Source organism: Odontesthes bonariensis, chromosome 16, assembly GCF_027942865.1.
Source record: "Odontesthes bonariensis isolate fOdoBon6 chromosome 16, fOdoBon6.hap1, whole genome shotgun sequence".
NCBI lineage: Eukaryota > Metazoa > Chordata > Actinopteri > Atheriniformes > Atherinopsidae > Odontesthes > Odontesthes bonariensis.
In genome coordinates this window covers 1,901,396-2,008,144 of record NC_134521.1, presented here as the reverse complement: position 1 = coordinate 2,008,144, position 106,749 = coordinate 1,901,396, and the positions used below count along the sequence as shown (strand labels likewise).

The window sequence follows — 106,749 nt, the reverse complement described above, 5'->3', positions numbered from 1 at the left end:
AGGAAAAACTGAGATAGAAAATGGTAATGCCACTGTTGATAACCCTCAGAAAAGAACCAACATGGCACAAAGTGCAAAGGAAGAAATATTTAAAATAAAAAATCTTTCCCTGATGGTCAGCTGACTCAGGCTGAATTCAAAGAAAGCCCTGCTGAATTAAGACATGATATATTCCAGCTTAGCGAAGTGAAACTTGTTAGATACTGTGGCAGTTTACTTCTTAACCATCTTCCAACACTGCGGACGTATCTGCCAGTTTTTTCGATATTGGCTGAACATCAGCCGAGTTACTGAGTTATCCCGAATAGCTTCGTACAAGCGCTAACGGACCCTGGCAGTATCTCCAAAATTACCACACTAAAATCACATGCCATGACACCAAACTTCTACAGTAGTACAAATATGGTCTGTACTCACAAAACGATGCATTTGGAAGTTTGTACATAGTCCAGGAGTTTATTATTATCAACACAAGCCTGATAGCTTCTCTGCAGCTAAAGCTGCGTCGACGTCACTTCCTTGATCTGGGAGCTTCAAAGTAAGATGAGGGTTGATCTACTACTGTAGACAACAAAGTATATGCTATATTCTACATGAATTTTTATGTTGTAGAGTTGTGGATTTATTTTATCAATGGAGAAATTGAGCAGCCTTGCTTTGTTGTCTACAGTAGTAGATCAACCCTCATCTTACTTTGAAGCTCCCAGATCAAGGAAGTGACGTCGACGCAGCTTTAGCTGCAGAGAAGCTATCAGGCTTGTGTTGATATTAATAAACTCCTGGACTATGTACAAACTTCCAAATGCATCGTTTGGTGAGTACAGACCATATTTGTACTACTGTAGAAGTTTGGTGTCATGGCATGTGATTTTAGTGTGGTCATTTTGGAGATACTGCCAGGGTCCGTTAGCGCTTGTACGAAGCTATTCGGGATAACTCAGTAACTCAGCTGATGTTCAGCCAATATCGAAAAAACTGCGGTGGGCTACTTGGCTGGATGTCACGGTTCAAATGACCCCAGGTTGAATCTACTCCGGAGTATCACTTTAAGACAGCACAAAGGGTTAAAAGAGAAACTGTCCTTAATGGTGTACGAACAATAATAAAAGAACATTTCCATAAAACACCTGATGTAATACGTTGTTAAACTTGTGTCTCCTGCACTGAACACCGTCTCAGCTGGATTTGTGTTACCCAAAAGAAAAGTTATCACATTGTCTCCATCTGGTGGTCAGACAGAGAACAGCACAAAGCCGTAAACTAAAGGCAATGTGTCGCAAAGACGTTGTTTTCCGGTAAATATGTCCGCGTCCGTTTGATGGCGGTGGTTAAATCGGAAGAAACTGCGGCTTTCTGAGGATTTGTGTCCACACTCAACGTTTTGTGTTCAGACTGTGATCCAGTCGAGTGACTGACTTCTTCCTGTGGGGTCCCGCTTCTTTCTGTAGCCATGGAAACAGGTTTGTGAGCCGATGTTGTGCTAATGTTAGCTTGTTAGCTTAGCTTCTGGATGAAGCTGAATAAACTCGTCCGTAACTTATTGGTTCAACATTTCCGTTGATTATTTGTAGAAAAGATACATTCCCCAGCTGCCAGGCAGCTAACTCTGTGTCCTTTTGAAAGTTAACTGTTTAACACTTGAGTCGTGAATTTCAAGGAAAGAATAAACAATGCAGCTTTAAATTCGCACATTTTCTAATGGAGTCTGGTGCAGTGTTGCCAGATTAGGTTGAGTGATTTCCGCCCAATCACGTTCCAAAACCCGCCCAACAACGTTTTTCACATGAAAACATTTAATATTTGAGTAACACTTCAATTCTGAAACATATTACTCATTAACCACATGACAAGTATCTTTTATTTTATCTTTTTTTTTTCGTTTTTTTTCCATATCAGTATAATGCAGGAGGACGTCCTAAAAGTATGGATTACACCTGTCCCGCAAGATCCGTCCAAGGCACGGTGCAAATATTGCAAAAGCGAGATCCGGACTGTATTTGGCCTTCAATCAGTTTTTGGCAGGTGAAAACTGATTGATAACTGCAAAACGCATCCAAACATGGGAAGCAAAAGTTATCATATCTTTATTGAAAATCCACCAATAGCCTAAATCATATTCATTACAGTCTAATTTCCAAAGACAGGGCTCTACAAAGTCATCAGATATACCGAGCAGAGATACATGTTTATCAGGTAATTGTCTTTACGTGATAAACGTCTAACTTTTGAACCTATTGACACCTGTACTCAACCACTATATGGCTCTGTTCAACCAGCTACGGCATATCTGCCGCCGGCTGTGTACGTAGGCCTACACTGTATGGATTGACAGGAACACAAATTTGATTAGTTTATTCACTTTTAACATTAACCTTTTAATTCACTGAATAAAATGCATAACTGTTGTGAGAACAAAAATCCCCGCCCAAACGTGTTGAAAGCAGCCCAAATTGTTTTCGCCCGCCGGAGGCAGTCAAAAGACGCCCAATGGGGCGGCCACCCGCCCAATCTGGTAACACTGGTATGGTGCTGTATTTTCTCATGGAAGCCGAGGCGTGTCATATTTCTCCAGATTGGAAACATTTGGGGTTATACAGTCAGTGTAGATGCCTTTTAAATGAGTGAAAATGCCTTTCGAATTAGTAAAAATGCTTTTTAAATGAGTAAAGCAGTTTATGGAGCTTTGTGTTTACGCTGCTGTGTCCAGAGGAGCAGGCCAGGAACCGTTTCCAGTCCGAATTAGAGTTCGTCCAGTGTTTGGCGAACCCGTACTACTTGAACTGTAAGTGACCCGAGTAATTCGGCCTAATTGGATCCACTTTTTAACCTTAACTTTGACCCGGCCGGTGACGCTGTGGTGTGTTTCTGTGCAGTTTTGGCTCAGAGAGGCTTCCTGAGAGAGAAACCCTTCATCAACTACCTGAAGTACCTGCTGTACTGGAAGGAGCCGGAGTTCGCCAAGTTCCTGAAGTAAGTGAACCCCTGATCCAGCAGCTGGCAGCAGCAGTGAGGGAGAAACTAAGTGAACCCCTGATCCAGCAGCTGGTAGCAGCAGTGAGTGAGAAACTAAGTGAACCCCTGATCCAGCAGCTGGTAGCAGCAGTGAGTGAGAAACTAAGTGAACCCCTGATCCAGCAGCTGGCAGCAGCAGTGAGTGAGAAACTAAGTGAACCCCTGATCCAGCAGCTGGCAGCAGCAGTGAGTGAGAAACTAAGTGAACCCCTGATCCAGCATCTGGTAGCAGCAGTGAGAAACTAAGTGAACCCCTGATCCAGCAGCTGGTAGCAGCAGTGAGTGATAAACTAAGTGAACCCCTGATCCAGCAGCTGGCAGCAGCAGTGAGTGAGAAACTAAGTGAACCCCTGATCCAGCAGCTGGTAGCAGCAGTGAGTGAGAAACTAAGTGAACCCCTGATCCAGCAGCTGGTAGCAGCAGTGAGGGAGAAACTAAGTGAACCCCTGATCCAGCAGCTGGTAGCAGCAGTGAGTGAGAAACTAAGTGAACCCCTGATCCAGCAGCTGGTAGCAGCAGTGAGTGAGAAACTAAGTGAACCCCTGATCCAGCAGCTGGTAGCAGCAGTGAGTGAGAAACTAAGTGAACCCCTGATCCAGCAGCTGGTAGCAGCAGTGAGTGAGAAACTAAGTGAACCCCTGATCCAGCAGCTGGTAGCAGCAGTGAGTGAGAAACTAAGTGAACCCCTGATCCAGCAGCTGGTAGCAGCAGTGAGTGAGAAACTAAGTGAACCCCTGATCCAGCAGCTGGTAGCAGCAGTGAGTGAGAAACTAAGTGAACCCCTGATCCAGCATCTGGAAGCAGCAGTGAGTGAGAAACTAAGTGAACCCCTGATCCAGCAGCTGGTAGCAGCAGTGAGTGAGAAACTAAGTGAACCCCTGATCCAGCAGCTGGTAGCAGCAGTGAGTGAGAAACTAAGTGAACCCCTGATCCAGCAGCTGGTAGCAGCAGTGAGTGAGAAACTAAGTGAACCCCTGATCCAGCAGCTGGTAGCAGCAGTGAGTGAGAAACTAAGTGAACCCCTGATCCAGCAGCTGGTAGCAGCAGTGAGAGAGAAACTAAGTGAACCCCTGATCCAGCAGCCGATAGCAGCAGTAAGTGAGAAACTAAGTGAACCCCTGATCCAGCAGCTGGCAGCAGCAGTGAGTGAGAAACTAAGTGAACCCCTGATCCAGCAGCAGCTGTCCTGAATGTTTTCCACTTGTGAATAATCTTTCTCTCTGTAGAACGATGGACTCCAGATAGTTTGGAAGCGGCCCTTTAACCCTTCCCAGGTTGATGGGCAGCAGCTGCTTCTCTGAGATCGTTGCTGATGTCTTTCCTCCTTGGCATCGTGCTAACACACACCTGAATGCTGCAGAACTTCTGCTTTCATAGAGCTGCTCACACTGACTGATGATCAGTGAATCAGAGCATTGATCAGTTAATCAGAGCATTGATCAGTGAATCAGAGCATTGATCAGTGAATCAGAGCATTGATCAGTTAGTCAGAGCATTGATCAGTGAGTCAGAGCATTGATCAGTTAATCAGAGCATTGATCAGTTAATCAGAGCATTGATCAGTGAATCAGAGCATTGATCAGTTAGTCAGAGCATTGATCAGTGAATCAGAGCATTGATCAGTTAGTCAGAGCATTGATCAGTTAATCAGAGCATTGATCAGTTAATCAGAGCATTGATCAGTTAATCAGAGCATTGATCAGTTAATCAGAGCATTGATCAGCAGCTCCTGGCTGCTGCTGACCCTCTGAGTTCCTGTGGAAGCAGGGAAGGTTCACTTAGTTCCACTTAGGTCCACTTTTCTCTGTTTCGCTTCCATAAATAATGACTCAGGGATTTTTCAGGCTCTCGTATCAGAATAACTTCCTGTGGATGTTTAGTTTCTGACATTTTGACGACTCTCCCTGCTGTCTGTGGGTCTGCAGCGTGTCACAGTCTGACTCCGCCCCTTCTGACTCCGCCCCCCCCCCCCCAGGTATCCTCACTGCCTGCACATGCTGGAGCTGCTGCAGTACGAACACTTCCGGAAGGAGCTGGTCAACGCTCAGTGCGCCAAGTTCATCGACGAGCAGCAGCTGCTGCACTGGCAGCATTACTCCCGCAAACGCACGCGTCTGCAGCAGGCGCTGGCCGAGCAGCAGCTGCCTCAGCAGCAGCAGCCGCCGCCGCACGGGAACGCCGCCGCCAAGTGACCACGCCGCGGGCCTGGGAGGACGGGATTAAAGCTGATTGGGCCCTTTTCTTCTTCTTCTTCATCTTCTTCTTTGGACGTAAACTCCCTTAAAGAGTTGTCTCTGATCGGCCTAAAGAGGCAGCACCCGCGAACTTCCTGTGAAGCATTTCAACTTAAACTGTCTTCTCGTGTCGACCTGAAACAGCAGGAAACCCTGCAGCCGTTTCGTGGAACGTCTCAAATCTGCTCTGAAATTAGATTCAGGAATAACGACTCATTGACTCTGAAGAAAGACTTAGAGAAGCAGTTTTTATTTACATTTTTTCATCACTTTCTTCTGCTTTTTCTCCTTTCATGGTAATAAAATATTCTAAAGGATTTTGTTTCATGTTATTTCTGTTGATTTAATTTAATGTTAACATTTCTAACAAGTTAAATGCAGTCGTTCAACTAGCTTTAACATATTTTTTTTTTTTTTTTTTTTTAGTATTACACAAATATAAACCCTAAAAATCACATTTATACCAGCAGTTTTATTATTTGTACATTTAGTCTTTTTATCAGTTAGAATACAACAATTATTTATGGGGGGGGGGGGGGGTTTCTTTCTTTAATTTCTTTATTTTGAATAATAAAAAAAGTTGTCTAATAGTAACGTTGATAATCTACCTGTTTTGTTAAATAACTTCAAACCAAATATTTGATCAGATGAAGCTCAATTTATTACAGGATTCTGCTTTTATTCTGAAGGGTCCGGCTCGGAAGCAGTTTCTGTCTCTTAGGGAACAACCCTGAACTGTTCTCTTCACAACACCTCTGAAGTTCTGTTGGAACGTAGCGGTGTTGTGACGTGAAAAGTCACCCGTAAGGAACGTTCTCCCGCAGCGACGTTCATATGATTCCCGCAGCTGAACGGTTGAGGCAGCGGGACCGTTAACGGCTGTCTGAGAAACACGGTAACGGCTTTTATTCATGACTGCTGTTATTATTATTACATTACGTATTAGTGACGTTTGGTTTAATTGTCTGTTTAATATGTTTTACGTCACGAAATGGGTGGTCTCAAAAGTTTGTATCTTTTGCTGTGGGCATGCGCAGTCGTGAGCTCTTTTGACGAAGTTTTTTAAACTGTAGCTTGTTAGCTTGTTAGCCGGTTTTATAGTAAAAAAAATGGTGGGTTTTCTCTCACTTTGCTCCACTTGAGCTCAGTTTGGTTCCTTGTGAACAATGCGGAAAGGTTCAGCTCAGGTTTAGACAACATTTAAATGGACGTGTCTGTGTTCTCGGTGTCAAAGTCCATTAAAATAACGTTTATCAGCTCCGGACTCGTTAAAACTCGGGTAATGTGACGTAAAAACACGACACAGTTCACTGGTTCTGGTCATTAGCCCCAAACTAGGTCCTGTATGGAAACTACAATTGTTACACTGCTCAAATCTGGATGGAATTATTCTAAAAAGGCTATAGATTCATTAAAACCTTGTTTGGGATTTTTGAAACCTTTCTCTGATTTGTAAAAATGCAGAACAGGGCCATTTCACTGCATTTTTTGCATTTTGATCGCCCTAAACTAGGTCCTGTATGGAAACTACAATTGTTATACTGCTCAAACCTTAATGGAATTATTCTAAAGAGGGTAAAGAGACTTTAAAACCCATTTTATGATTTGTTAAAACTTTATTTGGTCATTGAAAATTCAAACAGGTGAAATCATCAACTGGGGCTCCAGCACCACTGGTAAAAGTCCCCCACGGGTGCGACGCCCATGGGTCCAGGTGTCGCTGTTCTGAAGTTTTCTGAGATAACAAACTGAAGGTGTTCACATTAAAGTCTTTCTCACGCCTGAACATGTCTGAATAACTTGTTACTCCGTAACAAAGAAGATGTTCAGCTCTGGTTCTGACATCTGTCCTGGGGGATCCAATCAGCTCTGAAACAGGTGTGATCACACTCAGTGGGGTTTATAGCCTGTAGCATTTAGCTTTATTTTAAATGTGCTGCCATATGAATGAAAGTGCCATAACATTTGTTGTGCAAACACACTTTTAACATCAGCATCTTTCTGTAGTTTTTATGTAGAAGCCTCGCTCCACTGTCTGTTTCCTTGAATGACTTGCAGCTATCAGTTGTGTGTTTTGCCTTTAAGTGATATTTTAGACTGGAACTACTACGCTGAGAAGACAATTCAACTTGGCAGTGTTTACAGATGACTTTGGTTCTGTCGACTCCGCCGTCTGGAAGAACTTTAAAATGAAAATGGCCGAGTAAAAGTTCCGTACCCTTCTCCATGTTTGGTGGATCCGCCGATTACTTTCTTTTCCTGTTCCACAGCAGACAGCAGCAGACTTTTACAAAATAAAAGCCTGTGAGCAACAGACTTTTACAAAATAAAAGCCTGTGAGCAACAGACTTTTAGAATAATAAAACCTGTGTTAATGCGTGATAAAATATTTAAATAATTAACAAGTTAACGCTGTAATAACGAGTTAACTTGCCCAGCCCTAGTTATATTCCTTGATTACTTGATAGCATTGTTGTTTGCGATAGCAGCTGACCTGTCCAGGTTGGACCCCGCCTCTCACCCAATAACAGCCAACAGCGCCCCCCCGTGACCCTGAATTGGATGAAGCGGGTTCAGAAAATAAGCAGATGGACGATAGTGTATGTGTTCATGTGTCCTCATAGACAGCAACAGACTTTTACAAAATAAAATAAATAATAAAACCTGCCTTAATGTGCGATAAAATATTTATCGGAGTTAAATAATTAACGAGTTAACTCGCCCAGCCTTATTAAAAATACATAAAATAATATAAAGAGAAACTAATAAAATAATTCAAATGAATTTAAAAACAAGCAACAGTCCAGATAAGTTCAAAGATATCGTGCAGATTTCATGCATAGACACATGAGAACAGAAATGTTTTTAACCTGGATTTAAAAATGTCTCCATTTGGTGAAAGTTTAATCTCCACTGGCAGTTTGTTCCACTTGTTAGCAGCATAACAGCTAAATGCTGCTTCTCCATGTTTAGTCTGGACTCTGGACTGGACCAGCTGACCTGAGTCCTTGGATCTAAGAGCTCTGCTGGCTTTATCTAACAGCTGGTAAACTTCCTGCAGCATCAGACGCTGAACGCCGCCTCCTCTCACCCGGCAGGAGGATGCTGCAGCGCGTGGCGGTGGTCGGCGCTGGCGCCGCCGGGCTCTGTGCGGCCCGACACGTCCTCTCCCGTCCCGGCAGCTTCGCTCCTCCGGTGGTGTTCGAGCTCACGGACAACGTCGGCGGCACCTGGTGTTACGACGAGCGCGTGGGGACGCACGCCAACGGGCAGCCGGTCCACAGCAGCATGTACAGAGACCTCAGGTGGGTTTATCTGTCCCTCAGGTGGGTTTATCTGTCCCTCAGGTGGGTTTATCTGTCACTCAGGTGGGTTTACCTGTCCCTCAGGTGGGTTTATCTGTCCCTCAGGTGGGTTTATCTGTCCCTCAGGTGGGTTTACCTGTCCTCAGGTGGGTTTACCTGTCCTCAGGTGGGCTTACCTGTCCCTCAGGTGGGTTTACCTGTCCCTCCGGTGGGCTTATCTGTCCTCAGGTGGGTTTATCTGTCCCTCAGGTGGGTTTATCTGTCCCTCAGGTGGGTTTACCTGTCCTCAGGTGGGCTTACCTGTCCCTCAGGTGGGTTTATCTGTCACTCAGGTGGGTTTACCTGACCTCAGGTAGGCTTACCTGTCCCTCAGGTGGGTTTACCTGTCCTCAGGTGGGTTTACCTGTCCCTCAGGTGGGTTTACCTGTCCCTCAGGTGGGTTTACCTGTCCTCAGGTGGGTTTACCTGTCCTCAGGTGGGCTTACCTGTCACTCAGGTGGGTTTACCTGTCCTCAGGTGGGCTTACCTGTCCCTCCGGTGGGTTTACCTGTCCTCAGGTGGGTTTATCTGTCCCTCAGGTGGGTTTACCTGTCCCTCAGGTGGGTTTGCCTGTCACTCAGGTGGGTTTACCTGTCCTCAGGTGGGTTTACCTGTCCCTCAGGTGGGTTTACCTGTCCCTCAGGTGGGTTTACCTGTCCTCAGGTGGGTTTACCTGTCCCTCAGGTGGGTTTACCTGTCCTCAGGTGGGTTTACCTGTCCTCAGGTGACCGTTTGGTCACTCTTCTGGTTGGGTTGTGTGTCTTTGGTCACTTTTTCTCCTTAACTACTTGTTTTCCTCCCGCTTTTTAGTCTTGCATTCTTCTCTATCTCTATATGGTGGTTTTCTATATCATCTATTTTTTTAAATAAAAACCCTGTTTTATCCTTTCTTGTTTGGGACTTTGTCCTCTTCTTTTAACTTTGAATCTCTTCTTTGTTTTTGCAGCTGCTTTTACGTGTCTTTGTGGATGTTTTTTCTTATTTCTTGGTGTCAGTTTTCTTCGTTCCGACCATCAAACAGCGAATCAGACGACTTCTTGTCCACCGTCTGATTCTCTCATTTAAACTGACCTACGGCTGACCTTCTTTTCCCTCCAGGACCAACCTGCCCAAAGAAGTGATGATGTTCCCTGACTTCCCCTTTGACCCCGAGCTGAGCAGCTTCCTGCCCCATCAGGAGGTCCAGAGGTACCTGGAGAAGTTCTGCCGGAGCCACAACATCCGGCCCCACATCCGGGTGAGTTGTCCTCCTGTCGCTGAAACGAATGTTTACTCTCGGCTGAAATACTCACAGCGTCTCCTCTTCGATTCCTCGTTGGTCAGTTCGGCGTCGTGGTGGAAACCGTGAAGCCCGTTGGCATGACAACAGACGGCGGGGAGGAGAAGACGACGTGGGAAGTGACCTCTTCGGATTCGTCCGGTTGTCAGAAAACGGAGGCGTTTGACTCGGTGTTCGTGTGCTCGGGGTGAGACGCCACAGTTCATGGAGACATTCCAGGGCCACTGTGACATCATCATCTGGTCAATGGTGCATTAAGGTGCTGAACTGAAAGTCGGACAGCTAGGGGTGCGACGATATGCTTTGGTCACGATTCGATTGTATTACGATTCTTGATAATTGCTTGATAGTTCCTGAACAGCATAGTACACGGATGGAAAACCATAAAATGCGCCGACATTTGTTTTTTTAATACCACGAACCACCCGGTGAGTTGACCTTTTCTTTAAAATTAACATTAGTATTGTTTTAAGGACATTGAACAGAGTGCCCAATGGAACCCTGTCTGTAGCAGCAGGATGGACCAGCGAAAACAGCCAAAATGGATAGAAATGAGCTATTGTTGTGAAAATGGTCTCCTCATTTCTTATTCTTGATAAACAAGCTGGAACTGGGACTCAAGGTCTTAAATAGTAAACTTCTCCTTTAATCGTTTTTTTTCGCCCACCCCTACTGACAGCAGGCTTTCTGCCTTCAGAAGCTGTGATGCGCGGAAATTCAGTTTCACCTGAACGTGACGCCTCCTGTTACCACTTGAGGGCGCCAAACGCACCAAATGAATGTTTGCAGACGACCTGACAGTTTGACTTTTTGTGTTTTTCAGGCACTACTCTGACCCTCACATCCCTCAAATCCCAGGGATGGAGAACTTCAGAGGTAGGTCGGTTCACTCTGTAAACGGGGAAAGATGGCTGCTCTTTAACTCCACGTGACTTTTCATCATCGCACTCAGACCGGAGGTTTAGTTTGAAAAGTTTGATAAAGAAACTGAGAACATCAAATCAGACTCAGAGTGCTTCAGAACATCAAAAGGTTAACCAAAAGGAAAATCAGAGGACTTAGCTAGAAGCCTCGCAGAAGCGTTCTGAACAACCTACAGACGTTCAGAGTTTCACAAAGAATCCCAATAATCCAGAGCTATTGAGTAAATGCAGGAAGAACAGTTTCCAGCTCAGAGCGGGACACGATGGGACTGAACTGTAAAATATTTCTGAAGAGATAAAAACAAGAGAAGCAGAGATTTGACACGAGCATCCAAAGTGAAAGCTGAGAGGAAAGTTAACCCAAAGGTTCCTGATAGAAGATTCATCAGAAGAAGCAGGAGGACCCAGAGTCTCCATGAGCTGAGACACAGATCTGTGGGGCTCAGACTCTGTTTCCTCTGCATTAAGGTGGAGAAAGCTGTCAGACATCCAACTTTTAACAGAGTCTGAGCAGCTGAGAAATATACAGCTGAGTGTCATCTGCATAGTGGGAGGATATGTCCTTAAAGAGGGAGCAGATATAACAAGAACGGTAAAGGCCCCAGAACTGAACCCTGTGGGACACCGTAGGAAAGAGAAGAAGCCCACAGTGGGATGGTCAGCAGTGTCAGAGGTCCGGTCCAACGTCAGCAGAACAGAACATCAGCCCTGCTGTTTTTATCAGTTCTACCCCACGTACACTGTTTCACGGTGCATTTCTGGACTCGTCTCTGAACCCGAACCCTCTGTTTGCAGGACAGGTGCTCCACAGCCACTCGTACAGGTACGCAGAACCCTTCTCAGGGCGGTCTGTGGTGGTTCTGGGAGCCAAAGCTTCAGGACTGGACATCTCCATAGAACTGGCCAAAGCTGGCGCTCAGGTAATAAGTCGTAATAAACACCAGACAGATGAGTGTATGGTGTTTGTTACCAGACAGGCTCTGACTCTGCCGTCCTCCCTGCAGGTGACTCTGAGTCACGGCTACCCTCGCTTCACGTTTCCTCTTCCTCCTGGGATCCAGCAGTCCAGCTCACTGGTGGCGGTCGAGGACGACGGCAGCGTTCGCTTCCAGGTGAGTTATAAGGCTGTGCGTCCTCTCTCCTGTGCCAGAGAGTGTTGAGTGTTGAGTCATGAGAATGGCATCAAGGTGCAAAAAAAACTTTAGGGGCTCTGAGACTGACGTTCTGCTTTCAGAGATCCAGAAAGGAAAATCTTTTTTAGCAGTCAGCAGTGTAATTACGGGACCTGCTGAAGCCAAGAAATGGGAAGTTATTACGAATGTTGTTAATTCTGTGTCACCTGTAATTCGTAATGCCACCGAAATAAAGAAGAAATGGTTTGATATGAAAATGGATTTTAAAAAAAAGCCATTTCTGAGATGCAGAAATTATGTTCGTTAACAAACATCGTTTAACTTTGTTAAACTTTGATGGTTTAGGACGGCTCGGTGTGCCAGGCCGACGTCCTGATGTTCTGCACCGGCTACAACTTCAGGTACCCCTTCCTGGGCGCGGCAGAGCTGGGTTTGGACATCCAGGACCACGTGGTGTCCCCTCTGTACCGCTTCCTGTTCCCCCCCGCCTTCCCCTCGCTCTTCTTCATTGGCATCTGTAAGATCATCTGCCCCTTCCCCAACTTCGACTGCCAGGTGAGTGTGAGCGGGGCGAGGAGAACTACAACCACTGGCAAAAATGATGGAATCACCGGCCTCGGAGGATGTTCATTCAGTTGTTTCATTTAGTAGGAAAAAAAACAGATCACAGACATGACACAAAACTAAAGTTGTTTCAAATGGCAACTCTCTGGCTTTAAGAATAGATTGTAAGATTCTCTTATTGGTTTTTAAATCTCTGAATAGATTAGCTCTAAGATCACCGGGTGCTACTTTATTAAATGTTCCTTGGATGAAATATAAAAAGACGAGTGAAGCTCCTTTCTGTTTTTATGCACCAAAAATCTGGAACTCTCTACCAGTGAATATTCGCCAGTCAACAGATTAGAAAAGCAGCTAAAAACACATCTACACACCCTCGCCTTCTACTAGTTTTATAAATTCTATTATTATTATTATTATTACTATTTATATATTACATTTATTGTGTCTTTATTTTATTGGTAAATTAATTTTTCTATTTTTAGTACTTTAGGCTCCTCATTTTCTCCATTGATAAAATAAATTCACAACTCTACAACATAAAAATTCATAAAAAAACATGTAGAATATAGCATATACTTTGTTGTCTACAGTAGTAGATCAACCCTCATCTTACTTTGAAGCTCCCAGATCAAGGAAGTGACGTCGACGCAGCTTTAGCAGCAGAAAAGCTATCAGGCTTGTGTTGATAATAATAAACTCCTGGACTATGTACAAACTTCCAAATGCATCGTTTGGTGAGTACAGACCATATTTGTACTACTGTAGAAGTTTGGTGCCATGGCATGTGATTTTAGTGTGGTAATTTTGGAGATACTGCCAGGGTCCGTTAGCGCTTGTACGAAGCTATTCGGGATAACTCAGTAACTCAGCTGATGTTCAGCCAATATCGAAAAAACTGCGGGTGGGCTACTTGGCTGGATGTCACGGTTCAAATGACCTCAGTTTGAATCTACTCCGAACCGTCCCTTTAAAGGTAGGGTAGGAGATCCTGGATTTTGAGTCCAGCGAAGCTGCATTTTGAAAATACACAGGTCAAAAGTCCCAACCCTTTTCTTCACTTTCCCCCCGAAGCCACGCCTCTAGAGTACATGAACGCGCAATGCTTGTTCACGAGCATGTTTTCGGCCCGTTGTTGGCACCTTTTCTGCCATAATGTTTAAATCGATCGTTGCCGTATTTAGTATTTAGTTTATGCTAACTATACGTTTAATAATGCTAGGTGCTAGCCAAGCTGGCTCTAGTTTAGCTTCCTGCCAAGCTTCTGGACGCGTAATTCGTTCACGGAGCAGGGTACGCGCACAGGGGGGGGAGGAGGGGGAGGGGGAGCAGATTGCAGTTTGATAGACGCATCAGAATCCAATCATTGTTAACGGTCCGTTCAGTATGATTGGATTCTGTTTTTCCTAGATTGTACGTTCTAGAGGCCACTCAAACTTTTCATATTTGTGTCAAAACTTTTAATTAATTGGTTGCAATGAGGGTGTGAAGAGTATTTCAAGCAATATGTAAAAAAATGTTCCAGAAAAAGATCCCCTACCCCGCCTTTAAAGCGGCACTATGCAACTTTCAGTAATACGGGGTTTGTTTACCATGCAATACACACCCCAAAGCTGTAGGGGGAGCTCCGTGGAAAATAAGGTGACAGTCTAGCCATAATATATATTACTACTCTAGAAGCTAACCACATTCAATTTAGCCGTCGACAGCTAATGGAGAGAGGTGTGTCTTATCAGGCTCCCTGGCTCGGCTCAGAGCCCTTTAGACCTGCCGTGAAGCAGTAGTTCTCGGCTCTCGTGTGTCGCGAGACTTCCAGAGGTAAACAAAGCACGCGGCGCCACAGGCAAAGTTGCAAGCGCTGTTTCGGGCTAGGGCCACCAGATGGAGATGGAAATGTCACCGTTTTCATCAGAACGGGTCAGCCAAGCAATCTGATGATTGCCAAGCAATTTTATGACCATGAAAAAGTTGCATAGTGCCGCTTTAAAGCCAGAAAGTTTCCGTTTGAAATGACTTTTTTAAATTCTGGCTTGAAATAAATAAACAAATACTTTAGTTTTGTGTCGTGTCTGTGATCTGCTTTCTTTCTACTAAATGAAACGACTGAATGAACATCCTCCGAGGCCGGTGATTCCATCATTTTTTGCCAGTGGTTGTAGACCCTCGTAAAGCTCGTCACAGTCTGTTCTGTCCTCCGCAGGTCCAGTTCGCTCTGGCAGTGTTGGACGGGTCCGTCGCGTTGCCGACTCGGGCGCAGATGGAGGACGAAGTCCGGCGCGAGCTGCAGGAGAAACTGGATCGGGGCGTCCAGCGGCGCCACCTGCTGAAGATGGACCAGGACCAGTGGGAGTACTGCCGGGCGCTGGCGCGCTCCGCCGGGTTCCCGCCGCTGCCTCCGGTCATTCGCAGCCTGTACGAGGAGGTGTGGCGACAGCGCCGGGTTCACCCCCAAAACTACCGCCGGCTCAACTACCGGCTGGTGAGCGCCACCCGGTGGGAGCAGGTGTGAACAACAGGAGGTCCGGCTCATAGGCCGCCGTTTTTACCGCAAAACTGTCACGTCTCACTGCGGATGAAGACGCACCGCCGCGTTTCGTCTGTCGGCGTCATCAGTCTCAGATTTCTGCAGTTTAATCAGATCACTGTGAAATGAGCCTTTTAGCTCTGAATCCACTAATCAGCTTCTTCTGAATCCAGTCACTAAGTCACTCCGATTATGTTTTACCCCATAAATATATTTATATATGTACTCCATAAATATTTATAGGGTACATATATAAATATGTACCCTATAAATATATACCCTTTATATAGGGTATATAAAGATAAAGATGGATATGTTCCACTTTATTCTCAAAGCAGCTTCCACAAATCCACCAACTATCATCTGGGTCATGATGAGCATCATTATTTAAACTAAGGTGTGATTCAGACTGAATCTTGGTGTATTTATTTAATCATGTTCAGTCACATGAATAAAAGTCTCTGTAAACATTTGTGTTGCAGCTTTGTGTTAATAAAGGTTTTTTGAAGCTGAGATCTAATTTTAAATGAAAAGAAGAAGCTCCGCCCTGTTTCTGTTCGAAGGTTTCGTGCATCAGGAGACGCTCAGCCGCGCCTGTTACGGTGTTTGCTGCTCGGAAGCAGGGGAGTGCTCGGTCTAGAAGTCAATGTTCATAAATGATGTTGCTGATATGGGATGCCATACAGCTTCATGTCAAAAGAGGCGAACTGTCCCTTTAAAATGAGGTGAACAGCAACACATCAACTGTGTCAATATTCACTGAGCAAAGTGTTTCAGACTGAAAATGTTAAAGAAAAGCAGGTTTAGTCAAACCTTTGAATGAACTTCTACACTCACATGAGGTCATGATGCTACGGCTGATCAGGGTGAACATATGTGTGTATATATATACATATATATATATATATATATGTGTGAAAGGGCGGGTGCTGCTGCAGGTTTCTGTTCCAACACTGCAGTAGCACAGCTGACTTGTTTCATTCAATCAACTGAACTGGTAAGACCTTGGTTGTGTTCGAAACCACATACTTCTCCTACTACTCATACTAACTTTAACTTTTTTTAAGTTCCCGGATGCATACTAGATTCTCCTAAATGTTGGGTATGCATCATGAGTTTACTACTCATACTCAAACTACCCAAGATGCAACGTAACGTGACGTCGCCGATCGTCATTTCCTGTCAAAACGGCAGTTTCAAGCTAGCTACAACGAGGGTAGGTTCACTTCCTGTTTTCAAAACAAAAGCACCAATTGTATGGTAATGGCTTTCCCTATGATAAAAGGCAACGGGTATTTTATTTTGTGAAAATAACCGGAAGTGCGTTAGCTCAAAATCTTGCTAGCTTTAGTAGCGCCGAATTCGTGGCAAAAAAGTTGTAAACAGCCGGTATTTTGTCAGGTTTTCAACACGTTGGGGATCTAAATGCAGGGATGCAAACGGCGCGCCTTTTGGCGGATGCCGCCTTTTTTACGGCTGTCTGGGGGACTTGTGTGAATCGTGCAGATCCGATGAGTTTTTTTTTTTTTTTTGGGGGGGGGGGGGGGATGTCTGATTATAATTTCATCAAAGTTAATTCTGTATTAAAATGACTAAATAAGCACATAGCCTACCGTTACAGTTCATGAAACATAAGACGTGTAAGTCAACACTAAATCAAAAAGCTGCGCACGTAAAAATCCCATTGGCTGTGCACCATTACCTGACTGCTACAGGGCTGCACTTTTCACTTAGCCTGATAAACCAGCCTAAATGGATTGGATGTCTAATTTATTCTGGCACCAATCAATGGATACAACGGAACTTTGTTGATGACCACAACCCGTTGTCTTTCAAACCGTGTCTGTGCCTATAGGCCAACGCTCTGACCAATCAGCGCAACTGATTGTGACGTAGTAAGTGCGACAGAAAGCTTTGGTGGGAGGGGACTCTTCCAAAACTGATGCCAAGGCTGAATCAAACGAGCGCTGTTCCATTGCCGCCGCCATCTTTCTTGTTGTGCTTTCGCTGTCTATGTTCGCTTCCACTGCCCAACGTCGCACTGCTCTGTCGTCACTCCCTCAAAACCCCGCACCAGAACCCTCTGCCCCGCCCGCGTTGATTCAAAACACATCTCTGCGTTGTGATTGGTTTAGTTGCCATCTGCCAGATTCAGGGCAGTATTTTCAAAATGAAAAGTGGTTCGAGGCCAGACCCAACCGCAGGCAAAACATTTTGCCGTCCAGCAGTTGGCGCTGGTTTTCCAGGCTACTTTTCACTGCAATCACTGCAAGGATTTACATCCATAAGTCCGGGATCCAGCAACTTTGTGTCGCGCCTTTTTTGCAAGAAAGGTAAGGTTAACCATATTTGATGTCTTCTAATCACATAATTTCTACCATTTGCATTGTGTAATGTTTAGGTTGTCCTAGTGTCTCATTACAGTCTTACAATAACTATGCCAGGTTAGTGCTAGGTAGCACACTAGCGCTATTTTACATGACTAGCAAAAATACAGTTGGATTTTTTTTAACCTTGTTTGTTGCATCAGTCAGTTTAGTAGTATTCCGGACAGACTAGCAGTTTTATCCTGTAACATTTTAGTAACAGCCTAACGTTATATCCAACTCTACCCCCTTTCCAATGTGTAGCATTGCGTAACGTAACATACTTGTGCTAGTTTGAGGCTAGCAGCTTGTTGACGTCTAGTAATGAGCCGCTGGTCTATGCTTTTTCGCGAATGCAACCCGAAGTGACAAGTTACAAACTGACTTACTTTCAATGACACCTAGCACATAAGGGCGAGAAACTGATGCGTGGGCTTATCCTAACAGACAGACCGCACAACTGTTGATACATTTTAACTGTACATTTCCGTGCAGAAGAATGTTATTTTGGGGCGCATTGAGAAAGGGGGCAGAGTGAAGTGAACTATTTTGCATTCTGTTATGTTATGATACTGTTAGGTCTAGGGTACCACTGTGGCTAATATATGCACCTTTTCATTTGCAGAAGAGGCAGGCAGACTATGGCAGTAGAGTTTCCTGTGGAAGAGCTAAGAGGGCCAAGACCACTGCTCAAGCAGAAGAAAAGCAGGCATGGCTGAGACACGTCGCAAAGCAGAAAAATGCAGCAAGACGCAAGGCACTGGAGACATTGGCAATTGCAAAGAAGAAGAAGAAGTAGAGAGCAAGAAGAAATGTACTGCACTGAAGGGACTGGCACAATAGTCTAATGAGTTCTATTTTTGAATAAAATGTATGTTTAATTTCCCAGCGTTGTCTCCATATTCTTTACTTTTAACAATTTCCCTTAACTGGGACAGTGTATTTTCATGTAAAGAACATTTTTGTGTGAATAGGGTGAGCCCTGGATGGCAGAGGTGGTGGCAAAATGTAATTATATGATATTTCCTGCGGGGGCATGGGCTTTGATAATCTCACTCCTTTTTGACCATACCTCTGTTTGCACCCCTTTAAACGACTACTTTTCGCCTGAAAATGTTACAAATGTTGCTAAAGTTTACAGAGTTTAGAGCTTAAGCGAAATTAGCTTCAGGCCGGCTGATTTCAGCTCGGGCAGGAGCGAAATGCATTGTGGGTAAACGCTCGGCATACTGTCTGATAGATGAGTATGCACTACGGAATCTAACAGGAGGCGGGTCAGAGGTCTGGCAGATGTGTTTCATCCAAACAAACAAACAGAGATCACCTGATTAATGACCCGTGAGGAAGAACGGATCCTCCTGTTAACCATGAACGAGGTCTCCGACACAGCGACTGACAAACAAAGAAAATTCAGGTAACTGCTTTTTGCTTTAGTTCACAATCACATGTATTTATTACAGTTTGATTCTCTCTGCAGCAGATTCACAGCTTTAAGATGTGCGTAATCCCCCTTTAAAGCTCTCACATGCAGACAAAAATCTCTTTTTTTTTAGATGAGCCCATTCTGTAAAGCTTCTTCCTGCTGCACACACACCTGTAAACTGTTGGGACGTCACCTGACAGTGTTCAGTGTGCCGCAGCTCATCATATAAAACATTTAACTCACAGTTTGTAGCAGAAAACAACGTTACACCAACAGGAAGTTACAGAGCATATCGAGACAGAGTACCACCAGAATTTGTAGAATCGTTTGCTCTTCGGCTCCCCCTACAGTTTTGTACGGTGGCTGACACGTGCAAACGGCAAAACAAATCCAACAGTAAAAGGCTGCAAAAAAGAAGCACGCCGCAAACTTCAAAACACACGCAAGAGAAAAACGCTGCAAGTTCACTCAAAACACAACGGAAGTTCGCCAGCCCACTTGGGGGTCTTGACAATTGGGATCGACTATGAGATCGGAGGAGTAACGAAGTAGGGTTGCAAAATTCCCGGAATTTTCAAAGACGGAAACTTTCCATGGGAATTTATGGGAATTTTTGGGAATAAACTGGGAATTTTCAAACTTGAAGGTTGGCTCTTCTAGGGAACTTAAATATAGTTGAGGAAAGTATATTTTAGCATAATCATGACTTGAATCTGAGGCCCTTGCACCTGTAGCCTAGCCTGACTACGTCATACTCACGATTCTAGTCAGAATGTGAGTCTGATACCGCTGGATAGAGTTCTGAGTTGTTTCAACCGAACCAGGAGAAAAAATGCCTCTTCGCTCGATTGGATAGACCTACAACCAATCAGAGCAACGAAGTATGTGACGTAGATTAAGCAACACACACTTGTTGTAGGAAGGACGGCAAAAACATGTTTTCTATCGATAAAAGCCTTTATCGCGTTCCTCTGCTCGTCTTTCAAAATGAATGCAATGTGGAGATCCTGTAGAACAGACTCGATGGCAGAATCTACACACCCTAGCTCTCCAGCGGCAGCCATGTTTGTTTCAAACGAAGTCAAACCAAGCGCTCTTTAGTGACGTAGTCGATAATGTCCCTGTTGATCATCTGTCCATCTTCGTATAAAGCCCGCCCTGGCAATCTGATTGGGTCGACTGATTCCATGTCGGGCATAATGATTTCCCAACTGAGCAGAGCCAGACCCAACTTCCCGACCAAAACTTTTATGGGCGGGGCTAAGTTCCGCTGGCACCCAGGCTACCTGTAGCCTCCATCATCCTCCAAATCCCACCATCATCAGCCGCCTCCAAGCACAACTGGTCACTGTTTGGCAACGCCCACACAAAGGTTGGCAACAGGCTCACTAATGTGAGAGTGGAAAAGCTGGTTGGCACTCGTGCAAACCTAAAGGCTCTTTGAGCCGGACACAGAGCCGTCCTCAACAAGGCTGGAAAGTGACACTGAAGAGGAAGACTCAGAGTTGGATGTTGATGAAGGGGACATGTTGTTGGATGTTGATGAGGCCCAGGAAGAGTCTACTGACTGAGCAAAAATGCAGAGGATCGCTTGAAGGAAGATTTGCATGTTTAATGGGACGTTTTGGAGGAAGAGTGGCATTTTTCATTTAACATTTTGAATGGGACTTTGTGGAGATTCATCCATGAAACAAGTAATTAGAACGTGTTCTACTCTACTTACAAATAAATCTGTTGAAATATCTGTTGAAAACATTTTGTATGGATGTTTTCTTATGACGTCTATTTATATTTATGCTTGGATATAATATATTCCCAGTTAGTTCTCCTAAATTCCCATTAGTTCCCATGGAAAGTTTCCAATATGGAATATATCCAAAATTCCCAAGCTTAACTTCCCATGGAAATTTACCGGAAACTTTCTGCCCCTTTGCAACCTTATAACGAAGGAGAAGAAAGTCAAAAGGTATGTTGTCCTTGATGCCTTTTTTAAACACTTGGCATAAAGACATCAAGGACAACGTATCTTTTGACTTTCTTCTCCTTCGTTACTATGCTCGATCTCCCCTAGTCGATTCCCTATCGAATTGGGCCTATCCCACACAGGTCGAGACCCCCTAGTGGTCTGGCGAACTTCCGTTGTGTTTTTGCTCTCTCGCACGTGTTTTGGCGGTTGTGTGCTCCGGTCGTTTTTGTGATTGCCGCATTTTTCTCTTGCAGCGTTTTACTGTTGGATTTCTTTTGCCGTTTGTCGGCCATCGTAGTTATGGGATGTAACACCACAGATCTGTGTGTGAACCCTGGACATGCACAGCCATACACGTGAATTTACTGTCACGTTAAAGAGGCCGTCAAAAGCAAAACGATGGGCTGGAAACCAAAGTCGTGAACTGTGGTACCTCAAGCAGTTTCAGGCAGTTTCGGGCCGAGGAATGTGCATAAAAAAAGAGCCAGAGGCTCATAGTTTTAAGGTTCACAACCTTATCCGGTGCTGCATAGAAAAAACTGACTTTAGGAAGTCTCTGCAGGGGAAGTTTATCCATTTGGTAATTGTGAAGTATTTCAGTTGTGTTTGGGAGAAGATCCGAGAGTAAAAAAAGAGCGTTCAAAAAGTAATACGACGGGACTCAGATTCGTGCCATCCTGCTGCTTCGTGCTTCGACTTTACACTCTGGAAGATACAAAAAACCCCAACACAGATGATTTTTAAAGCACTTTTTAAGACCTACATCTCAAAAGCATGCAACTAAAACTCCTTCTTCCTGTTCCTGGGAGCATATATCAGGGCGTCTGAGGTGTAAAACTCCTTCTTCCTGTTCCTGGGAGCATATATAAGGGCGTCTGAGGTGTAAAACTCCTTCTTCCTGTTCCTAGGAGCATATATCAGGGCGTCTGAGGTGTAAAACTCCTTCTTCCTGTTCCTAGGAGCATATATCAGGGCGTCTGAAGTGTAAAACTCCTTCTTCCTGTTCCTAGGAGCATATATCAGGGCGTCTGAGGTGTAAATTGGTGTAATAGGTGTTAGTTTCCCTTTTTTAAAGTTCCTAATTTAACGAGCCATTCTGATTTTCATTTCTAAAGTACGTCACTCCTTAAAGGGATAATCCGGAGTAAAATGCACTTTAGATCAATTTACGGGATGTTGGGAGTACATACGTTGAGTTGACATCAAAATCATGTCATTCGGATGTGTTTTGAGAATTTCGATTTGACCGTTTTTAGCCAAAAGTCGTTAGCGTGGAAGTCAGAGGGGCATATCATGTCACCGCTACAAAACGCTATTTTTATACCTCTTCTACAGCTCCAAACAACATAACACTTACGTGGTAGTGAGTAGAGGGTCCCTAAAGCCAAACCGAAGTGTCCCGAGGTCTTCATGTGGTCGGATAGAGAGTCCAGAATGAGTTTAATCAAGCCAGTACCTGCTCTCAGTCAGAGCCTCTTCCGTCAACAGGAGGCTACCTCACGCGAGACATCACGTCACGTGAGTCCGTAGTTGATTGCAGAGTGTGGAGTAACTCGCTCTGGAAATTCACAATTTCGTTGCCGTTTTTTTTACAAACATAGTCCAGTATTTCTTTCGAAAGTGAAATGAAGTTGTATGCAACAGCAAAGCCTAGCTTACTAACAGGTTGGAATTTTGAAATGTCACGTGACGTGATGTCTCGCGTGAGATAGCCTCCTGTTGACGGAAGAGGCTCTGATTGAGAGCAGGTGCTGGCTTTATTAAATTCATTCTGGACTCTCTATCCGACCACATGAAGACCTCGGGACACTTCGGTTTGGATTTAGGGACCCTCTACTCACTAACGTAAGTGTTATGTTGTTTGGAGCTGTAGAAGAGGTATAAAAATAGCGTTTTGTAGCGGCGAAACAATATGCCCCTCTCACTTCCAGGCTAACGACTTTTGGCTAAAAACGGTCAAATCGAAATTCTCAAAACACATCCGAATGACATGATTTTGATGTCAACTCAACGTATGTACTCCCAACATCCTGTAAATTGATCTAAAGTGCATTTTACTCCGGATTATCCCTTTAAGTTGACTTCACCCCCTCTACTAAGCCCCTCCCACCCCCCGGAGCAGGGAAATGGAAGGATCTGAGAAATAATTCCTCATGATTTATTTATTGATTTATTTTCTCCTTTAGCAGCAGCTAACGCTAACAGCTTAGCTAATGAAGGTGACGTACACCAGCTTCTAAGGAGTTATTTTCTCCTTTAGCAGCAGCTAACGCTAACAGCTTAGCTAATGAAGATGACGTACACCAGCTTCTAAGGAGTTATTTTCTCCTTTAGCAGCAGCTAACGCTAACAGCTTAGCTAATGAAGGTGAGGTACACCAGCTTCTAAGGAGTTATTGCTGTTCCTTTAGCAGCAGCTAACGCTAACAGCTTAGCTAATGAAGATGACGTACACCAGCTTCTAAGGAGTTATTGCTGTTCCTTTAGCAGCAGCTAACGCTAACAGCTTAGCTAATGAAGATGACGTACACCAGCTTCTAAGGAGTTATTGCTGTTCCTTTAGCAGCAGCTAACGCTAACAGCTTAGCTAATGAAGGTGACGTACACCAGCTTCTAAGGAGTTATTGCTGTTCCTTTAGCAGCAGCTAATGCTAACACCTTACATAACGTTACATTATTGGCATGTTTCTGATAAAGATGTGGGTCTCCCAGTACAACTGAGCTTTAATGAGGTTAATATATCCAAAATGTTACAATTAACGGTTTGGTCCATCACTGCTGATGAGAAAGCATTGTTTGCTAGCATCTGCTGTTAGCTTACAGCTACGCTGCTAAACTATAAATCACACAGCAGACGTAACTAAACCAACCCTTCATCTTCCAAGAGACAGAGAGCCACTGTGCTTAAACCAACAGACATTTTGACCAAAGCCAACCTCATTCATCTTAATAAGACCTAAAAAAGATTGACTCAGATTGTTAAAAAGGGCAGAATATGACAATGCTGTTAATCTCAAGATGTTTCTCTCAGTTAAGGGCAGAACATGTTCAAATGGTGTCACAGATTTAAGGATGAAAATACAAATGCAGAGTCAAGACAATAGTTTCAGTGCAGTGAAAACAGTTTGTGGTTCAGCAGCAGGTTTAAACATTTCTACAAACTCTTTACCAGTTCATCAGTGTAGTTCATAAGTGTTAACAGCAGGGTAACAATGCGTGATCAATTAATCTGATCAAACAGTTCCTGAAACTCCTTTTTTTAATTACAAATAATGTGCTGTGAGGAAATGTTTGCCTTTAAGTCTAAAGTAAAAGACAACAGTTCAGAGACGGCTCACCTGATTAATTAATTGTTACGTCTGATTTTTTACTGGGACTTCAGACCTTCTCCTAACAGTAGATGGAACTGCGTGTTCGTTTAGTTGATTAACTTAAAATTTAAATGGAAACTTGGCTCATGATAAAACTTGTAACAACGCCCAACGCTGCAGCGCAGCTTCCTGCTTGATTTAGTCCCGGAGCGTCAGGTTCTACTTTGTCCTTTTTAAAAGAAATATGAGATTAAAATGTCCTAGATGACCCTGGACGACTTGGATTCATTCTCCATGTGCAAATCCCTCTCAACCTTCTCTGCCGCGTCCTGGTCGTCCTCCCCGACGCCGTCCTTCCTCAGTATCGTCAGCGGCCACCAGAGGGCGCCGCCGCGGCGGTCTCGGCGGACGGCGCGCGCCACCGGCCAGCAGCAGGGGGGGCCTTTGTCCCCCGTCAGGAAGTAGAGGAGCGCGTTGAGCCAGGCGTTGCAGGATGCCAGCGGCCTGGTGACCTTGTAGCAGATGGAGACGGTCTTCATGGCGTTGCAGCCGCCGAGCTGCCCCCGCCGCAGGAGCAGAAACAGCGTGCGGGTCACGTGAAACGGCAGGAAGCAAAGCGCGAACAGCAGCGTGATGGTTACGATGGTCTTTATGGATTTACGCCTCCGCCGGATGTAATGGGAGTACTGGGAGCCGGAGATGGAGACGGAGGTTCTCTCTCGATCCCGAACCTCTTCGGCTCGTCCGTTCCCGACCGGACCGTCCTCGCCGCCCTCTACCGAACTGGGTGGAGAGCGCAGGGTCTGAAATATCGTCCGGACCACCTGAGAGTAGCACCAGGCGATGATGACGAAGGGCACGAAGAAGCCCAGCAGGTGCAGGACGATGCCGTACGGGACGTAGTCTGCAAACTCCTTATCGATGGCGTCGTCCCAGCAGTTCATGTAGCCCTCCTCGTAGAGTTCGCCGGTCCCGTTCTCGTCGCCCCTCATCCCCTCCAGCTCCACGGCGCCGGCGCCTCCTCTCATGACGTATCCCGTCTTGGCGAACCGAAAGATGGGGCAGGTGAGTATGAAAACCACCACCCACACCAGCGCACAGGTGCCCTTCACCACCCGCTTGCTCTCCAGAGTGATGGTCCTCATCGGGTGGCAGATCCCCAGATACCTGCGGACAGAAGAGCCGTGGTGAGTTCAGACCCAAAACTCTCATCTTGTTCGTCCAAAAGGAACAAAATCAACCACTTAAAGGGATAGTTCTCCTCTTTTGACATGAAGCCCATATCAGCACATCATTTATGAACATTTTCTTACCCCCTGCTGCGTCCTGTGAGATGGTAATAAGGGGGAAAAACAGTGAAGCCAAACTCAAGATCTGATTGAAAGACATTTTACTGATTCCGACTGATATTCCTTTGCTGCTGTTAAGTCCCTAAGATTTAAAAGATTTATGCATCGTCTGTGTAGCAATGGAATGAGAAGCATTTAACCTTAAAGAGGCATATACAGTGTAAATAGCACTGGTCCCAGAATAGATCCTTGTGGAACTCCACCAGTGACCACACCAATGTTAACAGAGAAAGTCCTGTTTGTTAAAGAGGAAGTAAGCTACTGCAGGACTCAGTGGTTGTGCTAGACTTTTTCACTGTCCGTCATTTTGACGGATAGGGTCCTAAAAATTCCGTCATTGTCCATTATTATTCGTCATTTTATTTTAAATGGTAATATAGGCCTACAGGCTTTTAAATGGTAGGCTAATATACAGGCTATATCCTAATGCTTATATGTAATAACTCGTGTTTTATTGACTTATTCTCATTTAAAAAATAATTCACAGAACAAGTGTGTATTATCTAATATTTTTTTTATTTATGCATTTCTTCAGAGATTGACGTTCGGTCACTTGTGAACTCGTTTTTTTCGCTGCTAAAAACATTGCGGCTGTTAGGCATATGAACATGTTATTTTATAACGTCGTCGAACGAAGAAAATTGTAGTGAAAATACGAACAGTCCACTTAGAATGGCTGCAGTGGTAATCTGCAATTGACCTTCCTTCTGGCCCGCATTGATTTGAATAGGGAGCTCGCTTGTGTGTAATCGAACGCATCAATTGAGACTGCTGCCGAGGCGATTTTCATTAAATTTTGCGTCCTTGACTCCGGCACACGACTTCTCATTGAGGTTTTAATTTTATTCTGAAGGCTGAACCCACGCTCAGCTGCGACGCTGGAGACTGGAACGACCAGCGCCACTTCAGCCAAAGCTCTGAGGTCGGGAAACATGTCTCCCAATGAAACGATAAGAAGCCGGCAAGAGCCTCTGAACGTAGGATTTCCCGACCCTGCCAGTACTCTCTCAATCGGGAGAAAATCCTGCAGCATGCGGTCTTTCTGTACGAGAGGTGCAGCTGCATCCCGCGGTGTCCCGTAGTGGTCACAGACGCGTTCCAATGCATCCAGTCCATGCGTCTTCAACGCGCTGTCAGCAGTCGGATAGCGCGAAGCGTTCAGTACAGTGTTTATTTACAGTTATTCTTTTATTATTGGTAATGGTAATGGTCAAATCCGTCAAAATGACGGACGGCCTTCAAATTTTTCCGTCATAGCTGAAAAAAATCCGTCAATGACGGACAATTGTCGGTTAACGCGACCTCTGGCAGGACTGTACCCTGAATGCCAACCTGGTCTTTAAGACAGTTTAGAAGAATATGATCGTAAACCGTATCGAAAATGTTGTCGACAGCTCGCTCGTGTTTCCGGCCAGATGCAAAAGACTTGCTGCACGTAAGGCCATCGAACATCTGAAGCTGCACTAAATGCTTTAATTCTGGCATTTAGTTTTCTCCATCATCCTCACCGCCTCTTCCTACGTTACTCAACACAAAAACATTTTGAGCCAGCAGCAGTTGATGCGAAACCTCCAACACGTAGCTGACTGACCACTTCAAAACGTTCGTGACAGGAGCGATCCAGCTGTTGTGGCACAGCAGGACTTCACCCACATCAAACTAAAACAACATCAGCACCGACCGCAGCCCGCCTCTAACCGTTCAAAACTAATTCATCAGCAAATTCCTGTTTCACCCAAAAAAAAGGGAAACAATCAACGTACAAAGTGCGAAAAATGAAAAAGATCCGATGCTAAAAATGGAGTTTGAAGAAATCATCCAGCTGTGCACTGCAAAAAGTGAAATCTAATTAAAAAGAAATATCTTAGCTCAAAGGGATATATGCTTATTTTTTGTCCAATAAGATAGTTCTTCTTAGTAAGCAGTTTTTATGTTAGACTGCTTCACTTGTTTGAAGTGTTTCTGTCCTTAATTATCTAAATAAGATATTACAGCTTGTTACTGAGATTTTATGACCTGTTTTGAGTAAGTACATGCTTGAAGCTAGAATATCAACAGTTTCAAAGCTGGTTTCAAGAAATATAAGGCCTTAGTGCATACCACTATGTCAAGATAATGGCTCTAGCATTTACTTAATTCAAGAATATTTTTGATATATTAAGAAAATAGGCCACGTCTATTTAATTAGAATCAAGAAAAATATACTTGTTATTAGTTAAAATACACCAATTCTAAGGTATTTGTGGGTTAATTGAGATTAGATATTTTTACTTGTTTTGAAAAATCTTGACAAGCCACATTTTCTTGTTCCATTGGCAGATGATTTTGCTTTTTTTAAGCAAAATACACCTAATTTTTGTATTTTTTTCTTGTTTTTGAAAGCTGGCTTTTTGCAGTGTGGCCACGGTCACGTGACCATACTCGATCTCAGCGGCGGGACGGGTTAGCTTTAGCATTAGCAGTCGTAGCAAACAAACAAAGAAACAGATGAAAAATGTCAGAACCAACGGTGGGAAATGAAGACGCAGACGAGGCCTCATACTGAAAGCATGTTTACCTTACAAAGAGTGAGAAACAGCAGCTACATTATGTGTCTTCTGTGTCAACCAAAACAAACGCACATTTCAGCAGAAACTCAACATCTAACTTGAGGAAACATGTAGCGCTAAGTTTCCTAAACTCGTTTGGATAGGTGAATGTTTGTTTTTTAGGTTCCATATGTTTTAAACATTTCCTAAGTCTGTTTTATTTTTATTGAAGTTCTTGAATTTACCTGGATTATTTTAATTATATTAATTCATTAATTTTAATTTATTTGATCAATTGGATGAACTGTAATTTGCCTAAAGATGATTATTTAGTATTTTTGTCTGTCTGATTGAATGCTTGTGTTAACAAATAAATCAGACGTTACTCAACAGTTACTCAGTACTAGAGTAGTTTTTTCACCGAGCACTTTTTTACTCTTACTCAAGTAATTATTTGGATGACTACTGTTTACTTTTACTTGAGTCACATTATTCTGAAGTAACAGTACTTTTACTTGAGAACAATTTTTGGCTGCTCGACCCACCTCTGGTCTAATGTGATATATTTTATATCATTTTAATCTCGAGTTAACTAACGCATCCCTGTTACCAAAATTACCGAAAGAAAACAAACTAATTTCAAAGTTTCCTTTAATTTATTTATTTGTAGCGTCTTTTTCTACGAAAATAGGAACGTTAGTGCTGACTTGCACCCCTGTTACCATTGTCTTTTATTGTTTTTAATCCATTTATCCCTCATCAAAGACATTAAACATTATAGTATTTTTAACATTAATTACAATTAAAGGAAATTCATCCATTCATCCCTGTTACTCTAATTTCAACGCTGTGACCAATTGAATTTGATCAAAATAATCATTTTTATGGCTTAAAGGGTTTATTCAGCTGTAATAGCTTTAATGATGTTATGCATGTTGTCTCTGAGTAAAGGATTGAAAATAAATACCGGTCGAGCAGAGAACACAACTAAAATATCTCTTTATAACTTTGAAATGGATCAAATAAAAGGCTGCTTGTTAACAGGAGTTGAAGCCTAAACTGGTCCTCTGGTTGTGGCCCTGCTCAGACTTCAGGAAACGAGTTCAAACAGGCCTTTAGGTAAGTCAGCAGCTTTTCAGCTTTGACAGAAAGCTCACAGTCCGCACACACCTTCCGGCTCCCGCCACCCTTTTCCTCAACTCTCACCGGCCTCCGATCGGCTCAAAGGTCGCAGAGCCACAGCTACCGTCAAAAATTAACATCACCTTGAAAACACTCCTGCACATAATGTACTGTTTGTACATTATGTGATGATGTTGTTGTCTCTCAACCTGAGTTATGTAATTACCGTAAATCCTCTAATATTGGCCTGTATTCCATTACTGGCCGGGATTCTAATATTGGCCGGTCTCGCTGTCGGAGGAGGTAAATACTGGCCGGACTCTTATACAGGCCGGGTCTATAATTAGAACCAACGATTTCTCTGGGCAGCCTCAACATTATACCGGTACTTGTGATCGTAACATACAAGACTTGCAGCTCAATGCGCTTTACAGTCAGATTACCGGTAACAACAAAGTTAAAGCAAAATTAAGTAAAGATATATGGTATGTTGAAATTAGCATTCACTTCTATCACTATCGCATTCGAATGCGATCGTGAGTGAGCCTGTCCACTGTGACTTGCAATAACGGCCAAACTACCGATATGGTTTTTTACAGCCCTGCGCTGCTGCCCGTCTGCGTGAGGAAGAGAACAGACAGGCAGCAGAACATGAGGACGACGAAGAAGAACTGTACAATAATGAACTTGTTGTAGAGACTGGCGCGAGTGATGAGGAGATTATGGGGAGAGATGAAGAGGAGATGAAATACCGGTAGCCTAATTATCACCATGGTTAAGTGACAATGCACTACTGGTAACTGCGGTCAAGTGAGCCGCGGATGAACGAGTGGCGGCTCACTTGACCGCAGTCCACTGGTACCGGTATGTTTGCTACGTTTCTGTTACCATATTACCGGTAATACACTGGAATTTAGCCTGAATTGCCGGTATTTGTCTATTTTATAGGTTCAAATAGACACAAAATCTCGTTTTTATTCATTCCACTGGTACTCTGTTTTGCTCAAATAGAAATAGAGGCCTGTCTCTAATTCTGGCCTCCTTCCAATAATGGCCGGGACCAAGATGCACGTGAGTGAATAAAGGCCCCGGCCTATATTAGAGGATTTACGGTACTCTGGATGGCATTTCCTCGGCTTCTGGGAGGAACTTTGGAGTTATTTCTGACCAGGATCTGTCCTCTGACTCACAATAAACAGGTTTCTAGGGCTGTGTTCAAAATCGCATACTACATACTGCATACTACATACTGCATACTACATACTGCATACTACATACTGCATACTACATACTGAATACTGCATACTACATACTGCATACTGCATACTGCATACTACATACTGCATACTACATACTGCATACTACATACTGCATACTGCATACTGCATACTACATACTGCATACTACATACTGAATACTGCATACTACATACTGCATACTGCATACTGCATACTACATACTGCATACTACATACTGCATACTACATACTGCATACTACATACTGAATACTGCATACTACATACTGCATACTGCATACTGCATACTACATACTGCATACTACATACTGCATACTACATACTACATACTGCATACTGCATACTGCATACTACATACTGCATACTACATACTGCATACTACATACTACATACTGCATACGACATACTGCATACTACATACTGAATACTGCATACTACATACTGCATACTGCATACTGCATACTACATACTGCATACTACATACTGCATACTACATACTGAATACTGCATACTACATACTGCATACTGCATACTGCATACTGCATACTACATACTGCATACTACATACTACATACTGCATACTACATACTCCATACGACATACTGCATACTACATACTGCATACTACATACTACATACTGCATACTACATACTGCATACTACATACTGCATACTACATACTGCATACTACATACTACATACTGCATACTACATACTGCATACTACATACTGCATACTACATACTGCATACTGCATACTGCATACTGCATACTACATACTGCATACTACATACTGCAGACTACATACTGCATACTACATAATACATACTACATACTACACACTGAATACTACATACTGCATACTGCATACTACATACTGCATACTGCATACTGCATACTACATACTGCATACTACATACTGCATACTGCATACTGCATACTGCATACTACATACTGCATACTACATACTACATACTGCATACTACATACTACATACTGCATACTACATACTGCATACTACATACCGCATACTACATACTGCATACTGCATACTGCATACTACATACCGCAGACTACATACTGCATACTACATAATACATACTACATACTACATACTGAATACTACATACTGCATACTGCATACTACATACTGCATACTGCATACTGCATACTACATACTACATACTGCATACTACATACTGCATACTGCATACTACATACTGCAGACTACATACTGCATACTACATAATACATACTACATACTGCATACTACATACTGCATACTACATACTGCATACTGCATACTTCATACTGCATACTACATACTACATACTGCATACTGCATACTACATACTGCATACTGCATACTACATACTGCATACTACATACTACATACTGCATACTACATACTGCATACTACATACTACATACTACATACTACATACTGCATACTACATACTGCATACTACATACTGCATACTGCATACTTCATACTGCATACTACATACTACATACTACATACTGCATACTACATACTACATACTACATACTGCATACTGCATACTACATACTGCATACTACATACTACATACTGCATACTACATACTGCATACTGCATACTACATACTACATACTACATACTGCATACTGCATACTACATACTACATACTACATACTGCATACTACATACTGCATACTACATACTGCATACTGCATACTTCATACTGCATACTACATACTACATACTACATACTGCATACTGCATAATACATACTACATACTGCATACTACATACTGCATACTACATACTACATACTGCATACTACATACTGCATACTGCATACTACATACTACATACTGCATACTGCATACTACACACTGCACACTACACACTGCATACTGCATACTACATACTACATACTACATACTGCATACTGCATACTACATACTGCATACTACATACTGCATACTACATACTGCATACTACATACTGCATACTGCATACTTCATACTGCATACTGCATACTACATACTGCATACTACATACTGCATGCTGCATACTACAGGTGAGAAAGTAGTCGTTTAGATCCCCAACGTGTTGAAAACCTGACAAAATACCGGCTGTTTACAACTTTGTTCCCACGGATTCGGCGCTACTAAAGCTAGCCGCAGTGAGCTAACGCACTTCCTGTTATTTTCACAAAATAAAACACCCGTTGCCTTTTATCATAGGGAAAGCCATTACCATACAATTGGTGATCGGCGACGTCACGTTACGTTGCATCTTGGGTAGTTTGAGTATGAGTAGTAACATCATGATGCATACCCAACATTTAGGAGAATCTAGTATGCATCCGGGAACTTCTCGCTTCCTTAAACTCACATACTAACTCAGAAAGTTAGAATGAGTAGTAGGAGAAGTATGCAGTTTCGAACACAGCCTAGGACTGCCTTCTTTCACCTTCATAATATTGTCCCCTCTTTCCTGTCCTCTCAGCCCCCAGCTGGTCCAGGCAGATGGCCGCCCTTTCTGGTTCTGGTTCTGATGGAGGTTTCTTCCTGTTAAAAGCGAGTTTTTTCTCTCCACAGTCGCCTCGTGCTGCTCAGGACGGTGATTGGATCAGAGAGAAGTTTCAGTTTAATCTGTTGGTTTCCTGAGCTAGGCTACTTTCTTTTAATTGGCTCTGTATGACTTGGACTAATTTGGAATTTGATGAATTGGATTCTAATTGGCTTGATATGGATTGTGTCTTTTTGAAGTGCCTTGAGATAACGTTTGTTGTAATTTGGCGCTGAATTATCAAGTTTCGGTGCAATCTGTTGGTTTCCTTAGCTAGGAAATTTATTTTGAATTGGCTCTATATGAATGAATTTGATTATTTTATAAATAATTATGATTACAATGAATTGAATTCTAATTGGCTTGAATTGGACTTTATTATTTAAGTGCCTTGAGATGACATTTGTTGTATTTGGCGCTATATAAATAAAACTGAATTGAATTGAACAAGATGACACAATTATTACATTTCTCTTTGCTGCATTTTTATTTATTTCCAATTGATCCAGTTTCATTCTGCTATGGGAGGCTAAGAAGTCTTTCAATCCAATTCAAACCTCCATCAGAACCAGGAAAAGTTGTTGTTTCCTTTTCTTCTGCAGAGAATCAGAACTCTTTAAGGCCTGATCTCAAAGTATTACTCTAATTTTTTAAGTAAAAGAAAAGCATATACTGGCAGTAATAATTGATGAAGCAAAGCAGCACTTAACGTTTGTTTATGGATTTTAAGCATCAGTAATCACCCATCAGAGGGGAAAGTGCGAGGTCCAGAGTCCTACCTGTGCACGGAGATGCAGGTGAGGAAGAAGATGGAGCAGTAGAGGTTGAAGTAGAAGAGGAAGCGTACGAGGCGGCACATGAAGTCCCCGAAAACCCAGCGGTCTCTAAGCATGTAGCTCGCCACCAGGAAGGGCAGCGACAGGCCGTACATCAGGTCGGTGGTGGCCAGGTTCACCATGTAGATCAGGGAGGTGTTCCAGCGCCGCCCGCCGCCGCTGTGGTGGCGGCACGAGCGCAGCAGCACCACCGAGTTGAGCGAGAGGCTGAAGAGGAAGGTCAGCGAGTAGCAGAAGGGCAGGAAGACGTACTTGTAGGATTCGTCAAAGCTGCAGGACGAGGGCGGCGGGACGCCAGAGGTGTTGGGATGGGTACTCCCGGTCAGCAAAGTGTCGGGTGGAGAGCTGCTGGAGGCCCGACTCAGCGCCATGTTGAACCTCTGAGGGCTAAATGTGGTGGAGGCGAATCAGTACTGCCTCATCTGGCATCATTGTAGCCCCATCTATCTATCTATCTATCTATCTATCTATCTATCTATCTATCTATCTACGTACCTTCCTATCTATCTATCTATCTATCTATCTATCTATCTATCTATCTAGTCTCTAGTCTCTCTAGTCTCTGCCTCGGTTCTCTGAGGACTGATCCATATCTGTAACAAAGAGCAGGGAAAACACAGTCATTAGTTCGTGGAGCTCGTTCAGAATGCCCTACCGGCGTGTTCTGCTGATGAAGAGCACGTCGCGCTCCATTAGCCCCTCTAAATCATTAACGCGGCTTTCCGGAAACCTCCCTCCACCTGAGTAGTCGGCGTGTACAGCGGGTCAGCGGCGAGTCCCGGCGGCTGCTGAAGCGTTGGGGTCAGGGTTCACGTTATGCCGGTGTCGAGGTGTTCCGTAGGAAACTGAACCTGGTTCAAAGTGTAAATAACTGCGTTGGGCTTATTTATCGGTGTAGTTGTAGAGATCTTTGAGATTTAAACCAGTGATTTTCTCATTTAATTAACAAAAATCCATGATTTTCTCAGTTTCTCACATTTTTTTACCATGTGGAAGACGTGGTAGTATTGGTATTATTGGTTATAGTCGGTTCATCGCTCCAAAGCCTTTGTGCGGTCTTAACATTGTGTTTACTCCCCTTGTCCTATGGTTAAAAAATGCCCCGCCCTACCAAAGCCCCAAAATAAAGCAACTTAATTGAATTTTAAGTCCAAAATCTATTTTGTATGATGAAACCACCTGTTATTTATCTATTCAACTCAATTCAATACATATTTTATCATGTATTTTTTGTTACACAATACAAAAAGACAATCACCAGTTTTCAGGATTACACTTTTTTTTTTTTTTTTACCACAAACCAACTGTCAGTTGGACCAACAGTTTTCTTGTTTTCTCAGTTTCCTTTTACATCATAAAGGTTTATTATTGCTATTATATAAACGTGAAGTAATTACTTCTGAATTAATTATATTGAAAGAGAAAAAAACAGTGAACTTTTTTCTGGTGTTTAAATGTTTTTATAATTCACGGGTCAAAAATGACCCATAAGACAATCTTTGTACCCTAGTGGTGTACAGCCCACATGGAAACATAAACAAAAATAAAGTGTGACTTTTTCTAATGATGGGGTCCCTTTAGGAAAAGTCATAAAAGTTGGAAAAAGATAGTTTAAGGTATTTTTTCTGCAGCTAAACATGGTCGTGGCTCACTTTTGACCCGCAGGACAACAGGAGGGTGAAGACATTTATTGTTCCCAGAAGATAAATCACACTGTTTTGTAAATGTACAACCTGAACTAAAGAAACTTCGCTGCTGCCGAATAAGAAGTTTTTGGAACCAGATCTGCAGCCACAGTTGGTCATTGTTTCTTTCTTCATTTTAATAATCCGGCTGACAAACTAAATCTTTCTTTAATTTAGTTTAATCAGATTCAGCCTGGTGGTTTTCCTGTGATAACCAAACAAAGCACATCATGTTTCGGCTGATATCGTCCTGCTTTGCTAAATTACGTTTTTATTTCCTTAGAATTAATCGATGCTTTCTCGATTGTTTTTGTGTTTTACCGAATTATCACTTTTCACGTTTCTCTCCGAACGATATGAAACAGCTTCTGTAACTTTCCTTTCTGACCAAATGTCGGAATAACGAGCGATAATCTCTCGCTTCAGCAAATGTTTCTGCGCCAACACACCAAACCAGCTGCTTCTGACTTCTTCTTGGTTTCTTGGTAAAAAATGTATTTTCTGTGAAGTTGTAGCATCGGTAAATTTAGCTTAATGTTTGTGCAACTGGTGGAAATGTCTCTAGTTTTATAAAAAACTGACCTGATGGTTTTATTAGATGGAAAAGAAAAACTTAAATATGTTTGAAAGTGTCTTTTATTGTTATAAAACATATTCGTTCTTATGTCTTATGGACATTCTCACTCGGGAGAGGCTGAAATCTAAAAAATTATAATAGCCGCTTTCGGACAGACCGTTCTAAGAAAGTAGTTATCAGAACTACCCTCCTCGAATTTCGTTCTGATAACTATCCTTCCCCAGCGGAACTGTTTCAGTCTGCATTCGCACATGAGTCGGGACCTGATAGGGACTGATGCGCCGCGCGCAGCCGTCTGCTTCAGTGACGTGTTAGCCGTTAGCCGTTTAGCGCTAAACACAAAACAAAACGGTAAAAGTAAGGAGAGAAGAAAAAACACCACCAAGAAGCTAATATGGAGAGCGGGGAGGCCACCGTGTTCATGGTCTGCATGATGGTGATATTAATCATGGACAATCACATCAGGCGTCTAATATCGAGGCTGGAAAAGCTCACAGAGAGAGTCAGGAGATACTTTTTCATTTCATGAAGGAAGAAAGGAGAGCAGAGCGCTGCAGACAAATGAGACAAAGTGTAAGTTTAACTTATTAAACACCCGCCGGTTGTGTCCGTTTCCTATGAGGAAACATTTCAGCCGTGATAGCATGACATGGGGCGTAGCTACCGACCACCACACACCTCCGTTAGATTAGTTCTATAGAACCATGAAAAGACCCGACCTCGGAGAAGGAGCTAAATAGTTATAGGAACTAAGGGAGAAAGCCCCGAGTTCCTGTATGTCCGAACACGGGAGAAAACGGCCCCGCGGATTAAAAGGTTATTAGAACTGCCAAAGGTTCCTACAGTCCGAAAGCAGCTTATGATTCTTTTTAGGGACGCACCGATCCGATATTTGGATCGGATATCGGCACCGATATCGAAGAAAATTTGAGAAAATGGGCCGATCCATATCGGCCGATTTATTTATTTTTTTCCCCTTGTCCTGTCCAGCATTGGCATTCATCCAAGGGCCTTCTGCCCCCTCTAGTGGTTAAAAAACTTTCTTTTTATTTTGTTGTTACCAAGTAGAGAAGCTATCGTTTTGTTCAGATGCTTTTGTAATGGATGGATGTTTAATTCCCATCTGCACTAAACTAAATAAAGAGCTGATTGCTGTTTATTTTGAAAGTCTTCCAACCAATCTAGTGAAGCTTTTGTTTTTTTCTCAATTTCAGCTCCTTTATTATTTTACATTTTGTTTTACATTGGATTTTGAATCACTTGTTATACTTTTATGGTTAAGATTGTTTTACTGGTGCACACTTATTAAATAAATAAGTAATTCAGTACATTTATATCTGTTTATTTGTTTTTAAGTTAAGTCTGATGTTGCCTTGCACAACAGGATGATCCCAGTCTTTTCCACACAGTTTGATACCATAATTCCGCTGTTTTTCGGTTTCGGCCGATACTAAACCTCAGATATCGGTATCGGAGGTGAAAAAAGCGGATCAGTGCGTCCCTAATTCTTTTAAAATGACAAAAATTCATATTCATATTAATTCGATGGTTAGATTATTTCTGTCCTAAGACGACTTCTTCCTGGTCACATGATCAACAAACTGAAGTCAAATTTAGCCTTTTGCTAGTCTTTGATGTCCAGAACTTGACCTGGATCGGCCTTGCGGTCCCTTTGTGGTCCAGATGCGTCTGTTTTTGGGACCCGAGGGTCTCTGGGGTTTTTTTTGTCCTCTGACCTTCAGCTTCTCTGTAAATAATTGATCAGCGCTCATTCAGACAGAACTGCAGGATTGAAACCCAATACAGGGACTGCAGAGGAGGAAGAGGCGCCCACAGCGCAGCTCCCTGCTGTTAAAGCGCTGGTTCTGTTGGGGTTAAATAAATAGAATTACACGTTTAACGTCTAAACAGCCCCGGACCTCACTTATTTTTAATGCCGTTTTTGTTTAATTGTTATTTTGAGTGACTTTAACCCCTTAACGCCTATTGTCGCATATATGCTACAAACCGTTTGACTCAATCAACCAGCTGAGATAGCATCTTTATTCCCCCAGTGCCGGTTAGTCCATATTCACTACGGACCTAGGAACCTTTATATAAATAAATATGTAAAAAAAATGGGTGAATAAAAAAACATTGTTTTTTTCACTGTTATATTACTGTGTTGTTGTTATCTTATTATTGACCATTATGCCTGGTGTTGCAAATAAGCAACATACCAAAATTTCTATTTATTTTTTGTGCAAAAGTGAAATGAATAATCTCAGCATTATTTACCATCTACTTAAAGGCTAAAACACACACAAAACATTTTTTATATACAGCTATATAAATTCAGGCGTTAAGGGGTTAAATCCTGTTTAATGCCGATGCAAAGCTCTAAGTGGTCCCTGATAACTCTGCATTGATCCTCTCACATTTGTTTAGACTTGATGAATTCATATGAACATGTGCTGTAAGTTTCCCACAATAAATTATTAAATTATTACCTCAGAAAGGCTAAATATATCATCCAGTCAACAGATTACACATTAGTGAGGTCGTTCTGAGATAAACAGGCGACAGCAGCTGTTTGCAGGTTTAGTTCAAATAAAGTCACTCACCTTTTTGTTTCTTTCTTCTCACTCCACCTCTTCCTCTCTGAGGCTTTAATTAGAAAGTGGACAGAGCAAACACGCCAGCCCCTACTCTTCCTTAAGCCCCTCCCCTCTGCTCCCTCCATTATCATCATCATCATCATCAGCTTTGATTCATACCGAGTCCTGAGCTGTGGATACGCTGACAAAAGATGTGTTCACACCATGATGTCGATTGTTATCGGACTCAGAAACACAACTGGTGGTCCGACAGGTGGCAGCTTTAGCTCTCTGCTAGCTGCTTTTTCTCACCTGGATCAGCTGACCCGTGGTTTAAATTGCATTAATAGAACCAAACAAGTTAAGCTAGATAATGTATGCAGCTAGATAACCAGTCCAGGTCAACAAAAATAACAGTTTTATGATGAGAAATCAGTGAAAACTGTGAAATTTCATGAATACCTTCTAAAGAAAATAATATTTTTTTTGTATGTATCGTTGCGCAGCCCTAATTTCTACATTAAAATAATGTGTTGTATATTAGCTTTGTTAGAGAAAGATGATTTATTTTACTGTTGTCCACCTTTTACTTTGCCCAACTTAGCATGGTGTCCAGATACTACAAAATAATACATTTTTCTCTAAATGGTATCAGTTCACACAATTAACAACATTTTATTTTAACAATAAAACTAGAGCTGGGAAACGATTAAAATGTTTAATCTAATTAATCACATGATTTCCCTGATTAATCACGATTAATCGCATTTGTACGCAGAATCCACAAATGAATCCAAAAGTAGCGTATAGCTTTTAGCATTTAGCTTTATTTTAAATGTGCTGCCATATGAATGAAAGTGCCATAACATTTGTTGTGCAAACACACTTTTAACATCAGCATCTTTCTGTAGTTTTTATGTAGAAGCCTCGCTCCACTGTCTGTTTCCTTGAATGACTTGCTGCTATCAGTTGTGTGTTTTGCCTTTAAGTGATATTTTAGACTGGAACTACTACGCTGAGAAGACAATTCAACTTGGCTGTGTTTACAGATGACTTTGGTTCTGTCGACTCCGCCGTCTGGAAGAACTTTATAATGAAAATGGCCGAGTAAAAGTTCCGTACCCTTCTCCAGGTTTGGTGGATCCGCCGATTACTTTCTTTTCCTGTTCCACAGCAGACAGCAGCAGACTTTCACAAAATAAAAGCCTGTGAGCGACAGACTTTTACAAAATAAAAGCCTGTGAGCGACAGACTTTTACAAACTAAAACCTTGAAAAAAATGTTTTTAAAAATTAAAGAAATGTAATTAAAAAAAATAAAACCTGCGTTAATGCCCGATAAAATATTTATTGGCGTTAAATAATTAACAAGTTAAAGCGATAATAACGAGTTAACTCACCCAGCCCTAAATAAAACTAAACTAATAATTTCAACCACCAGAAAACATTGACTTTGGTACCAAACCAGTTAAGACAAGTCATTTTCCTATAAACATCTTTCGGAGCCTCATCCAAAAACCAAAAAACACCAACTAGGATCCCTGGTTAGATGGCAACATATCCCTAGGATGTTTTTGTAATTGTCTTGAATTGGATTGTACCTTTGAAGTGGTTCAGGATGACATTTGTTGTGATTTGGCGCTTTTATAAATCAGCACCCTCTTCCAAATCAAAGGTGTCGAACTTAGTTATCTTCGTGTGGTATGATGTCGAGACATCGAACATCGTAACTTAGGGATACGTAAGCTGAATCTCGTGGGGAAAGAATTGGGAAAACAGTCTCTGAACAATTTTTAATCCTTTATTATGAAACTGCAATGTTTAACGCTGAGACCAATATAATTATTACATGTTCTTGTCTATTCAAACAAGCTTCTTTTAGCAAACATCTCAGGCTAAGTCCGTCTTTTTTTACAGCCTCTATCAGAAACATTGACCGATTTACCCGTTAAACATTGTGTAAATCCATCAGCATTGTCCAGTAAGCCTGGTTCTGACTATTAAATGTTCAACACACTGAAACAAAAACACACACCAAAATGTAACAGAAACAATGTTTTTGCTCTCAGGACATATTTCAGAATGAGTGTGTGCAAATCAAATAACATTTGAAATCTTACATTTTACAAAATATTTCTAAATACTCTTAAAAGTCACAGTGACAAATTAAACAATTATTCAACACTTGAATTAATATTTTCCTTCATATTTGTATCATTTATTGAGGAAACATGCTTTACTTTTGCTCTCAAAAGTAATTTAAATGTGTCTGAATACAAAGAGTCCAACAGACGTTTATGAAAATAGCTAATTTTTTAAATCAGCTTCTTGTCACAGGAACAAAGCTTCGCTAATATTAAATAATTTCTCTATAAACCAAATGTAAGTCGCTGAAATAAAATATTTTTAAAAACTTTTTATCAAAACTCTGCCGTTTAGATGGCGACGTAAAAAACAAGTAGAAAAATCTAAAAATGCGTTCATATATCACCACAAATAGTTAGCAATATTAAGTGGATTATTCCCTTATATTGAAAGTAAACAATGATAACATAATCAGTTATTGTACCTGAAGTCTTGAGTGAAAGAGGAATGTCACCAAATGGTACAAATCTAGTTTTAAATCAATTTAAATTCACCTCACAGACTTTAAAATGTTGGTCCTGTACTCAACTTTTTCAGATTTTGTGTAAAAAGTCACCGATATTTAAAGGTTTTGTTTATTTTTTGGTTTCTACGGATACGGGTTCTTCGGACTCCTGGCTCCACCCCGACTCAGAGTACAAATAAGCAGGAAATTTCAACTGATTTAATATTTTACTTTTACAATGAAACAAGTTTTGGTGAAATTCCCCTTTTCACTTTTCAAGAAAATGATAGAACATAAATCTAGATCTCAAGACATCGGCCATCTTGCTACGCATGCTGTCGGAGTGAGCTGTTCCTTTATTACAATAAACACAATAAAACTTAAATTATATAAGTTAGAGCTCGTAATTTGTTATAGCCAAAGCAGCTTAAATATCCGGTCCAGGCAGATGGTTCCTGGTTCTGGTTCTGATGGAGGTTCCTTCCTGTTCAAAGGGAGTTTTTTCTCCCCACAGTCGCCTCCTCCACGCTCAGGACGGGGGATTGGATCAGGGAGAAGCTTCAGAGCAAGCTATTGGTTTCCTTAGCTTGGCTGCATTTTTAATGGACTGAATTGGACTAATTTGGACTTTGATGATTTAATTAAATCATTAAATTAATTTGATTTTATTAGTTACGATTGTGTGACAATGAACTGGATTGTATCTTTGAAGTGCCGTGACGTCACGTCTGTTGGGAAACCGACTGAACTGAAAACAAGAACATTATTTTAAAGTAAACGAACGTGTTTCTTTAAAATGCGAAGGAAAAAAAAGGAGCCTCAAATTAATGATTTCTGAACAGACTTTGATCCCTAAAACAGATTATGGCCGAACTGCAGCTGGTCTTCCTATCTGAGAAAATCACACTTAGCTGAGCCATTAAAAAATACAGAATAATCCCACCGTAGCCGTCCTGTTGGAACCTTTAAAATCCAGATGAAATATCCTTATTTATACGAACAAATTTAACATAATAAATGGTGTGAATTTGTCTGGTTATGTATCACACTTTAATGTCTGATTTGTGAACAAACTGAGTTCTTGTCCACTTTTAACAATTCGAAGGGCTTTAAAAAAACTCAATAAATATAAATAGAACCGCTCAAACTTCGGAAACGTAGTGTTTCGGATGGATTCGGATTCAAATTTTTCTCTAAATGGTATCAGTTCACAAGATTAAGACCATTTTATTTAAACAATAAAACTAATGATTTCAACCACCAGAAAACATTTACTTAGGTACCAAACCAGTTAAGAAGATGAGTCATTTTCCTAGAAACATCTTTCCGAGCCTCATCCAAAAACCAAAAAACACGAACTTGGAACGTTTTATTCCCACAGCTCAACAGTGTCTCAGTCCCTGGTTAGATGACAACGTTTCCCTAGGATGTTTTTGTAATTATCTTGAATTGGATTGAACCTGAAGTGGTTCGGGATGACATTTGTTGGGTTATTTATCACACTTTAATGTCTGATTTGTGAACAAACTGAGTTCTTGTCCACTTCGAACAATTCGAAGGGGTTTAAAAAAAGTCAATAAATATAAATAGAACCGCTCAAACTTCGTAAACGTAATTTTTCGGATGGATTCGGATTGTTGATGTGTTTGACCGAAGAGGTTTTCGGGGCCTTTGAGGCCGACCACAATGCTGCGTTTGTAGATCTTTCTTTGGTGATTCTGGGCAGAAGAAAGCGTGTGGACGCAGAGACGTCAGAACCTGAGACCGTCATCGCATTTCAGCTGAGAAGGACCCAAAAACATCGACTGAAATAAGCCGTCTTTGAACACGATTTAGAAGGTTGAGAACCGCTGATAACTTCAGACTTATTTACCCATGAAACTCAGAGAAAGCTGGGCTTTTTTGTTGAATTACAGGTTCTCGTGGTCATTTCGTGTTGTGAACGGACCAACTCTCAGGAAAATCTTCTGCCCTTCGTGCTTCTTCAGATCTTCTTCAGACCTGGTCTCAGGTCTCAGGTCTCAGGTCCTGGTCTCAGATCAGGTCCTGGTCTCAGGTCAGGTCCTGGTCTCAGATCAGGTCCTGGTCTCAGATCAGGTCCTGGTCTCAGGTCCTGGTCTCGGGTCCTGGTCTCAGGTCAGGTCCTGGACATCCATCAGCATGGCGTCCTGCTTGGTCCTGAGCTGGTCTCGTACCAGCAGGTGGGCCACGAGTTCCGAGCTCAGAGCTGGAGGAAAAAAAGGAGCATTAGCCCTTTAAGTCATTTGGTGAGTTGTTAGCTTCTTTGTACATTAGCATGCTATGCTATGCTACGTAGCTTTAGACCCAACCCGAACCACTTCATGTGTTATTTGAATGTCGTAAAATGACACCAGAAGCTGGAATGAAAGTTAGCAGCTTTGTTTGGAGCGGTACCGTGAACTTCCTGCTGCAGTGACTTCCTTAAGCTGGCGAGCGTCTGCTCTGAGCGCTCCTGCAGCTCCCGACGCTCCAGATGTTTCCGCTCTGCGACACAGCTGCTGCTGGCCCGGAGCTGCAACACAGAGCAGCTTTCAGAGCCAATCAGGGTTCTCCTCCTGATAACATCTGTTTATCTTTTACCTCTTTCTCCTTTTGTTCTGCCAGCAGTTCGTCTCTCAGCGTCCTCAGAGCTGCGGCCACTTCCTGCTTCAGCCCGGCGGCCTGGCAGCCGTTGGGCCTTGTTCCCATGGGAACCTGATGTGAGGTCAGAGGTCAGGTTTAATCTGATTAATCACATGATTTCCCTGATTAATCACGATTAATCGCATTTGTACGCAGAATCCAAAAATGAATTCAAAAGTAGCGCATAGCTTTTAGCATTTAGTTTTTACAATTTTTTTTTACAAAATAAAAGCCTGTGAGCAACAAACTTTTACAATAATAAAATTAATAATAAAACAGGGGTGGTCGGTGGCGTAGTGGGTTAAGCAGCCGCCCCATGTACAGAGGCTATAGTCCTCGCTGCAGCTGGCCCCGGTTCAAGTCCTGCATCAGACGGCCCTGTGCTGCATGTCGTTCCCCCTCTCTCTGCCCCCTGCTTCCTGTCTCTCTCTTAACTTCCCATTAAAGGCACAAAAGCCCCAAAAAATCATTTTAAAAAAAACTAAATAATCAACGAGTTAACGCGATAATAACGAGTTAACTCGCCCAGCCCTACTTTAAAGTCATAAAAATGGTTGAGACACTCAGAGTTCTACAGGATATATTTCTTAATCCAAATGTTTGGTCCATCTGAGCTTATGTTTAATGAGATCATATCACAGAAACAGAACTCCTGGGACTCCCTCAGCAGGTTGAACCATCTTTTACTCCAACTGAACATTAAAAACATGCTTTCACGTCTCCAACTAAAGCATCTAAAGGATCTAATTGGATGTCATGTTTGTACCGAGCCCGGCCAGCTTCACATAAACACCTTTTTATCGGCTCCCTCCTCCTCTTCGCTGTCGCTGTTGTTGATGAAGCACAGCTGCAGGTTTCTGTGGTTGTGAAATCTGTGAGCAGACAGTTGGTGTTCGGTTAGGGCTGGAAGCCACAGAGCAGCTTTCACTCAACTGTTACATTTCAGACAACATTTCATGACTTTAAAGGTGACAGACGATGTCCTTCTGAGGTCTTATTGGGATGTATGAGGCCGGCTTTGGTTAGTTTAGGCCCAGTGGCTCTCTGTCAGACCTTTACTGAAACAGCTCTAATGCAGCCGTTTCAACTCGGCTGAGCAAGTCAAGCCAACTGGCTCGATGCAGAATTATATCAGCTCGATTCCTTCCAGACCAACAACCCTCCAGCTCTATATACAGATACAGATAGTTCCTCTGTTGATCCCAAAGGGAAACACTTCAGTGTAGCTGTAAGCTAGCAGCTGATGCTAGCAAATAATGCTTTCTCATCAACAGTGATGGACCAAGCCGGATATGTACACAGTAACGTAACACGTAGTAATGCATGTTTAGTGTTAATTTCTGCGTTTAAACCCTTTGGATATATTAACCTCATTAAACAGTTGTACTGGGAGACCTCCATCTTTATCAGAAACATGCCGATAATGTAACGTTAGCACAGCGAGAGTGAGGAGAGGACCGTGTTGTGTTGGAAACGCACCTTATCCACACAGCTGCAGGTTGTAGTTACAGAACGGAACCGTTCAGCTAGAAAGCTTCAGCTAACAAAGTAATGTGGGAACAATAATGTTCATCTTTCAGAAAGTAACAGCAATAACTTAAGCCTGATTCTTACTCGGCGCAAACGCGCAACTGTTCTGGCTCGAGAACCATTAATGACGTCATCAAAAGCTCCAGCCCCTTCACAGTTCCTTCAGCTCATAAGCGCAGTTTGCGCCGAGTATGCGTCACATTTGCAGTTCTCTCCAGACCAGCGGGCGTCACTGTTGAGGAAACAAGCTGAAGAACCGGACGAAGAATAGCATACGAAGAAAGCGTCATCATGTAATAAGTGTCTCACATAACCTACACATAAGATTCATGTTGGCTTATTTTCGCCTTTGCTTATGTCTTTATTGCTGTTTATGCTTCGCCCTACACAAGACCTACAAAAGATCGCCAAACACATTTTGAAGTTACACAAGGGCTTTATTGCTAAATGGAAGGGCACAGTGTTTCAAATAAGAGCAACAATAAATACATAAATGCATTTCCATGTTTTCTTCACCTCCACCACCGACTGCCCCAGATGCCTGCCGATGTCCCCCCAGGAATTCGACACTGCCGTGTTGTCCCAGTGTAACTTCATAGACGTGTCGTACAGATGTTTGTAGAGGCGCACCCTCTCGGTCACCGCGGTCTCTGCAGTGTTCATGTTTCCTTTCACTTGGTCAGCTGTTTCCGGTTGAACTCGCGCGAAGTCAGAAAAAAGTTGCGCGGATTTTTTAGCTTGCGACGGGGGGCGTGGTGGAATTTTGGGTCACGTGACCGTTTGCGCCATTTGCGACCAGCTAGTAAGAATGGGTCAAAGCGAGGTTGCGCCGAGTAAGAATCAGGCTTTAGAAGTTGGTGTACGTCACCTTCATTAGCTAAGCTGTTAGCGTTAGCTGCTGCTAAAGGAGAAAATAACTCCTTAGAAGTTGGTGTACATCACCTTCATTAGCTAAGCTGTTAGCGTTAGCTGCTGCTAAAGGAACAGCAATAACTCCTTAAAAGCTGGTGTACGTCACCTTCATTAGCTAAGCTGTTAGCGTTAGCTGCTGCTAAAGGAACAGTAATAACTCCTTAGAAGCTGGTGTACGTCACCTTCATTAGCTAAGCTGTTAGCGTTAGCTGCTGCTAAAGGAACAGTAATAACTCCTTAGAAGTTGGTGTACGTCACCTTCATTAGCTAAGCTGTTAGCGTTAGCTGCTGCTAAAGGAGAAAATAACTCCTTAGAAGCTGGTGTACGTCACCTTCATTAGCTAAGCTGTTAGCGTTAGCTGCTGCTAAAGGAGAAAACAAATCAATAAATAAACCATAAAAGGAGTTATTTCTCAGATACTTCAATTTCCCTGCTCTGAAGGGTGGGCGGGGCTTAGCCCTGATATATGCTCCCAGGAACAGGAAGGAGTTTTACACAATATGTCACCTTTAAGTGTCTCACATATTCCAAAACATACATGTGGGAAAAAATTATATTTGACAGAAAACTTTTAACAACAAAGTCGTTCGATAGTTCCAAATTCTCAGATTTACTCCCTTTAATTAAAATATTATTCTATCGTAACTTCCATATATTTTCAGAAAGCCTGCATAGTTTATGCTTTTTCAACCATTCAGACATTTAGATCTGGAGATAACTTTTGGTTCCAGTACATGAACACGTGATCGCTCATGGCCCGACAGAATCTTTAAACGCTTTTTAAACAGATGTTTCAGACTCGGTGCAGAACAAATGTTGATTTACTTTTAAACGAGTCAGAATCACATCGTTTTATGGTTCACAAACTTCTCTAATGTTGCTTTAAGTTAAAGAAAAAAACGTAAAAAGTAACATTAGTTGAAATAAAGGTGTAAAAGACTGCGTTACCGTGATGTGACGACAGCGACTCGACTCCTCCTGGCATCTTCCTCCTCTTCCACCTCCATCCTAAGCCCCGCCCCCCTCTGCAGGAGTGCACCACCATCAGAGTTACTCCACATGGGTAAATTAAAGCGGGTTAAACTATTTAAGGCAGCTCACCTTCACCCTTTCCCTCCTCTCCTGCTCCTGCTCCTCCAGCTCAGCGATCCGTTGGCTCAGGTCCTCCCAGTGCATGATGGGAAGGTCCTGGTGGTCCACAGAGGACGCCATCGCAGTGTGAAGGTGAGGCTCCTCCTCCTCCTTCTCCTCGGACGTCTCTTTCTCCTCTTCCATCCTCTTTGTGAACAAACACACGAAATGAACAATAATGAGAACTTTAAATTAAACCTGAAGAATCAATCGGATTGTTTTCACCGGGAATCAGTCATCAATCAGTAACTAAACCAAAGTACTCATGCTTTTACAGCCTCTGTTATCAGTTTAACTGCATAAAAACTAACTTCTGTTACGTAAAGTGCTGTGTAAAAGTCCTGATCAGCTTCAGTTCTTTATGTTTTATATAAAACAGGAAGCAGCTGATTGACTTAAACATGTTCCAACATGAACATAAACCCAGAATCTGAGTAAGAACCAGAGTTAGTTCAGTTCTGAGCAGCTTTAAAGTGAATATCTGCAGATGTTTCCATGGTAACAGCTGCAGAGATTCACTGAAACATGTTCCAACATGAACATAAACCCAGAATCTGAGGCAGAACCAGAGTTAGTTCAGTTCTGAGCAGCTTTAAAGTGAATATCTGCAGATGTTTCCATGGTAACAGCTGCAGAGATTCACTGAAACATGTTCCAACATGAACATAAACCCAGAATCTGAGTCAGAACCAGAGTTAGTTCAGTTCTGAGCAGCTTTAAAGTGAATATCTGCTCTGAGCTGCTTTCTCCTCCAGCACAGCCTGAACCCTCTCAGACGAGCTTTCTGTCCTTTCTTTAAGGAGTCTTCAGGAATAGTTCTCCAGGCTTCTTGAAGGTCCCAAAGCTCTTCTTTGGATGTGGGCTGCTGGGAACAAAGTGCGTAAAGATCCAGTTTAAAACGGCTTCTTTGCTAAATTGGACAAAAACTGGTTCATCCCTTGAGTTAGGAGCCTTTTTCCTGCCTGAATGCTTCACAGCTCAGAGTTAAGTGGCTTAATGAAGAAAAAATACATTCCTCTGAAGATGCTCAGGGAGAAGGACTGGACTGAAGATGAGGGAAGAAGCAGAAACTCAGAGAGCTTCAGGAAGCTGCAGAACTGCTGACCAGGACACTTTAAAGGTCACAGAAATGAGGCTGATCAGAAGTTTTGGAACACGACTGACAATTAATTTCTAAAACTTTAACGCTTTAAATCAATAATCTTCAGTTACTGAATTAATTATGAATTAGTCATGCATGTAAAGTAAAAGTAGCTGTTTGCTTGGACACAAATATAGGAATAATTTATTTAGAATAAATACTGATTATAAATATTTATTATATTTAAAGTTTTGGGGGGATATAAAAAAGTTTTTAGTATTAGTCAAGTATTTTTAGTCACAGCTGACTTAGATGGGCCTTTAAACTCCACAGAGACACATCATTTGTTCCCATTTCTTTAGCTGCATCTGTGAAAAACAGCTTCATAGTTTCAACTTTTTTGTACATTTACGTTAAAACTGCTTTCAGTTACCAAAAGAGTCAAATTAATATAAGAAATTCAGTTTAAAAAAGATCCTAATCCCAAAATAATGAACGTTATCACATCTAAAAGTAGAAAAGTAGGAAAAAAACAGACAATAATAAGAATTATATGTTATTCAACATCAAGAAAAAGTAAATAAGATTCAATTTAAAGCTTAAAAAAGGAATATAAGATATAATCTAATGACTAATTATGGAACAGTTAATATAAATGAAATGATTAAACTGTTTTATGCCACCAGAAATGAATAATCTAGAAGCTCTTTGTGGGTTTTAGACTGGAATTAAGATTTGTTCCCATTTCTTTAGCTGCATGTGTGAAAAACAGCAAAGATAACACAGTGTGACAGACAGAAAACAGGATTTCTGCAGCAACAAGGTGATTCCCAAAGAGCTGTTAGCTGAAAACTATATATATATATATATATATAGATATCTATTTCTATATATAGAGAGATAGATATATATAACTTGGTCTCGTACGTACAAACATGCTTAAATCTGGGCTGGAGCTCTGTAAACTGCCCGGGCTGTGAGCTCCATTGTCCCCGCAGCAGGCTCACACACTGCCCGCATGTTGTTTACCAGCAGCGGGGAGACCTCGGAGAGTTTAACCCACCTCCCAGTCACATTCAGACGGCTCCGGACCTCCCCGACATGTCGCTGACCGTCCGCCCGCGGCTCCCTTCGACCCGCGGGATCCGCTGCGTGGGTCCCCCGCGGCGCGCAACTTCTTTTCACTTTTCAGGCAAACATTGGATAAAAGTGAGTTTGCGAGGAGATTAAAGTGGCTCAGCTTGGTCTGAAGGAAGGCAGCAGCTCCCCTGCTCCTCCTCCCTCTTCCTCAAGCCTTCCGCTCTTCCCACTTTAACCTCTTGACTTCGGAGGTTTATGGAAGTTTTTCTGTGCCGTCAGTTTGAATACGAATTTCTAATGTTGAATTTTTACAGCATCAAAATCAGACTTTGAATTTGAAAAACTAACAGTTTAAAAAAAAATCAATTTCTAAAAACAAAAATCAGTGTAAAAAAATCAACGTAAAAAAAAAAAGGAAAAAAATCGACTCTAAATTTTTATTTTTTTTTACACGGTTGGTTTTTCAAATTCAAAGTCTGATTTTGATGCTGTAAAAATTCTATATTAGAAATTCGTATTCAAACTCTGATGGCAGGCACAGAAAAACTTCCATAGGAGGTTTGACGTTTGGAAGGAAGCGAGACGCTCTGGGCCGAGTTAACGGCTGTAATTCCCTCTAACATCTGTATTAAACACATATAATTGGACATACAGTTTGTGGAACATTTATTCTTCACGTTTACCGTCCTTCCAGCCATAAAGAAATTTAAATTCGGAGCAAATTCAAATGATAGATTGTAGAAATATTGGACTTAGGACAGCGCCACCTCATACTTTTTTAACTTTTATGAATCGTCTTGAAAGACTCTTTACCATAAAACTATAAAAAACATTTAGTTTGCTGAGTAATAAAGATTTACAACTCGCTCCTCAAGTTGTGTCTATTTTCCATCTTTGTAGGCGGCCATCTTGGTTACGTGAGGAGAAAGTCTTAAAATAATTAAACCTGGGATATATTTCTATCCAGATGTTTTGAAAAGTTGGAGAAAACCCTGATAATACCACAGGATTACAGTTCTGTGATGTGTAATTACCTCCCCAGATAAGGGAAATAAAATTGATTCTTTATTTGTTGTCATAAACAAGCTAACAGGAGGATAATCTGGGGCTATAGCTATTCATTCAGACTAGTTTTAGTTTGATGAAAACCCTGATCGAAGGAGAGTGTAGCTTAGTAACCACCCCTTGACATGCCAGAACAGCATCTGCTGGATGTGATAGCTCCAACAAAGGTTACAGCGAGTGTTGTGAGGGTCATATGTGCACCAATGGTCCAAGAGAAAATGCTAAATTGTGCCATGTTTCATGGACATGTGATTGAGCAAGAACAAGTGTGGGATAAAGAAAGCTTTAAGCTGCTCCTGCATTCATCAGGAGATGGAATTTGTTTGTTGTCAACAACTATTAATGTACAATTAACTGTCTTTGGTCAAGTATAAAATCTGATTGCCAGTGCATTTCGTCTCATTGTGTCGGTTTAGCCTAGACACCATTAAAGCCAAACCCAGCAAACAAAGAGCTTCTCCTGGACATCCATTATGATATCTGCGTCTACCGGTTCCCACGACAACGCTCTGTGTACGAATATTATCGGGACAAAACTGAAACCAACAAGGTGTTGTTTGGTCTCGGTGTAATGGAACCTTCTTTTTTCCATCACACATGTAGGGAACATCGGGATTTTGCTAGGTTTTCCATGCTGAGATATGCCAAGTTTTCAGCTAACAGCTCTTTGGAATCACCTTGTTGCTGCAGAAATCCTGTTTTCTGTCTGTCACACTGTGTTATCTTTGCTGTTTTTCACACATGCAGCTAAAGAAATGGGAACAAATCTTAATTCCAGTCTAAAACCCACAAAGAGCTTCTAGATTATTCATTTCTGGTGGCATAAAACAGTTTAATCATTTCATTTATAGTAATTGTTCCATAATTAGGCATTAGATTATATCTTATATTCCTTTTTTAAGCTTTAAATTGAATCTTATTTACTTTTTCCTGACGTTGAATAACATATAATTCTTATTATTGTCTGTTTTTTTCCTACTTTTCTACTTTTAGACGTGATAATGTTCATTTTTTTGGGATTAGGATTTTTTTAAACTGAATTTCTTATATTAATTTGACTCTTTTGGTAACTGAAAGCAGTTTTAAACGTAAACATCAGGATTTTTCTAGGTTTCGTTTGACATACACGTTGTGTTTGGGTTTTAACAAGAATGTCCATAAAATTATCCATTATAACGAAGTCAGTAAATGTATATCGGAATATTATAGATGAAACTATCATAGGGCTATGTCATAACATGATGGTTCGTTGTACAAGTTCTATAAATGCCGGTAATTACAGGGAAATTTGAGTTTTTAGCTACATTTCTAAGATTAGCAATGCGTCACAAAAAAAAGATGATTAAAAAAGCAGCTTTAATGCAGAAAACAGTGAAATATCTTATGTAAATGTATGATTAATGTAGTCAAATCATATTCGTGAAACTTATCCGGTAATATTGTCAGAGATCATCCAGTAATTTTAAACTAATTTTGTTTAGAGAAAAATAAACTATTATTATTATTGTTTATTTATTTATTTTTCTCAATTTTCTCATCACTGTATGGACACTTTAATTCTTACTAGCATTACTACTATCATTATTACTGTTTTTCCCTTTATTTATTTAATTTATTGCATTGTTCATTTATTTAACTTTGCTATCTATACTTATGTTTTATTTTCCTTTACAGCAGTTTGTTGAAAAGAAAACAAATCCAATTCAAGATGTTGTATTTAAATTAATCTTACTTTGTGCTTTCTTGAATAAAAAATATACTTAAAAAAAATAATAATAATTTTTTAAATCTAAATAAATAACTAAGATCGAATGATAAAATAAAGTAAAAATCTCCAAAATAACTGCAGCTGTCAGATAAATATAGGCCCATAAAAATGTCCAGTTATCGTTGTGGAGCTCAGGGGAAGTAACATGGAATTTCTTCAGTTAAGTTCCTCAGATTTGAGCTCACTTGAGTTATTTTGCACCAGATAAGTTGGTGTTTTCACTCTTTAAACTTTAAACTTCATTCTGAAACTCTCTGGTCCTTCACAGCGTCTCTGTAAAAGAGTTTTTAGGGAAAATATAAACCAAATCCTCTGCGTGACGGTGAGCTTTTTTCAGGTTTTACTCTGGTCCTGATCCACTTAAACTCCATTTAACTCCCGGTCCGTCCGAAGGCAGTTAAGGGGTTAAGAGTTGCTGGTGTCTTGTTTCACCATTTTTTAGAGATGACGGCGCTAAGCAGATGGAGGAGTTTAGGGATTCACAACAAAGGAAACGCCACAACAATCCTGCCAGAGAACTTCCCAGTAGGAGTATATTCTCCTGGTGGGCGCGCTCGTATCTGTGCCTTCACTGATACGTTGCTGAAATACAGGAAATCATATTCATGTTCATGATTACTCTTCTTTATTCTAAGTGTAGCTGTTGTGTAATAATAGCTGCAAACATTTCTGAGCATGTTAATCATTTTTCAAGCCAAAAAATGCTAAATATTTGGCACCTCTGATGCACAAAGTTCCTGTTTTTCTGTTTTACTTCACAGCACACTGAACCAGCTCTGTTGTTCTTGGACATTTCTACCAACCAAAAGTGTAATTTAACAATAAAACTCAGCAACCTTTGAGAAACATGTTTTATTATTTTGACTTCAGGGGGATACAGGGAGCATATTTGATTTTTAACTGGACTAAATGTTTTGATAATTAATATAAAGAGCCCTCTAGAGGTCACAGTGGGGAAATATTATCTGGGGAACTTAACTGCTTCCTCTTAAAAAACAAAAACAACCAAACATTAAATGAGTTTACCATCACACAAGATGCAGGACATTATATTTTCATTCTCAATATCTATAAGTTTTTATGGAGCATTTATAAAAGTCAAAATCACCTCAAAACCTATTTTAAATAACTTTTTGTGACAAACATTTACTTTCTTATAACAAATAAAAGCATAATCAGCATTGATGTTTCCATGTGTGACTCATAAATAAGTTTAGCAGGTTTAATAAGATTAAATTTAGACCTTTGTTACCACCATACTGTCCAAATATGAAAGTATAAAATGGAAAATTGGTTGTAATAAACCTGATTTGTCATAAAATCACATTTTCAGTTGTAAGTTAATGCTTTCTGATCATGTTAAATCAGTCTAAATGGAAAAATATGGACGGATTTAAATGGACTGATTCTGTTTAGAGTTTAGATAGATAGATAGATACTTTATTCATCACAATTTGGGAAATTGTTTTGTTGCAGCAGCATACAGTAAAAGATATTTAAAAACAAGCAAATAGAATAGAATAAAATAAATATAAAATAAAAAATAATGAATAAACATTCGCAATATATAAATCTACAGTATGAAGAGTTTTTTTTATGAATGAACCACTGCAAGAAAAAAAATACTTACAGGTTTTTATATTTAACAATTATTTTTTTGTCATTTTTTTTTTTATTAACGAATGGTGGAAAAACTAATTTTAATACGTCTGGAGAAACTTAAAAAACAGCTTCACTTTCTCACTGCTGTTTTCTCTCCGTGTTGCAGTTCTCCTTCTGACCAGAAGGAGGCGCCATTTCCACAGCTGGAGAACTACCTCTTATTTGCTGAAGGACTATGTTGTAAAAATCTTTCAAACTGTTAATTTTCTCCGATTCCGCGACTCTTTCGGAGGTCGACTTGGTGGTTTGGGGGGACCGTGAGACCACCGCTTCCCGGGGACTGGTGGACCAGCCTGGGTTTTGGCCGTTTCAGGCATCCGTTTAGCGGTTTTCTGGATCTCTGGCTGGAGGTTTTACTCCAAGTTAGCTCAACAGCTAATCCTAAAAGTCACGTCACCTGTGGGTACGCGAATCAAAACTTTTCCCCGCAGAGGCGGAAACAGGCGGGCGGGAGTTGAGTTTTAACGGATTAATTTAACGGAAAAATGCGATAAAAGGTCGGCATCTTTTGGGGTTCAGTCCGCTGACTCGGCGGCCCTGGGTTCGCTGCCAGTGAGGCCTGCAGGTCAGGCTTTCACCGGGCTAGAGTAGAGCCCCTCACCACCGTCGAAGGGTCGGAGGCCGGCAGGTGGCGCCGCTACCAACGGGCCTGCGGACCACAGTATGGAACGGATGGAAGTGGACCAGTGCGCAGGCGCAGCTGGTGGAGCAGGGGGCGGGGCTCTCCGGAGGTCGAACAGCGCCCCCATGATTACCAGTGTCAGGTCAGTGGTATTACACCCACATCGGACACCAAATCCCATTAAAAAAAATAAATGCGAATTTAAAATGTTTATTTTTAGTAAACTGAAGCGCTGAATTTATCACTATAAAAGGCATTTTATAAATAAATGGCAAACACCCAAAAAACAGAAAAAATAGCCAGAAAAACAAACCAAAAAAGTGCTTAATTTATCACTATAAACTTTTAGTTTAACTTATTACATGAAAAATATGAAGTTGAGCTGAAGGAGACATTCTTTAGACAAATAATGTGAATTAAAAATGTTTACTTTTAGTAAACTGAAGCGCTTAATTTATCACTATAAAAGACATTTTTATAAATAAATGGCAAACACTCTTTAATTCGTTTATATAATGTGTCCGTAGTAAAGAGCAATTATTCTTTGAATTTGTGATTAAAATGCTGAAATCTTTTGGACCTTTTTATACTATTGTTTTTAAGGTAAACAAAAGACTGAAATCTTTTATTGAATCATTTATCAATAGTTGCTGATTATGTTCAACTTCTACTTGATGACGGGTTGTTTTTACTTATCTTTATTTGCTTTTGTTCGTACTTTCCCCAGATACAGTTCAGATTTCACAAACCAAACACTGGTTTAGTCAACGTGTGATCCTTCGTTTTTGTTTACATATGTTATTAATTCCTTATGTGTGTTAATGGAAAGCTGTTTTCTGATAGAAGAAACCCCAAAACATGAAATCATTTAATTCGAATTCATGATGTTGAGTCATGGTTTAACCACAGATTCACTCGCCACTAAAGGAGGAGTTCTGCTTCAGTGGGTCAGAACATCAGCCCTGAACAGCTGTCTCCAACATCTGCTGTTTGTTGGGATCATTAAATGATGCCGAAATAAACGATAGTTTGCTGGTGGTGGATTTTATGGTGCAGAACTTTGACTTTTCTCTTTTCCCTGAAGAACCAGAACAGAAAACCGTGACCTTGTTCAGTCTGGGTGAGAATATGAGCAAAAAAAAGAGGCCCGAGCAGCAAAGATAGTGACTGTTAGATTAAAGTTAATGATTGCTTTTACACATCAGGGCAAAAACAACCCACCGTCAGCTCTGAGAGATCCTTCAGAAAATCCTTGAATCGTGTTTTAAAGGCAGTTTGTGTCTAATCGAAAGATGGAAAACTTCCTTCAGTGCAAAAAAAGCTCAGAAATAGACTGACAAAAGGTTCAGGGTGCATAAAGATTGGACTGAAGACAAGTTTGGGTGCAATCTGTTGCTGTTAGCTCGGAAATTGTTTTTGAATTGGCTCTATAAGAATGAATTGGATTATTTTATAAATAATTATGATTACAATGAATTGAATTCCAATTTACGGAAGCATATTGCATTCACTTAAAAAAAACTTCAGTTTTTTTCTGTCTAAATTATTTTTTGGTTTGTTTTTCGGGGTAATTTTTTTCTGTTTTTTTTGGGGTAATTTTTTTTTTGTTTAGAAAGCAACAATGAACACATTCATTCCTTTTATGAGGGCTCGATTTAATGGAAGCAAACATGACCGGTTTGTTTAGTTTAATCAAGTTTTTTTCCACCGGACCTAAGGTGGACGAGATACTTTGCGGGATTTCAAAGTATCTCGATTTTGCCGAAAAAAATTACCGCGAAAAACAAACAAAAACATTAGAAAGAAAAAACAAAGTTTTTTTTTTTTTTAAGTGAATGCAATACGCTTCCGTACCAATTGGCTTGAATTGGACTTTATTATTTAAGTGCCTTGAGATGACATTTGTTGTATTTGGTGCTATATAAATAAAACTGAATTGAATAAAATATTAAAAACTAAATGAAATGAACAAACAAAAAGTTGAGAATAAAATAAAACAAGTTAAAACCACATTTCTTCCAACATTTCCCTTATTTCAACATGTTTTACATTTATTTAACATCTGGTATTTACACAGATTTAACTTGTTCATGTCAACATACCTGCAGTGGCTTCACTATTAAATATAAAGTGAAAAATATTCATTCCATGTGGTGTTTTTCCTCGTTTTTTTGTGTTTCAACCTGTAATTTAAATGTAATTTTATGTAAAAAAAATAAAATCAAAAAGCAGCTCAAATTGGTGAATTTGACTTATTTGAAATATTTCTAAAAAACATCTGTTTTTTCCAAGCGAAACACAAAGTAAAACTCTATAAATATGTGAGATTGGAAGGTCAGAGGAGCTGCTGCTGATTGGTTAATCAGAGAAAGACGTGTGTGTCTCCAGATAAGTAAATGAACCCTTGATGTTTCTGTGTCTCAGTGACGGGATGACCATCTTCAGTCCCGTGACCTCGGCCCGGTACAGACGCAGCAGCGTCTCCATCAACCCCTCACAGGTGGGAAAAAACTAAGTGAACCCCTGATCCAGTAGCTGGTAGCAGCAGTGTGTGAGAAACTAAGTGAACCCCTGATCCAGCAGCTGGTAGCAGCAGTGAGTGAGAAACTAAGTGAACCCCTGATCCAGCAGCTGGCAGCAGCAGTGAGTGAGAAACTAAGTGAACCCCTGATCCAGCAGCTGGTAGCAGCAGTGAGTAAGAAACTAAGTGAACCCCTGATCCAGCAGCTGGTAGCAGCAGTGAGTAAGAAACTAAGTGAACCCCTGATCCAGCAGCTGGTAGCAGCAGTGTGTGAGAAACTAAGTGAACCCCTGATCCAGCAGCTGGTAGCAGCAGTGTGTGAGAAACTAAGTGAACCCCTGATCCAGCAGCTGGCAGCAGCAGTGTGTGAGAAACTAAGTGAACCCCTGATCCAGCAGCCGATAGCAGCAGTGTGTGAGAAACTAAGTGAACCCCTGATCCAGCAGCTGGTAGCAGCAGTGAGTGAGAAACTAAGTGAACCCCTGATCCAGCAGCTGGTAGCAGCAGTGAGTGAGAAACTAAGTGAACCCCTGATCCAGCAGCTGGTAGCAGCAGTGAGTGATAAACTAAGTGAACCCCTGATCCAGCAGCTGGTAGCAGCAGTGAGTGAGAAACTAAGTGAACCCCTGATCCAGCAGCTGGTAGCAGCAGTGAGTGAGAAACTAAGTGAACCCCTGATCCAGCAGCTGGTAGCAGCAGTGAGTGAGAAACTAAGTGAACCCCTGATCCAGCAGCTGGTAGCAGCAGTGAGTGAGAAACTAAGTGAACCCCTGATCCAGCAGCTGGCAGCAGCAGTGAGTGAGAAACTAAGTGAACCCCTGATCCAGCAGCTGGCAGCAGCAGTGAGTGAGAAACTAAGTGAACCCCTGATCCAGCAGCTGGTAGCAGCAGTGAGAAACTAAGTGAACCCCTGATCCAGCAGCTGGTAGCAGCAGTGTGTGAGAAACTAAGTGAACCCCTGATCCAGCAGCTGGCAGCAGCAGTGTGTGAGAAACTAAGTGAACCCCTGATCCAGCAGCCGATAGCAGCAGTGTGTGAGAAACTAAGTGAACCCCTGATCCAGCAGCTGGTAGCAGCAGTGAGTGAGAAACTAAGTGAACCCCTGATCCAGCAGCTGGTAGCAGCAGTGAGTGAGAAACTAAGTGAACCCCTGATCCAGCAGCTGGTAGCAGCAGTGAGTGATAAACTAAGTGAACCCCTGATCCAGCAGCTGGTAGCAGCAGTGAGTGAGAAACTAAGTGAACCCCTGATCCAGCAGCTGGTAGCAGCAGTGAGTGAGAAACTAAGTGAACCCCTGATCCAGCAGCTGGTAGCAGCAGTGAGTGAGAAACTAAGTGAACCCCTGATCCAGCAGCTGGTAGCAGCAGTGAGTGAGAAACTAAGTGAACCCCTGATCCAGCAGCTGGTAGCAGCAGTGAGAAACTAAGTGAACCCCTGATCCAGCAGCTGGTAGCAGCAGTGAGAAACTAAGTGAACCCCTGATCCAGCAGCTGGTAGCAGCAGTGAGAAACTAAGTGAACCCCTGATCCAGCAGCTGGTAGCAGCAGTGAGAAACTAAGTGAACCCCTGGTCCAGCAGCAGAGTCTGAGATGTAGCTCTTGGGTTTCTGACCTTGGGGTGACCTTTAACCTTTAACATGCTGACTGAGGCCCAAAAACTGAGTGGAAACAGCGTAGCTCTCCACATCCTTTTAGTTTATTTATTCTGAGCGTTACTTTTAGCTAGTTTCATTGGACTCTAAGTCACTTCATCCAGCTGTGCAGACCTTTGGTTAAGTTGTTTTAAATGTGCTGTGTAACATAAACTGGACCTGATGAAGGTGCCTCAGTACTAAAATACAAGATGGTGGCAGGAAGTCCCAGGTCAGGATGGTGTAGTCCAGTGGAAAACCTTCCAGTAAGCACAGGAAGACCCTGATATAAACCTGTGAGTTCAGCCTGGCTGTCTTTCACTGGAAAAAATCTAAATCTTACCAAGTATATTTGTCTCATTGAGTATCTCATTACACTTGATATAAGACACAACTGCCTAACAAGCACCATTTCAGCCAGATATAGGGACTTGTTTTAATACAATACATCTGGAATATTTTGTTAAGTGAAAAAGTCTTGAAAATATCTTGTTTTGAGTCATGATTTCACATGAAACAAGCTTTTTTTTTACATTTGAAGAGGTTTTTAAGCTAATTGCAAGATCACTTTTATCTCAAAAGTCCCAAATATCACATCTAATTTCAACAAATCTTGACAAGCCGATTTTCACTAGTTCCATTGGCAGATTTTTTTGCTCATTTCAAGCAAAAACGTCTTTTATTTGTTGTTTTTTTACTTATTTTTGGAGGGGCATTTTTTCCAGTGACCTCACCAGCTTCCTTCATCTGTTTCCTCCCTCAGCTCGTCCCCTTGTCTCCTTTCTCTTTGAGCGGAGACAGACCGGACCAGAAGAGGCAGGTGAGGACGGACAGACTTCCTGTTTGTGTCTTCTCTGAATCGCGCCAACACAACCGCGCCTCTGTATTTCTGGGTTTCGGTTTGGTCCACAACACTTTCAGAATGTGGCGTGTTGGCGTTCGACTGAAGTTTAGCTGGTAAAACTAACGGAGGCCAGTTCTGTGAGCTGCAATAACCCGTCAGTCCACTTCTAAGCACCCTGAGAGAAAACATCCACTTTGTTTTAAATTTCCAACAGACACTCAGAGTATTTTCCCGCCTTTTTCAGGGGCCGAAACAGCCTCAAACAAACAGTCACTGTGTGAAAACTATTAGTAGTACCGAGATAATTCTGTAACTGTGAGCAGCAGAACCTTGTTTTTTATTAAACTACTGTGTTTTATATCGTTTTTATGGGAGGTTACATTGTACCTGGGGTCGAACTACACACTTATGTTGTTGCAATTTGTCCTTAAACTGAGTGCAATATTTAGCAATAATTTTTGCACCAAGTGCATTTTATTTATTTATTTATTTATTTTTTATAGACTTTCTTTATTGGAAGCAATTACAGCGTAACAGAGAAGCCTTCCATTCGCATTTTATTTATTTTTATATTTTTTATTCCGAGTGCTGGCACATAGCACTTCCATACCTATTTATTTTTATTGTATAGTACTGTATAGCATTCACGATTTTAGCGCTGTTGACTGGAACAACATTTCGTCGTGTTTTTTGTGCAATGACAATAAAGAAAGTCTAAGTCTAAGTCTTAAAGAGACCCCCTCACCTCCAAATCTGAAGAGAAAACTTAAGTAAATTTAGTAAAAGTTTAGTGAATTAAACTATAAAATGCTCCAAAGTGTAGAAACATACACACATAAAAGTAAGAAATGACATTTGAGTCTTTCTGTTAGCATCTGTTAGCATAACGGCAAATAAAGAGAAATTCATTCATTCAACGTGGAGGCTGAAAGCAGCTCTTTGTGTTTGCTAACAGGAGGAGAACTATTTTTGCACTAAGTGCATTTTATTTTTTTATTTTTATTTATTTCCTAACAGGAGGAGAACATGGAAACGATGCTCAGAGGGAATCTGCATCGACTGAGGTAACAAACCACACATCAGTCCTTCCGTCTCCTTCAGTCTGAACCAGCCGTTATTCACCTTTCCTCTCTTTCCGTCTCCCAGTCCTTCCAGTCTGATTCCAGTTCCTCCAGCGAGTCAGTGGCACGACCACGCATCAGTGGTGAGCGCCTCCTCGATCACTCTCAGAATAGATCATTATAGTCTAAGCCGCTGAGGCTCATGGGAACTGTAGTCTTGGAGCGGTGAAAGAGGAAGTGATTAGTTAGGACATTTGTGACATCTCAACAAAAATTTTCAAATCAAATTTATTTATATAGCACACTTCATGTACAAACAATTCAAAGTGCTTTACATAAAATAAAAGCATTGCAGCAGGGAGTGGAAGAAGCATTAAAATACATAAAAGAATATAAAGAGAAACAAATAAAATAATTTAAAAACAAGCAACAGTCCAGATAAGTTCAAAGATATTTCATGCATAGACACATGAGAACAGAAATGTCTTTAACCTGGATTTAAAAATGCCTACATTTGGTGAAAGTTTAATTTCAATTTATTATTAAGTTATTATTATTAATTATTAAGTGAGATATTCTAGATTATATTCTGAATCCAGATCAGACTACTCGGTAAATTCAGCTCAGAGCATTTTGACCTAAACCAAGTCAGAGGGTTGAAAGTGAACTTAACCAACAGATTCAGACTGAATCAATGAGAGGGTTTAGACTGAATCCAGTTCAGAGTGTGTCCAGATTAAAACCGGATTTATTTGAGGGTTTATATGGATTTATGGTCTGGATTCTTTTTACATCCTCAAGATTCAGAATTCTTTTGATTTAGTCCAAATCCAGAAGTTTCAGATCAATCTAGAAAACCTTTTAAAGAATAAAATCCACATTAAAGGGATCGAATAGAATCCATTAGGCTGATTTATACCCATATAAAACTTAACTCGGATAGTTTAAAAGCAGTCCAGGTCAGATGATTTAAACTGAATTCTGATCAATGCGCAGACTGAATCCAAATCTGGTTTTAGACCAGATTCATGATGGAAATTAAGATCGGAATTCATATTGATCTGGATTAAATCTTTGAGGGTTAAATCCAGATTAGGTTTCAGATGGATCTACTTTAGACTCTTAAAACTCATTCTGTTTTATAATGTTCAGACTTAAAGGGGAACTCCGGGGCATTTGAAGCGCGTTTCCATTGCCAGAGGTTGTCAAATACTGACAGTAGGACACAGACAGGTGCAAATCTGCGCTCCCTGTGTGGAGATAGCGCTGTTCCCACAGCCTGTCATGCTAACCAAATACGTGGTGGCTAAGGGGCAAGCGCTAACCCTTCCACGTAAAACAACAACTTGCACACAGCAGAAACGTCACACCACTTTATAAACCATCCGACAATAAAGTCACAAGCCTTACCATCAAAACCATATGCATGGTTCTCACATTACTGGCATGGGGACGTTACAAAACAACTTTATAAACAGCATGTCACTCACCGGCTGGTTGTAGGCTCGCGCATGTGAAAGCCCAAAAGAGTCGATGGAGGATACTCCCATATACAAAACAATTATATTCTCTAGAAAAACTGCGTTCAAGTATTTAAAACATTACAACAATATTACTGGGTATGTATTGTATGTATTGCAATGGAAACGCGCTTCAAATGCCCCAGAGTTCCCCTTTAAAGCTATGGTAGGTAATCCTAGAGAGCTAGCAAGAGAGCTAGCAAGAGAGCTAGCAAGAGAGCTAGCAAGAGAGCTAGCAAGATTCGAAAGTGGCCCCTCCTCTAAGCTCCACCCCCCCCGGTAGAACCGCGTGCGCGCACGGAGCAGGGAGCCGACAGAGGGGGGCGTAGGCAGAAAGCGAGGCATCTGATTGGTTTTTTGAAGGCGCTCCAATCCGAGATCAGCGTCCCGCTGATTGGTCGGCTTTTTCTCAGTCCTGCAGCTGCCACAGAGGTCTGATTATTTTCGTCCCTTTTCTAAATACATCTTGTATAGATTTCTCTCAGGATAGACGGACCATTTCACCCAGTATTACAAAATGTGTTTCTGAACAGGATTACCAACCATGTCTTTAATCCAGATCAGAATATTCAGACTGAATACTGATAAAACTGTTCAGAAAAATAGATTTAAGAATTTAGACTGAACTGGATGGTTTAGAATTCAGATCCAGATTGTAAAGTATTGCAGATCAGAACTTTCAGATTCAAATTTTTAAACTGATCTTGGCAAGGTTTATTAAACTAGATTTATAGTTTAGTGTTTTGACTTAATCTGGTTTAAGATAATAATATAAGAAATAGAAATAAAAAATATTTTATTCATCCCCCAATGGGGGAAATTCAAATTAGTAATGTAGCTCAACATTTTTCTAAATATTTAGAATGATTGTATTAACAACAACAATAATAATACCAATTCCAGTAAAAAAAAAAATACTACTACTAACTAATAATAATAATAATAATAATAATAAATTACTAAATAAACCAATAAAAGAAAATAATAAAAAAATAAATTACAATTTTACAAGATTTTAAAAAGTAAGATTTAAGATTTAAATTTTTTTTTTTAAAGATATTATGTGTAAATGCAGATTAGGTGGTTGTGACAGAAGATTTTTTTTTTCTGAATCCAAATTTATTTCAATCTGACTCTTAAGAATAAAGATGAGAATATTCAGACTTCAGAAAATTAAGAGTTGATCCAGTTCAGAGTTTAGAAAAAGTGAACTGAATTCCAGATTTATTTGGATTATACCCTTAAAAAACACATCTACATTATAATATTAAGATGGAATTCAGATTATAGTTCCAGATTAAATTCTAATTTGGTTGTACTTTTAAATGTAGATCCAGATCAGGGCTTTTCAGATCGACTGTTGACTCTGTTTTTTCCCTTTTCTTGTTCAGTGGTTTCCGTCGCAGGACAGCGGAGTCACGCCCAACTCGTCTCCGAGTCCCACGAGGAGGTTCAGGTGTATATGAACGCAATAAATCAGTTTTACTGTCGGCTTCAGTCTGAATCTGTGCACTTACGTACGTGTTGATGTCCAATAGACCTGCAGTCAGCGCCACCGTCAGATGGCCGGCTTTAACTCCGCTAAAGAGGAAAGGTAAATGATTCATTACGCCTATTTTTGACCTCTGGAAAACGAACGTGGAAAAGCGTGAAAACAGTCGTGTTAGAGAGGAAGAAGTGGCCCAAAGTTCCTCCCAATCTCGATTTTATTGAAATTTATTTTGTTGTTTCTTTCTTTAAAACAAAACTGCAAATGATAAAGAAGGATTCAAAAGAACTTTTGCTTTTATTTGACTAATAAAACAAAAGCAAAGTGAGTTTCTCTTCTGCGATTTCTAAATTTAACTGAAACACTTCCTGCTTGGCAGCTAAAGTGTTCATCCTGTGGATAAACTCCGTCTTTTCCACCGTATAAATGTCCAACATATCCTTAGCAACATGCATGGAGGCTGCGTCGTAAGCTCCTCCCACTGGGTCCCCTTCTGTAAGCCCCTCCCACTGGGTCCCCTTCTGTAAGCTCCTCCCACCGGGTCCCCTTCTGTAGGCTCCTCCCACTGGGTCCCCTTCTGTAGGCTCCTCCCACTGGGTCCCCTTCTGTAAGCTCCTCCCACTGGGTCCCCTTCTGTAGGCTCCTCCCACTGGGTCCCCTTCTGTAGGCTCCTCCCACTGGGTCCCCTTCTGTAGGCTCCTCCCACCGGGTCCCCTTCTGTAAGCTCCTCCCAGAACTATGGAAGCCCAGAGGGAGTTTTAGAAAACCCATTTATTTATTTTTTTAATAAGTAGAAGAACCACATTTCCTGTCTTCTGTAGTCTGCGACAACATCTCTTGTTATTGATAATCTCTTGACATCTAAAACTCTTCCTAAAGCTTTTGCCTTTTAACCCCCAGAACCTGTTGTGCATGCTGTCTTTTTCCATGAGCATTTTATGTGTCTGCCTTGTCATTTGTACTAATTGCTTGTCTTGAATTTAATGTCAGTGAAATTGATGAGAAAAGTAATAAAAAAAGGCAGTTATTTGTGTCTTTGGGTCCCATCTGTTTGGGTTCTACAGCAGCGGTGTCAAACTGATCCGTGAAAGGGCCGGTGTGGCTGCAGGTTTCTGTTCCAACACTGCAGCAGCACAGCTGACGTCTTTTATTCAATCAACTGAACAGGTTAAGACTGTGGCTGTGTTAGAAACCGCATACTTCTCCTACTTCTCCTACTACTCCTACTAACTATTTGAGTTAGTATGCGAGTTTGAGTAAGCAGAAGTTCCCGGATGCATACTAGATTCTCTGAAATGTTGGGTATGCATCATGAGGTTACTACTCATACTCAAACTACCCAAGATGCAACGTAACGTGACGTCGCCGATCGTCATTTCCTGTCAAAACGGCAGTTTCAAGCTAGCTACAACGAGGGTAGGTTCACTTCCTGTTTTCAAAACAAAAGCACCAATTGTATGGTAATGGCTTTCCCTATGATAAAAGGCAACAGGTATTTTATTTTGTGAAAATAACCGGAAGTTCGTTGCTCACTGCGGCTAGCTTTAGTAGCGCCGAATTCGTGGGAACAAAATTGTAAACAGCCGGTATTTTGTCAGGTTTTCAACACGTTGGGGATCTAAACGACTACTTTCTCTCCTGAAAATGTTTCAAATGTTGCTAAAGTTTACAGAGTTTAGAGCTTAAGGGAAATCAGCTTCAGGCCGGCTGATTTCGGCTCGGGCAGGAGCGAAATGCATTGTGGGTAAACGCTCTGCATACTGTCTGATCGATGAGTATGTAGTATGGAAGTATGTAGTATGCAGTATGCAGTATGCAGTATGGAAGTATGCAGTATGGAAGTATGTAGTATGGAAGTATGCAGTATGTAGTATACAGTATGTAGTATGTAGTATGGAATTATGCAGTATGGAAGTATGTAGTATGTAGTATGTAGTATACAGTATGTAGTACTGTATGTAGTATGTAGTATGCAGTATGTAGTATGCAGTATGCAGTATGGAAGTATGCAGTATGGAAGTATGTAGTATGGAAGTATGCAGTATGTAGTATACAGTATGTAGTATGTAGTATGGAATTATGCAGTATGGAAGTATGTAGTATGAAATATGCAGTATGGAAGTATGCAGTATGTAGTATGTAGTATACAGTATGTAGTACTGTATGTAGTATGTAGTATGCAGTATGTAGTATGCAGTATGCAGTATGGAAGTATGCAGTATGGAAGTATGTAGTATGGAAGTATGCAGTATGTAGTATACAGTATGTAGTATGTAGTATGGAATTATGCAGTATGGAAGTATGTAGTATGAAATATGCAGTATGGAAGTATGCAGTATGTAGTATGTAGTATGCAGTATGTAGTATGCAGTATGGAAGTATGCAGTATGGAAGTATGTAGTATGCAGTATGCAGTATGGAAGTATGCAGTATGTAGTATGTAATATACAGTATGTAGTACTGTATGTAGTATGTAGTATGGAAGTATGCAGTATGTAGTATGCAGTACTGTATGTAGTATGTAGTATGCGGTTTCGAACACAGTCCTTCAGTGCAGACAGTTCAGGGTTGGAACAGAAACCTGCAGCCTCACCGGCCCTTTCACGGATCAGTTTGACACCGCCGGTCTACAGACATGTAGCTGTAAGATTTAAGCGGCGTCTGAATAAATGTGTCAACCCTTATTTCTCAGGAGGGGTGGATTCAGACGGACCCCCGAAGAAGCTTTTTGTTGCCGGGGTAACAGACCCCGCCCACCGCAGCAGCTACACCGTCAGGTGAGTTTTACCTGAGACACGCAGTCACATCAGCAGCGGATTAAAACATGCGACTCATCCTCTTCTTCCCGCCTTTCCTCTCAGTGTCTCCCAGGCGACGGCGGACTCTCCTCCTGCCGGAGGCGTCAGTCCTCAGTCCCGCCCCCTTTCTCTGTCTCCGCCCCCCGCCTTCACCCCCTTCACCTCCCACCAACACCCCGGACACTAAAGCCCATAACGGTGGGTCCACAGCCGCCACCAGCAGGAGGAACATCAACCCTCATCGCACCTTATTTCTATCCAATCATCTGCCAGCATCACTGTAAGCCCCGCCTCTTCGGCCGCCACATTTGACGGACAGAAGACTTCACCCTCAGAGACTTTCAACCCCCCGGTTGTCGGGTCTTTATCCACGAGGTCGGTCTGAAATATGGAGAAAAATTCCAACCTGCTCACCAGCTCTTCCGATTGGCCGGTTGGAAGTTTATCTCTCAGCTCATTGGACGAAGGCTCCGTCACTCTTCAGCCAATCCCTGCTCCATGCTCCCAACATTCAGGACGCACTTATTTGCCGTGGCCCCGCCCCTTCTACAATTCAATTCAATTAATTTTTATTTATATAGCGCCAAATACAACAAATGTCATCTCAAGGCACTTAAATAATAACGTCCAATTCAAGCCAATTGGAATTCAATTAATTGTAATCATAATTATTCATAAAATAATCCAATTCGTTCATATTGAGCCAATTCAAAAACAATTTCCTAGCTAAGGAAACCAACAGATTGCACTGAAACTTTGTTTCTTTGTACAGACCACACCCGGACGGGTTTTTGGGGGAAATTCACAATGTTCGATTCAAATCAGTTTAATTTATAAAGCACCAAATCACAACAAAGGTCGTTGCTAGGCACTTCAGAGATACAGTCCGATTCAAACCAGTTCATTGTAATCCAATCAAATTAGTCCAATTCATAGAAAGCCAATTTAAACTAAAGTAGCCTCGCAAAGGAAACCAACGGATGCACTGAAACTTTGTTTCTCTGTACAGACCACACCCGGACGGGTTTTCGGGAGAAATTCACAATGTTCGATTCAAATCAGTTTAATTTATAAAGCACCAAATCACAACAAAGGTCGTTGCTAGGCACTTCAGAGATACAGTCCGATTCAAACCAGTTCATTGTAATCCAATCAAATTAGTCCAATTCATAGAAAGCCAATTTAAACTAAAGTAGCCTCGCAAAGGAAACCAACGGATGCACTGAAAACGTGTCTTTGGTCCAATCCTCGCTGGACAGAAGGCTGGAAATGAGTGAAAACATCCACGTTTTTTAGCTGAATGTAGCAGAAAAGTGACAAAAACATGTCAAACACGCGGTGGATTTATCACACCGTGTTCGTGACGGGTTTGTTCGTGTCTGAGAAGCCAGCAGACGTCTGTGATTCTCTGAAAACTCGAGTCGGACCACAGCTGGTCCCGATCCCGGTTGGAGGAACATCGGGTCCAAATGTCAGAACTTCGATCCAACTGTCCAGTCAGATGGCGCCGAAGCTCGGTTTCTTCTCCGGATTCTTACTCTGAGTCTTGAGTTCTAGTCAAGACCTGAACACGGGAGTTGAAAGAATATTTTCAGTTTGTTGATCCAAACGGTCTCGAAAAGCTGCTTCAGGAACAAAACCGAAACTGAGAAACTTCAGCAGGACTTTGCTGTTTTTTCTCGTTGGAAGAGGGCGAACTTTCCGATGTTTCTTTGGGGAACGTAGATGGATGATGAAGACCCGGTGGCGGTTCTGACCGTTAGACCCGCAGAGCGGCACCTGGAGGACCTCGAGGTTTTCATTCCCATCGCAAGTTTCGTATATTACACGAAGAATGTCAACAAAACACGACTTAAAACGCTCAAAAATCCAGTGAAACAATGTAAAAAATATATTTTATCCAAATTCAAAACCAAACAAAATGGTGGTACCATTGTTATTTTTTCAGTCCGAACCAGCTGAACCGGAGTCGAAGGTTTCCGAACCCTCCTGGTTCCGAAGTCCTTCGTCAGTTTGTTAAACTTTAGCTGATGGTTTTGTTTGTGAGATGGAAGCTGGTCCATTTGTTAATAGTGTATCTATATGTGAATACGGACACTTTTGTACATATTGAATCTGCAAGAAGTGACTTCGCTCTTCCCTCCTTTATGGAAATCAGCTGCAGTGCTAGCTGTGTTTCCTTTTTAAACTCTTTCACTCAAAGTGCACATTATAGCTGTTTTCACCGACTGCTTTGGAGTCAATAAACTAGCATTTGTTGTGTTGTGAGCAGCTGATAGGCTGCTTTCCACATGTAATTAACATGTAATTAAGGCGAGACACTACAGGTGAATAGGGTAATATTTTAAAATAATAGATATCACCATGAAACTTCCTTAGTTGATTACTTATACGAGTATGAAAAAAAAATGTATTACAAGTTTTAGAAATTTGTATTTTTAATTATGCAAATTAGGCATTATCTCATTAAATATGCGCACATTTGCATATATTTCCGGAAGATAAATCTGAACATGTGATAAAGCCAGGTGCAAAATTATTTTTTCATTTTGTTTACACACAAAATGAAAAGAAAATTACAGAAGGATTTCAGGATATCTGCTTTCATTTCCTTGGAAATCAAAATATACTGCCCGTAGCCTAAAAAACATCAATTTTCGCCATATTTTTTTTATTATAATGTCACATAAATCAGGCCAGGAATGATTTATCAACAAATCCTTCTGTAAATATCTTCAGAATACTGCTAAGTGTATAACTGGAAAGTTTGGTGTTAGTAGGTGCTCCGTAGACTGAGTTATTGATACTGGAAAAATACAAAAAGCTGATTTTGAGAAAACAGCATTTAAAGATTTAAATAGGGGAATTCATTTTGGTAAATTTGGGCGAAACGTACTGCCGCGATTAAACAAAATGTGATGAAATAAACATTTTAATTTATGTTTTGAAAGAACACATATTGAAGGAGTAGACTGGCCCAAAATCTAAAAATTGACCACTGCATGAAAAATCCCTGTTTTTGCCCGCCGTGTCTCGCCTTAACAGACGACTGGTTGCTAACTGTAAACAAAACTGTGAGGAAGGAGACGCAAACTAAACCAGTGACCGTCCTCCAGAAGCATTAGGTCCTCCACGAGTTACCGTGATTGGTTTACGATGTCTGATTACGGTGCAAAGCCCCAATTGTTGCCCCCAAATGGAAACTTCTTAACAAATGTCGTCTGATTAAAATGAGGCAACTGATCAGATATGATATAATATCCCAACTTCAGAAGAAGAGCTCTCCTTTTTCCTTTTGGGGATGTCCACGGCTATGTTCGAAACCGCCTACTTCTCCTACTAACTTTAACTTTTTTTAAGTTCCCGGATGCATACTAGATTCTCCTAAATGTTGGGTATGCATCATGAGGTTACTACTCATACTCAAACTACCCAAGATGCAACGTAACGTGACGTCGCCGATCGTCATTTCCTGTCAAAACGGCAGTTTCAAGCTAGCTACAACGAGGGTAGGTTCACTTCCTGTTTTCAAAACAAAAGCACTAATTGTATGGTAATGGCTTTCCCTATGATAAAAGGCAACGGGTATTTTATTTTGTGAAAATAACCAGAAGTTCGTTGCTCACTGCGGCTAGCTTTAGTGGCGCCGAATTCGTGGGAACAAAATTGTAGATAGCCGGTATTTTGTCAGGTTTTCAACACGTTGGGGATCTAAACGATTACTTTCTCGCCTGAAAATGTTTCAAATGTTGCTAAAGTTTACAGAGTTTAGAGCTTAAAGGGACACTGTGTAATTTCTTTCCCCATCTAGTGGTGCAATTTTATTTTGCAAAGTCGAATTAATTTGCTCTCTAGCGCCTCGCGTTTTCAAATGTGCGTTGCAACTTGTTGAACTACGGCAGGCGGTATGTGTCAAGATTCGCTTTTTTGGCAATGAGGATCCCTTCTCCTGTGGCGTGGCATAACTTTGGTCTTCCATTGCGAACAAAAGTGCAGGCCGTTCAGGCTGGTTTATACCAGAGAATGTCTAATGGCATTTTATTTTGTGAAAATAACAGGAAGTGCGTTGCTCACTGCGGCTAGCTTTAGTAGCGCCGAATTCGTGGGAACAAAATTGTAAACAGCCGGTATTTTGTCAGGTTTTCAACACGTTGGGGATCTAAACGACTACTTTCTCGCCTGAAAATGTTTCAAATGTTGCTAAAGTTTACAGAGTTTAGAGCTTAAGAGAAATCAGCTTCAGGCCGGCTGATTTCAGCTCGGGCAGGAGCGAAATGCATTGTGGGTAAACGCTCTGAATACTGTCTGATCGAATGAGTATGCAGTATGTAGTATGTTAGTATGTAGTATGTAGTAGGCGGTTTCGAACACAGCCCACCACAGAGTTGTTTCCTGTTTGGATGACTTCTTCTTCTGCTGAATTACAACCACTGGCAACGCAGCCTACAGCGCCCTCCTCTGGAGACACTTCCCAGCCGAGTTTATCGGCTTTAAAGCAGTTGATGGAAACGTGTCTGATTCACAGTTCTTTTTTTGCAGCTTTTTGAAAGATCACTTCGGATTTGCTTCACTGGTGAACAGAAACCAGGACGTTTGGTCTCTTTCTTCGGAGGTTTCCGTGGCTGAGCGTTTCAGAAACGAGCTGCAGCTCTGCTTCCAGCCTTTGCACTTTGACAGTACTGTACAGTTTTGTACTTTCACTCATCGTTGTGCCTAAACATTTCTTCATTTTTGGAGGAGTGGTGGTCGGGTTTAAACATCGGATGTGATGTGGTTCAGATCACCTGCCACCTGTGATATGTGTTGTACGTAGTCTCTATAAGCTGTTTTTAATCAAAGTGTCTTTATTCCTCTATTGAAGATTGAATCGGACTGCGTCAGCGCTCCAACATGCAGTGTTTTTAGTGTCAGATTGGACAGAGAATTGTCAGAACTTTGCACAGTGAGAGTTTGACCATTTTAATCTTTTTTTTTCTCTGACATGACTGCAACACTTAAATTTTGCTGCTTTTTCTGGGTTTTTTTAATCGTTCTGCTTTATTTCTCAAATTGTTTCCCTCTGAGAGTCGATCCTGTTTCAGAAAAGACGAGCACACAAATGTCCAAATTAAGTGGAAAACTTTTAACTTTTTCATCTAAATTTTTAGCTGATCAGCAGGGAATCAGCTGATACCAAAACTATCTTTAAAAGCTATACTTTAAGGTTTTTTAAACTTTTCAATGGAAGAAGATACGAAATTATACGAAATACGAATATTTAATTGAATACGAAATTGTGACCCTTAAAAAACTAATCTGTTTTTCTTGCACAAATGTGTTCGTACGTAAGTCAACCAAATAACGTAACTCTGGGTAACATTCAGGATGCAGTCGTAGCGGTTCATACGATTTTCAACCCTTAAGAGATCCCTTCTTTTTTTTTTCAAGCCATTTAGCCAGTGCTGAATGAATATAGAGAAAATATAATTTTTTTATTTATATTTAGAATTGTCATCTCAGTTCCTTAAGTTAACCTGAAATAGCTAAGCTACGCTAAAACCGACACATTTGTTCCTAACGACAAAAACCGTCTCATTGAAAATTACGTTTCTGATCCCACATTTCTCATAAGATTAACAAATGCATTCCTTCTTGTTAAGATTTTGAACTACTCGCATTCAGTTTAAAACTTTTACATTTGTCCACCAGGTGGCGCAAATCAATGTCTGCCAATCATTGATCCATCTCAGGGCCTAATAATAATCAAATACTCCTTTAAATGTATTTTATGGAAGTTATTTTAGTTTTTTTTTCTATTAAAAAAAACATGGAGCTATGTCAGCACCTTTTAAGGGTTAAAATCCCCCAAAATGTAATGTAATGTAATATTTTATATATATATATTCAGGCTGAGGTAGTTTTAAAAGATTTAATCGTTTAAAGTGGGACAAAATATTCCGATATAATGTTTTTACAGCAGTTTTTGGGAAGCTGACATTTTCTGTTGTTCAGGACAAATGCGTCGGGATGTTAAAGGAGCTCCGAAGGGTTAAACGTCTTTTACAAAGCGGACCAACGAGTTCTACCTTTCGTCTCTCCATGTATTGGTTGGCTGCTTCTTTGGAAGCAATTTCGAGCACAAATTCCGTGACAGGAGCTTTCACGAAATTCACGAATATTTTTGGAACTCTGAGAAACCCCAAACTTCATTTCGAACTTCATTAACCTGGTTCACACATAGGTAGCAGAGGGCAGTCTGCTTTATTTAAAACTAGGGCTGGGCGAATTAACTCATTATTATCGCGTTAACCTGTTAATTATTTAACGCCGATAAATATTTTATCGCGCATTAACGCAGGTTTTATTATTGTAAAAGTCTGTTGAATGCATCACATTCACACAGCAAACACCACGAAGCATGGAGGAATAAAATAAAGATAAAATAGCAGGTAACTTGGCTACAGGTGTGAAGCTAACGGAGCTAACCGGCGCTACTTCATGTTTTACTTGTTTCAACATAAAGCACGTATTTCAAAATAAATTTAAAAACAAAACTCCTGCATTTACAGCCAAGTTGAATTGTCTTCTCAGCGTAGGAGTTCCAGTCTAAAATATCACTTAAAGGCAAAACACACAACTGATAGCAGCAAGTCATTCAAGGAAACAGACAGTGGAGCGAGGCTTCTACATAAAAACTACAGAAAGATGCTGATGTTAAAAGTGTGTTTGCACAACAAATGTTATGGCACTTTCATTCATATGGCAGCACATTTAAAATAAAACTAAATGCTAAAAGCTATACACTACTTTTGGATTCTGAGTACAAATGCGATTAATCGTGATTAATCAGGGAAATGTGATTAATTAGATTAAAAATTGTAATCGTTGCCCAGCCCTAGTTTTATTGTTAAAATAAAATGGTTTTAATCGTGTGAACTGATACCATTTAGAGAAAAATTTATTATTTTGTAATATCTGGACACCATGCTAAGTTGGGCAAAGTAAAAAGTGGACAACAGTAAAATAACTCATCTTTCCTAACAAAGCTAATATACAACACATTTTAATGTAGAAATCTTACCTTTTAATCCTTTCATACAAAGAGAAATATTATTTTCTTTAGAAGGTATTCATGAAATTTCACAGTTTTCACTTTTTAGCGCCAGTTTCATTCATATGGCAGCACATTTAAAATAAAACTAAATGCTAAAAGCTATACGCTACTTTTGAATTCATTTTTGGATTCTGCGTACAAATGCGATTAATCGCGATTAATCAGGGAAATCATGTGATTAATTAGATTAAACATTTTAATCGTTGCCCAGCCCTAATTAAAACAAGTTCTACGTTTGTGTTTGAAGGTCGTGAATGAGAAGGAATCACGGACCAAACCTCTACTTTAACCTACAGATCTGCCAGAAACAGGATCGACTCTCCTCGGAGGAAACAAGTTGCTGCCAAATTGCTGTGCAGACACAAACTGTAGCTTTAACAGATTTCTGTATGTTATTTTAAACTTTGCACACTCAGCTTCCCTGTGTTACTGTAGGTAACTATGAAGAGAAACAGTCTGTATGTAGCTGGGTCACAGCGTGTTGTGGACTCTAGTTAAAGGGCAGTATTCGTGTTGGTGTTCGTACGAATTTCTGCCTCAAAGAATGTTTTTAAGCCAAAAAAATCCTTTTTGAACGTCCCGCTCGAGTTTTTTTTCTGGACATTACGACAGAAAGTTTGTCGATACAAACATCTTTAGTTTCGTGTAAAAGTCGGGTTTGGGAGCACCGTTCGCTCTCCGTTTGTTCTCACTGTGACACGAATTGAGTTCGTAGCAAAGCGGCAACGAAGGCGCGTCAGTATTAAAGCAACGTTTCACTGGCAGGACGCTGCGATTTATAGGCACCAAATGTTTTATTTTGACCAGAACAGCACAGTTGAAATAACTTCAATCCTTTGTGTTTAAAAGAAAAAAAGGTTTCCATAGCAACGGAAGTCCACTTTTTATTACTTTTTGGGTAAAAAACGAGGCCGATCTTCCAGAGTGGGACACGACTTTAAAAAAAAAAAACTAAAAATTTAAAAAAAAAAAAGGGCTGCCAGGGTTTTATTGGAGATGACAAAGGGAACTAAAAGCACATCTTTTCAAGCATTCACATAAGTATTTTCACACTGTAAATATTTTTTGCTTTTCTTTTGGACAAATTCTCAATGAGACAGATGAGATTATGTATTTTTATGAGAAATAAAAAAGTCTATATTCAAGTGTTCATTCCCTCACAATGAGCTCATGGCTGTAAAATGACGCAGAATGACTTTGTAGTTTTTAGTGGAAACAATTCATGTACACTATAAATATAATTATATATATTGTATATTAAAACATCAATAAAAAAAATCTACTATTAGATGTAAGATGTGTTGTTTTCCAGGAGAACTTTTGTTTCGGATTGAGTTTTATTATCGTTTGTCTGCAGAATGTCGTGTTAAAGCCGATCGAAATGAATCGTCCAACACTGCATGAAAGCCTGATCAATTCTGGACTGAATTATTCTGCAGAGGGTGAAGATTGGTTTAAAGATTAATGATCTTTGAAAATGCAACAGAAAAAGGGCAAATTCGTTGCACAACAGATGCATTTTAATCTTAACCCTCATACCGGATTTAAAACAACTTAATTTCTGAAAGGGGACATTTTTGTCCCCTTTTAAAACGACCTAAAAACATATGTTAATTTGTTTCTGCTTTTTTTTTTCATAGATCTTTTCTTCCACTTCAGTTCTGATCATAACTACCAAGTTTTAAATTATTTAAAAAAAATTAACCCTTTAAATACTGGTTTGAGGTAAACACCAATTTCTGTTAAAAAACACACACAAACTGCTATATTTTCAATCTATGCAATACAAAGTGAAATATCCTTTTTCAGAAGTAATTCAGGCTCCATAAAAATGCTGATAAACTGTTTAATCCAACCTTTTTGCTTCTTTAGGAATAACACAGGACACATACCATGATGTAACATACACTGTTTTATTTTCGTTTCCAATCGCCAACATGTTGCTTTCATGATAGTCCGGATCTACGCGTTCACATCGATCGCTTTCAGGGATTAAATTACCGGTTGGAATGTGAAATAAGAGCACGAGTTATTAATCTGAGTGGTGGGACACGTCATCAGTTGTAGCTCAGTTTAATTCTATCATGATCGCTGCTCGTTAACGGCGTGCTTTCCCAACAGAAATCCACCTGAAACTAAAAGGTCGCTAATGAAAATATATAATTCTGCTCGAATCCGACACGAAAGGAAAACCCGGCCTGATATTCTGAGGTCGACTTTCTCTAAAAGAATAAAGAGCTTTAGTTTCACCGCCATTAAATTACCCTGGAGGTTCCCCGTTAAGAACGCCGACGGGTGAGCGTCAGCGGACCGGAGCGTCTTCTTTACGAATGATTCGGGCTGAGGTGGAGGGGGCGGAGCTTATCTGGAGAGCTCAGCGGGACAGAAGAGGCAGGTCGCTGGAGTTCATGATGAGGCTGGAGTCCAGGTTCAGGCTCTCTGAGGAGACAGGTGAGCAATTCATGATCAGGAAAACAAAGAAAAGCTGAATTACATCTTTTTATGGCAGAAACAGTTTGGTTACTGTAACAAACATCGTTTCTACATCTCAGACCTGCAACACGTCCCATAAAAGTCAGGACAGAGAACCTTCTCCCACTCTAGGGATGGGAATCGAGAACCGGTTCCCAGTGTTTCAATTCCTTGGAATCGTTTGGCGATTTTTGCAAATGATTCCCTTATCGATTCCAGTGGGTGCTAATGACGTCACCACGCAACGTTGCGTGGCGAGTCCAGCGCAGCCAGCAGCCAACAGTAAACATGGGGCCCAAGCGGTACAAACGCTCCAAAGTTTAGTTACACATCCCTAAAAAAGACGACAACAGGGCAACTTGCAAAGTGAATATTTCACCAAAGGGAGGAAATACTACCAACATGCAATAACTATGAATGAATGTCGTGTTTTCGATCTGCTCCGGACTAACGTCGGTGAATCTGAACCCAGCAACGTTAGCAACGTTAGCATGTCCTCGGCTAACACTGCAGGTAACTAACTAACAAACACTGCCTATCATGTTAGCACCATTTGCCTGATTGTGAAAGCTGCTGTTAGTAACGGTTAAGGTTAAATGAATGCCTTCTCAGGCATTACATTTAGATGAAATCATGAGAGACAGAGCCTGACTGGCTCAGAGCCAGAGGCTGGTGGTACTACCCCCAGTTCACCTCTACCTCCAGCTTCTCCTTTCACCAGAGCAGGAAGAGTTAAATTACCCAGGCCAGGATAGACCAATGTGGACCTCACCGTTGTTGGGTTTGTGAGGTCATGACTCGTGTTACTTCTAAACTAAACAAAGTTGATGCTAATCGACCGGTTTGTTGTCCTTTTTCTCCAAATGAGAATCAATAAGGGAACCGACAAAGAACCGAATCGTTAAGGACAATCGAAAATGGAATCGTAAAAATCTTATCAATTCCCATCCCTATCCCACTCTGTAACGTTTCCTTCTCTCAATCAGGCTAACATCGGGTTAACATCAGGCTAACATTAGGCTAACATTAGGCTAACTTCAGGCTAACATCAGGCTAACTTCAGGCTTCTTCTCTGCACAGTAAAGTCTGTGAATGGAACTCTGGATCGTGGTGCTGGATAAAGGTTTCCCACAGTAATCCCTCGTCCGTGTGCCTCTATCGGCTGTTTGTTTTAAACATCATTATTCATTTTTACCCCAAACCCTCAATATGTTGCAGCCTGAATCGTAAAAAATAGATTTAAATCTTTGATTTATCAATATTTCAGCTGCTTTTCGTGTCACCAACCTTGGTCAAAGTTGAGCTTCTTGTTGGAGGAACCATCTCCGAGTCCTTCGATGTCCACCAGGTCGCTGTTCACGTCCGAGTCGTTCAGAGCGCTGAGCGTCACGTCTGCAGAAGGGGGGTAACCGGATCAACAGGAAGCTCCAGGAAACATTCAAACACCTGTTTCAGGCTAAATACATTTTTTTATAATATAATAATAATAATTTTTATAATAATGTTTGTATTATTATTATAATATTTTTATAAATTAAACTTTATTTCTGATGTTTTTAATCTGCAGCCTGTTGAAACATTTACGTTATTCCAGCCGAGTCTCACCTGCCGTCTTCTGTTTCTTGATGGGCGGAGCCAGGGACGGGCTGTTCTGCATCCCCGTTGCAACGACGACCTGCGAGGTCGGCACGGCGATCATGGCGGGCGCGGCAGGGGCGGGCGCCGGTGCCATAGAAACGGCCGTCTTCTTGACGGTCTTCTTGGGGGACTCGGAGGAAATGGGGACCCTGCTGTCCTCGTACAGCTTCCTCTTCACCGTGCTCTTTATCTGAGCGCTGCAGAAGAAGAGCAGACACCGTCAGCCAATCAGCATCCAGCCTGTGACCGGCCGGATCAGAACCGACAGCTTTTTTTTTTTTTTTTACGTTGAACACTTCTTACAAAGCCAACATGACGCTCAGCTTTAACACAAACTCATAGAACAACTAAAGAATCTACTTTCTGCTCCCTTTGTTCCGTCCTTTTTCTGTCTCTGTACACTTTGGGCCGTCGTAAACAAACCTCAGCCGAGTTTGACACGACTCTGGACTAAATAATCACGATTATCGTGACTGATATCGAGGTCTGCTTCCATCCTCACTGAGCTGCATTCCTGCTTCTTCTCACCAGAACCAAACTGCTGATCCAGATAAATTCAGAGAAGAAACGGGAATAAAACTGGCTGACGCGTCCACATCTGGATGAGATGGTGGTCTGGGAACTAGGTGTGCATTTTCTCGTATTTGAGGCGTGGTTTACGAATGCCTAGAGCCGTTTATTGGGCGCTACGAATGTTTTAAAAGTAGTAAAGAACGCAAGTTTTTTAAAAGTAAACTTGCGTTCTAAGCTACTTAAAACACTTTCTAAGTCTGCATCGAACGGTAACGTTGTGTCCGCTGCCATGTTGGATTAACACTCTACAAGCTTCGGTGTAGCGCATAGACGTCGTCATCGTCTTGCTGCCCCCCCTGTTCTGTGATTGGTTGCCCAACTCAGGCAAAAATAAGGGCGGTGGTTTCCAGGCTGCCTTTGCAGTGTGAATGAAATCGCGAGCAAAGCAGCATGGGAATTCCCAGGCTAGAATATAACCAGAATAAACCAGCAGGGCGCCGCTTTCTCCTCCTGTTTAAATGACTCAAACCTGCAGGAAAGAGCCTGTGCCGGTTTATGTTGGACCCTTAATAACCATCGGACAGATGCTTCAGTAACTCTGCAGCTGATCTGTTCCTGGTTAACTTCCCTCGCCCTGAATCCAAAGTGTTTAAGTTAGTAACAACAGCTGTGATTGGCCGATGCCGGCATGAGGTATGACGTGTATTTTAAATATTGGATGACTGTGTCCGTTTAATTGTCGGAAGTTAAAAATCGAGATCTAGATTTAAGTTGGATTAATTGTGCGGCCCCAGAAGAGACTAAACAGCAGGGGGCCGAACACAGAACCCTGTGGAACACCTGGTTTTACTAAACAAACGCAGTTAACTTTAACACTCTGACCTGTCAGAGAAGTCTGAAGAAATGCTTTCCAGTGCCGGAGATCAAAGCTTAAATTTAGTTTTTAGTTTTATTTACAGGAAATTAAAGTCAGTGACTTTATTAAGAAATTCTAAATAACAAATTCTTCAAAAGTTCTGCATCAGTTCGAGTAACATAAACCGGTGTTACGTCAGGATAGATCCATGTTGGTTCTTTGACTCTTAAATGTGCAGAAAAGTGGGGATCTGCTTGCTGAACAAATGGTGAACTGCTCCTTTAACACTTACACGGTGCGCTCTTTGATCACAGTGCTGATGTTGTTCAGGTCGTCTCCGAAGCGACGCACCGCCAAACGCAGCATCTCGATCTCCGTCTCCGTCCATTTGGCTCTGAGGACGAACACAGCGTCAGTTCACGGCCGAGTTTGTGCTGCTCGTGACGAGCCGAACTTTCAGACCGAATCTTTGGGTCGACTCAAAAAGGATCGGACGGCAGGAGAGCAACCAACGACATGCATTAAGAAACGGAAGGTTTCAGCATAACTGCCAGTTTTTAAGTCTGCAGAAGGTAAACTCCTCTCCGGTGGTCCACAGGGATCAATCCTCGGCCCACTTCTGTTTCTGTGGCCGGCAAACTGTCTGCTTATTTATTCCTGTTAAAGCTTCTTGAACAGGCTGTCTCGTTGTTATATTGATTTCCCCCCCGTGACCCTGAGTCGGATTAAGTGGGTGTAGAATTCGGATGGGTGTCTTTACTTTTACATTTCAGGACCCTATAAAAATCACCAAGTTTTTTTATCCAGGACTTAAAGCTGCCGTCGGCAGGTTTTCTAAATTCCGAGTCTAAAGTCGAAAATTCGAACTGATACAACTTTCAGGTCCCTCCCCCTCTGTGGACGAGGTTGTGCACGTGAGTTCACACCAGTGTGCGCGCACACAAGCTGGGGGCAGACTCACGCTCAGCATGGTTGGTGACTGTTCTGCTCAGATAATTGATCAATAATAAACCTAACGTGATCGGTTAAAAACAGCAGGGAGCGCTCGATTTTTGCGAGCACGATTACAGGCTTCAGAGGGAGCTACAGAATTCGGGATTTTTCCTAAACAGCCTATTTAATATTCTACTTCCAGAATCCCATGACAGTTCAAGCTAATATGACTAAAAAAAAGTTGCCGACCGCAGCTTTAAAACTCAGGAACTCGAACCTCAGATAACATGATACTGAGTCATTATTTATGGAACAAAAACAGACAAAACCCAGAAGCAGTGAGTTAAAAACTAAGTGAACCCTTTCTTATTCCTTTGCATGTTAAAGGTTAAAGGTCACCCCAAGGTCAGAAACCCAAGAGCTACATCTCAGACTCTGCAGGCCTCAGTTAGCTACCAGCTGCTGGATCAGGGGTTCACTTAGTTTTTCACACACTGCTGCTACCAGCTGCTGGATCAGGGGTTCACTTAGTTTTTCACACACTGCTGCTACCAGCTGCTGGATTAGGGGTTCACTTAGTTTCTCACACACTGCTGCTACCAGCTGCTGGATCAGGGGTTCACTTAGTTTTTCACACACTGCTGCTACCAGCTGCTGGATTAGGGGTTCACTTAGTTTCTCACACACTGCTGCTACCAGCTGCTGGATCAGGGGTTCACTTAGTTTTTCACACACTGCTGCTACCAGCTGCTGGATCAGGGGTTCACTTAGTTTCTCACTCACTGCTGCTACCAGCTGCTGGATCAGGGGTTCACTTAGTTTCTCACACACTGCTGCTACCAGCTGCTGGATCAGGGGTTCACTTAGTTTCTCACTCACTGCTGCTACCAGCTGCTGGATCAGGGGTTCACTTAGTTTCTCACACACTGCTGCTACCAGCTGCTGGATCAGGGGTTCACTTAGTTTCTCACACACTGCAGCTACCAGCTGCTGGATCAGGGGTTCACTTAGTTTCTCACTCACTGCTGCTACCAGCTGCTGGATCAGGGGTTCACTTAGTTTCTCACTCACTGCTGCTGCCAGCTGCTGGATCAGGGGTTCACTTAGTTTCTCACACACTGCTGCTACCAGCTGCTGGATCAGGGGTTCACTTAGTTTTTCACACACTGCTGCTACCAGCTGCTGGATCAGGGGTTCACTTAGTTTCTCACTGCTGCTACCAGCTGCTGGATCAGGGGTTCACTTAGTTTCTCACTCACTGCTGCTACCAGCTGCTGGATCAGGGGTTCACTTAGTTTCTCACTCACTGCAGCTACCAGCTGCTGGATCAGGGGTTCACTTAGTTTCTCACTCACTGCTGCTACCAGCTGCTGGATCAGGGGTTCACTTAGTTTCTCACTCACTGCTGCTACCAGCTGCTGGATCAGGGGTTCACTTAGTTTCTCACTCACTGCTGCTACCAGCTGCTGGATCAGGGGTTCACTTAGTTTCTCACTCACTGCTGCTACCAGCTGCTGGATCAGGGGTTCACTTAGTTTCTCACTCACTGCTTCTGTGTTCTGTCTCAGTTTTTGTTCCATAAATAATTAACTTGACCCATAATTCAAAGTAAAGAATTGTATTATTGTGATATTTGTTCAGTGGAATAATTCTTCATAAATTATTGTTGTTGTTTAATCCAACTTGTTTACGGGGGTCATGTACAGAGACAGAGAAAAGCAAAGCTGAAAGTGGACAAAAAAGATTCTGTTTGTGAAAAGTTTGGATCATTTCACTTTGGAGGCTCAAAGGATAAAAGATGGACGTTAATCAGCTTTCCCTCAGCTAACAGCATCAGACTCAGTGAGGCTGAGAGGCGTGAGGCGACACCCGGGAAAGGTGAACCTTCTCTGGGTGCGTGTGTGGGACTCACCCCGCTGGGCTGGAGTCGGACACCGGGTGCAGCTGCATGGTTAGCTCGCCCAGCTTGGTGAACGCCGCCCCGGCCGCTGAGAAGATCTCCCCCACCTGCAGAAAACAGCATCAAGAGTTGGTTTATAACAGTCTCTAAGTCTGCCGAATTTACTTCTTGACTGTGCTGATTTATGCAGACAAAAAAATTAGCAGTTTTTGTTAAGTTTTTATTAATATTACATGACAGAGAATTAAAATTAAGTGGTTTCGGAAAGTTTAAAGGCGCTGACATCTCGGGTGGTCATTCCTTCTGTGTGTTTTCTTACACATTTAACAAGTATTTGCATAAATATAACAATATCTAAGTCTGCCGAATTTACTTCTAGACTGTGCTGATTTATGCAGACAAAAAATTAGCAGTTTTTGTTAAGTTTTTATTTGTTTTACATGACAGAGAATTAAAATGAAGTGATTTCCGAATGGAGTTCTGTGTGCGGCTCTACGACCCGCTCTCTGAAGGCTGGGCTCAGGCACAAAGTCCGGACTCCTCTGAGAGAGAGAGAGACGCGTTAAAAAAAACAGGTGAGAGCTTACCTTAGCAGAGGCTGACGTCATTTCTCTGAAGCAGCTTGTCTTTTTTTATTTTCAACTTAATCACAACAAAAACAACACGCAGCTAGCTGCTAGCTACAGCTAGCTTCTGTAACGTTAGCTAGCTCGCTGCCGTTAGCGGGCTTCCATTGAAACAGGAACTTAATTTCTAAAAACAGCACAAAGATTTTGAAGATGTGCAGCCGATCAAATAATGTGATTTATTTTGCAATCATTTAAAAATCACATATTCAGGAGGAAAAAATATAAATATCGCACAACAAAGGTGCACAGACAGGATGTGGAGAATGTTGCGCGACTTTGTAAGTTGAAAGCCATTGGTCAGTTTCGGAGGAAGAGGCGGGGCTTGTAGATTCTGACACCCAATTGGTCGCTGGGTTTCGGAACGCGCCGAACGTTGCCGAGTGAAACCGAGCAGTGAGGATCAGCTGACTCTGTCACTCGATGGCTCGTTCTTAGTTTTAAAGAGAATAAAACGCAAAATCAGCCTCTGATCAACCAACCCAACGGGCGAAACATCGAGATGCCGTCGCTTCTGTTCTGCGGGCCGAAGATGGCTGCGTGTGGGATCGTTATCAGCATCTGGGGGGTCATCATGTTGGTAAGAAACCATGAAGGGACCCGGCTATTTCCTGGACGGGTTTACGGTTCAACCGTCTCGTTTTAATGGAAATAAACTCCGCAGCTTTTTGCTGTTTAATGTACTTGTAGTTTGTAAAAAAAAAAAAAAATTTAAATGATGGAAAACAAACCGTGTCACAGGTTAATCTCTGAAACCCAACGTGTTGTTTGTAGTTAGACGGAGCCCATGTAGGCCGAGCTATAACTGGAGCTCATTTCAGTGAATATAAGAACGTGTGTAATTAAATGAAATTACTAAATACTGATTGTACAGGTGGATAAATGAGGAGTAAAGTCTGTAGAAAAAAAACAGCATTTATTCTGTGTAGTTTAAGACTAATTCCTGATATCTGTTGAGTTGGCTCGGTTATGTATCCGAGTTAAATGTTGTAATTTATGTGTTTTTTATTAATTTCTTTAGAGTTTTTTTACACAACGTGTTTTATCAAAGCTTTCAGGGGCAGAAGTGGTTCCTCTTACATGGATCATGTGACTTATTTCTGCCCTCGTGATGTTCCTGAGGAGGAAGTCTGTTTATATCAGGCTGTCAGAAGCTTCAATGTTACCTTTAAACAGCGGTTCCCAAACTTTTGGTGCCCACGGCCCACCAAAGGACAAGTAAAAATCTCAAGACGCACATATTGTGCCAAAACAGCCCTTATAACCCGTGTTATCACTCATATCATGTCAAATATCTGTAAATGTGCATTTACTAATGCCACATAAAATGTGATAAAGACAACTATATTACTCATGAAATATTTATTAACTAAATATTTATTTGAAACTTTATCAAATTAGGCTTCATCAAAGCAGCAACAGACTCATTTAAACCAGACGGGTCACAAAATTAAAAATGAGGCAAAGGAAACTCAGCACAGAGAACTGTTTATGGTCCTAAACTACAAATTATCAATGCAACATTTCAGCAATCACTGAAACATGTGCTATTGTAAATATTTTGCCGCAACCTCCTGTTGTTCTTCATGTTTAACCAGAGCAGAGAACGCCAGCTCACACAGGCAGGTAGCGGGGAAACGAAGAAGGTGCTCAGCCACATGGTGGGAGATGCTTAGGTACTACGATGCAGAAGCATTAGCTCACTAGCAGTTAAATTAGCATTAGCCGCATTCCCACTGCAGGAACCTTCGGCAGTTCCTTTAACCTTTTCGGGAACGGGGCCGTTTTTTCCCTCATTTCGGACGTACCCCCCTGACCCTCCCTGCTGATGTCTTTCAGGCCATGTTGGGGATCTTCTTCAGCGCCAAGTCGGCCGTGCTGATCGAGGACGTCCCGTTCACCGAGGAAGACATCAAGAACGAGTGAGTCGCCCCAGAGCTTTGCTTTCTGCTGAAGCTAAACTTCTCATCGTATTCGGGTTCTCTGCTTTTACACTTTGGCTGTGTTCCAAACCGCATACTTCTTCCACTACTCCTACTAACTTTCTGAGTTAGTAAGCGAGTTTGAGTAAGCAGAAGTTCCCGGATGCATCCTAGATTCTCTGAAATGTTGGGTATGCATCATGAGGTTACTACTCATACTCAAACTACCCAAGATGCAACGTAACGTGACGTCGCAGATCGTCATTTCCTGTCAAAACGGCAGTTTCAAGCTAGCTACAACGAGGGTAGGTTCACTTCCTGTTTTCAAAACAAAAGCACCAATTGTATGGTAATGGCTTTCCCTATGATAAAAGGCAACGGGTATTTTATTTTGTTAAAATAACCGGAAGTGCGTTAGCTCACTGCGGCTAGCTTTAGTAGCGCCAAATTCGTGGGAACAAAATTGTAAACAGCCGGTATTTTGTCAGGTTTTCAACACGTTGGGGATCTAAACGACTACTTTCTCACCTGAAAATGTTTCAAATGTTGCTAACGTTTACAGAGTTTAGAGCTTAAGAGAAATCAGCTTCAGGCCGGCTGATTTCGGCTCGGGCAGGAGCGAAATGTATTGTGGGTAAACGCTCTGCATACTGTCTGATCATGCAGTATGCAGTATGGAAGTATGCGGTTTCGAACGCAGCCCTTGTTCTGAAACTATCAGCCGTGTCCCGTTTGTCCCGGACTGCAAACAGTTTAATAAAGTTTTTTGAACGCAGGTTCGGATCAGGACAAACGCGGCGCTTTGTTCGGGTTTTGATGGTAACGCGCCTCTGATCTCTTACAGTAAAAACCCGCCTCAGAACATCTACGGTCTCTACAACCAGGTGGGAATCAACTGCTTCATCGCCGCCGGCGTGTACGTGGCGGTGGGCGCCATCTCGCTCTGCCAGGTGCGACTCAACAAGCGGCAGGAGTACATGGTGACATAAAGAGCCGCGGCGCCCCCTGACCTCTGACCTCTGACCTCTGACCACCGACGAAATGCTGGGAGGCCCAAAAAAAAATTCACCTGCAGTCGAATCTCCGAGTTAATGAGTGGTCGAATATTAATGAGGGGGGCGGAGTCAGGCGTCACCTGGATTATTTATTTTGAATTTCTATGTGTTTGTTGTTGGTGTTTGTTGTTGATGGATGAAAAGCTGAATCATTCCTCTGATGAAAGCGACCAAACGTTGAACCACTTTGACCCGAAGCAGCAGATTTACGAAGGTTCTCCGTGAATAACTTAAACTGAGACGGCGTGGGCGGGTCGGCGTCGCTCTGACATCAGATTCTGTGTCGTTAACGTGTGGATAAACGTGCTAAAAGTGATTAAAACGTTATGGTGTACGATCCTTTGCAATAAAGTGTGATTTAAAACTGTAAGGAAGTGGAATTGCTTCATTATTTGCCCAAAGGTCGATCTGAAGTGAAGCATGTTGGGTGGAAGATGATTTATCCTGGAACGGTTCCAGCAGGATTCCCTCAGGATGTAAAGTATGAGACTTAACCCTATCCTTACCCTAACCCTATCCTTATCCTTACCCTAACCCTATCCTTACCCTAACCCTAACCCTATCCTTACCCTAACCCTATCCTTACCCTAACCCTAACCCTATCCTTACCCTAACCCTATCCTTACCCTAACCCTAACCCTATCCTTACCCTAACCTTACCCTAACCCTATCCTTACCCTAACCCTAACCTTACCCTAACCTAACCCTATCCTTACCCAGAGCGGACGTGGTACGTATAAACTTTTTTTTTGATGGTTTTCTCGAGATAACGAGTTAATTTACCGATGGTTTTCGAGGCCACTTTTTCTCCCAGTTTATGTGTTCGCAGTTTGTTTTTCTCGTAGAGATAGCTTTCATATCGGCCCGCGTCCTTTAAGGAGACGGCCGGCGTTTACACCTCAGTGATCCTGCTGATGTAGTGACCAGCTGAGGGGACCAGGCGTATCCATGGTTACCCAATAATGCACAAGTTATTTATCTCGTTATAACGGCATGATTGGTGTGTGTTAAACCTGATTCCATTCTTCAAATGCTCGTCACACCAGCGGGATTTGCTTTGTGCATTTTCACAAACGCTCCATGTTTGATTCATAGGCTCCTTTATCCAGTTTCCAATGAAAGGGGGTAAAAATGGGTAAAAACCTTTGCCAGAAAAAGTGGCCTCGAAAACCATTTGTAAATTAACTCGTTATCTGGAGTAAACCATCAGAAAAAGTTTATTCGTACCACGTCCGCTCTGGGCTTCCGTACTGATGGGCAGCTATAAGATGGATGCAGATTTAGAAGCACAAGTATTTATTTCTATCATCGTGTTTATAACAGTTTATAACAGAACCAGAGTTCCTGCTGCAACACGTTAATTAAATTAAATGCGCAGCTGTGATTAAGTGGTAAAATGACCCAGAGTCGTGTCCCAAATGCTCTCCATTAAACCAATAAAGCAGACTTCCTACTAACGGATCTTATTTTGACCATCCTGCAGCATCGTAACAAAGTAAATAAATGCAGATTATGTGTGTGACATGTCCAAAACTCCCTCTGAACAGTATCCTCTCAGGGTGGAATCCATCTTTAAACTGGTGTTGTTAGAAATGGGCGAAGTTGGAGTCATTCTCACCCACAGAAACTTTTCGAGGTTTGCCAGTAATCCATAATCAAAGCTAATGTTATAGCTGTGTAATAATACCTAAAGTGGCTTTAACAAATCATAAACTTTTACAATATGATTTAGATTTTCTTCACGTTTTCCCATAATTGACAGAATGAAGTTTAAATTAAACTCAAATGAAGTTTCAACAGATCAAATATAGAAGCTTAAAATATGAAGGAAATGCTTTTGTTGTTTTTCATAATTGGTACAAAAAGTAAAACAAATTAATACACTTTTTCACAAGATTGTATTTCTTATGAAATCATGCCATCTAATGAGTAATATCAATTTATTCTTGAATTTTTCAAAAGAAGATTTAAATTTGTTGTAGAAAACTGTTATAATTGCAAAACAAATCTGGAAACAACAGAACATCTATTTTATGAATATGTCCAAAATGTGTGGAAATCTCTCCATGACTTTTATTATCGTCCAGTTCCATAAACACAGATTTCTGGTCTTTTCAAAACATCCAAGTAGGTGTAAGATAAGTAAGATAAAAAAAACAAACAAAAAACAGAGTTCTTGGTAAATAACCTCATCATTACTAAATATTATATTCACAAGTCGATATGCCAAAAAATTAAATATCCTCTTTACAAAAATGTCTGAAACATATAAATAATCCCCATGCAGATAATTTATACCCACTCATAGTTAACCTGTCCTTACCCCCCTGTAACTGTTTAGAATGGACTTACCTTTTCTTTTCTCCTTGTTTTTTATTATTTATTATACCTTTTTTTTTATCTTGTGCGTCTAAGATCTTTCAATTTTTATTTTTATTTAAAATATAGCCCACAATAAAATAATAATAATAATAATAATAAAATCATTTATTTTCTTTCAATTTGTACTATATGAGGAGGTGTGAACATGTGAAGTTTAAAAAAACAAAAACTATTTACTTTTGAGAATGTCAATGTGACATGTTTAAATAAAATAATAATAATAATAATAAAAAAAAAAAATCCATTTATTCCGTTTTGGCTCTTTTTTGTCCCCTCGCGGGAGCCGTACAGCCTCGCTCCCGCGAGGTGCGCCCGCGCCCTTAGAAATCCCCGCGAAAGTCAAACGATAAACACTCTAACTCCCATTTCAGTGGCCATTTTAGATGTGAGTTGTACAGAGCGGGACTAAAGGATTAAAGAGCGGAACAGAACTTTCAGAACAATAGATTATTCCCTCTTCCCGCCACCGAGCTTCCAAACGGCTGTAACGGACAGTTTTTTTTAAAATTATTATTATTTTTTTAGGCTGTAACGGACAGTTTTTTTTATTATTATTATTATTTTAGGCTGTAAAGGACAGGTGGGGGAGGGGGACAGAGCCGGTGAGTATCAGGAAAAACTTTTTGGCCCCATTTGGAGGGAAATTCATTTCTTTTTAAGACTGTTTTTTGTGTTAAAGATGCTGAATTTAGAAGAAAAACAATCGGATGAATTGTTCAGTTTCAGTCTGAATGTTTTTCCTAGCTGTTCTTTCACAGGTAGCACCGACGATAATAAAAGATTTACGACTCACCTGGTGAATTAAGTTCAGTGTTCAGGTGTTCCATCAGTTTTACTGTTGATTCATTAAAACCTTGTTTGTGATTTGTGAAACCTTTTTCTGATTTGTGGAAATGCAGAACAGGGCCATTTTACTGCATTTTTGTTATTCTGCTCACCCTAAACAGGGTGCTGTATGGAAACTACATTAGACTGCTCAAATCTGGATGGAATTATTCTAAATAGGTTTTAGATTAATGAAAACCTTTTTCTGATTTGTGAAAACTCATTAAAGTTACATTTTCACCCTTTTTTTTACATCTGGATTGCACTTCTTTGAAATGTGCATAATTTTGCTTTTAAATTAACTTTTACCAATTAGTTTTCTCTCCTGTATTTTAATCTTCAGGGAAATTTGTTATTGGTTATAAGGTTTCACAAATCACAAACAAGGTTTTAATGAATCAACAGCCTCTTTAGAATAATTCCATTCAGATTTGAGCAGTCTAAGTATTGTAGTTTCCATACAGGACCCTGTTTAGGGTGAGCAGAATAACAAAAATGAAGTGAATCTTTATGCTGAATCGGATGCCAACTTCAGCGTCGTTAGTTTAGGCCAGTATTTCTGTAATAATGTGTTTATTGTGGATCACGTTACACTGAAACCAAGACATAAGTTAAACGAGAATAAATACACACGAAATTTAGCATTTTTGTGTGTTATTATATGTGTGGCACGTCCAAAACTCCCTCTGAACAGTAACCTTTCAGGGTGGAATCCATCTTTAAACTGGTGTTGTTTGAGTTTTTCACAGTTCACAGAAACTGTTCAAGGTTTGCCAGTAATCCACAATCAAAGCTAAAGTTATAGCTGTGTAATAATACCTAAAGTGGATTTAACAAATCATAAACTTTTACAACATGATTTAGATTTTCTTCACGTTTTCCCATAATTGACAGAATGAAGTTCAAATTAAACTCAAATTAAGTTTCAACAGATCAAATATAGAAGCTTAAAATATGAAGGAAATACTTTTGTTGTTTTTCATAATTGGTACAAAAAGTAAAACAAATTAATAAACTTTTTCACAAGATTTTATTTCTAGTTTCAACAATTTTTATTGATTTTTCACAATGAATTATCGAACAGACACACAGACAGCAATAACAATAATGAAATAAAATAAGTAATAGATAAGTACATTCAGATATCTTAAGAAATATACATATACAGTATATATTTAAAAAGGGTAAATAAAATAAATAAATGTGTAATAACAATAGTAGTAATAATAATGATAATAAGGGTAAAATAGAATAAAGTAAGATTAATTAAAAGATAAAATAAATAAATGAATAAGTAAATAAATAAAATAAGTAATAATAATAATAGTTTGAAAAAGGAAATAATGCCATCTAATGAGTAATATCAATTTATTCTTGAATTTTTAAGTTAAACGAGAATAAATACACACAATTTACCATTGTTGTGTGTTATTTTTGAGTGTGTTGGACTGTATAAACTTGTCGGGTACATTCTCAGTCTGAAACCTATCCAGTAATCATAGGTTTCAGATTGCTGTGGTGGAGCTAACCGTTCTGTTTCCCTCCGTGTCTCAGAAATGTCGGAGATTTCGGCCTGGAAAATCGCTCTGACGGCCATCATAGAGCAACTGGATAAGTCACAGTACAAAAAGATGCTGCAATATTTGGAAAAAATCCCCAAACATCTGAAAACTCCCAGGTCCAGAGAACAGATGGCTCAAACGATCATCGAGCATTACGGAGAACAGAAGTCTGTTTCTGTAATCAGAGACGTAATGATTGCGATACCCAGAAGGGACGCTGTGGTCCAGGACCGGCTGCGCCCCTTTGGAGAAAAACTGAAAGAGGAGAAAAAAGGTGAGTTCACATACTTTCCTTCAGGCTTCTGCAGGCAGCTTTGTTCCAAAGTTTAGGTTGTTTGCTTGAGTGGGTGGGATAAAAAGCAAGATAATCAGGCGTAGTTCCATCTTCAACCAGCAGAGGGTGCTGTGTACCTTTGTATGAGCATTACGCCACATGGACGTTCCATAAATATAAACTACAGAGACGATTAGACTTTTTATTACCAAGTCTGTTAGAAAAATAATACCTGAACAATCACCATCTGTAAGAATTACAATTTAAACTGGAAGTTTAACAGTTTGGTGAAATGTAAATCAAGTTAAAGTTCAGGAATCAAACGAATTCTGATCTGAAACCGAGAGAAAACAATAAGAAACGACCCGATCTGGAAGCTACAGATGTGTTCCAGATGTGTTCACACACAGATGCGGAGGCTGGTTCATTTTTACTGGCTTCCCTGTCAAACACCACTCGGTCACCAGTGAATAAATCCATTTGTGTCTTTTCTGAACTTGTAAAATGTACTTTTCAGGTGAGAAGAGGAAAAGTGAAGCTGACTCCAGATCAGCAGGTAAACAGCAGCTGGTTTGTGAAGGCGTACAACGCCCAGCCGGACATCTTTCACCTGTAAACAGCTGCCGAACTGCGCGCTCACTGACTTTATGATGATGTGTTCGACAGGTTTTAAGAGGAACAACATAGTGAGCGAGTCGGAGTCTTCAGATGGCGAGCAGGAGGCTGAAGCTGGTAAGCTAAGAGCAGGGAGGTAAAGCTTAAATACAAAAAGGCACAAAAAGATACCACATGTAGCTTACAAAGTGACATTTTTTTTTGTTTTTTTCCCAACATTATCTTTATTGTGTTTTCAACATGTTTCCAAAACACACATATATTCAGAAATAAGAGCGCTCTCATATCCAAGGAGACATCAGGGGCAAAGTTATTATCCAACATTCAAATTGTCCTTCTTAGCAAGTCAGATATTTATGAGATAATATAGAGCAACACTTAGTACAAGTATAAAAAACAAAAACAAAAAAACAAAAAGAAAAGAAAAGAAACAACAACAACAACCAGAACAATAAACGTTTCTCCTTCTTGTCAACAATAAGTCCATATTATTTCACTTTTGTACCTATATGGTTCAAAAATACAGATTCAGATGTACAATCCATACAGCATAAAAAAAAAATCAAATATCAAAAGAAAATAGATCACAGAAAGGACTACCAACAACTACGCCTCTTCGTCTTCGTTACCCACATTACTTAAATCTACACTCTCCTTATATTCTATAAAAGGACCCCAAATGTTTTGAAATAGTGATATTTTCCTTTTTATAATGTAAGTTATGTTCTCCATAGGTAAAGTTGTGGATATATCCTTACAAAATGCCATGTTAATGTATATTAGAGGTTATTTAATTTAGCATATAGCTCATAACAATAAAAATAATCCACAGTCGGGACTTCTTGTTGTGTTGCAAACACAAACCAGACCAGGTTGCCTTTGCGTGAAATTAGCTGCATGACATGAAGCCTCAATTCTGATTCTAGTTCAGCAAAACTAAAAATCAAACACAGTTGTGGCTAATAGCAACATGTTAGCAAGAGGCTAACAGATAGCCTATAGGCTACGTCCCTCAGGTCACTGATAGAAATCTGCATCCCTTTATCTTCTGCCCGTTTCTCCTCTTCTTCTCTTTCTAAACTGGGCACCTGATGGCTTCTTTGGTCTTTCACCATGATGATGATCCATGATGACTCCACATTATTACCATTAACACCGTCCACTAACTTGACATGGAAATGAGCGATAGCCTAGAAAACTGGCGTTTTTTTTTTTTTTTTAATTATTATTATTATTATTTATTTTATTTTTTTGAGGGCGCTACATAGAGTGCGCCCTGGGCGGTCGCCCACATTGCCCATAGCAAAAACCGGCCCTGCGTATCTTACTGTTAATTCTAGAGTAAACAGCTCTGTAAAACAACACATTAGTTTTTGTTCCATCCAAACGTTGTCACTGATAAATGTTCTGGAAATGAAAACAAAAGTGTCAGATCGGTTTGAAAAGAGAAAAACTGTTTTCTGCATCCTTAGCTCTCAAACAGCACATGATGTAGCCTTCATCTATCCATACTATCCATAGCCCCCCCCATGACCCTGAGTTGGTTAAAGGGACAGTTCGCCTCTTTTGACATGAAGCTGTGTAACATCCCATATCAGCAGCATCATTTCTGAACATCTTCTTACCCCCTGCTGCGTCCTGTGAGCAGAGTTCCAGCCTCGTTTTGGTGTTGATGAAGGTAGTCCCGCTAGAACTATCCCTTTAAGCTTGTATTGAAAATGGATGAATGCATGAAGCAGAGTTGTCAGAAAGGAATAAATTTGTGCCTTTCTTTAGCATCACGTGGTGCCTAACAGTCTGTGTTAAACGTCTGAAAATGTAATTCCCAGGAAAGAAGAGGAGATATGAAACGGAGGCAGAGAGGAAGCAGCAGCCGGCAGCTGGTATGTAACAGCAGCTCATCCTCCATCTTTGACCTGTAAATGACTGCTGTGCTCTCAGTCCAATGTTCGCAGCTGTGGTATATGTCTTCAACAGGATTTAAGAAGAACAAGATTGTGAGCGAATCAGAGTCCTCAGGTGAAGAGCAGGAGGTTGAAACTGGTAAGTTAAACATTCATACATTTATGTGGAGGCTCCGTCTTCCCTCCAGGCCCAACAGGCTGCTCCTTTATCAACATTTTCTGTGATAGTTTGCTCCAGATGTTTTCCCGGGGTCGTGACCCGGAAGTCAAAGGAGACGATATTCCTGTTGTTGTCGCCGTCAGAAAGAAACAAACAACGCGATGGAGAATGCTCCGTTGGGCATCGCGTTTGTGCAACAAGCAGCTCATCACAGCTTCATCTTGCTCTGCGTTCTCCATCTTTCTCCAATGCCTGAGTTTGTTGTTGTTGTTGGTGGTGAAGAGGTCAACAGGAAGTGGCTCTATTAGCAACAGCTGGAATGGGTACAGCGCCACCTATCATACCGGGGTATGACACGCTTTGTGCCTCTGATCCCATTCATTCACCGCCACCTATCCAAGGAGAATTACCCTTGCCCAAATAAGGAGCAGAACCCAACTATAGCTAATTAATCTCACCATGTAGACCCACTGAGTGATGTTGTCTTTGGAGTTTGATGGTGTCTGTACGGCCTCTTTGACATGACAACAAATGTGTATGACTCGACATGAACAGGACTCACATAGAGAGTAGGAGGAGCTAAAGAGTAGGACATTCAGCCAACTTCCTTTAAGAGTTAATGGCACAAAATTGTAAGGGTTTAAAGGGATAGTTCGCCACTTTTGACATGAAGCTGTGTAACATCCCATATCAGCAACATCATTTCTGAACATCTTCTTACCCCCTGCTGCGTCCTGTGAGCAGAGTTCCAGCCTCGTTTTGGTGTTGATGAAGGTAGTCCGGCTAGTTGGCTGGGGTTTAAAAAATAAAGCGTTTTGCTTCTCAGAACAATATGCCTTCAAAAGAGTAATACACTTGCATCACAAAATCGTTTTGCATGCGAAAGGGTAGAAAGCGAAAGGAAAGAGAACGAAAGGAGAAACAAACAACGCGATGGAGAATGCTCCGTTGGGCATCGAGTTTGTGCAACAAGCAGCTCATCACAGAGCAAATGTAGAGGGACGTAGCTTCATCTGGCTCTGCGTTCTTCATCTTTCTCCAATGCCTGAGTTTGTTGTTGTTGGTGGTGAAGAGGTCAACAGGAAGTGGCTCTATTAGCAACAGCTGGAATGGGTACAGCGCCACCTATCATACCGGGGTATGACACGCTTTGTGCCTCTGATCCCATTCATTCACCGCCACATATCCAAGGAGAATTACCCTCGCTCAGCTCAGTCTGATTGTAATTTAGCCAATAATCTGATCCTTTCAGAGCCATGTGACCCACTGAGTGAGGTCTGAGGGTCTCTGCTCAGACTGGTGCACCTCCACCTCCTGGATCGGTGGCAGAAAATGGATGGTTTGCACGGCTGGTCTTATGTGTGTTAAACCTGTGATGAAACACAGCTGATACCACAAACACTCACTAACTCTTTCTCTTCCTTTAAAGATGACCTGAAGAGTGACTCATCCGACAAGGTAGCAGCATGTCTATAATACCAGTTTTATGGGTTAATATGTTTTTACATTCTTAAAAGTGTTATTAATCATAGTTGAACTCATTACTCGTGACCACATTTATCAGTTTTTATCATGAGGCAGTTTTATAAGTCAGATTTTATGGTTCAGTCATATTTCTGAAGAGGTTTGAATGCTTTTTGAACTGTAAACATGCAAATAAAGTAGTGAGGAGCCAGAGACCGTCCAGCAGGCGGCCGGACATCCGGCGGGGAGGGAGCCCCCCCTTTAAGGGATGGATCCCAGACATCCCCAATGTCTGGGGGTGGGAGGGAGGGGTTTGAAAAAGTGAGACCAGGCCCTGCGGCCTCGTGGTCGGGCCCTGCGGCCTCGTGGTCGGGCTCTGGACACTGTGGCTGGAATCAAAAACTGGAGAGGTGAGGGAGGATGTGAATTGTGCAGCTTCCTGTTCTGGCTCCCAGCCAAAAACGTCCAGTAAAGCAGTGCGGTGCACAGTCCTGGCGTGATTCCAAGCGCCCTCCAGGTTATCGTGCCACCCCCGGAGCCCCCGCCTCACCGACAGGAACACCAGGAGTTTTCCAGCCAGCCAAAGTCTCTCAGATGAGGAGCCCCGCTCAATAGTACGAAACAGCTCTTCGTATAAGTCCCAAAACTGGTTGGAATCCGCCACGTCCATTTTTTGGCCGGATCTTTCTGTCAGGATGGAGGACACGGATGCAGACTTTTTTCAAAAGAAAAACTTCGTCTATTTAACAAAAACAAAGAACAAACAAAAAGCGCAGCAGAGCCGGATTAAAAAAACTTGACTGTTGGAAAAAGCAAACAAAAACTCTTGGCATAGCAATAAATAAATACTTATCTTGGGAAGGGACGAGGAACATGGAACAAACAGGTTTCTTGGCATGGAGAGCAAACAAAGATCCGGCCAACTGAGAGGGGAGACTGGAAACTAAATAGGGACAGTGATTAGTGACTGGGTGCAGCTGGAGGGGAATGACACAGGTGACGTGAGCGAACTAATTAACAGGGTGCAGGGAAAACTAAGACATGAACCGAAAACTAAACATGGATTTAAACTCAAAAACGTGACCTAAAACATGAAACTAAAAACAAGAGTCCATGGGCGTGACAGAAGTTATTGTGAGGAAGGTCACGGCATGGGCTCAGGGACAGCCTGGAAACCTGTGGCTGTAAAGACAGTTCATAATTATTTAATCCATTAGATTAAAGTTCAAACTCTGAAACCAGAGCAGAAACAGCCGACCAGTCAGATATTCTCCGTCGTCATCAGGAACTGATCATTAACAGGCTGCTTCTTTCACAGGAAAGAGAAATTCCACCTTGGGTGAGTAAAAATCTTAATTATCATTCACAGCTTTTTGAATGTAGTTCTGTGCAAATCTTTCTCCTGATCAGCTTCATTTCTTTACATATTTCCATTAAAGCAGGAAGCAGCTGCAGAGATTCACTGAATTCTAGAACATTCATTTCTGGTGGCATAAAACAGTTTAATCATTTCATTTATATTAATTGTTCCATAATGAGTCATTAGATTATATCTTATATTCCTTTTTTAAGCTTTAAATTGAATCTTATTGACTTTTTCTTGATGTTGAATAACATATAATTCTTATTATTGTCTGTTTTTTTTCCTACTTTTCTACTTTTAGACGTGATAACGTTCATTATTTTGGGATTAGGATTTTTTTAAACTGAATTTCTTATATTAATTTGACTCTTTTGGTAACTGAAAGCAGTTTTAACGTAAATGTAGAAAAAAGTTGAAACTATGAAGCTGTTTTTCACAGATGCAGCTAAAGAAATGGGAACAAATGATGTGTCTCTGTGACAGGCTGCTGGGAACAAAGTGCCTAAAGATCCAGTTTAAAACGGCTTCTTTGCTAAGTTGGACACAACACTGGTTCATCCCTTGAGTTAGGAGCCTTTTTCCTGCCTGAATGGTTCACAGCTCAGAGTTAAGGGGCTGAACAAAGAACAAACACATTCCTCTGAAGATGCTCAGGTACAAAGGACTGGACTGAAGATGAGGGAAGAAGCAGAAAATGTCCAAAGAGAAACTCTGAGAGAGCTTCAGGAAGCTGCAGAACTGCTGATCAGGACACTTTAAGGCGAGACACGGCGGGCAAAAACGATGATTATTCATGCAGTGGTCAATTTTTAGCTTTTGGGCCAGTCTACTCCTTCAACATGTGTTATTTCAAGACATAAATTAAAATGTTTATTTCATCGCATTTTGTTTAATCGCGGCAGTACGTTTCGCCCAAATTTTCCAAAATGAATTCCCCTATTTAAATCTCTAAATGCCGTTTTCTCAAAATCATTCTTTTGTATTTTTCCAGTATCAGTATCTCAGCCTATGGAGCACCTACTAACACCAAACTTTCCAGTTATACACTTAGCAGTATTCTGAAGATATTTATAGAAGGATTTGTTGATAAATCATTCCTGGCCTGATTTATGTGACATTATAATGAAAAAATATGGCGAAAATTGATGTTTTTTAGGCTATGGGCAGTATATTTTGATTTCCTAGGAAATAAAAGCAGATATCCTGAAATCCCTCTGTACTTTTCTTTTCATTTTGTGTGTAAACAAATGAAAAAATTATTTTGCACCTGGCTTTATCACATGTTCAGATCTATCTTCTGGAAATATATGCAAATGTGCGCATATTTAATGAGATAATGCCTAATTTGCATAATTAAACATATACATTTCTAAAACTGGTAATACATTTTTTTTCATACTTGTATAAGTAATCAACTGAGGAAGTTTCATGGTGATATCTATTATTTTAAAATATTACCCTATTCACCTGTAGTGTCTCGCCTTAAAGGTTATAAGAAGGAAACAGGAAGAAATGAGGCTGATCAGAAGTGTGTTTTCTGTATTTTTCTTCCTCTAACTGTCCGTGTGTTCAGAGGAAGAGCATCCAACAACTAAAGATCAGCGGTGACAGCGAGAAAAAACTCATAACTGGAAAGGTTGTGCAGAAATCCGGTCTGCGTACATATCAAACCAAAAAAAAGGAGAAAAAGTTTTTCTTCAACCTGGGAGTTGCTGATGAGACGGACAGCATCAAAGTGATGGTGTACGGACGAGAGCGCTTTCAGGACTTTGAGGAGGGCTGCTACTACAACTTCAGAGAAACAATCATGGACGAGAACTTACTGAAGGTCACAAAACTGACCAAAATATCAACGGCACCTCCGCTCGATGTGCCGAAGCAGCTGGAGCTGGAAGCTCAGATGCTGATTTATATCCAGGCTCCAGTCCGCTCCATCGGCAAAAGCAAAGTTTGCGGTGAGAAAACGCTCGTGAGTGTTGAAGGGACGGTGAAAGAGGTGAGTTTCCACCTTTCTTTTAACCCTTTGTGCGGTCTTAACATTGTGTTTCCTCTCCTTTGTCCTACGGGTCAAAAATGCCCCGCCCTACCAAAGCCCAAAATAAAGCAACTTAATTTAATTTTAAATCCAAAATCTATTTTGTACGATGAAACCACCTGTTATTTATCTATTCAACTCAATTCAATACATTTTTTATCATGTATTTTTTGTTACACAATACAAAAAGACAATCACCAGTTTTCAGGATTACACTTTTTTTTTTTTACTGTCAGTTGGACCAACAGTTTTCTTGTTTTCTCAGTTTTCTTTTACATAATAAAGGTTTATTATTGCTATTATATAAATGTGAAGTAATTACTTCTGAATTAATTATATTGAAATTATATTTCTGGTGTTTAAATGTTTTTATAATTCACGGGTCAAAAATGACCCATAAGACAATCTTTGTACCCTAGTGGTGTACAGCCCACATGGAAACATAAACAACAATAAAGTGTGACTTTTTCTAATGATGGGGTCCCTTTAGGAAAAGTCATAAAATAAAATAGTTTATGGTATTTTTTCTACAGCTAAACATGGTGGTGGGTTACTTTTGACCCACAAGACAACAGGAGGGTTAAAGGGCCAGAGTCGTATGAGCCATGTTGGGACTCCTGTCAGGACGGAGACTTATTTAACATCTGGTGCAGTCTCATGATTTAAATCTGCAAAACTGAACTGAATCTACTGGATTGTTGCATCTTGTGTTCTTGGTTTTATTCAGATCGGCCTACCTGAAACTGTCAAATCAAAGAGAAAACGGCGCGAAGACATAAAAACCGTTTTCAAACTGGAAGATGACTCAGGTTCCATCGGGGTCACCCTGTGGGGCAAAGACACCTCCCAGCTCAGGGGAACATCCGTTGGAGACTTTGTGAGGGTGATCAACGTGAAGACGCATCACTACTATGACTCTGTGTCACTGAACTCAACCGACTACACCAGGATTACCAAGGTACCCTCTCTGCTGAGGTTTTCACTTTAAAGTTTCATTTTTAAGTTCACACCACAGGATGTCCAACACTTACTTAAGGACCCCTACTTGTTGTAGTTTCTTGTATGGATGGGATTTGAGCCCAGGTTACCCATATGAAAAGAGACAATTTCACCTTGACACTACCCATCAGTAGGTATGAATGCATGTATCCATGTATGTATGAGTAAAATTTTCAAGAATATCAAAAATTTTAGATATGTATGGAGATCTCACCTAAGGACCCCTACTGTTTGTAGTTTTTTGTATGGATGGGACTTGAACCCAGGTTATCCTCATGAAATGTGGCAATCTTACCTCTACACTATGCATTGGCAGGTTTGTATGTATGTATGAGTGAAATTTTCAATATTGAAAAATATTAAAACATTTTGATTTTAACAGATGTTTATATATATGTGTGTATGTATGTATGAGTAAAATTTTCAAAAATTTTAGATATGTATGGAGTTCTTACCTAAGGACCCCTGTTGGTTGTAGTTTTTTGTATGGATGGAATTTGAGCCCAGGTTACCCACATAAAGGTGACAGTCTTACCTCTACACTATCCATTGGTAGGTAGCTATGTATGTATGTATGTATGTATTTATGTATGTATGAGTGAAATTTTCCAAAACCTTAGATATGTATGGAGGTCTTACCTAAGGACCCCTACTGGTGGTACTTTCTTTTATGGATGGGACTTGAACCCAGATTACCCACATGAAATGTGGCAATCTTACCTCTACACAATGCTTTGGCAGGTTTGTATGTATGTATGTGTGAAATGTTCAAAAATAAAAAATATCAACATCCATCCATCCATTTTCTGTACCGCTGAATCCGTCGGTCGGGTCGCGGGGGGGCTGGAGCCTATCCCAGCGGTCAATGGGCGAGAGGCGGGGTACACCCTGGACAGGCCGCCAGTAAAAATATCAACATATTTTTTATTTTTATGTATGTATGTATGCATTGATGTATGTATGACTGAAATTTTCAAAACATATTAAAACATTTTGATTTTAACGAATGTTTATATATGTATGAGTGAAATTTAGCTATTTACATATGTATTCATGTATGCATGCGTGCATAAATGTATGTATGAGTAAAATTTTCAAAAATATCAAAAATCTGAGAGATGTATGGAGGTTGAGATATGACAACAGGTAAAAATAATAATGATGTTACCTTTAAAATGCGTCACACGAGTGTATTCAGCGTCATTTTATTAATTTTCTGGGTTAATGTTGAAAAAAGTCGTCTTCAAAGCCAGAAGAAACGTATCATTATAACTTTAAGAGTCTGTTGGATTAACGGTCACAGAAATTATGAATAAAGTGGATTATCTCCCAAATATTTCTGAAAGTTCAACAGTTTTTCAGAATATTGTCTGGATAAAATATGACTCTGCACCCTGTTTATCCATCCATCCATTTTCTGTAGCTGCTTAATCCAACTCAGGGCTGGAGCCTATCCCAGCTGTCATTGGGCGAGGGGCGGGGTTCACCTGGACAGGTCGCCGGTCCGTCACAGGAACCCTGTTGAGTTCTTATTATTCTATTATACTGACGCCTCCGTTCTTTGTGCAGGTGCAAAGTGCTGCTGTCCAGAACGTCAGCGTTCAGATTGTTGGGATCATAAAAGCTGGAAGGATTGAGACTGAGCTGGACGGAGAAATGAACGGGCAGGTTCACACGTTTGTCGTGGATTCCTCGCGCCTGGCAAAGGCGTTTGGCGTCCGGCTGCAGGGCGACTTTCAGAAGAGGCTTTTGAAGAAAATGCCGTTTTCAGCTAAAGCAGAAATACGAGGAAACAAGATAAAGAAGCTGACAGCTGCTAATGAGATGTAAACACTTGTGTTTGTTACCATGTGTGACATAAAGTGTCCTGAGACGACATTTGTTGACCATAAAAAGCATTTCCTGTAATAAAATGTGCTCAGAAGTGATTAAAACAACAAAGGTGGATTTAATTTTTGTTCTTTGGAAGTTGAGAAAAGACAGCAGGAATAACATAATAATATTATAATGTTTCAGTGTGAAAAATCTCCATTTACGTGTTTATACGTCAGCAGTTATAGAACAGAAAAATAGTTAATTCATACCCCAATGGAGGAAATTCAAATGAGTCAAGTAGCTCAAAAAAATTATAAATATTTACAATGATTGTATATTAACAACAACAATAATAATACCAATTCTAGTAAATATACTACTACTAACTAATAATAATAATAAATGACTAAATAAACAAATGAATTAAAAAAAAAAAATTCTTTTTAAAAAGATGATTAGCAGCACTGTAAGCAGGTTAGCTCAGTGTTAGCTCCTCGGGACCCACTGCCCTGCATGTTTGTGATGTTTCCCTCCTCCACCACACCTGATTCAAACGATCAGCTCGTCATCGAGCTCGGCAGTGGCCTAATAAGGAGCCACCCAAAACCATAAAATCCTGCAGCACTGATTGGCCAAATATTTATTAATTTTCCCTGGCAACAGTACACGACTGTTTGGCTGCACTGCTGCACTCTGACCAGCTGATAGAAACGATACGAGTCATTGAAAGGTGGCAATCTTTTCCATCGGTAGGTATGTATGTATGAATGCATGTATGTGTGTGAGTGAAATTTTCAATGATCAAAAATATAAAGAATTTTAGATACTTACGTATGAATGTATGCATACGTGCATACATGTATGTATGAGTAAAACTTTCAAAAATCAAAAATATAAATAATTTTAGATATTTACGTATGTGTATGCATGTATGAGTGAAATTTTCAAAAATGAAGAATATTTAAAAAATTTGATTTTTACGAATGTATGTACATGTGTGTGTATGTATGAGTGAAATGTTCAAGAATATCAAAAATCTTAAATATGTATGGAGTTCTTACCTAAGGACCCCTACTGGTGGTAGTTTCTTGTACGGATGGGATTTGAACCCAGGTTACCCATATGAAAGGTGAAAATTTTACCTCTACACTATCCATCAGTAAGTATCTATGTATGAATGCATGAAAAATATCAAGCATTTTAGCTATTTACATATGTATGCATGCATAAATACATGTATGTATGTATGAGTGAAATTTTCAAAAATATCAAAAACCTTAGATATGTATGGAGGTCTTACTTAAGGACCCCTACTGGTGGTAGTTTCCTGTATGGATGGGATTTGAACCCAGGTTACCCATACAAAAGGTGGCAATGTAATTCATTGGTAGGTCTGTATGAATGCATGTATCCATGTATGTATGTATGTATGTATGAGGGAAATTTTCAAAAATATCACATATGTATGGAGGTCTTACCTAAGGACCCCTGCTGGTTGTAGTTTTTTTGTATGGATGGAATTTGAGCCCACCTCTACACTATTCATTGGTAGGTAGATATGTATGAATGCATGTATGTATGTATGTATGTATGTATGCATGAGTGAAATTTTCAAAAATATCAAAAACCTTAGATATGTATAGAGATCTTACTTAAGGACCCCTACTGGTGGTAGTTTCCTCTATGGATGGGATTTGAACCCAGGTTACCCATACGAAAAGTGGCAATGTAATTCATTGGTAGGTATGTATGAATGCATGTATCCATGAATGTATGAGTGAAATTATCAAAAATCAAAAATATAAAAATTTTTTGATTTTTACGAATGTAAAATGAATGTATGTATGTATGTATGAGTGAAATTTAAAAAAATATCACATATGTATGGAGGTCTTACCTAAGGACCCCTACTGGTTGTAGTTTCTTGTACGGATGGGATTTGATCCCATCCAGGTTACCCACTAGCCTGACTACGTCATACTCACGATTCTAGTCAGAATGTGAGTCTGATACCGCTGGATAGAGATTTGAGTTGTTTCAACCGAACCAGGAGAAAAAATGCCTCTTCGCTCAATTGGATAGACCTACAACCAATCAGAGCAACGTAGTATGTGACGTAGATTAAGCAACACACACTTGTTGTAGGAAGGACGGCAAAAACATCTTTTCTATCGATAAAAGCCTTTATCGCGTTCCTCTGTTCGTCTTTCAAAATGAATGCAATGTGGAGATCCTGTAGAACAGACTCGATGGCAGAATCTACACACCCTAGCTCTCCAGCGGCAGCCATGTTTGTTTCAAACAAAGTCAAACCAAGCGCTCTTTTGTCACGTAGTCGATAATGTCCCTGTTGATCATCTGTCCATCATCGTATAAAGCCCGCCCTGGCAATCTGATTGGGTCGACCAATTCTTGGTCGGGCATAATGATTTCCCAACTGAGCAGAGCCAGACCGAACTTCCCGACCAAATCTTTTATGGGCGGGGCTAAGTTCGGCTGGCACCCAGGCTAGTTACCCACATGAAATGTGGCAATCTTACCTCTACACTATGCATTGGCAGGGTTGTATGTATGTGTGAAATTTTCAGAAATTAAAAATATCAACATATTTTTTATTTTTATGTATGTATGTATGTATGTATGAGTGAAATTTAAAAAAAAAAAAAAAATTAAAATATTTTGATTTTAACGAATGTTTATATATGTGTGTATGTATGTATGTATGTAACTTTTCAAGAATATCAAAAGTCTTAGATATGTATGGAGTTCTTACCTAAGGACCCCTGCTGGTCGTAGTTTCTTGTATGGATGGGATTTGATCCCAGGTTACCCACATGAAAGGTGACAATCTTACCTCTACAGTATCCATTGGTAGGTAGCTATGTATGAATGCATGAATGTATGTATGAGTGAAATTTTCAAAAATATAAATAATTTTTGATATTTACGTATGTATGTATGTATGTATGTATGTGTGTACGTATGTATGTATGAGTGAATTTTTCAAAAATATCAAAAATCTTAGATATGTATGGAGGTTTTACCTAAGGACCCCTACTGGTGGTAGTTTCTTGTATTTGAAGGATTTGAACATTGCATGCATGCATCCATGCATGTTTGCATGTATGTATGTATGTATGAGTGAAATTTTCAAAAATATCAAACATTTTAGCTATTTACGTATGTATTTATGTATTTATGCGTGCATAAATGTATGTATGTAAAATAAATCTAAAATGATCCCCAAAATACCATATGTTAATATTTTTTTCCACTTTTTTTTATAAATCTTTTATTCCACTTCAGTTCTGATCATAACCACCAAGTTTTCAATTATTTTTAAAAAATTTACCCCTTTAAATACTAGTGTATATGAGGTAAACACCAATTTCTGTTAAAAACATAAACACAAAAACTGCTGTATTTTCAATGCAAATTGGAATTTTCAAAAATTTAAAATATAATTTTCGATATTTACGTATGTATGTATGTATGTATTAGTGAAATTTTCAAAAATATCACATAAGTATGGAGGTCTTACCTAAGGACCCCTACTGCTGGTAGTTTATTTTATGTATGAGACCCAGATTACCTACATGAAATGTGGGGATCTTACCTCTACACTATGCTTTAGCAGGTTTGTATGAATGTATGCATGTGTATCTATGTGTGAAATTTAAAAAAAATAAAAATATCAACCTATTTTTTATTTTTATAAAAAAAATAAAAAGGTTTAAGGTCAAAGTCTGTTGCTAACAGGCTTTTATTTTGTAAAAGTCTGCTGCTCGCAGGCTTTTATTTTGTAAAAGTCTGTTGCTCACAGGCTTTTATTTTGTAAAAGTCTGTTGCTCACAGGCTTTTATTTTGTAAAAGTCTGCTGCTCACAGGCTTTTATTTTGTAAAAGTCTGTTGCTCACAGGCTTTTATTTTGTAAAAGTCTGTTGCTCACAGGCCTTTATTTTGTAAAAGTCTGCTGCTGTCTGCTGTGGAACAGGAAAAGAAAGTAATCGGCGGATCCACCAAACATGGAGAAGGGTACGGAACTTTTACTCGGCCATTTTCATTTCAAAGTTCTTCCAGACGGCGGAGTCGACAGAACCAAAGTCATCTGTAAACACAGCCAAGTTGAATTGTCTTCTCAGCGTAGTAGTTCCAGTCTAAAATATCACTTAAAGGCAAAACACACAACTGATAGCAGCAAGTCATTCAAGGAAACAGACAGTGGAGCGAGGCTTCTACATAAAAACTACAGAAAGATGCTGATGTTAAAAGTGTGTTTGCACAACAAATGTTATGGCACTTTCATTCATATGGCAGCACATTTAAAATAAAGCTAAATGCTAAAAGCTATACACTACTTTTGGATTCATTTTTGGATTCTGCGTACAAATGTGATTAATCGTGATTAATCAGGGAAATCATGTGATTAATTAGATTAAACATTTCAATTGTTGCCCGGCCCTGATTAATTTATGATTATCTTTATGTTTTATGGAATGATTTTATGTAGCTGCAAAGCTCTTTGAGTTGTGCTCTACAAATAAACCTTTCTTGGAGGACAGGTAATCAGATAGTTTCTGGGTGTGACTTATGACTCATAAAACCGACTTCACTGTTCGACCTCCACAACTACAAACGGCTCCTCCTGCCAGCCAGAAAAACCAAGAAAAACAAACGGTGAGTATTGAAGACTTCTTGAGTATTCTTGAAAAGTTGAAAAATGGATTTGCTTCGTTCTCTTTCGTTAATCATTAAACGCTTGATCTAGTTTCAGTGTAATTAGTCCCATCAGGAAGTTTCTGACCTCTTAGTGCGTCGCACTTTCTAATCTTTGAGCAAATATGCTGGATGTCCTGTAACAACGAGCCGACCGACTGATACTTTACTTAAGGTTTTGTCATTTTAACCGATGATGGCCATGGATACATTGAGTTGTGCTGTGGGCAACAACATGAAACCTGTTTGATTAAAGGGATAGTTCGCCTCTTTAGACATGAAGCTGTACGACATCCCATACTAGTAATATTATTTATGAACATCTTCTTACCCCCTGCTGCGTCCTGCGTGCAGAGTTCCAGCCTCTTTTAGGCGGTGACGTAAGTAGTCCGGCTAGTTGGCTGGGGCTTTTAAAATAAAGCGTTTTGCTTCTGAAAACAACATACATTCAACAGAGTAATACATTTGCATCACAGAATCGTATTTTCCGAAAACGTTACACCTCACAATCGCTTGGCCCTAGGTTGCAGTATCATTGCGTGCTGCCGACAGCCGCGCCTGTTTCTCGGTGTTTACTGCTCGGAAAGTTAACGTAAATATGTCTGACTACGACACTGACGATGAAGACATCCCTTTTACCACAGAGCTAAAGGGATATCTTTATTAGGCCCTCCTGAAAAATGCGATTTTGCGATCGCTGATTTTATTGCAAAATCAGCAAAATACCGCTGATTTATGCGGGGGTCAATATTTTGCAAAAAAAAACGCATATTCACCGCAATAATCACATTTTCCGCACAAAATATGCGAAATATGCAGGACTCGCTTGATTTCACAATCTCCGCACTTTTCTGCATAAAGTTGGGAAGAGAAAAAAATGTCGAAAATTAAAGAGAGACAAAATGAAAAAAGCTAATCGATCTCACCTACCGACGCACATTACTGCCAAAGACCGGGCAAAGCAGTACCCCGATGTCTTGCACGAAAGCGGGGGGAAACTATTCTGCACCCCGTGCAACTGTGTGTTGGAGCATAAAAGAAAATCGTCGGTGACGTGCCACTTTACCAGCGCGAAACATTTGAAAATGCTTTCTGCAGCTGCGGAAAGGAAAGCCAAA

The 106,749-nt window shown here is 40.9% G+C and overlaps 9 protein-coding genes across 13 annotated transcripts in view; 6 read left to right on the top strand and 3 right to left on the bottom strand.

The window, feature by feature from the left end:
* The first annotated feature begins 1,282 nt into the window (after positions 1-1,282).
* Positions 1,283-5,563, top strand: med31 (mediator complex subunit 31). The gene is made up of 4 exons (XM_075487085.1): positions 1,283-1,460; positions 2,708-2,782; positions 2,874-2,970; positions 4,988-5,563. The coding sequence occupies exons 1-4, from the start codon at positions 1,451-1,453 to the stop codon at positions 5,202-5,204; spliced, it is 399 nt and encodes a 132-aa protein (XP_075343200.1). The 5' UTR covers positions 1,283-1,450; the 3' UTR covers positions 5,205-5,563.
* Positions 5,564-5,981: 418 nt separating this feature from the next.
* On the top strand, positions 5,982-15,282 carry LOC142401615 (uncharacterized). 4 transcript variants are annotated; one of them, XM_075487082.1, is made up of 9 exons: positions 5,982-6,141; positions 8,345-8,551; positions 9,689-9,827; positions 9,914-10,056; positions 10,693-10,745; positions 11,588-11,712; positions 11,797-11,904; positions 12,271-12,480; positions 14,687-15,282. In XM_075487082.1, exons 2-9 carry the CDS (start codon positions 8,349-8,351, stop codon positions 14,993-14,995), a joined length of 1,290 nt encoding a protein of 429 aa, XP_075343197.1. In that variant the 5' UTR covers positions 5,982-6,141; positions 8,345-8,348; the 3' UTR covers positions 14,996-15,282. The 4 variants fall into 4 exon arrangements, with proteins under 4 accessions (XP_075343197.1, XP_075343198.1, XP_075343199.1 ...); XM_075487083.1 differs by having other exon boundaries at positions 8,308-8,551; XM_075487084.1 differs by having other exon boundaries at positions 8,290-8,551.
* Positions 15,283-24,335: 9,053 nt separating this feature from the next.
* LOC142401897 (P2Y purinoceptor 3) lies at positions 24,336-34,095 on the bottom strand. Its single transcript, XM_075487353.1, has 2 exons — positions 33,668-34,095; positions 24,336-25,242 (listed from the first exon to the last, which is right to left on the bottom strand). The coding sequence occupies exons 1-2, from the start codon at positions 34,093-34,095 to the stop codon at positions 24,336-24,338; spliced, it is 1,335 nt and encodes a 444-aa protein (XP_075343468.1).
* Positions 34,096-40,348: 6,253 nt separating this feature from the next.
* On the bottom strand, positions 40,349-49,738 carry LOC142401823 (uncharacterized). The gene is made up of 7 exons (XM_075487292.1): positions 49,513-49,738; positions 47,339-47,515; positions 47,186-47,262; positions 44,588-44,666; positions 43,753-43,866; positions 43,567-43,684; positions 40,349-43,378 (listed from the first exon to the last, which is right to left on the bottom strand). Exons 2-7 carry the CDS (start codon positions 47,510-47,512, stop codon positions 43,284-43,286), a joined length of 657 nt encoding a protein of 218 aa, XP_075343407.1. The 5' UTR covers positions 47,513-47,515; positions 49,513-49,738; the 3' UTR covers positions 40,349-43,283.
* Positions 49,739-54,146: 4,408 nt separating this feature from the next.
* On the top strand, positions 54,147-66,779 carry LOC142401822 (P2R1A-PPP2R2A-interacting phosphatase regulator 1). Its single transcript, XM_075487291.1, has 9 exons — positions 54,147-54,788; positions 57,071-57,146; positions 59,561-59,617; positions 60,659-60,705; positions 60,788-60,845; positions 63,614-63,678; positions 63,761-63,816; positions 66,404-66,488; positions 66,573-66,779. The coding sequence occupies exons 1-9, from the start codon at positions 54,688-54,690 to the stop codon at positions 66,694-66,696; spliced, it is 669 nt and encodes a 222-aa protein (XP_075343406.1). The 5' UTR covers positions 54,147-54,687; the 3' UTR covers positions 66,697-66,779.
* Positions 66,780-75,494: 8,715 nt separating this feature from the next.
* On the bottom strand, positions 75,495-82,830 carry bacc1 (BPTF associated chromatin complex component 1). 2 transcript variants are annotated; one of them, XM_075487079.1, is made up of 6 exons: positions 82,502-82,830; positions 81,927-82,021; positions 79,374-79,475; positions 77,680-77,909; positions 77,362-77,466; positions 75,495-76,041 (listed from the first exon to the last, which is right to left on the bottom strand). In XM_075487079.1, the coding sequence occupies exons 1-6, from the start codon at positions 82,520-82,522 to the stop codon at positions 75,977-75,979; spliced, it is 618 nt and encodes a 205-aa protein (XP_075343194.1). In that variant the 5' UTR covers positions 82,523-82,830; the 3' UTR covers positions 75,495-75,976. The 2 variants fall into 2 exon arrangements, with proteins under 2 accessions (XP_075343194.1, XP_075343195.1); XM_075487080.1 differs by lacking the exon at positions 79,374-79,475.
* A 70-nt stretch (positions 82,831-82,900) lies between these two features.
* Positions 82,901-85,887, top strand: rnasekb (ribonuclease, RNase K b). Its single transcript, XM_075487078.1, has 3 exons — positions 82,901-83,120; positions 84,380-84,462; positions 85,307-85,887. The coding sequence occupies exons 1-3, from the start codon at positions 83,043-83,045 to the stop codon at positions 85,449-85,451; spliced, it is 306 nt and encodes a 101-aa protein (XP_075343193.1). The 5' UTR covers positions 82,901-83,042; the 3' UTR covers positions 85,452-85,887.
* A 2,383-nt stretch (positions 85,888-88,270) lies between these two features.
* Positions 88,271-101,036, top strand: LOC142401611 (uncharacterized). Its single transcript, XM_075487077.1, has 11 exons — positions 88,271-88,501; positions 90,279-90,560; positions 91,078-91,116; positions 91,227-91,292; positions 93,005-93,058; positions 93,153-93,218; positions 94,669-94,697; positions 96,022-96,042; positions 97,640-98,062; positions 98,829-99,059; positions 100,670-101,036. The coding sequence occupies exons 2-11, from the start codon at positions 90,281-90,283 to the stop codon at positions 100,928-100,930; spliced, it is 1,470 nt and encodes a 489-aa protein (XP_075343192.1). The 5' UTR covers positions 88,271-88,501; positions 90,279-90,280; the 3' UTR covers positions 100,931-101,036.
* Positions 101,037-105,546: 4,510 nt separating this feature from the next.
* The window catches only part of LOC142401620 (uncharacterized), a 10,691-nt gene continuing 9,488 nt past the window's right edge, over positions 105,547-106,749 (top strand). The window contains exon 1 of the mRNA XM_075487088.1: positions 105,547-105,592. The gene's annotated coding sequence lies outside the window, so the exon portion shown is untranslated. The remainder of the gene's footprint in view (positions 105,593-106,749) is intronic.

What these genes read in the sequence shown, in the direction of transcription:
- med31 (XM_075487085.1), top strand. An exon ending in GAACCCGTACTACTTGAACT is followed by an intron (nt 2,783 to 2,873) that starts GTAAGTGACCCG and finishes GTTTCTGTGCAG; the next exon opens with TTTTGGCTCAGAGAGGCTTC. An exon ending in GAGTTCGCCAAGTTCCTGAA is followed by an intron (nt 2,971 to 4,987) that starts GTAAGTGAACCC and finishes CCCCCCCCCCAG; the next exon opens with GTATCCTCACTGCCTGCACA.
- LOC142401615 (XM_075487082.1), top strand. Translation starts at nt 8,349, where the DNA reads ATGCTGCAGCGCGTGGCGGTGGTCGGCGCTGGCGCCGCCGGGCTCTGT. An exon ending in AGCATGTACAGAGACCTCAG is followed by an intron (nt 8,552 to 9,688) that starts GTGGGTTTATCT and finishes TTTTCCCTCCAG; the next exon opens with GACCAACCTGCCCAAAGAAG. An exon ending in ACATCCGGCCCCACATCCGG is followed by an intron (nt 9,828 to 9,913) that starts GTGAGTTGTCCT and finishes CTCGTTGGTCAG; the next exon opens with TTCGGCGTCGTGGTGGAAAC.
- LOC142401897 (XM_075487353.1), bottom strand. Translation starts at nt 34,095, where the DNA reads ATGGCGCTGAGTCGGGCCTCCAGCAGCTCTCCACCCGACACTTTGCTG. An exon ending in ACCTGCATCTCCGTGCACAG is followed by an intron (nt 25,243 to 33,667) that starts GTAGGACTCTGG and finishes TTCTGTCCGCAG; the next exon opens with GTATCTGGGGATCTGCCACC.
- LOC142401823 (XM_075487292.1), bottom strand. Translation starts at nt 47,512, where the DNA reads ATGGAAGAGGAGAAAGAGACGTCCGAGGAGAAGGAGGAGGAGGAGCCT. An exon ending in AGAGGAGGGAAAGGGTGAAG is followed by an intron (nt 47,263 to 47,338) that starts GTGAGCTGCCTT and finishes GCACTCCTGCAG; the next exon opens with AGGGGGGCGGGGCTTAGGAT. An exon ending in GTCGCTGTCGTCACATCACG is followed by an intron (nt 44,667 to 47,185) that starts GTAACGCAGTCT and finishes GTCTGCTCACAG; the next exon opens with ATTTCACAACCACAGAAACC.
- bacc1 (XM_075487079.1), bottom strand. Translation starts at nt 82,522, where the DNA reads ATGACGTCAGCCTCTGCTAAG. An exon ending in TCCGACTCCAGCCCAGCGGG is followed by an intron (nt 79,476 to 81,926) that starts GTGAGTCCCACA and finishes GTTCGTCCTCAG; the next exon opens with AGCCAAATGGACGGAGACGG. An exon ending in CAAGAAACAGAAGACGGCAG is followed by an intron (nt 77,467 to 77,679) that starts GTGAGACTCGGC and finishes CCCCTTCTGCAG; the next exon opens with ACGTGACGCTCAGCGCTCTG.
- rnasekb (XM_075487078.1), top strand. Translation starts at nt 83,043, where the DNA reads ATGCCGTCGCTTCTGTTCTGCGGGCCGAAGATGGCTGCGTGTGGGATC. An exon ending in TCTGGGGGGTCATCATGTTG is followed by an intron (nt 83,121 to 84,379) that starts GTAAGAAACCAT and finishes GATGTCTTTCAG; the next exon opens with GCCATGTTGGGGATCTTCTT. An exon ending in GAGGAAGACATCAAGAACGA is followed by an intron (nt 84,463 to 85,306) that starts GTGAGTCGCCCC and finishes GATCTCTTACAG; the next exon opens with TAAAAACCCGCCTCAGAACA.
- LOC142401611 (XM_075487077.1), top strand. Translation starts at nt 90,281, where the DNA reads ATGTCGGAGATTTCGGCCTGGAAAATCGCTCTGACGGCCATCATAGAG. An exon ending in ACTGAAAGAGGAGAAAAAAG is followed by an intron (nt 90,561 to 91,077) that starts GTGAGTTCACAT and finishes TGTACTTTTCAG; the next exon opens with GTGAGAAGAGGAAAAGTGAA. An exon ending in TTGAAGGGACGGTGAAAGAG is followed by an intron (nt 98,063 to 98,828) that starts GTGAGTTTCCAC and finishes GGTTTTATTCAG; the next exon opens with ATCGGCCTACCTGAAACTGT.
- LOC142401822 (XM_075487291.1), top strand. Translation starts at nt 54,688, where the DNA reads ATGGAACGGATGGAAGTGGACCAGTGCGCAGGCGCAGCTGGTGGAGCA. An exon ending in TCTCCATCAACCCCTCACAG is followed by an intron (nt 57,147 to 59,560) that starts GTGGGAAAAAAC and finishes TTCCTCCCTCAG; the next exon opens with CTCGTCCCCTTGTCTCCTTT. An exon ending in GGCACGACCACGCATCAGTG is followed by an intron (nt 60,846 to 63,613) that starts GTGAGCGCCTCC and finishes TTTCTTGTTCAG; the next exon opens with TGGTTTCCGTCGCAGGACAG.